General features: G+C 40.6%; 5 protein-coding genes across 5 annotated transcripts; 3 read left to right on the forward strand and 2 right to left on the reverse strand.

Moving 5' to 3' along the window:
• The first annotated feature begins 16968 nt into the window (after window positions 1–16968).
• Window positions 16969–18036, forward strand: LOC146653218 (general transcription factor II-I repeat domain-containing protein 2A-like). Its single transcript, XM_085381251.1, has one exon. It carries the CDS (start codon window positions 16969–16971, stop codon window positions 18034–18036), a length of 1068 nt encoding a protein of 355 aa, XP_085237377.1.
• Window positions 18037–39874: 21838 nt separating this feature from the next.
• On the reverse strand, window positions 39875–68305 carry xxylt1 (xyloside xylosyltransferase 1). The gene is made up of 5 exons (XM_085383015.1): window positions 67868–68305; window positions 65813–66440; window positions 59293–59440; window positions 52513–52645; window positions 39875–43726 (listed from the first exon to the last, which is right to left on the reverse strand). The coding sequence occupies exons 2-5, from the start codon at window positions 66347–66349 to the stop codon at window positions 43330–43332; spliced, it is 1215 nt and encodes a 404-aa protein (XP_085239141.1). The 5' UTR covers window positions 66350–66440; window positions 67868–68305; the 3' UTR covers window positions 39875–43329.
• A 433-nt stretch (window positions 68306–68738) lies between these two features.
• Window positions 68739–76208, forward strand: LOC146653220 (uncharacterized). Its single transcript, XM_085383011.1, has 12 exons — window positions 68739–69118; window positions 70171–70304; window positions 72927–73036; window positions 73606–73695; window positions 73793–73839; window positions 73931–74061; window positions 74229–74310; window positions 74418–74531; window positions 74746–74835; window positions 75013–75084; window positions 75168–75345; window positions 75428–76208. The coding sequence occupies exons 1-12, from the start codon at window positions 68997–68999 to the stop codon at window positions 75629–75631; spliced, it is 1374 nt and encodes a 457-aa protein (XP_085239137.1). The 5' UTR covers window positions 68739–68996; the 3' UTR covers window positions 75632–76208.
• Window positions 76209–77865: 1657 nt separating this feature from the next.
• LOC146653221 (ankyrin repeat domain-containing protein 13C) lies at window positions 77866–103038 on the reverse strand. The gene is made up of 13 exons (XM_085383010.1): window positions 102355–103038; window positions 100689–100730; window positions 94145–94249; window positions 89419–89504; window positions 87334–87379; window positions 86384–86450; window positions 84998–85142; window positions 84435–84566; window positions 83396–83557; window positions 80398–80477; window positions 80113–80211; window positions 79828–79928; window positions 77866–79711 (listed from the first exon to the last, which is right to left on the reverse strand). The coding sequence occupies exons 1-13, from the start codon at window positions 102740–102742 to the stop codon at window positions 79581–79583; spliced, it is 1584 nt and encodes a 527-aa protein (XP_085239136.1). The 5' UTR covers window positions 102743–103038; the 3' UTR covers window positions 77866–79580.
• Window positions 103039–107444: 4406 nt separating this feature from the next.
• On the forward strand, window positions 107445–118587 carry cth (cystathionase (cystathionine gamma-lyase)). The gene is made up of 12 exons (XM_085383014.1): window positions 107445–107703; window positions 109083–109164; window positions 109339–109434; window positions 109574–109683; window positions 109979–110113; window positions 110252–110309; window positions 110746–110823; window positions 111052–111204; window positions 113391–113512; window positions 114570–114622; window positions 116235–116373; window positions 117639–118587. The coding sequence occupies exons 1-12, from the start codon at window positions 107518–107520 to the stop codon at window positions 117651–117653; spliced, it is 1227 nt and encodes a 408-aa protein (XP_085239140.1). The 5' UTR covers window positions 107445–107517; the 3' UTR covers window positions 117654–118587.
• The last annotated feature ends 25592 nt before the right edge of the window (window positions 118588–144179 follow it).

The following is a 144179-nucleotide window of genomic DNA, read 5'->3' on the forward strand; positions in this document are numbered from 1 at the left end:
CTATTGGTAAGCTGTCAGTCAGCCATGGGTAAATGCAACATCGATTTGATTAATCAAAAAGCAAACTGAGGACAAATGTGGGCAAAGGGGTCATCCCTGCAACCTAGATGTGTCTATCAGTGCCAGTGCACCTACTTGAGTCTCTGCACAAGAAAGTCAGAAAGGAAAAAACAAGAGGAAGTAGAAATTACTTTTATACAAAGTGCTCACTTTGGAAAGAAACCCAACAGATGATACAACCATTTACTTCCTTTTTAATTCAGGTAACTACAAAACCCACAGTAGCAATTAAAACACAGTGACTTCTGAACTAAACACAGAAGAAGAAGAAAACTTAAAATAGGAACTGAGGCTAAATAAAAACCAGGAATTTAGTTCTAAATATTGAACAGTGAGACAATCTAAACTCCACATAAACCAAACAGGAACCATAACTCAAATAATCCAACAAAGACTAATGCTCAAAATCAGTAGAACAATAGAAGAAGCAGGAGTCAAAAACTAACAATTAAAAATGAAAATACTGAAATAAGAGTAGGACTATTCAAAGACAGAGACTGTGAACACCAAATCTACGACCATGATGGGACTATCTCAGTGTCTTCTGTTTCTTCATGTATGTTTGAGGTGTATAACAAATGGAAATTACACGTGATTAAACTCTACTATGACTAAGTATCACAACAACATGTGCTTCAAAAGCTCTGAACATTAGGTTTTGTGTTTCTTGTTCTGGCAAAGAACAAAAACAGCAGACATGATTAGTACTGTGCTCCTGGCTCTGCTCTCAGTCAAGGTTCGTGCATTGATCACTCAAAACGTTGCAATTCCTGAGCATAAAAGGAAACATTGAGCACAAGGGATTTTCAACACAACAGCTTTAAACATATTAAAACTTCAGCAAAGGTTTGAGCTGTCACTTCAGAAAGCATTGTGCCAAAAACAAAAGAAGTCAGTCTAAATTTGAGAAAAATTATTATTGATTTTGACAAAGCAGGAGATGGATATACAAAGCTTTCATGGCATTTTCAACTGTTAAGAACTGGAGTAAGAAGTGTCATCAAGAAATACAAAGAGCGCCATACAGATAGAACAAGTACTGTCACAGTGATGAATAGTGATGTGTCGGTCGCAAACAAAACGCTCTTAGAGCCATATCTTTGACGTGAATGACGCGAGCCGGCTCCTTATGGGTTTTATTTTCTTTCTCTCACCCTCTCTCTCGCACTTTTTTCCGCTTCACTCCGCACGCGAGCCTTGTGCTTTGCGCTGGGCAGTGGGCCGGTGGTTACACTCAGCCAGGGTGCCAGGGACAACAATGTCACATTAGAAAGGTATGGTAATCATCCACAACTATTTTCAGTTGCAGATGATAAAGGATTCAGAAAGTTTATTCATGCAGCCCCATATGACAGAGAATATGCATCTTCTTTTTGTTTTCATATTATAATTTATATTTAATTGTGTTGTGGTTTGCAGTGTTTTGTGTTGTTTCACTTTAAATTTGTTTAAAAGGAAAAAGCTGAAAATTTAAATAGTTAAAAGCTGAAATGTGAATAATTGGTTTTTTGTATTATTTGATTATTTATTACATTTTATGTGGAGTGAATAAATAAATGTCTGTTTATGGTGGCCCCTAGAAACAAAGCACGTAAAAACTTTAAAACACGTACAAAACACAACAGAAGTGCTCCAGGATGCTAGGCGCAGTGTTGAGCTTTTGTTATAGTGGCTACACAAGCCAGGAAGTACCAAAGACCGGATTTGGTGTGTGGTAGTAACAGGTAAATGAACATTTTTTTTAAATTATTTGAATATATATGAGTGCTTGTGTATAAATACACAAACAATACACATATGCTTTCAATTGTGTAATTTCAGTGATCTAGGTATTGTCATGGTCCGGGTGAATACGGGGTGTTTCCACTCTGCTGGGCTCCACCTTCAGACGGAGACTCCAATCAGCTTCCACACCTGGTTCCAATCAAGTCACCTGCATATAAGACCAGCGTTCACGACAGACCCCTGCCAGATCTTCTGCTAACACATGTTAGTGCTAGGCCGCCAAGCCCTTGCGAGAACTCTGGATTACTGTTTTTTCTCCTCACCGTGTTTTCTTTCCTTTTTCGCCATAGGACCCATCTGCCTGCCTCCCTGCTCAGCTCCCCACTCCAAGCCTATTCTGGATCTGCTTTGGACCAACTGCCTCCCTCTGTGTCTGCATTTGAGTCCACACCCACTGCCTGGCCCTCTCGGCCGCAACAGGTATCTCTGTTTTGGAAGTTCAGTTAACGCTAGAAATGTGTTTTAGAGTTTGTACGTGCTTTGTCTCAAGAGGCCACTGCATATATTTATATATAAACATATATAAATAAACTTTTTTTTACATTAGTAATTCCTTTTGTGCATAATTTTATATTATTGTTAATAATAAATTAATTAAAGCAACAAAACAACCTGATGAGCCGGTTGGGAGCCGAAAGAGCCGGCTCTTTTTAGTGAGTCTAGCCGAAAGTGCCGGTTCTCTAAAAGGAGTTGGAAATCCCATCACTAGTGGTGAATGACCTGTGCAAGCCGGTAAATGAAGTCTCAAAGAAAACAATCACTAGAACCCTGCACAGGAATGGACCGCAAGGTTGCTGATCAAGAAAAAGTCCACTTCTGCAGAAGAGACACCTTAAGGCCAGTCTGAAGTATACTAAGGACAGCCTGGAGAAGATTATGTTTACTGGTCAGATGAGATGAGAAACCCAAAGAACACCTGGGACTAAAACATGGTGGTGGGAGTAGCTTCAGTTTATTTGGAACTGGGCAATTTTATCAAGGTGGAAGGACTGTGAAGAAGGATATATGTGAAGACTTTGAAAGAAAAACTCAAGCAGTGAGCAGCAAAGCTGGTTTTGGGTCATCACTTTCTCTTCCAATGCAACAATGACCCAAAACCTGTGCTGCTACTGGTTAAGAACGACCTCAAAGTAAGAATGTAAGGCCTAACTTTAATCCCACTGAAAATCTGTGGGGTGAACTGAAGACCCATGTTCATGCCAGAAGACAACCAAATCTGGAGAAGCCTGAGAAATTCTCAAAGTAGAATAGGCTGGTATTGCACAGGACACGTGTGTGAGACTTTTTGTGAGACATTTTTAAACTACAACAAACAAACTACAGGCTGTACAGAAAGAATACAGAAAAAACTATTACTGTACCATTGAGAGATTAATAGTTTTAATCCTGGTAGTTTTTGTTTTTTGTGAAATGATATTGTTCCTGTGTGCATGCAAGTAAAATAATGTAAACATCTAAAAATGAAACCAGGATGTTTGGAAAGGCTGTGTTAAGAAATTAATTCCTTTGGAAATACTTAATAAAAAAATCATAGGGTGAATAATTCTGTCCTCAGCTGTAAGAGTAATTTCAAATAGGAAAGCATTAAAATCCTGCAGGTTTATATTGGACTGACTTTGGACAGATGTCTGCCAAGTCTAGTTGTACTGAGGAAGTTAACCGTACATCACGTCCTCTGAAGATAACGCATTTATTATCAGTTTGGGACCTCATGATGCAGTATGTTGACTTATGTTCCAAGGCAACTAATAATTTTTTGAGTATTCAATACGACATGGTTATCAAAGTATTTGTTTCTTTTCCACTATCTTTTATGTATGAATTCAGATGCATTTGAAATGGTATTTTAAGTATCTTGTATTTTAAAGCAGCGGTCTCCAACCTTTTTTGTGCCACGGATCGGTTTATGTCCAACAGTATTTAGACCGGCCTTTAAGGTGTCGAAGGTAAATACAACAAAATAAAAACAGTATTAAAAAAGATTTATTGATAGCATATGGGAAAAGACCCAGGGAAACCGAGTTAATGAAAAAAAAAACAATTAAAAAAATAACGATAAAAACTGATAAAAACCCTGAAAACCATGCACTTCACACCCGAGCCACAATTCTCACGTCCCGGTACCAAACGACTCATGGACCAGCACTGGTCTGTGGCCCGGGGGTTGGGGACTGCTGTTGTATAGTTCTGAGATTGAATTCAGCCAAATTCAATATGTCCTCTGCTCTCAACCCAAAGTGTACATATGCTTGTAACTAAAGCCTGCTAAAACATAATTGGCCCGTAGTTACTACTGGAAGCACAAACAAGTCAAAGCATAAAATTTTGGGTAGCAAAAACCTTTTGTACAAATTTTGCTGTTCTTACGTATGCAGATTAACTATGTTGCCAAAAATACCTTTAACTTTTACCTTCCGGTGCTCCAGTTACTTCCATGGCCTCAGGTGTATAAAGTCAAGCAGCTACACAACCAGACTGTTTATGCAAACATTTGTGAACTTGTTGGTCGGTCTCAAGAGCTCAGTGAATTCTAGTGTGCTACCGTGATAAGATGCCATGTGCAAAAAGCCCAGTCATGAGATTTCCTCACTTCTAAATATTCCACTGTCAGCTGTTAGTGGTGCTATAAGTGGAAGCAAGTGGGAATGACAGCCATGAAGTGGGAGGCCATGTAAAATCAATGAACATGCTGAGGCACAGTGTGCAGAGGTTACCAACTTTCCTGTAGCGTCAGTCACTACAGCCCTCCAAGATGGCATCGCATCCAAGCCTTACATCACCAAGCACAATGCATAGTGTCGGATGTAGTTGTTGTTGAGAACCGGTTCCCACTGTTTCAATTCCTTGGAATCGTTTGCCATTTTTGCAAACGATTCCTTTATTGATTCCAGTCGCCCCGAATGACGTCACCACGTTGCGGAGCGTCATTTACTTGGCAGGAAACATGGCGGCTCAAACGCTCAAAAGTTTGGTTATACTTTACGAGAACGGATGACAAAAGGGCAACTTGCAATACTTGAAAAGTAGATATTTCATTTAAGGGAGGAAACACTACGAATATGCAAAAGCATTTGCTCACAAAACACGCTATGACCTTAAATGAATGTCATGTTTTTAATTCCGCTCGACTCGTGAATCTCAACCCAGCAGCAGCGGTAACGTTTGCACGTCCTCTCCCGTTAATGCGGCAGGTAAATAATCAGCTAACAGTGCATATTATGTTAGTGCGATCTGCCTTATTACAAAACCTGCCATTACTGTGCATTTAGGTGACCATGATGAGAGAGACAGAGTCTGGCTCAGACTGGCAGTTCTCGCTCCAGTCTGCCGGTAGCGTCTCCTTTCAGGCCAGGATAGACGAACGTCACCGAGCAGTGACTAAGTTTGTGGTCAAAGGCTGCCACAGCAGATGCCCCGATTTTCGGTAAGTGAATGTGTTTAATTGTAGGCAGGGACATTACTGGATATTCTTGTGTAATTGCTACAGAATAATTTATGTTATAATTTGTTATTGCTACAGAAGAATATTTATTTTATTATTTTACATTTACAATTTTTTTTCCTGGGGACCCTGTGACACCCCATTGAAGAGCCGTAGGCTGGATCTCTTAAGATGTCACTGTTGGGTTTGTAAGGCCATGTTACTCCTAAATTTCTATCTTGTTCAAAGAGAAGATATAAAACAAAGTTCTAAGCTAATCAACCTTAGTGTTCTCTTTTTTAAAAAGAATCAATAAAGAATCGAATCATTAAACAGAATCGAAAATGGAATCGGAATCATGAAAATCTTATCAATACCCATCCCTACTAACAATACTTTTTAAAGTGTTCAAAATGAATAAAAATGTAATATCTTTACTTTTTCTCCAAACAGATTCAAGTCATTTCTTATTCAGATTGAAATAAATCAGTGCTTAATAGAAAAAAATGATTGAAGCTGAAGAGACATTCAGAACTGTAACATCACTGCCAACTTATTATCACATTTTAAAATGCAGCCTCACCATTCTTCTCTGTCCTGCTCTCCGACACAGTCTGTCCTTCTCCGTCTTCATCACTTTAATGCCAAATTGTCTATTTGAAGTAACGACTGAGTGCAAGTTAATTATGAGAAAGACTGACAGAGGAAGAGAGGGACAAACGTGTCTTGTCTGGCCAAAATTCCACTTTCCCCAATTGGACAGCAGGCGGAGAGCTGCCCCCGGCTGACTGGAGCACCAATTAACATCCACAAAGAGAGGCATGAGGAAACCTTTCTAACTCAGTGCTGTGACCTGACATTCACCCATGCAAACTGTGTATATTAACAGCCTGCCAATGAGGCCATAATGAGATCACACCCAAGCAGGACAGAACTTTGGCACAGTATACTGACTGGAACTCTTACATGATCTTCAGTAGTCATGTTTTATAATATAGAGGTCACAAAAATATACGATTAAAAGTACAATTCCATGTATATTTCTTTAATGCTACAACAGGACACAGAGGCTTCTACTTGTATATATATACTGGAGTTAAAAGCAAAAGCAAACTCACTGATGTGCTATTTTTAAAAACCTTTATTGGCTTTTCTTAATAATAAATATGACATTTTTTATTTGACTGAATTTTCATGTCATAGTCAGGTGAAAAACATTTACATAGGAATCTAGCACCCAGTTGCTGCTAATGAAAAGCACTTGATTAACTGATTCTCAGTGTTATGGTGTGACCACCTTTATTAAAGTAAAAGTTTTTGCATTTCGCAGGTCTGAAGCCTTCAGTTGTGTGCGAACACAAAGGATGGACATCACCACAAATTCACCCCAAGACCGGATTGTGCAATGCTCAAAGAAACAGCAAAAATCCCAAGAGCTACATCTCAGACTCTGCAGGCCTTGCATTGTTCGCATTGTTAAATATTAAAGCTCATGGAACAAGCTTTTGTTCCATCCAAACATGTATGGTTTGTTTGGATGAATTGCCAGGAGAAAGCTGCTTGACTATAAAAAAAAAAACACAAAAACATGGCAGCATGGTTTAGGTTTGCAAACTGCATCTGAGCAAACCACAAGACTTTAGGAAAAATGCCATCAAAGTGGAGATTTTTGCCCATAATGCACAGTTTCATGTTTGTCAAGAACCAAACACAGCATATCAGCATTACCACATGTTTAGGATGGTGGTGAAGGGGTGATGATTTGGGTTTGTTTTGCAGCCACACGACCTTGGCATCTTGCAGTTAGTGAGCTGACCATGAACTTCTCTGTATACCAAAGTATTCTAAAGTCAGAAATAACGCCATCTGTCTGACAGTTAAAGCTTGGCTGAAACTGGATCATACAACAGGAAATGATCCTAAGCACAGCAGCAAATTCAGTGGCAGGACTTTGAGAGAGCTGTGCATAAACAAGTACACACAAACCTTAACACACTGAAGAGACCCATACCAGTTATTAGAAGACTGTCATTTACTTTAATATTCTTTCCAAGAAACAAAGAAACGTGTTCTGTAAAAATAAACGTAACTTTTTTAAAAGTCATTTGGATTTTCATCTTAATACTTTTGACATTTAGCCAGCACAAAACTCTTGTGATACACTAGTTGTTGTTAGTCAAATTCGAGCTATTAAAGATGACGTAACCAGAAAACATCTTTTAACCCGTGCCGTAACCTGCACCTCCCAAGACATGTCACTACACGTTGAGTTGACTCACCTAACACTGACGTGGATGGTGTGGAAGATTGCGGTGTGGAGTTATGAGTCATTTCCAGTTTTGTTGTAAGTTAGGACGTAGACTTCCAGTAGAATCAAATACACAACCATAAATAACTACACAAAATACAACATAGATAACTATGCAAACTCCTTCTTTTGCTGTTTTTATGGTTCCACTTTAGCGGTTCTTACTCAGACACTTAATCAGAAACTGAAAATATAAGGAAAAAAAAGTATTTTTCACACTATAAGGCGAACTTAAAGTCCTTTAATTTTCTCAAAAATTGACAGTCCGCCTTATGTATGAATTCTGGTTGTGTTTACTGACCTTGAACCAATCTATGTGGTACACGGCACAAAATATGTCAAAAAATGTTTTAGTACGACTTTGGTAAGCTACGAAGCCGCACCACCTGATGGGTTGTCGGACCATTACTACTACCATAGTCAGGAGCCTCGTGGAGTCATCTGGGTCCAAATTCCGCTTCAGGTCATAAAGTCAAAGGGATATTGTGCCATCACTGAGAGTTAAAAGTGGTCTAAATTCTTTAGCTGCCTCCCATTTAACATCCAGGGACCCATGAAAACTGAATTTATTAAATTTAACGGAGTTAGAAGCTAGCGGAAGTTAGCTCGCTAGTTTCCACCTAAACATGATATAGCATGTTCTGACTGAGAGATTTCTGAACAAATGCAAATGTGCAGCTCTGCTATCACTTTCAACATAAATGAAGACAGAAAACTAAACAGCAGTGACGTTTGTAGGGTTACTTAAGTTGGGCTAGCTGGTATATAATGATGTGCTATGTAATCGCTAGCTAACAGCTATGTTAGCATAACATAAACACAGTGAAGCTGGAGGATGAACACTAACTTTTTTCCACTCGATAAAAGTTAACCTGAGGGTTCCTGATGGTTAGGGACAAATGCAATCTGCATGGCAGGATGCTGTAAACGGACCAAACTTCAGTCAGGAGAACAACTGAGATAATCCTCCCACAATACGAGGTTAGTCATTAATATACTGCAACAACATGGGAATAGAGCAGCTGTGAGAGAATTCAACATTAATGAATCAATGGTGCGGAAGTGGAGGAAGCAAGAAGAATGATTTGAGTAAAGTTTGACTTATCTGACTGTTTGGTTTCGCTTATAATCCGGTGCGCCTTATGGTCCGGAAAATACGGTTTATATATGTTCAAGTGATTGAACGAACCACCTGGCAAACTGTAAAGAAAAATGAACATTAAGGGCTTGCAAATCGCTACCATTTATTAATATTCATTTTGGAGTTCATGTTTCTATGACTTTGATACTTCCCATTATAACCCCTGGGAGCCCAGTTGAACTGAAGTGTGCAAAACATGCCGGAGCAGTTATGAAAAACAGTTATGCAACTGTTGAGTCCACATAAAATGCAGGAAATACTACTGCAGGAATGTGGAGCACTGTTGGTGTTGCAGGTGGAGCTTTCCATTCAGCCTTTTTGAAATGAGAGAGAGAGAGGGGGGGAGGGGGGTTGCTAATTCATATGGTGCTCAGTGCTGACTGACCTGAAAAATAAGTACAAAGTGTTCCCTCCTGTCTTGCTGCGGAGATCCGTGTCAGCTCAACAGTCTGTGGAGATGTGCAAAGATATGGTGCCTTTTTCTTTTGCTTTCCTTCCTTGTGTCTCTCTCCTTTGCTTACACCCCCTCCTATCTTTTATCTCCTCCATTAAAGAGCTGAAATTAAATCTTTGGCAAAGCTCCTGCAGTAATCCTGGATTCCAGGACTCTGCACTTAAACTGAGGTCGGCCTGAGATCAACCTATTCTCTTTTAGTCTCACTGTGACTATTTTGTTTTGTCCTCTTGTTGTACTGTACAAGAAAGACAGTAACTGAGAGACATGAACTGTTTTTTGTTTTGCTTTTTGTCATGCCAATCCTATTCATCCATGTGTTACAGGAAACTCACGAATCATAGTTTGATACATTGTTTATGTGGTTCTCAAGTTTCACTGATACATAATAGCAAAGAAAGAAAGAAAATCTCCTAGAGTGAGCAAAGTTTTAACAAAAAGGCAGAAATAAGGAATTCACGTTCGTCCCCTTATTTAAGCTCATAAATCAAGACTACATTCTAAATAGATTATAACTGTTTAATATAAAATGGGCATTAAAAAGATGCTTCACAATAACTGATGGGGCGCACAGTTTTGATACAAGGAATGCATGCATCAGGTCTGCCTCGTTATCTTCTCAGATTTTGCTTCATTGATATAAACAATTCTGCAGATTCTGCAGATATAGCAGAGGTTCACCAGCTAAAAAGTACCTTGCATGGCGTACGAGCATTGTGTGCATGTTTGAAATTTTTGACTGGATGAACTGAAGTGACACACGATAATCCCGACATAGCCTTAGAGTTCTGTTTACATTGTGCCATAAAGGGCGATATGAATCGTTTGGGGAGCATTTGGAGACTTTCAAAATAGCAGGAAAAACACGTTAAATTCACAAGTGAAAGATGCTGTGTTAAACATGTTCATCAAGGAGGAACTGACATATATTTCCTTGGACCAATTATGTCAGTGGGCCCAAGTTTACATCAGAAGATTATGTCATCTGGTTTAGAAATACTCAGCTTGTTTGCACAAGCGTATTTTTAGCCTCTTGCTCAGACAGGAGAAACACTCCTCTCACTCACTGCTATGAGAACAGATCACCCCAGTAGAGAAGTGAAAGTGATAAAGTGGTGCAAAATTCATCGCCACACCAGCAAAGCTAACTATGACAGCAAAGTCATGATACAATTTCTTGACACCTTCCATTCTCCCATTCACTTCCAAACTGAGCAAAGAAGGAAAATTGTAGCAAAAAGTCTTCACGTGTTTCCAAGTACTGAAGTTCATTACACTTTTACTCATGTGACAAGAGAATTGTTGCACCTCAGCTGGAAACAGTGCAGTGAAATATGCAGAGATTTTTTTATTCTGCTAGAGCAAGTCTAAATACAAAAATAACTTGGCTAGGACCTGCTTACAGAAATGGGGCAGCACAGTGGTCTCGGGTTAGTTCTTTTTCCTCAGAGCAAGAAAGTTGTGGGTTTGAATCCACTGACCAGCCAGTGTCTGGGTGGATTTTCTCTGTTTTTTTTTATAGATTTTGTTTTTCAGGTTGTGTGTAGCTTTCCTTCAGCTAATCTGGAGCTTTCAGTGCAATGCATTTAAGAAGTCTACACTATACTAAAGACTGGCCCATACTCTTATCTATGAAGACATCTTCAATCCTTTTTTAATCAACAGCAACATTTACAGAACTATTTGGACTTGGAGTCAAATTCAACAGTAAAATCATAATCAGATATAATTGTCTGATGTCTATGAAGCTGTCTATTAAGGGGTTTGACAAAATATCCTGTTTATGCTCTTCTTTCATAGGACTAGCTCTGAAGTAACACTAAAGCAGTGTTACTGACATCTGCCTGCATGAATATGACAGGGATGAGAAAGAAAGAGAATGTGTGAACGCGGTACCATGTGGTGAGTTGCGTCTTTGTGGAATCAGCTGGAAGAGCAGCCAGCCTGTGGCACATGACATGAAAAATAATCTCACCTGACAATAATTTGTATTAAGCTACCATTCAGATTTAATTACTTCTTAACCCTTTAAGACCTACCATAGAACCAAGTCCGCAAGAGCTTATATTATATTTTTTACATGCTGCAGTGCCATCTTTGGGAGCATTTCAAGTTGCTATACATCAATACAACCATTACAGCCTAAATTCTAATAATATGTATACATTAAGTGCATAGTAATTACATAAATTGCAAAAAAAGTGCAATAAACTACAAAAAAATTGAAAATCATTTTTGTTTTTCTAACATATATTTCTAGTTAGAGAAATTTAAGAGGCTTATCCCTCAAAACTGTAAATACAAAAAAGTTGCACAAAATAGTTTCCCACCAAAGGAAATTTATTTTGAGTGTCTTCATAGTTTTATTTTTGAAATACACCAATTTTTATACACTGCAGGAAAAACAAAAATAAATATTATAGTGCAAATTTGCAAAAAAGCAGCATATGCATCAAAATAAACTATTTCCAGCAGTGCAATATGAGTCCTAAGCATCCCAGAAACGACACAGAAAGTCATAAAGTCAAACATAACTTTTAAAAACACCAGTGTAGGCTCATGAGGCCCTCATGGTAAAAAAATACATTTCTGCGAAAATGACGTCACTTCCGGTTTCGGGCAGGTGATGGCAGACAGGCGATCGTTCACGCTGACGTCTATTCCAACATAGGAAGTGTTACGAACAGCTGATTGGATCGGCAAAGTGTGTTTCTGGAATATTGTGTTTTTGTTGCTTTAAGTGCTTTTTATGCAGTTTTTGCAAAGCTATATGTGGAAGGAAACTGTGACCTAAGACAAGCTGATGGCATAAGATGTAAGTCCAACTCCTCCGGTTTCATATGCAAAAAAAATTATTGCGCTAGCTCACGTGGTTGCAGAGCTACCGGGATTTAAATGTAGTTGCACAAAACGGAGCGTGCCCGCTCTGACCGGTTTTAAAGGGTTAAATGAAGGAGCTGGAATGCCCTTCGAGGTCATTTGTGCCAGACTTTAAGGATTACTTTCCCTCGCTTTCTCAGTCACGTCCACTCCGGACTCGTCGCATCTCATTTCAAAACAGCAAGGATGTGATGCAACCTTGCTAACCACTGTGTGTCTCTATGTCCATCTTTTATTTACAGTATGTTGTGAACGGGTTACGTTTGACCTGATGCTTCCTGAAACTCCTCCAACAATTTTTCTTTCATTAATCTATCTAATATTTTTGATAACATTGTCTTTAGAATTACCATGATAGCATGCTGTTGTTGGCTGATACCAAATAGTGTATTGCTAAAAGAAAATGTGCTTTAGTATTTTTGTACATACACATAAAAAGACTTCTGACAGCATCTATTTGGCTCACATTTCGGCTCACTGAAGCATGGAAATGTCATGCCGAACAGTTTGGGTCGCACAAGGGTGTAACATTTTATTTGGTGGTATTTGATGGTTTGGGCCCCAGGAAGACTAGCAACCACTGTTGTGGAAGCTAATGGGGTTCCTTATAAATAAACAAATAAACAAACAAGCATATTGTAACACACTAGAGCTGGTTTCATCCAGGGAGTTACATTCTTATAGTTTTGCATTCTCACAAACACTGCAGTACATCACGTCAAGTGTAAGGCCATAACACAGACCCTCCTGAACTCCTCAGCTGGTCAAATTCACATGTAGCTCTACATATACAGCTGAGAATGACTACGAAGCTGGACTTCAGAGAGAGTGCTGTGGGGAAAACAAGAACAAAAACTCCCAACAGCATTAACAGACAAAGGGCAACATGAACTGAACTGCTTCAGGAAAGTTCCACTCTGCTGTTTTGTAATAGTGTGTGGGCACGATTGTAGAGGATGAAGCCTGTGTGAAAAAAAACTAATTATGCTGTACTCAAACAGCCACGTGTGAGATTGTGCCTGGTCAAGCTGGCTGCACAGAAACGGTTGCTAAGGATTCATAAACACTACTATATTTTCAAGCCGAAACTTCAAAGAAATTGTTCACATGAACTTCACATTTGCATTCAGAGGAGCTTGTTTCTGTGACATTATCACAGAACTATGCAAACTGCACCTACACTGTAATTTAAAATGTGAATGAAAGCATATTTGAATCATTGTTTCCCTCTCAGCAGCTCAGTGCTATTTTGACTAAGTATGTTTTTTCACGCAGTGTCATATCATAATGAGAACATATACAGTCTGCTGACTGAGTTGAAAACAAGGAAAATATTGCACTACTTTTTCAAAACGGCATGCTCGGAAAGGAACTGGTTACAATTAAAATGAAAATGTGCTGCATGAACAAGATAAATACTTTGTGAACACCCACAAACAAGCAACAAACAGACTGTCAAGGGCACACAGACAGCTAAGCCAGAGAGACAGGGTTTGTGCATCTGTGAGTGCAAGCATCAGGGCTGTGGGGGGAGCAGGCACGACACCGGCACGTGTTATGGCCGCTTGCTGTGGCACCCTGGTGCCTTGAGGGAAGGGTGAAAGGGGCTGATTGATCACCTGCTGCACAGAGAGGCTTCAGTCAGCATTATACAGAAAAAGACAGTGATAGAGGGAAACAAAAAAAAGGCAAGAGAACAGATGTGTAGAGATTAAGAAGAGAAAATAAATGCTAATCATAAGAAAAGGAATAAAAGAGATAACTAGGAGAGAAAGTGATTAAGAGAATGCTTATAAAGAGCAGGGAGGAGAGGCGATGAGACACAAAGACTCTCCACGTGATCATGTGGTCACAGAAAACAGGACGGAAAGAGGCATACAGCAGAATCTGCTTTTCAGCATCACGTGAAAAGATAATTTTCCCCCTTTGTTTCCCATCACATCACTGCATGTGTTCAGCACGTGTGCTGAAGGAAGTATTTTTACCGGGTTGTCAGAGTGACATGCTCCTTCTTCATTTAATTTAACCATTCAAAGATTTGACAGCTGAGTAATTGATGGCTCCACAGGAAAATACTTCGAGGTAAATGTTAAAGAAAAAAAAGTTCCTTTGGGAAGTCTCCTTGGAGCAAAATACAAAGAAATAAGGAGTGAATTAAGACTTTTGCAAAGTACTGTACTTCTGACACCAGTTGCTAAACAGACTGAAACAGGCATCCAACCTATAGGCTGCCCTCCTGCTGTTTATGGGGCTGAATGCTATTTCTGAAACGGCATTTCCACCACAAAGCTGTAGGTTCTGATACAGATATCGCAAAGCACCATAAAAGGACAACTCAACAACAACAGAGCCTTTCATCTCAGCCTAACAGAAATTTAAATCTGGGTGCTTGTGATTACACGCTCTGTAATTAAAGTGTGCAGGTAGGTTGCCATGAAGGCACAATGACATAACTGTTAATCAGGCATACACCACAACCTTCAAATCCTTTAAAACTAAAAAAACAAGTTACAATAAGGGAAACTGAGATTGGAGCTTTCTATGGAAACTTAGCTATTATTTATTTTATATTTTAGGTTAGCAGGAGGCAGTGGTTAAAACATATATTTATTTTAAAGAGGCAAAAGTTGCAATTTTCTTTTAAGCTATAAAATGCTACACAGTACTGCAGGTCCTTTTTTTTTTAAAGTAGCTTTTGCAAAGGATATAAAAACAGAGTAATTAGAGGAAAATAAATGTGCTTTCATCAATATTTTTAGTAACAAAATTAATTTAAATTACAGTTTATACTAGGAAAGCGTCGTGGCATAATGCTAAAATCACAGTTGCTCATAAAAAACAGGCAGAAAAATGTTTTCAGTTTTAAAAAAATGGATAGAAAGCTTCAGTTGGGAATTCATTAGCCTGGTGTTCAGAAGCACGACCGGTGATGAAAGCTCCTGCGTTACTCCTGCGTCCCCTGCGTCTGCTGTTTAACTGGGCAGTTACGTAGCAAAAGGACGATCCTGATTGCATCAAAATGGAAAAAATAGGGCTGCCAGGACCTCTAACGCTCACTGATGCACGCTTGCTCTTTTTATTCGTGGTTTAAGGGGAGTTGTGCCTTACTGTAGTCGACAGGTTGGCTCACTCATTTTTAACAGCTTTCTTGAATTTGGTGGACATGTTTATGGAGACAGTAGCTGAAGATGCTGCACTTAATCACTAGTTGAAATACAATAGCAGACTGTTATATGTAACAATAAATATATATCCAGCATTTAAGCCTAAGAAAACCATATGGAAATTATTCCACTCAACATTAGCATAACAATGTGGGAGCCAATGATGAAAATAATAGTACGGCTGAATATCAGCAAAGCATGTGTTAGGGACGAAAGGATCAGAGCGGGAAATGAAGAGCGCTGAAGAAGAGAGGGAGGCTGCTCATCGTGAATGATGGAAGCCTGGAGTCGTAAATGTAGGTCACAGACTCACAAATGTATGTCAGTGTGTTAAAAACAAGGGATGCAACCTCAAATAGTAGAGCACAAGACACAGAAACAAAACAGGACAACAAAAAAGAACGAGACAAACAAAAACATTTGAGAGCCAAAAGACAGGACAGAAGTAGGCAAAGGAAAAAGAGATAAAGTCAATTGAAAGAATGCGATTGTGCATTATATGGCAAATCAATGCTCTGTTTAATTATGTATGGCGCCGGATGGGCCAGAGATCACACTGTGTAACCATGCAATTAGCAGACCTGCATTGGGTCAGCCGTTCTCGGCAGGGAAATAATCAATAATGGAAAGTTGTGAAGATATAAACTTCACCTGTAAACGGACAAAAGAAGTTCAAATTCTTTTAATTTTACTGCTTCTTTACTCCATGTTTTTAACCTGTGCTATTTCCAGTTAATAGGCTAGAGCAGGGGTGGCCAACCCGCGGCTCTCGAGCCGCATGCGGCTCTTTGCCTGGTTTCATGCGGCTCTTACGTTCATATCAAAGTTTGTGTTTTGATTTTTTTTATGTTGTTGTTTTAAAATGTGCGCGTTCGCTTCGCTTGAGTTCAATACGGTATTTTCATCAAATGCGCATGTGTGTGAGATGAAAATACCGCAAAGTTTCCCAGTAGGAGCAAGTTCGCCCTTAAAATGGCAGGAAAAAAATGCACAGCAAAAAGAAAATATGAAGATGAACACAGGACGTTTTTAACAGAGTGGGAGAGTTTATATTTTTTTGTTGAACGCAATGGTAAGCCATTCTGCCTTATATGTCAGACGTCATTAGCACATTTCAAAGCTTCAAATCTTCAGCGCCACTTCAGCTCACTCCATGCTAACATCGACCAGGAATTTCCAAAAGGGACTGAACTTCGCAAGCACGAGTTGGCCACTTTGAAAAGTCAGGCAGAAAAGCAGATACAGTTTTTCCAAAAATTTACGAAGCGGTCAGAGACCATAACGCTCGCATCCTATCAGCTGGCTTGGAACATTGCACGGGCTAAAAAGCCATACAATGAAGGGGAGTTCGTTAAAAAATGCCTCAGTGATGTTGTTGAGATCTTGTCTCCTGAAAACGGCAAATTAAAACGCATGGTATCAGACGTCCAACTGTCCCGCCACACTGTTGAACACAGAATATCGGACATTAACACGGCTATTGAATCACAGTTGCACTCTGACCTTCAAGCATGTGAGTATTTTAGTGTCGCATTGGATGAGAGTTGTGATATACAAGACAAGCCTCAGTTGGCAATATTTGCACGGTCTGTTTCAAACGATTGTGTGATCAAAGAAGAACTCCTGGATATTGTGCCATTAAAAGACAGAACCCGTGGCATAGATGTGAAAGAAACCATGATGGCTGCATTTGAAAAAGCAAATCTGCCCATAACAAAATTAACTGCAATAGCCACGGATGGAGCACCAGCCATGATGGGATCTGTGAATGGGCTTGTGGGGCTGTGCAAAGCTGACCAAACTATTCCTGACTTTTGGAATTTCCACTGCATCATCCACATGGAGCAACTCGTGTCTAAATCATTGAATTTAGATAACGTCATGAAGCCTGTGATGGAAATCGTCAACTATATCCGCACACATGCGCTTAACCACAGGCAATTCAAGAATCTCATCGCTGAGCTGGACCAAGGGCTTCCAGGTGACCTGCCGCTGCACTGCACTGTGAGGTGGCTGTCAAAAGGCCAGGTACTCTCTCGCTTCTTTGAGCTTTTGGATGCCGTGAAACTGTTTATGGAAAAGAAGGACAAGGACTATCCCGAGCTCTCGGACCTCAAGTGGATTATGGATCTGGCCTTTTTGGTCAACATGCTGTGTCACTTGGACAGACTGAACCTGACCCTGCAGGGTAAGTTAAAAATGCTCCCTGACCTAGTGCAAAGTGTGTTTGCGTTTGTCAACAAACTGAAGCTGTTCAAGACACATATTCAAAAGGGAGATTTAACGCATTTTCCCACTCTGCTAAAAGCCAGCGGGCAAGTCGCCAGTGCTGCCCTGAGTAAGCAAAGAGCCAGATATGCAACGCTGATTGAAAACTTGCACGAAAGCTTCGTGACCCGGTTCCATGATCTACAATTGAAAAGGCCACAGATTACGTTCCTTGCCGACCCATTTAATGCAGAGACCGGCTGTTTGAAAGTCCCGCTAGTCACAGATGAAGCTGCGGCTGAGTTGGAGATGATCGATCTTTGTGAAGAGGACCAATTGAAACCTGCTTTAAGGGAAGGGACCACTGAGTTCTGGAAAAGTGTGCCAATGGAAAAATACCCCAATGTCAAACGGGCTGCGCTTAAGATACTGTCAATGTTTGGGTCAACATACGTCTGCGAGTCTGTGTTTTCTACCCTAAAACATGTGAAATCAAAGCATCGATCTGTTCTGACTGACACTCATGTGAAAGAATTGCTTCGAGTGACAACAACGGAATACAAGCCAGATTTAAAGAGGATTGTTCAAGGCAAGGAATGCCATAAGTCCCACTAAACAACATGCATTATAAAAGTAAATGCTATTGTAGATTATTATATTCTTGTTTGTGGACTTGGTTGAACTGAGAGTTTGTGTGTGTGAGACAGTGCACACAATGTTCATTGTTGAAAATGACTGGCCTGTGGTTTTAGTACTGTAGGAGTCCATTTCTGTCATTAACATGGGTGTGTGTGACATTTACAATAAATCTGGCTGAGCAGAGATGTGTGTATTTTGTGTGTGTGTGTGTGTGTGTGTGTGTGTGAGAGAGAGAGAGAGAGAGAGAGAGAGAGAGAGAGAGAGAGAGAGAGAGAGGAAAGGATGGGTGATGTTCATGTGTGCCCATGCGTATGATGTGGCTCTTTGCGGTAACACAGTAAAAAAAAGTGGCTCTTGGTCTCTGACTGGTTGGCCACCCCTGGGCTAGAGCATTAAACATAATATTTACACTGTGACCTTTGCTCAAAAGAGAATGCCTGGAACATACGATAAGATTAATTGCATGATAATAGTATCCTAACCTATTTATTATGAGGTTACAGTCACTTTAAAGTCAGTATATTAAATGTCTAATTCAACGGTCATCAACATTTTTTGCGCCATGGACCGGTTTATGTCCGACAATATTTTCACTGATCGGCCTTTAAGGTGTTGCAGATAAATACAACAAATAAATGTAGTACTGGCACCAAAAAAGAAGATTTATTCATAACACAATAACACTAAAAACTGATAAAAACCCTGAAAACCATAAATTTCACATCTGAGCCTCAACTCTCGCGGCCTGGTACCAAACCGGTCCATGGCCCGGGGGTTTGAGGACCGCTGGTCTAATTGACAGATTTTAATGTGTTATTGTTAACAGGTATTGATACTAACACATTATTAAACTATTACTGATTGTTATATATTTGTTTCCACATTTCCCAGACCCCTTATTATCCGATAACATAGATTTCAGTGTAATATTACTCAGCTAAAACCATTGTTCATACAAAATATTACTTGGATTTTATTTAAGTAGTAATACTTAATGCTTATTTCTATGTTATTGCTTTCTAGTTTCTACATCATTTCCCCAGTATTACCACATCATTACTGAGCTGTAATGAAAAGTGCTACTAAAAGAAACTATAAAGGGAAGACAGGGCAGGAGATTAAAAACCAGCAAAGTGACCATTAGCTTCCAGAAAAAAAGAAGGAAAGCCCTTTGTTCCACCATCATTATGCAGGTGGAAGGATGAAAAGATTATTTTCCCCCTTTGTTCCTCATCACCTTCATGTGTTCAGCACATGTGACGATGGAGGCGTTTTTACTTTGTTGACTGCGTCACGCTCACAGGATGTCACAGCATGGCTCCCTGTCCTGAGTGACAAGTGACTGATGCTGATGTGTTTCCCTTTGGTTTCTATATAAAAGTAAGCAAAGAAAAGAGACACACTTCTTTACTAGACTAGAATTCAGTAGAAGTAGAAATCAAAAACTAGCATGAAAAAAGCAAAGTGCATACACTTAAATGAAGTAGGGACCATTTTTGAAATTGTCAGATGTTTTACTGTGGGCAAATGCTGTGCATCTCCTAGTGAAATAATACAATAATACATGCTTGCTGGCCAATTTCAAATCATCAGTGTTATCTGCTCAATCCAAAGCCCTACATCACTTTAACAAACAGCAAGTAAACAGACTGAAACAACAGTTAATGTTAATAAATTAGTGACGGGCAGGACAGTATAAACTAAAAGTACCTTAGAACCACCAGTCTGGGTGTGTGGTCCAGGTAATCTGCTCTTTAACTGCACACTAACGGTCAAACGCTGATTACATGGTGCAGTCAAAGTGTGCGTCTACAAAGAGATTGTCCCGTGTCGTGAACAGCAACAGTGCTCCCATCAGGGTACAGCAGCGCCTCCGATAGGTGGCCCGAAGGGTGTCTGTGGCCTATTTTACGCACCGTGTGAACAGAACACAGTGTACAGCAGAATACACTGTGCTGCACAACTAACAAGCTCAGATCGGTGACAGTGCCTTCATATATATCAATTTATCAGTGATACAGGAGTATATGAGTGAATTATTACAGACATAGATGGGTAGACAGACAGACAGATCCATAAATAGATGAAGATAATATTCTGTCATGTAGTGCTACTGAGGCGTGTGTGTGTGTGTGTGTGTGTGTGTGTGTGTGTGTGTGTGTGTGTGTGTGTGTGTGTGTGTGTGTGTGTGTGTTGCATACATTTGTGGGTTTTTGAAGCAGTTGTGTTACAGGTTTGTGGGGTGTGTCTGACAAAGATGTTTAAGATTTCTCACATATCATCTTTCTAGATTTCAACCAGTACTGTCACACTGCATACAAATGCATTTAAATCACAGTATGTAGCCAACAAAGAGCAAGAAATCTCATTACTAAAAACAAAACGGTGTGTACACAAATCTTTTGCCTCAGAGGAAATTTGTTTGTGTATGTCTGCATAGTAAATCAGAGTTTTCATGGCTGGTGTCACTCGAGCCAAAGTCACAGCAGAGATGAGTGTTGGGATGGGGCACTGTGCCAGGGCTGAGCTGGCAGCTGCTCTGGGGCAGACGGAGGAAGTGGCACTGCCATGGGGGTGGCACGGGTGGTTGTACTGCTCTCTCTGAAATATAGTTTGAGTGTTTTGAAGCATCACACTGTGAAAAAGAGACAACAAAAAAGTCTGCATGTTTTTTCATCACAAGGTATCCCCTAATAGCACCATACACGCACATAAAAGCAAGACTTTAGAAGACAGATGAACAAAAACAGAGCGGCATGAACCTAGAACTGAACACAGGCTATAAAAATAGACTCAGAAAGGCATGACTGACACCTGGTATTGTCTTTATTACAAAAGCAACAGACAACATCTTACTAATGTATTAACTACTCGTGACATCAACATATTTGCAGCAGGACAGTTAATGTTGGACAGCTTTTCGCCCAGCACACCTCATATCACCAGTGAAAAAACTCTAAATATGGCCTGTCACCATCGGCTGGTGAAGGCATTTAGCACTACTATAGCTGCAAATTTCCAGTGTTGACCAACAGGACATTAAACTGTCAGATCATTCACAGGTTAACCATGCCAAAAGTCTAAAATGAATGAATAAAACCATCAATGTTTATTAGCTCTGTGGCATCATAAACCTTTATTGAACCCACAACACAGATGTGGTTTGCAAACTGTAAACTTCTTGTCTGTTTACAAAAAAAAAAACCCTCCAAGAAGTCTGGAGAACCATTCCTGTAGACTGTTTAAAGAAATTTAAAAAAACGTTTAGCTAAGAGTGTTCAGGCTGTGTTGAAGAATAAAGATGGTGTTTCCCACATTTCAATAAATCACTAAACCTGTTTCCCATTTGCACCTACAAGCAGGCACGTGCAGAGGGGGGGGCTAGAGGGGCTTGAGCACCCGCCCCTTTAAACCTCTCTGCACGGCCCTGCCTACAAGGTAGGATGGAAAGAAAAACAAGGGAATGGGAAAATAAATATCTGGTTTTATGTTAGTCGTGCTAAACATACAACAAGATCACTCAAAGAGGACAACTCCCTTCGAAGGCTACACTTACAATATGCTGATGTCAGCCTGTTTTTAACAAAATGTTATGACACTAGCTTGTTATGGCTTCTTTGTGATGTCGCAGATCATCATACTAAAAATAAAAAGAGTGTTTTACAGCTTTCTCCGTGTTCTTTCATATTACTTGATAAGGTTTCTTGGGCCTGGGGTATTGTTGTGAAAACGATCCATAAGAAATTGTGGGTAATATAAAGTTTTTACTGATTTTCACATTTGGAGTGACCTTGACCTGATTTTCACCAAAATGAAATCAGATGAACCTGTTATTGGTATCTATCATCACACAAATTTTGAAAATGATATCTTGAAAGCTGTGGACGCGAGTCTGCTAACAAGCAGTCAGACAGACAAATAAACTGAATTAAATAAATTATTGTGTTTCAGGGTCTTAAACCAGAAAAAGATGCAAGGATGAATCTGCTTATCACAGTAAGTTTCTGCCCTGTGATGAAGAGCAAAATGGAACTTCTGGGAACTTGTTCTCCTACAGTTTACCTCAGGTATTAATTAAGAGTAGTGAGCTACTGAGCCGTCATGAAGCGCACATTAGGGGTAAATCTGTGGAGGAAAGTAACAGCTGTTGATGGACAGCACAGCTGGAACATGACTTTATGTATAAAACAAGTCTGTGTCTGGAATGTGAAGGAAAATGTGCTGCAGCACGTGCATGTCAGGTTACATTTACGCTGGGGTTTGAGACTAATGCACGCACACGTTTCTTACACACACACAAACACAAGGGAACACCGCTGCCTTAAACTGCAGGCAGCATGTGCGCCGTTTCCATCATACGCAGCAAGGTTATCTGCGTCCAAGCAAGTTGTAATGAAGCTGCTTTGGGCTTACTTAAGCTCAAACAGTTAGCCTTGTTAATTACAATGAATTAAAAAAAATATCTTCCTCCTAATTTCAGAGCTTTTACTTTGATGTGGAACAAAATGTTCTGAACGCATCACTGATGACACATCTGAAGCTGCGTTGGTATTTTCCACGTCACATCGCTGCTTTCTAAAGCACCGTACAAAGCATGGGAAGTGATTTGCATTTGCATCCTCTCTTTAAACATCAGGCTCTTCTGAGAGAAGAAATTAAAACGACAAAGAGCGGAGGTAGTCTGCAACAGAAAGAGCATCCGTGTGTTTTCTGGGTCAAACTGGTGGAAGGCAACACTTCTCACCGTCAACAGGACACCGCCCTGCATGCCAGGAGTGATTATGCTGTAGCTTTTACAGCTTGGTGTGTTCTGTCAGTGTATTCCTCTAACGGACATTCATTTGGCATCTTCTTATCTTCAGCCTGAGAGATTTAATCAGTCAGCTGCTCACCTAGTTATACCCTCACTTGTCTTTTTTATTATTTTTCATACTGTTTCACTCTCCGTCTACATCAGCTTTCATGTCACTCTTCGCCTTTGTCTTTCATCCCATTTTTCTTTCCTCGTAGATTGCAATGGTGTTTAAAATTAAAATACTCTCTTAAGAAAATACAAATCTTAAGTGAGTAACATGACCTACATTATTGTGTAACCACACTCTGACAAAACATAGCATGTAGATGAAAATTGCATTTGACATTTAATGGTCAAATGCAGACCAAATGCAGACCTTATTATCTCCCCAGAGAACTCACTTCGATCATACTCACTGCGGTGTATATCCCCCCCGACGCTAATGCTAGGTTGGCCATGAAAGAACTTTCTGCAGCCATTAACAAACACCAGAATAAACACCCCGAGGCTGCTTTTATTGTTGCTGGCGACTTCAACCACACCAACTTAAAGACAGTCCTCCCACGATTCCACCAACATGTCTCCTGGTGGGACAGACGCAGTGCTCCAGGACAGATTCAAAAACACAGACTGGAATAGGTTCACCCACACAGACCTGGACCAGTACACCTCATCTGTACTGGATTACATCTCCAAAACCACAGACAGTGTCACCACCCAGAAACGGATCACGATGTACCCCAACCAGAAGCCTTGGCTGAACCGGGATGTTCGTCTCCTCCTGAAGGCCCGCAACACCGCCTTTAGGTCAGGAGATGCACACGCCTACAGTACAGCCAGGGCTAATCTAAAGAAGGGTATCAAAAAAGCCAAACACCATTACAAAAAGAAGGTAGAAGAACACTTCTCCAACTCCAACCCCCGACGCATGTGGCAAGGACTCCAGACCATTACAGACTACAGGACCACCAAATCCTCTGATGTCTCCTTCCTCAACGAGCTCAACAACTTTTATGCTCGTTTTGAGCGAGGGAACCCCACAACCACAACAGACATGACGCCAGACCACCAACCTCTGACTCTCTCCCCCACCGATGTAGGAGCGGTGCTGAGCAGGATCAATGTCCACAAGGCTGCAGGTCCTGATGGCATCTCCGGGCGTGTTCTCAGAGCGTGTTCTGGGGAGCTTGCAGGAGTGCTGACAGACATATTCAACCTGTCCTTGGCCCACGCTGTGGTACCGGCCTGCTTCAAATCCACCTCCATTGTCCCGATACGCAAAAACTCCAACCCATCTAGCCTCAATGACTACCGCCCAGTAGCACTCACCCCCATCATCACTAAGTGCTCACCTGGTCCTAGCACACTTCACATCCTGTCTCCTCCCCACCCTGGACCCCCACCAATTCGCATACCGCCAGAACAGGAGCACAGAGGATGCAGTCTCCATCGCACTGCACTCTGTCCTCTCACACCTGGACAACAACAACACCTACGCCAGAATGCTGTTTATAGACTTCAGTTCAGCGTTCAATACAATCCACCCCTCACAACTCATCAGGAAACTGACAGACCTGGGTATCAGTTCCCTCATCTGCAAATGGTTACTGGACTTCCTGACCAACCGCCCCCAACATGTCCGGCTGGATAACCGCTGCTCATCTACAATCACGATGAACACCGGTGTACCACAAGGATGTGTGATGAGCCCTTTCCTCTACTCCCTCTTCACCCACGACTGCAGACCTGCTGATGGTTCCAACACCATCATTAAGTTTGCAGATGACACCACGGTGATTGGCCTCATCAGTGACAACGATGAGGCCGCCTACAGGGAGGAGGTGGATCGTCTGGCTGAGTGGTGCGACACAAACAACCTGCTGCTTAACACCGAGAAGACCAAGGAGCTCATCGTGGACTACAGGAGGAATGCTGATCCACATCCACCCATCCACATTAAGGGGACGGCTGTGGAGCGTGTGAGCAGCTTCAAGTTCCTGGGAGTCCACATCTCCGAGGATCTCACCTGGACGACCAACTGCTCCAAGCTGGTCAAGAAGGCTCACCAGCGCCTCTTCTTCTTGAGGACTCTGAGGAAGAACCACCTGTACTCAGACATCCTGGTGAACTTCTATCGCTGCACCATCGAGAGCATCCTGACCAACTGTATAACAGTCTGGTACGGGAACTGCTCTGCCTCGGACCGGAAGGCGTTGCGGAGGGTCGTGAAAACTGCCCAGCGCATTGCCGGAGCACCACTTCCTGCCATAAAGGACATCTACAGGAAGCGGTGTCTGAAAAGGGCTGGGAAAATCATCAAAGACCCCAGTCACCCATCACATGGACTCTTCACCCTCCTGCCCTCTGGGAGGCGCTACAGGAGCCTCCGGACTAAGACCACCAGGTACTGGAACAGCTTCTTCCCCACAGCTGTCAGACTCCTGAACTCTGCCTCCTGACATCTGACCCACATTAAACTCACGGACTGGACATACACACACACACAACCACCCACAACCACCTACACACACACACACACACACACACACACACCCACAATGGACAACTGTACCCTCAAACACACAATAATAACATGGACTGAACCACCACTCACAACCACCAGCACTTTATATAGCCTCTGTAGGAATTATATCTCACTTATCTTAACTGCACTACTGTATAGTTCTGTGTAAATAATCATTCTGTACATTCGATAATTTTTAATCCTACAACTGTTTATAACTTGCATAGTTCACATTTCTGTATAGCTGTATATCTCAGATTTCTGTAGTTTTTCATATTTATATCCTGTACATAGCTTGTACTCACTACAGCCTGTACATACTTATAGTTATAGAATATTCATAACATACTTCATACCGTGTACATTATAACATACCATAATAGACCCATTTCTGTAATATACTTACATATCTATATTATTGCTAATATATATTGTAATATATTTATATCACGGCTAAAGCACTTCTGGATGGATGCAAACTGCATTTCGTTGCCCTGTACCTGTGACATGTGCAATGACAATAAAGTGAATTCTATTCTATTCTATTCTAAAACTTACATACATAAAGAAAACAAAGAAGCAAAGCACGATTAATGCGGGTAAACCGGCAGATATAACTGATCAAAACATCTCAGCAGGTGTAATGCTGTTGTGCGCAGATGAATGTGGAAACCGATTCCAGGATGCTGAATTCATGCAGAAGGTACAGATTTGATGTAGAAGGTTGCAGAAGCATGCCAGGAGGAGCTTGCCAATATATTTTATTGTGCTGAAACATCTTGATTTGCCAGTGAGTTTTCCTTTGCTGCCCACTATACTACTATACTAATGGCATATTATTAAGTTCACTGGAGATGAAACTAATACTTACTCATCAGTCTGTCGCAGAAATTAAGCAGCAAGGAAAAAACAGAATAGCTGACAAGACGAAAAAGAAAAATACATCCAAAGGTCTCCAGTTCCCAATCCATCCATCCATCCATTTGCTTCCGCTTATCCTTTTCAGGGTTGCGGGGGGCGCTGGAGCCTATCCCAGCTGTCATAGGGCGAAAGGCGGGGTACACCCTGGACAGGTCGCCAGTCTGTCGCAGGGCTAACACACAGGGACAGACAACCATTCACACTCACTAACACATTCACACCTAGTGGCAATTTGGATTATCCAATTAACCTATCCCCACAAGCTGCATGTCTTTGGACGGTGGGAGGAAGCCGGAGTACCCGGAGAGAACCCACGCAAACACGGGGAGAACATGCAAACTCCACACAGAAAGACCCCGGCCTGATGGTGGAATTGAACTCAGGACCTTCTTGCTGTGCGGCAACAGTGCTAACCACGGTGCCACCGTGCTGCCCAATCTATAGAGCATTTTAGGATTTTTCAAGCTTGCTGGTTTTTAAGTCACATCCAACCATCCATTTAGCCAAACAAACGTTTTACATTTTTAATCTTTATCATTTTAACTGTGACATTTAGAAATGTTCATTTGACATTTAGTCACGTTCCCCACGTCTTCAATTCCAACTCCCCACCTTCTCTCTTTTCTTCTCTCTTCCTGTCTTGCCAAATGTGTGGGTTTGAACAGGTTTCTCTGCATTTGAATAGAAATCTCAGGGGTGTGTCTATTCACTGGTACCAGCGAGATCTCTGGCTGCCACGCCTGCACTTCATCACTTAATATCAGGCTTCTAGTTCCTTTTGGGGTTATTTATTCATACCTGTAACACTGTGTGTCCCCTGGACATCCTTCATGTTACAAATCTCTAAAACTCCACCTGTTACAGCTGCCATAGAGCCCCTCTCACTGAGCCTACATGAAACCCCTTTGATAAATCTTTGGCTATGTCAGTAAACAAAGAGCTCTTCGTGCCAGCATAAATATAGATTCGCAGACACAGATTTATTCCTCGTATTCGTTCTGTTGGCTGGAAACAATGTTACAACAATTGTTCTTAAGTGTTAATATATGATTCTAAACAGGATCCTTATTTGTACTTGTGGACATTAGATTAAAGTTTGCACATAACCCAAGCCTCCAGCAACTGCCCTCCTGGCTCTTAGAAGCTCAGAGCTGCTGACTTTCTATGTGATGAATAACAATTGACTATGGGCTTCAAAGGATGCCTGCTGAGAAATTTCTCAGAAATTTCTCACCCCAAAGCTTCCGAGTCCTGCTGTTAGCATTAATGAATGACTTCATATGGTTAATGAATGTGAGTTTTGTGGTTGTGAATATAAAATAGATGATTTGTCGACATGTGAGATCATTCAGCAGCCCATACGTTAACATTTACTATTTCTATGGTAGATGAAGCTGTGACCTACAACATACTCTCACTGCTCGCTTATATAAAACACCAACTAAGATTAATGTATTTTGTACATGCCCCTGTTTTATATGTGAAACTTAAGCCATTGCTTATTGGAGTTATTTTTGGATAGTGTGTCAGAATCAGTAATATAATAAAATGTAATGAAAGCGTTTCTCTAAGAAACGTCTCTTAATCCTTTAGAAAACCCTCAGACTTAGTCGAAATCACACCATGACAAAACTCCATTTTCATATCTTCCATTCCACATATATGAAACCTGTGATTAAGATGCTTCCATGTCAGTGATGTCAGTCCAACAACAGCGTGTTTATCACCTCAGAAGGTTTGACTCCCTAAATGCCAGTGAGTCACCAACACTGCCTTGGCAGAGACAGAGCCAGTGGACGCTAGCCATCTGGGCCAAGGAATCAGGGCAGAGCCTTTGAGCATATGGCCCTGTGGTGGCTTATAATGATGTTCCAAACAATAGAGACCACACTTATAGGGAAGTTACAGCGTAACTGTTTGTCATAGTTACGCAAAGTTGAGTGTTTCTATCAGCCGTCTAGCTCAGTCAATAATTGATTTATTGGTTTGTTAATAATCACGTCTTTACCAGGACACGATCCAGACAGCTCATTAAAGCGAGGCAATGACAGCGATGACAGCGATGACAGCAGTGTCTGGTGATTGTTTCTGCTCAGTCGCAGAAAAACAGGTGGAGCAGAAAGGTTTGGGAAGCTGTGTCAGGGAGGGCTGATTAACACAGCTGCTGCACGTTGACTAATCACTGCTTGCTTCTTACGCAGTAGCATACTGGGACCTTAAGAGTTCTCATGCACAGGCTGCAAGATGTAGTCATGCCAACCCGTGTGGCTTGGGTGTCATGAGTTATACGTGCTCCACTGTGCCAGGCAATTAAAAGGTGTTCACAGCATTTCTGATGTTCATGCTGTTTGTGAGCAGCTCTGTGTGAAGAAAGGAGTGTCTGAGCTAGGTTTGGGTTTGTGCTGGAGAGCCTTACAGGCAGTGAGATAAATGCACAAAAACATCCTTGTTTACCATCTTAAACTAAACTACATGTAAAGGTTAAAAAGGCCTCAAGTGCCAGTATCCTGCAGGTTTTAGATATCACCCTGGGTCAACACCCCTGATTCAAATGATTAGTTCATTCCCAGGCCTCTGGAGAACTTGAGGACATGTTGAGGCAGTAATTTAGCCATTTAAATCAGCTGTGTTGGATCAAGGACACATCTAAAACCTGCAGGACAACGGGACTTGAAGCCTGGAGTTGCCTGCCCCTGGTCTAGATGGTGTAGTTTTAGGATGCATGTGTAAAATCTCTGTAGTCATGATTGCAATAGCACCAAGGGGGAAAAAGTTGTTGGATGGATTGAGTTGAATTTTGTGCATAGACTTGAAGACGGACTTTTACTTAAAGTACAACCCTAAATCTGTAAAAGGAGGGGAGCTGTGTAAAATGTAAACAACAGAGAATATAATGATGTGGAAATCTCACAAACCCATAGTAGAAACTGATTCACAATAGAAAATAGAAAACATACAAAAGGTTTAAACTGAGAAAATATAACATTTTAAGACGGCAGCAATGCATTTTAGAAAGCTTGGGCATAGCTATGTTTGCATGACCTGGATGATGGAGAGCCTTCACAGATCTGTTAGCATAAAGATATTTATTTCACAATCCCTTTTGTCCATGTGATTTCTGTTACACGCAGCACGGAGCGGTGGCGGTTAAAGAATGACAACACTTGCGCTGATTTTCTGACTCACTGCATCCATCTGCTTATTGCGCCAACCTTCAGCCCATTCAAGAATTTTTAAGCTTTGATTTGAATTGATTAAATAAAATTAAAACAGCCCAGCAGATCTGTGATGAACTCCCCACAGATGGTCTTCTAATGATGACCTAATACCAGTTTTCTAATACATGCAGTGATTGGCTGTTAATCACTGCTGGAGCTTCTCCACTGCTAGCCTGTTGCATGTTCTGTAGCACACTGACCTACTTACAGTGTGAGGCATGTTTTTGTCTTTTATATCAAGCCTGACAAATGACATCAACATATAAGAGCTTCATAGTCATGACCTTTCAGCTAGCTTGTGTAATTAAGTGTGCCAGAGCGTACGTGCATGAATTCAGTGATTCCATTATATATGTGACTAAGAATGCTATGCAGTCACAGTATTATTCAGTCATTACATGCACACCAAGGTTGTTCTGCGACTGTCTTTAAGCATTGACCGACTGCCCAATTTTACCCTGCTATCCCAAAATACTCCCGGAAATTCCGTCCTATGATCTCACCAGAAGCCTGTTACCAACGTATGTCGCAGAATGGGGTCAACATTTTCTGTCATGTAACTAATACATAAAGCTTTGAATTACCTGAGGAGCTCAAACTATGGAGGTGGCAGTTCTCAGTACACACACACACAAGGCGGATTAACCTGATATATAACCATAAGAGAATTATCTTGTTCTTTCAAAGAGAGCTGGATGCAGTGTTTGCTCTCTGTGGTCTTGTCTCAGGCTTCGTCACCCCTGTTGGTCAGTTTTCTAAGGTGTTTCAACATGTGGGTCATTCGTGTTCTGATGCCTTGCTGGAGCCAAAAGGTCATAAATGGTCTTTTTAAAAATTTTACAATTAAAGTAATTACGTTTTGAATCGTAAAACTAATGGCAGATTCATTTTCTGTTTAGTCAGAGTAATCATGACGACAGAACAAACAGAAGAAATGGGTCTTCTGAGAAAATGTTTTTTAATCACCACAAATCTCTCACGTTCTCCAGTTGATCGTTTCTTAAAAAATGACAGTATACTAAAGTACAGTGCTTAACAAATTAGATCACCACCCAGTGCAACACTTCTGATATGGCAGTCATAAATTAAGAGAAATGATCATTAATAAACTAAGTTTTATGTATTTTTTAACAGTAAATCCACGAGTGCTGTCTGAGTTAATCTCGTTAAAATGACGTTAACCCTCTCAAGGCAGGCGTTGCAGATTTGCAACAAGTAAAAGCTAACAACCTGATTACCCCACATACATATTTTATGAGATTTTTTTACTCAGAAGTACCACTGCAGGTATTCTTTTGTGCATTAGCAACAAAAACTTAATTTGAGCCTGAGAGGGTTAACGCCATAACTGCATTAACGCGGCAAATCTCTGTTAGCAAGTTAACGCGGATCGCCCCATGCGTGGTATTGGATGGCGTCAACCCGTTAACGTTAACAGAGATTTGCTGCGTTAATGTGCTAATGTTAATGTCATTTTAATCTCTTTATAACGAGATTAACGCTGACAGCACTAAAATCCACCAGTATCTACAAGCACTTTAATCACGATTGTTAATGCTGAAATGCTTCCTGTGTCCTGTCTTCTTCCCCACAACCAGTAGCAGCAGATGACTGCCCCTCCCTGTCAAGTACTGTGTGCAGGCAGGAATGGTGGACCCAAAAATGCAGATTCATGGAGGTGAGACGGTGAACTCAAACACAGTTTCATTGCTGGATGGCAAAACAGAAAACTGGCTAAACTAAAAATACAAACAAACTAAGCAGGCAGACAGTGAGAAATGAGGGAGATCATGACACAGACCAAGAAAAACACAGGGCTTAAATACACAGAGGGAGCAATCAGGGAATGGGAGACAGAAGGGAAACACAGCTGGGACAAATCAGAGGCAAAGAGACAAGAGAAACAAAACCAGACACACTGCACACAGGACTGGGACTATCAAAATAAGACAGGAACCAGGAAACACACAGCCTGAACTCAAGACGCGCAAGCTTAACACTAAGGACGGGAGGAATAAAACAGAGAGAAGATTCACAAAACACAAGACAAGGCTAGACACTGAGGGAGGTAAACATAATTATTAACGGCAAGGATTAAACAACCGAACATAAACCAGTTAGAGAACCTAAACTTATGACATACCTTAAACCCTTTAGACAAAGAAAACTAGAACATAATGAAAAAAACAAAATCAAAGAACCAAAAAACACAAAACATTAACAGAGCCTGGATCTGCTGCAGGTTTCTTCCTGTTAAAAGGGAGTTTTTTTCCTACTGTCGCCAAGTGTTTGCTCACAGGGGCTGCAGGGGTTTTCTCTCTATTACTGTAGGAAATGTGGCACATTGTAAGGTGACGAATGGCACCATATAAATAAAATTGAATTGAACTGAATCAAAATATAATGATATCATATTACGTTTCTGTGAATTTATAAATTTACTGTTTTGCTGAAAAAATAGTAAAATACATTATTCTTATTTTTGATGCCAAGTTACTATTTTTACTTGGATTCTCAAACAGAAAAAAATTGTTTTAGTGGTTTAATATTATTTTATCACCAGAGAAGTTTAGTGTGCCGACTCAAATTTGGGTATAAAAACATGAATTTCGTTTATTTTCCCAACAATACAATTAGAATATAATTTTTAATTTTAAACAAGCTTTTTCTGACAGTACAGTGAATCAGGCAGCCACACCTTGCAACAGCTAGAATCACTGCAGTTCACGGAGGTGAGGGCAGTAGCAAATGTTAAGCCCAGTTTAAGTGATTTAAAAGAAAAAAAAGCTTGTGATGAATCTCAACATGACTGAGAAATCAGTTAACCTGAGAAACAAATGACCACACTTAGGAACATTAAATCTTAGTTAAATCAGGCACGTGAGAGCCCAGCACAGAAGCTGAAGGGTGGGGTGGTAAAGGCACTGAGTGTGTTATTAGCATTAGTGATACTGGCCATGCTGTACTGCATGTAATTAAATGTAACCAGCCACAATGAATGAGCCACTGACGCCGAAGCCTGAATGTGTGTGGACAGGACTTTACTGTATTCTTCATTATCAGTGTCAGGCAGTAACACATTATTTTATTAGTGTAATGAAATTACATTTTATAATGAGACGTATGAGGGTTTAAAATTGGACATTTAGTCACATGAACTAATTGCAAACTGCTGATCTGCCCATCATAGTATCTTGTTTTATGTTTTGTGTGTTAATCGCAAGATGTGTGCTACATATTCACAAGGTGTTACTGCAGCAGCTCACTCCGTGCGATTTCAAAGCACTCCGAGGCAGATTTCACATTTGCTGATGCAACCCCCAAGGGATTTGATCTCCTCTTGAAGTAAAACCAAAGATCTTTCCCTTGTTAGGTGAGTAACTGTGAGTAATTCCTAAAGAAAGAAAACTACTTTTGGCTGTTCCCTTATTCACAAGGGGTTACCACAGCAGGTTGCGCTGCGTGTTTGATTTTGGGAGATTTTTTTATGCTGGATGCCATTCCTGACACAACTCCAAAGGGATTTGTGTCTCCTGCTGGGACCAAACCAGAGATCTTTTGAAAGGTCTTCTTAGGCGACCATGTAAATGAGTAACTACAAAATTAATATATTTACCATTTTCAAGGAACTTGCCCAGTACCATCCTTTATTGGTCAAGTTTACCTTTTGATGCCTTTTCAGTCAAACAGCTCTGACTGTCTGTACAAACAGCTATGCAGCATAGATTAAAATGCACCAGAACAGCGTCTGTCACCTTCAGCAATGAGTAATTAAGTCTGATGGGTAAAATTATAAATATTACCATCAAAAGTTAGTGTGTGTGCTGCGGCCTGTCATTCTTTTCCACTGGCATAGAGTAATAAGAAAATAATGATACACCAAGGTTCCTATAGACCCTCTATTTTCATCTGTGCGATGCATTCACGGTGCTAACATAAATAACTGGTTGTGTCTGTGGAAATTCTGCATTTAGCCAGCACTTCAGAATCATAAATCAAATGTTTTTTTAAGCAGCAGGTGATCTCCGATGCAGTTTTTCTGGGTGAAATCATCTGGAGCTCTAATGCACTCCCATACCAGCAAAGATAGAGGAGGCTTTTGAACTGTGTGATGATAACAAGCTAGATGGTCCCTCTGCTCTTTAGTCCAGATGATGAACTGTCCATGTTTTCCAAAAAGAATTACATTTTTGATTCGACCGAGCACACTTTGAAAGTGTTCCTGGATGATGCCCCCTACTTTTCATTCATGCATTTTAACTTGCATTTGTGGATGACCTGATGACCTGTGTTCATACACAGTGATTTCTGGAGTGTTCCTGAACCCACGTAGTCATTTCCATGAAAGAATCATACCTGGTTTAATGTAGTGCTGCTGCACTTCGTGTCTAATAACTTTTTGTTTGGACAGAAATGCTTAAAAAGGATGACTTTATAAGAAAATATTCCAACAGTCTGTTGAGTTAGTTCAAGAAACTGGACATTAAGTGAATCCAGTGCATTGAAGATAAGTTCAGTTATCTCAACATGATAGAGTCGTGAGTCACCTCAGACTGTAAATCAGATTCTGCAGTTAAATACAAGATTAGAAGTCAGTGTGGACACGTCTCCCTGTGGAGAAGTAGGGCGACACAGAGACCTAATTTCAGCTAGACAGAGTCATATATTATATGGGTCAGCCTCCCGGCCAGTGTTCACAGTTTGTATCCTTCCAGAAGGCATTGTAATTCCATATCTCGTGTATTAATGGCTGTAATGTGTCTAGGTGTAGCTCTTGAGACAGCCGGTTGAAGTATCCCACTGTCTGCCCATTGTGAGATGCCATATTCCCCGTGGTTGGTGACGCACCTCTCCAATGAATCAGTCCCATTCCCACTCAATCATTCACATGAAACTCAACATAAATATCTAAGAAAAGTAAAGAAACTTTATTATTATATAAGTATATATTGCCAAAGTTTGCATGTCTGCCTTCACATGCATATGAACTTGGTTTAATATGATGTTGGCCCAACAGCTTCAACTCTTCTGGGAAGGCTTTCCACAAGGTTTAGGAGTGTTTATGGGAATTTTGGACCATTCTTCAGACACTGGCTTATAACCTCCACTCAAATTCATCCCAAAGGTTTTCTGTCAGGTTGAAATCAGAACTCTGTGCAGGCCTGTCAAGTTCTTCTACACCAGACTTGCTCATCTATGTCTTTATGGACCTTGCTTTGTGTGCTGGTGTGCAGTCATGTTGGAGCAGGAAGAGGCCATCCTAAAACTGTTCCCACAAAGTTGGGAACATGAAATCATCCAAAGTGTCTTGGTATGCTGAAGCATTAAGAGTTCCTTTCACTGGAATTAAGGGGCTGAGCCCAGCACCTGAAACTCAACTCCACACCATAATCCCCCCTTCACCAAACTTTACACTTGGCACAATCCACTTGATATCATGTCACAGTACCACAATGGAATTCACTGAGCTCCCGAGAGCAACCCACTCTACACATGACTGGGTGCTTGATTTTATACACCTGCAGCCTTGGAAGTGATTGGAACACCTGAATTCAGTTAATGCTTTTGCCAATACAGTGTATATAAAAAGACACACACACATATTTGTGTGTGTTTGCTGTTCTCCTCAGTATTCAGTTCAACGGTTACTTCAAAGAACTTAATTTTGTGAGGTAAAGAATGAACAACGTTAGAGAGAAAACTGCAACAAACAGGTAATCCCCTACAAGTGGCCCAATGGTGACAGCAGGAAGAAGGAACTCACTTTTAACAGGAACAGATCTCCAGCAGAAAGTGAACTCTGAAACATACTCATAGTATAAAAATAGTGTCTTCTACCAGGTATTTCTGTACAAATATAACCTGCCATTTAAAGATAATATTGAATTATTGTTAATACAATCGAATACAAACTTTATTTCAAATTTCTAATTCTATCGAATGTCCTCAGCTAGTGAGATTCAGCCCTAAGATCAGTTCTAGTGGCACTATGTGGGGAAAAGAATCACTTAAAAATAAGTTAGTAGATTTTGTGTGCTGCTGCTGCTCTGGATTCACTGTTTGTGGATTTATCCAACTGAATTCAACGTGATGTAAGCTAATGTTACACAAGCTATCGTGCATGTGAGAATTCAGTGAGTGAATCTAAGCAACACCACCACCCAACTCAACCCGGATCATGAACAACACAGTCCCTCTGCACCAGTTAATCACTGTAAACTTATTAAACCAGTGTGGCCTGCACTAAAACTACCTGGTATTTTCATGCAACCTTTGAACACAATAAATGTAGTATACTTGAAGTTGTTTTGCAGGATGTTTCACAATATAAAAAAACAGCAACACATCGTGTAGGCTTTGCATCCAGTATCTGTTTGATCCCAATGAGACTTTTCACCTGGGTAAATAAAGGATGATGAAACAAAAGGGGAAAAATGAACAAGGGCATTATAGGAATGCTTAAAATTTCCAGTCTAACAAGTTTTGAAATAACTCCTGTCTCACATCTTTCTCTGTCTCTGCGTGGCATTATCTCCTTCTTTCCCCCCCCTGGGAAATCTATTCCATCAGTGAGTGTCACATAGAATAATAGCTCATCACCTTACTGCATAAAACTTTATAAAACTGCACAGTTCAAACCTGTTGCTTGGCTAATCTAGTCAGCCTCAGTCAACAGCGCTGACAGTCCGTGGCCCAATTTCAGGTCGTGCCATTTGCACTGATGTTTCATCGCTTGTGATTCATGAAATGATCCTCTGCTGTCATCATAATCTTCCCTCTTGTTTAGAAGTTACAGCTGTTGTGACACTGCGAGGCTGAAAACAAGGCAATCTCCAAAAGCCACAGATGGCGGTGCCGTGTGTGAGTGCATGTTAATTTGTGTACTGCTATGCATATGCAAAAACTTGGGTGCCAAGATAGGAGCATGATGAAAAATAGTAATGGATAGAGAGGGAAAGGAGGACAGGAAAGAAGACCCGAACATTTGCATACAGATCATTGTCCTTTATCACTATTGTTCTTGTCTGAAGCTTTAATCTGTTTCCTGATACTCCACCCAATATTTTTATTTTCCAGCTGGTGGTATTTGACTGTTGGTGTGTTTGTCAGGAATACCTACCTACCCTAAACTTTATAAAACATATCCAGACGAACACATTTAATGTTGGTGCTGATCTAGGTTACTTTGTTTAAAGCTGACAAATTAGGTCACTGGTATTAAAGCCTTTTAGGCTTAGTTCAGTGTAAAATAGTAAGCCTGTGTTTGGTGACAAATTGGATAAAGCCATAGGATTCATGTGCATGACAGCTGCACTTAATGTTTGTCATTGATTACACTCACCTTGGGACTGACTATTGTTAGAAATTGTTGAATTGTTTTTCTCTGTCCTCTGAATGAAACACTTTAATGCATATTGACTGACTATGTCAAGGTTAGACACGTGCTGTTGTGGGCACTCGTACACAGCATCAGTGCATCAAACTGCTGTTGAACCACACGTGAAATGAATTAGAACACAGGTATTCACCATGATTGTGCTTTGAATATGAAGCGATAGATGCTATTGAAAAAAAAACTTTTTTCAACATCACTACATTGTCTTATAATCTGGACTTGTTGGCTTGCAGTGAATTTTAACTTGGTTTTTAGACATAGCAGAACATTTGACAGGTTAAGTGTCATAATTACATCTTTATTGTCATTTCACATGTACAGTGAAATCAGTGCAAACGTCTGATTCATCCAACCCCATTGAAAGTAAATGCATTTTAAAAAAGGGCCATAAAATATACATGTAAGTGTCACATTATATCACACATAAAAGACATTTAAGCTGAAACAATAAAATAATTCATTGTGTTAAAAAGTTGCACAGCTCGAGCAGTGTAAATGAAGTTGTTTCTTTTGGATAAAGTATTTTTTAAATCTCTTTGTCCTTGCCTGAGGGCAGCTGTTCAAACAGGTGTCTGGGGTTGGATGCTCTGGGCTGTTTTGAGGCAGCGGGGACTGCAAAGTTCCTGCAGAGAGGAGAGAGGGCATCTGATGGTCTTCTGGGAAGTGGTGATGACTATCTGCAGCATTTTCCACTCTGCCACTGTGCAGCTGCTAAACCACACACCGTTTCAGTATGTCAATATGCTCTCTATGGTAAAAGGACACAAGTAGTTTTTAGATGTGTTGGTTCTTCCTGGAGATCCTCAGGAAGTGAAGCCTCTGCTGTGCCTGCTTTCTGTCTGTGCTCCAGGTCAGGTCCCCTTTGATGTGCACATCGCAGATCCAGAAGCCTGACACCCTTTCCACACATTCCCCACTGATGAAAATGGACCGAAATCCAATTTCCTTCCTCCTGTTAATCATCAGCTCATTGGTGTCGGTGGTGTTAAGGATCAAGTTGTAATCCTTTTACACCAACCAGACAGTTACTCATCCACCCCAGAGATGAGCCCCAGTACGGTGGTGTAATCCACAAGTTTGATGATGCTGCTGCTGGACTGGGCGAGTATGCAATGGGAAGTAGGGAGGGTGAAGAGTAGGGGGATCCTCACAGAGCCCTGTGGGGGAGTCAGAGCTGAGACTGAGAGGTGAGGAGATGTAGTGGCCGTCTCTCACCCTCTGGGAGTGATCAGGTTTTTATCCAGAGGCAGATGGAGTGAGGCAGTCCCAGGTCTGTCAGTTTGCTCATCAGTTTGCAGCAAGGATGGTTTTAAATGTTGTGCTAAAGTCCCCAATAGTTAAATATTGCACACATACACAGCATGTACATAATGCAACTTTGTATCTATTTCAATACAATGCTCTTCCAGGCTGGCTGGTGTGTTTTCCCTTTAGTTTCAGGCAAAAGAATAAAAACTAAAAATAATTTTTTTTTTATCGTGCATATTGAGTTCTAAAGACATTTATGGAGTCTGAGTAAAGCAACAATGAGTGCAGAACAAACTGTACAGATGGATGAAGGCCGCTTATTCAACTTTTTAGTGGGCAGCCTGCCCGGTCTATGGGTGGGAGAGATACTAGAGAGAAAATAGCTGAGGGAGAGACAAGGTGGAGGAGCTCTCAGGAAGGTACTGGCCTACATTTGTTTTTCCAATTGGTGTGTTGTGCTGTCTACACTCTCATACACACAAACAATCACACACAGGTTAAAGTGAAAACACTCCACGTACACATATTTGCACACGGGTTACGTGGAGCTTCTGTCAGCTGAATGTGTTTCAGAAGGAGCAAAGGCAATATATCTTTGATTCGATATGGTCTGAATGTTCAAATTGGACAGACTGTCAGCAAAGTCTGCTGAATTTCAATTACTTTTCTCTTTCTACCACAGCAGCTGTCACCATAAGCCAGCAGTTTAAGTGTTCAATTTTAATTACACACGTGCGTTTGCCTGAATTTTTAATTATGCCTATCAAGTGCTGGTGGAACATTGACTGAAGAAGGCGAAATGAGTGCTCAAGGGGGACGGCTGTCTGCTCCCCATCTGACGAGAGGTGAGCGGCAGGCTTAGGGAAAAAAATCAAGCGCAGATAAAAACAACAGATAAGAAACACTGAAGGTCCACAAACACCGCGTCCTTCTTTGTGCTCGAGCTGGATACAGGTGTCAAGGAAAACTGGTCCTGTGGTTTTAATCAAAATGAGAAAATCTATCTTGTTACCATCCCAGAAAAGGTGAAACAGAGGTGTATTAGCGCATGTAGCATGGACAGCTACAACTGAAAACATCTGGCTGCTTGAAAAGCAAAAAACTAAAATGGTGTACCTGAACCTGTTGCCTACAGCAAACTGAAAGAGAGCAGATATTGTTTCAGAGTAAGCTATGCTGATTTTTTTTTCTACTTTTCTCAATTAAATGTAGGTTTTGAATTTGCCCGTCAGTGTGTTTTTGTTTGTCGCTGCGATCTCTGCTGTCATGATTAAACTCTATGAAAAGCAGAAAAGAAACGAGCCTGTCATCTCCTCGCTGATTGTCACATTAACACAACAGGAACAGGCCACAATACGCTGCACCCTGCTGTACAAGAAAACACCATTCAAACGATTGCAGATGTTTACAAGGACAAGTGAATGAAGGCTGTCACTGATGATAAAGATAACATCATTACATTCTTGCAAATATTCTGCTTATGGAGCTTTAACTGGGTGTGATGGCAAATTTGAGTGAGAAAAATGGGTCAGGCCTGGCTTGCAGCAGATAAACAAGAGCACAGACATGGACTGGTGTTATAACATAAGCGAGGTTGATCTGTATGCATTTTTATACTTTACGTAAGTAAACGCATCCTCTTTTACTGAAGTGTTGGCAGCTTTACCTCCCACGCGCACACAAACAATAAGGACAAAGAATTTTAATAACAGCAAGACATTTTATTTAGGAAAGAGAAACACACACAATGTAACAACATTTTAAAGATTTGATAACTCTGCTGCTGTCACAGGAAGACTTTATTAAATGAAAAGGGCATGTAAAGCTTTCTCATTTGGTTCCGTCAAGACAAATTTGATCTTTAGACATTAGCATCATCTGCTGAGGGGTTATTAAAGTGAAAAATACAGACAGCTGTTACTTTGGTAAGTATAGTGTTAGTACATCAATGCCATACACACCAGATTATTCACACTCTCCATGATCTCAGTCAGATTAACCAGGGTGTAGTTGCTTGTCTAAGTTTTGTTGTCACTGCTTGACTGCATCTGCACAAACTAATGACTAATTAAAAGCCAACGAGATGTCAAAGAGGCTCACAAACAGGGACAGACAGATGATGGATGCCTCACAATTGCATAAGTGCATTGGTCATTTAGCCAAACGAGCTAAAACGCTTTATACAAAGTCTGAGTGTTTGAAGGACAACAGAAACAACTGACATGGCAATGGATGCACGTAACACAGGAATAAGCACTCGACAATACCGATCAACTGACCAGTGACCCCGTCTGTTTCATGCATATTCAGCACATGGACAGCAGTGCAGACAAACAGTCGCTTGCACACTCGCAGACACGTGTTAATATGTCGTTACTGTGGAGGCTCTCCACTGTGAGTAAAGACACTAAAGCAAATAGGTAGGGGGAGAACCATGAAAGCGTTCACATCACCATTTATTGTTTATTGTTCACATCATTGTTGGGGCAGGGATAGCTCAGTAGGTAAAGTGGTCGCCCCATGATCGGAAGGTCGGCGGTTCGAATCCACTTAACGGCTACCCTGAGGTACCCCTGAGCAAGGTACCGTCCCTACACACTGCTCCCCGGGCACCTGCTTAGTGGGCTGCCCACTGCTTCACTGAGTGAATGGGTCCAATGCAGAGAAAAACAAGTAATTTCCCCATGGGGATCAATAAAGTATCCATTATTATTATTATTATTAAAAGAAGGGAACGTGGCTAAAGCTAAAGCTAGCCAGAGCTCAGAGCTAGCCACAAGCTTGGTGTGAGCCTCGGTATGAGCAAAGGACCAAAGCAGTGACAGGAAAGTTGTGGAGTTGAGTGAAAAATAAAAAAGGATCACTGTTCTGTTATTTGGTAAATTTATATGCAAAATGATCTAAGAAACTGACATTAGTTCTGTTTATATCAATAAAGCATTTTATTTTCAATTGTTTCAGTAACATGTCCTGTAACTCCAAACTGTAATTGGTGCATTAAAGAAAACTTAATTTTTCTATAATCTGTCAGGTGTAGTTCTTAGAAAGAAAATCAGAATTGGCAACAAACAAACAAAAATAACCTGGAATCAGAAATTGTGTGAGTGAATCTCTAGACGATACACATATAACATTTTTTTAGATGATGACACAAATAGGTTTGTATGTGTTAGCAGAGTACCAACAAGAAACTGATATACAGGCTTTTAGATCACACACAAACCATCACATGGATGTATTGTATGACACTTACAGTACAGCTGTTGGCAGAGGTCCATAAGACCAAGCTGGGACGTATGGTTTCATCCTTCCCTTTAATAATCCATCCTTTCTGGTACATGACTGTACTTTAAAAAATTGTACATGCTTTCTGATAGATTATCAATATCAACCATTTTATGTCATTTTAAACACTGTAATGCACTGAAACATAGTGATGTACACTGATAGTGGCAATCCCAGTAAAACTAATGTAATCATCATGTAACCAGTAAAGCCACTGGCTCTGTTAGTAGTAAAACAGAAAAAGCTATAAGGTGTTGAGAACTGAAGACATTCTTTTTATAGTCTTATCCCACGGTTCGTTTTCTCCTCGGCAGCGTGCTTCAGTGCTACATTAAGTTTCTGATTAATATCGAGTGTTGACATTTCTTTGAATCTGAGCAGGACTTCATTGAGCACAGCAAGAAAACTGAAAAGTGGGTCAGCATCCGCAGTCACGCTTTTGGCCGCAACGCTCCTTCAGAAACGTGTCTGAATGAAGTGGGTCTGTTTGGCCTCGGCTACACTGCAAACACGGGGCACAAACAACAGCCTTCAGTGTCGTCATTGTTAATCGTTATCTCTCCAATCCCTGTGGCCAGCTCTCTGCTGTCTCCCCCCACCCACTCACTTCTGCTTTTCTACCTGTAAAGACGTGTTTGAAAAGAGCTGTGGCTGACCCACAAAGTCCACGAAGAGCGATCCCTCTGGTTGCAAGAAAGAAAAAATACAAGTAATTGACAGAGATTAGCCCTCACCTGCTACGGTGTGATGTAGGCTGAACTTGGGACACTGAAAACTCGACGTGTCGGAGAATGAAGCGAGCCGAGTTCGGTCTACGCATTTGCTTCACTGCATTAATATTTCAACATCAGTTAGTGATTTGGGAGTTACTGCGTTAAATACTGTACACTACTTGGTGTACTTGATGCTCTTGTTTTTAAGTTTGTTAAACACATAAACTGAAACTGTAAATATATAAACAATAAACCTAAATCAAACGTCAACACTGCAATTTTTTCTCTCCACAGAAATAAAAGATGCTTCTCATGTGACATCATTATTGCACTGCTCAAGAGCTGTCTGCCACATTGGATGCAGTTGCTAGGGAAACATATATTCCCCAACGAGTTGGCAGCTGACTCCTGGAAGTGGCTGGCTCTTGCTGTGTGAGCTCTGTTTCATAGAAGGAAACGCACCAAAAACCTCACAGTGATTGCTTTGGTTGCTCGCAGATTTCCACAGTTGCCCGTACTTACATGATGCTGTCTGCAAACACTCGCTAACTACTAGCAGAGCTGCAGTAAAATCTGGAAAAGTGTGGCGCACCTTTCATGTTGTCACTGCAGCTCAGGCCAATATGCTACCAGCCAAAGCAATTCCAAGGTTTTTGCCAACCAGGAGAGGAATACAGTTTTCCCAAAGGTTCCCAGCCTGTGTGACTCGTGCTTTAGCAATTATTTTTCAAGCAACCACTCACAACTCCTTCACAGCTCCCTCACGACCGCTGGTTGCCACACACCAGTCTGTACGCCTGTGTGGCTGGGGTCTAAGTCACATCCAAACTAGCAAACAAATTTATGCGTTTGCGGAACATGAAAGAGCAGTAAAATCCTTCTGCAGTGACGGGCTCAAATCCCACATGGACCTGTATACATTACATCATAATGTCATGTGTGTAGTACCGGAAAAAACAACCTCCTGTTAATACACTACTCTGTACGACTGTAATGCAGAGCTGTTTTCACTCATAATGGCGACCTGTGCTAAAACAACTTCCACAAACACCACATCTTGTTGGGGGGTGGGGTCCCCTTGGCCAGCAGGGGGCAAGATATCTGACTGCGGTCACAAAAGGGAACTGCCATAAAATGAAAACAGTTGTAGTATCAAGCCAGTGTAAACCTCAGTCGTCTGGTATAGGGGTGTTACAGTTCCCATGATAGATATAGACAGGTCCATCGCAGCGATAATACAACTGAAATATGTCTCCGTATCCGTGATCCCTCCACCAGGTGCACAGCTGCCGGTTCCAGCCACACGCCAAGGAGTAAAACAGTTCAGGATGCTCCATTCCGATCATGGTAAAGAAGTCTTGATCACCCAGGTGGCCTCTAAAGCGATACTGGTCTGCTAGTTTGGCCACATTGCTGGGCTCCAACAGCTTATTGTAAAGAGCCGAGGACCTCATAGCACCTAGGTCCAACAACATCACACCGCTGTTGAAGCCCGGGAGGCCGTCAGGAGGAGGTTCCCCGACTCTGGTCTGAGGGTTCTCCTTCCGGTACTGCCAGAAAGTGTGCCTGAGGAAAAAAGAAGAGGTGCCAGAATAAGGATGGGTCTGCATGTCGAAGTGCATTTGGGCAAAATGTGTGTAACAGTCAAAACACTAGGTTGAATATGAAGGGTTGGAGGTAAGGGAAAGTTGCCTTTTTTCAGACTGATGAATAAACTGATGACTTCATTTGAAGAAGAAACATAAGTAGTCATGACCTTTTGTTTCTTTCCCTCATGCATTTGTCAGGAAAACTATTGCTGTGGTTTAGGCGTCCCTATCAAATTTAGGGAGATCAGGATTTTTATGCTGCTGCTTGTACCATTTTTATTTTTAGGGAGTGGGGGTGGGGATGAAGTGTTTGCTTCAAGAAAGTACAAAATGCTCCTTCTGTGTACTGACAGCTGGTGCGAAGATGTTTCGTGCCAACTGAAGACGAGGATGAATGGAAATGTGCTCTTACTTGCTTGCTTGTGCACACGTACACACAGATACAGCTTATTCTTAGTTTGGGCCACAGAGGAGGAAAGCTACAGTAGATGAAATAGTAACGCAGAAACAGAAAACAAAATTAACCACTCATTTAATTTCTGCTCTGCTGACTTTTTGGATAAATAAATGCATGTGAGCGGCAAAAAAATGAAAAAGAATAAATAAAAATCACACACAGTATGCATTTGTCTTTCTCTGTGTGTGTGCAGTTTGATCAAATCTTGTGGGAGCAGGAGATTCTGAGTCACACTTTCGTATTATTGCTGACCTATATTTGGCAGCTGTAGCTTATCCTCACAGTTTTATAGAGTGTGGTGGTTAGTGACTGGGGACTTGGGGCCCCTGTGGAGTATTTATCATTTTAAAGACATTCACTGTGTCTACGTGCACTGCACGATGTACGTGCACTGAGATGCATCCAGAGTAAACATGGTGAAGTCAGGGAACATTTACTTTTCTGTTTTGCTGCTCTGAGGGAGTAAGTAAGTAAGTAAGTAAGTAAGTAAGTAAGTAAGTAAGTAAGTAAGTAAGTAAGTAAGTGTGCACTGAGTAAAATACATTAAGAACAATAAATTGCATTTTCTTCAGCATCATGATGGCCAGTAATGTATGACTTCTATCTTACTAGTTACAGACATGACAAATAAGGCAACAGGACACCGTCCTTTTTTTGGACAAAAATGCATTCCAGAGTTTATGTGAAGCTAATATTAGTCAAAATTTCCCTGTTCTTAGCTGTCAGCGAAGAACAAGAAACTGAGGGTAGACAGCAGGGTCAGAAGCTGGCAAACACCATGAAAGCATAGATCCATTCTGCGTAGTGTTAACGATTCGGTGGTGGCGGCGTACGCATCTTTTGATGGCTGCTTCCAGCAGAATAACGTGCCACATGTCACAAAACATCTCAAACTGGTTTCTTGAACGTGACAGTGAGTTCACTGCACTCAAATGACCTCTACAGTCACCAGATCTCAGTCCAGCAGGGTACCTTTGGGATGTGGGGGAACAGGAAATTCGCATCATGGACGTGTAGCCAACCAATCTGCAGCAACTGTGCGATGCAATCATGTCAACGTGGGAGAAAAAAAAATCTCTGAGGAATATTTTTAAGCATCCAAGCACCTTTTAGAATCTATGATACGCAATGTTAATGGAGTCTAACCGGGCACTGGCAAGGCATATTCCCAAGAAAAGCCCTTTAAACTTTAATGAAACGTTCCGCTCTACGTTTGGAGAAGGTTAGAAAACTGAGCAAATAATAGAGAATGGCTCTCCATGCTGTGACACAAAGACTTTCTCTGGCTTTGTACCAGCACACTCACACCACATTCACTCAAAGTGAGCAAATAAGCTCACTAGCTCAGATTAGGGCTCATACTCTTCACACCTCCGTCCTCTCCTGCCTTGAATTTTCACTGCCAACCTTTCAAATCAAGTGTCTCTCTCACTTGTGAAAGAATGAAAAGCAGTAGCTGGTGACAAGGGCAGTCTGTGCTGCCATCCCCTCCAAATGCATGCTTCTGCTTCTTCAGAATATGAAACAGCCTGGTTTCTGATAACTGCAAAAAATGTGCTAACCGACAGAAGGGAGTCTGGGCTGTGCAAATGAAAAGTCCGGCCCTTTTCGTCTGTAGTTGGGATACACAAAAACACATTAAAATTCCAGGATGGATGCAAAAGAGACGCTTTAATAGAAGAGATGATAAAGAGCTTAATTTTAGAATAGAGTCATTAAAAAGCATGATTAAAGTCATTTAACACCGTCATGTTAAACAACGTTTGGCAATTCTGTTGACTGAATGAAGGCATCATGGTAGACTCGCTGTTCTTGATGATGATGCTGACCGCCAGATGCAAAATCTAATTTTATTAAGATCAATGACAAAGTGTCTCAGTGTCCGTGCTACATTAGTCATTATTTCATATTAAGCATTCGGTATCATCTTACAGCAAAAAGGGGAAACATGTGGGATGCATCACACAATGGAGCCTCAAAACACAAAGCTTAAAGAGAGCAATTCCCTCGCTGCTCATTGTGTGCGCCCGTGGCTGTGACACTTATGTAAGCATGTCTCCGGGGTTTTAAAACATTACGACGACAGCTGCAAGGGAAGAGGCACGGGGCATTTCTTCCAATAATGAACTTTTCAGGGGCAGGATGTGCTCTCAGTGTGGCTGGTGGGAGGATGTATTCTCCTGCATAATGCTCGGTCCATTAGCACCAAAACGCAGTGTGAGCTGAGAGCCCTCTCTCTGCTCGGCACAGGAAAAGAGGACGTGCACTCTGCCTCGCTAATAGCAAGTCTCAAAAATTTAAATATTATCAAGTCCATTAGCTAGAGGCCAATTAACAGGACAGCATGCAGAGATGACAAACAGATAACGGATAGGCTTCTCCAATGTTCACTCAGTCTGGGTTAAATGTAATTAAATAAAAGGCTTCTTTCTTTTGGGGTGCAGAGTCAGTGCTACTTATTTAATTTGGATCATGCATCCTGACATTACACTGGTCCTGACCTGTCGCTGCAATTGGAACAAAAACAAATCCTCGAAACAAAAAAAAGAGAAAGAAAAACAATAAAAACTTGAATCTCTGTATTTTCTATTGATCTCAGCCAGTGGCTTCAGCAATATCCTCCAGAATTTCAGTGACGCAAAAGCTAACCGCTGTCAACACTTTCAAATTTCCTTTAAAAAGGAAAGAGGAGAAAAATCAATTGCAGCTCGGGGAATGTGCTTTTAACCCCCACAAACTGCAAGAGTGAGTGAGTCACATGTCAGTGCAGAGACAGACACTGAGCTTAATGTGGAAAAACTTAAGTTGATATACGATTTCTTGGTATTCTGCTGCTGAATAAGCCTGTCCAGGCCCACAGGAGGACATTAGTGGGGATTCCCAGTGTTGGTAAACCACTGGGAAGAACAGAGACACCAGATTTACTGATTAGCATGCACACACAAACACTGCTTTTCCACTGATGGCACTTCTCCAACACACATGACAAGCAAGCATCAATCAAATCCTGAGAGCAAACAAAGCATTACAAACAACATATAAATGTGGCCGTAGAAACGCATTCGCTACAGAGGAATTTAACTTTGGTTGGCGTGAGTTATTAGGGGTTAGTGATAAGATTAATGCACAGGCATTGCAGAGAAGACGATATTAATATCACACTTGTCGCCTTCAATATCACGTGCACTTGAAATCTTAATCTGTAACTTCACGTTGACAAGATTTCCTGTACTTTATCATACACAAGCACTCTGTGTACGATGTGTAAGCCATGTCTAAAGAAAAGCCTGAGAAATTGCTGGAAAAAATTGGTAAATGGACTGATTCTTATATAGCGCTTTTCTACTCTCACGGAGCACTCAAAGCGCTCTATACAACATGCTTCATTCACCAAATCACACCCATTCTCACAAGCACTTTATCTACACTTAGTGCTTTCTAACGACATTCATACTCCGATGGATGCATCGGAGAGCAAGTTGGGGTTAGTATCTTGCCCAAGGATACTTGACATGCAGACTGGAGGAGCCAGGAACCGAACCACCAACCTTCCGATCAGTAGGTGACCTGCTCTACCTCCTGTCTACAGCCACCTTAGTGAAGGGTTTAAAAATAGTGCAAAGAAAGCAAACCTGTGACTTGTTATCCTTATTTGGCTTCTTTCTAAAATTAAACACTTTTTGATTAATTGTTTTATTAGCACACAATCTTCAAGAGCCCACAGGAAACCACCTGCCCGTGTTTGTACCAGTATAGCAGCTGCTCCTGCATGAAACTTCCCACCTGGACTTGGCTCATTGAGTCTCACTATCTCACACACACAGACATCGACACAAGCACACACACAGTGACGTCCTGTTTTGATGCTGCACTGGAGTGGAAAACAGTGAAGTAGTCTAAACGGACCTGGTGTGTTTGTTTTATTATCTTGGAGAAAACTGGGAAAAAAAAATCAGCTGAGGAACAAAGAGCCTGAAAATCGGGGGCCCTTGTTTACCTGTGTGTATACACACACACACACTGACTAAATCAGTGTACAGAGCTTGATGTGAATCTTCACAGAAATATAATTACCCTTTGCAGAAACACAGACCTCAACAACTGTGATTGGTCAGTTTGATAGTAATATGCAGTAGTGCAGCAGCAGCAGCAGTGATTAGCACAAAGCTTGTACCTTTCTGAAACAAAGTAATTATAGGCTTGCTTGCTCATTAGGCTATGCAACAGCTGGTATTTCGTCAATGTATCCATGCATTTGTCAGGTTTTCCTATCACTGTGTATACACTGAAGTCTTCTCTCCTTCATATGTTCCACTAAAAGTAACCATTTTTAAGATTTATTAGCGTGCAGCTCAGTTTCACTTCTGTGGGTGCAGACACCAGTGAGTACGTTAAATACTGGCAACCCCTCATAAGTATGGCAATGCAGCTACCCATCACCCTCCCAGCAGACACACTTACTATGTTGGTTTGTTCTCAAGTTATTGCATTCACAACAGTTTCAGAAAACTTACTCTGACCTTGAGGTCGAGGTCACTGAGATTCAAACTCATCCAAGGTTTCGAATAGATGCACCTATGAGCCTTTCATTCATAAAGTTCAGAAATGCAACGGTAAGAAAGCCAATAAAGGAATGCTGAAAAGACAGAGAACCTGACCAGACATCTGTTACCACATCTGCTTATTTTAACGCCTTTGTATGTTAATAAAATATAATGAGCATTTAAGGCAGTGTTTTAAAAACATGTTTGCAGAGCCGAGGATGACGGGAGGAAAGAGATTCAATCTGGAGCGCCACATCGGAGCGCTGGATCCTCATGTCCAAGAGGATTTAATAAATTTCCACTGCCTAACGAGGGCACTCAGAGTTTTGTACTGTATGAATCAAACTGGCGTGTTGCTGGATTCTGAGTGTGAGTGATGAACAGTTTGTTTACTCCTGGCAGTTCTGAGAGAGAGACAGGAGATAAATATGAATTGCAGGACGAGAGCACTTCTTAACAGGTGACTCATCGTAGTTCCTGCCAAATCCTCAATTATTATTCTGGCATGAGAGACTCAAAACAACATTTTCACCATAGTTGTCATAACTTGGCCTTCTAAGTCTGACCTCATAGTTATGCCACTTGCAGAATCTCATTTTAAGCCAGTTATAAATCTGACTTATAAATCGGAGCAAGTGTAAAGTCACAATCTAGGACATTCCTCTATCAGCAGGTTTGACAACACAGCTTGTAACACTGACATCATCTCATAAACTTTACAACAAACCAGATTTTAGATCGGACAGAGTATTTAGGGACAGTCCGCCAGACCTCTAAACCATTTGACTAACGTAGTAAAGGCCTGTTACCACATGTGGAGCCCTTTTCACTGTAAAAACTCTCCAAAAATTTCCATTTGAATTTCTGTATACGGGTGCTTTCAAAAGGACCCCTGCTGGTTTGACTGATCGTTTTATTCCCAGTGAAAAACGCTTCTTTTTCCTTCTCCACAAAGATTTTTTTCTTGTATTTGTTTTTTAAATCATTTTCTGAATCTTCGCTGTGAAGTGACAACAATTATTTATGAACTGTGTTATTTATCTTCAGTTCACCTGCTGTTTCTTGTGTATCTCATTGGACTGTCAATCAGTGGGTTTAGTTTTCAGATTTCAGTGTTGGGGAATTTGTCTTTTCTTCATAGTTGGAGAAAAGATAAATGACATATTAGTACCAAGCCTTGCTGAATGGCGAAACATGCTTCTAGAAACAAATCTATTAACGTGAACCTTTAAATCGAGGTATAGTTAAGACCTGGGTAGCCGGTCTGATTGGTTCAGCTGAGGTAAAGTCCAATACACCCTTAATAAATACCAGATATGCAACAAGTGCTCGAGGTTCAAGTTTCAAGTCCAGATGACAATATGAAAATAATAAACTAGCAACACTACTTGGAAACGATGCAAATAAGTTAAGCGCATTAGGATGATGCTGGCACGACAGAGGTGAAATATGAGTCTCTGCAGATATGAGAGCCTCATTTCCCCTCAAAGCATTTCCCCTTAAACTGTGTTTGTCTCCAGTAAATGAAGTTAATTTCTTCCATAGCTGCCAAACACATAACAGAGATGTCTTTTTCCAAAACCCTGAAAAGGATGCAGTTTCATAAATCAAATTCAAATTAATTTCAGATTCTGCAGGAATTTCGCCTCATGTCGATATTTCACAATCCCAGCGTTTCATTTCACATGAAAATCCTGAAACTACAATCAGAAAGGCTGCTTAATTTCCTGTTACAGGCTGCATTGCAACTTTTTCATTTGTGCTTGTATCTGAGAAAGACACACAGCGTTTAGGTTCCTGTGAATCAGTCTGGACACCAGACCTCTGATGTTCCTTCTCACTTAGCAACTGTGAGAGACACCAACTGTGAGCATGCATGTGAGGCGCAAAAAGGCTGAAATCCATCTGGGGTCAACAAGAGCGACTGAGATTTGTACAGCGTTTCAACTGGTTATTAATATTTCATTAAAAATGTGGTATGTACACTTACACCACTTACAAACGTATGTATGCACGATCCCGATCAATTCAAGGGTTGCTTGTCACCTTCAGGGACTTTATACTTCATTTGACAGAAGAATTAGCAGATGAAGATGAACTTCCTGCTTCCTGTCTTCTCTCTCTACTTTCTATTTCTCTCCCTTTCCCTTACTTTTTGTCAGGCCAGTGGATTAAATCATGTTAATGTCACACTATCGGTCGAAAGTGGTACTGGTGACCAAAACACATATAAAACAGACATTGATATGTATCCATATGTGTCCACATCTCCTCAGATCTGACATGGTCTGCCCACATTCAGGTCCAGTCCGAAAAGGCTAGGCAGCGCCTGTACCACCTCCGACAACTGAGGAAGTTTGGGGTCTCGTTGCTTTCTGTATGACTTTATCAGTGTCTCACATTATTGTTGAAGAGTTTTGGTCCACTCCTCTTGACGGTGCCCTTTCAGTTCATTGAGGTTTACCTGCATTTGTTTATGCGCTGCTCTCTTTTGGTCCCAACACACTATTTCAGCCAGGTTCAACTTAACATGAAATAAAAAAATAATAAAATAGTTTGGAACATTCCTATGCACCTCTGGGTTTTTGTCACAGCCGTGCGGCCCGGGATTCGAACCCGGGACCTCTCACACTCTCATCTATCCAAACGACATTATTCCAGATGTCTTGTGGTCCATTTAGATGCAGCTTTGCAAACCTACGCCGTGCTGCCGTGTTGTTTTTATAATAATAATAATAATAATAATAATGGATTGGATTTATATAGCGCTTTTCAAGGCACCCAAAACGCTTTGCAATGCCACTATCGAACCGGCGACCTTCCGGTTACAGATGTGCTTCCCAAGCCCCTGAGCCACGGTCGCCCCATTTTAGCAAGAAGAAGCTTTCCTTTTGCAACCCATCCAAACAAGCCACACTAATCTAACATGTTGAATGAGGCCTGTAGAGTCTGAGATGCAGCTCTGGGATTTTTGCAGTTTCATGAGCATCGTGGTCTCACCTCGGGGTGAATTTGCTGGCACGTCCACTCCTGGGAAGGAGTGTTAAATGCTTTGCACTTGAGAATAGTCATTCTCGCTGTAGAATAATGGACGAATTGTTTGGAACTGGCCTTATGACCCTTCCCAGATTGATGAGCAGCAACAATTGCTTCTCTAACATCACTGCTGACGTCTTTCCTCACTGGCACTGTGTTAAAGACACACCTGAACGCTCCAGACCAGAAAACTGACAAAACTTCTCAATTAATCAAGTGCACTTAGCCGTTTATGACCTTCTTATATGCTCTTTGTTAAATACATACTGACACAATATAGTATATGCTGTGTGCCACTGTTAATCTGAGGCTGTAGTTATCACATTTTTAGACCTGCTAGGAACAGATGAATTTCTTTATTACATCCAGACATACAAAACCTTTGAATTGAAAGAGGGTGTAATTTGTTTTTGTCAGACTGACACCTGAATTTTACTTTGGCACAATTTAAAAACAAAGTGAGGATGCTTTCTCGCCAAAAGTCAAAGCCCAGCAGTCGAGTCTCTCCTCATGACAGATGGTAGCCTTTGATCTAGCCTGAGCCGGAAATTATACTGACGTATTGAGCGAACACTTGAAAGCAAGAGCGCCGAAGTTAAAAGCAGAGAGCCTCACTTTTATTCATGTGCATGTCAAGATGCAGCAGACTGGTGTCAGTCTGAAGCTTCCAACGACTGGCAGGTTCAGATTTCCCTAGTAGGTGCTCTGTAGGTCTGCACTGCTTACCTGTATACTGGCTGCATCTCTCTGGTGATCCCTATAACTGCTCCTGGAGGAAACCGGTGAAACTCCTGAAAAAGGTCCCTGATGTTGGTCCTGTACTTCAGGTCCAAGTCAAGCTGCACTATGCGCGTCAGACCTGAAATGGAAACACAGAGGATAAATGCAGAGACTAAGTTGAACAGATAATGGAAATAGATTGTCTATTTTAAAAATGATCCCAAGAAAATGTACTTCTGAGTAAAATCTCCCTGAAGGATCCATTTCCGTGACCACTAGCACATCATTCAGCTTGGATAACAACATTTAGTGAGAGAACTGGCCCTTCCAGGAATACCGAGTTAGAGGAAATAAGAGCAGACACTGACAGAGGTTTTGCTCCGAGGTGGCTCGTTTGGCCTCTCTCTGTGCAATGTTAGCACTGACCTAGAAATGAGAAACATGCACGAGAAGAAAATGTGGAGAGGAATATGACGAAACGTGAACACAGTGGCGTAGCATGCAGAGTAAATGCTTAACACTGCATCTTGTGGTCTGGGAAAGAACCTGTAATAACAGTAACCAGGATATTCGAGCCCTCATCAGTTCATTGTTTCAGCTTCCTATATTATTCTGGTTGGCATAGTGATGAAAGGATGGGAAATGCTCAGGAATGAGGCACTGTGCTCACAACGTTATTATGAACTGATGAAAACTTGTGTCAACTTCGGATGTAAAGTCAACGATGAACACCTACAGGCTGTCGAGTTAACAACATCTAAAGCCGATGGACTGAAAAGATGTGGCGACTTTCTGAGATCCAGGACACTTCAGAACATCATTCTCGTTTTTAAATGTCTGGTGATTAAATGTCTCCTCAGTCTTACTAATGCGGTCGTACAATGAAAGACAGTGACCTTATTTATTTAATGTTGCTTAAGTCACTAGAAAAACTCAGCTAGGTCACACATAAACATATTTAAGTGCTTCTGTCTGTTAAAACAAGTGACGTGAAAAGACGATGGCTCAGCAGTGCGGCAGCAACCTGTTTTCTGTGCTCTCCAAACAAGGAAGCTGCACATCACAATGCCCGAATGTGCTGTGGCAACACAGAGGGGCTAGGAAGCGTAATCTCTGCGTGGTCAGCGCTGTTTGTTTGTACTAACATGGCTTAACGAGCGTGAGTGTAACAGGAAGAGGGCCTTCAGTTCTTACAACATCGTAATGTGGTGGGTTTGATGTTGGACCAATAACTCAACACAAAGTCCTCTAAAGGTGAAAGCGGAGCTGCATGTTTTCAAATCAACATTTATCTTTTTGCATTTTTGAGTAATGATAACACAAAGAACCCTGTTGCAGCTCCTACATTGCTGTACGTCTTTATATTATTATCGTATATTATTATCTAGAGCAGGGCGATATGACCAAAAATATTTATCACGATATACATTTGAAAATTTGCGATAACGATATGACTGACGACATAATTGACACTAGACAAAATACTTTACAACTTCACAACTTTATTAGTGCAAACCCCCGCCCCCCCCAAAAAAACATCAATGTATTTTCACTTAAACAAGCAGCTGTTCTTTATGTGCATTAAAGTTATATAAACATTTTACAGTGCAAATGCAAATTCCTCGCTGACAGTTTAACCAAAAGGCATTTCCAGTGGAAACTGGCCGACATATCCTCAGCATAACCATGTATAATATCCACAAAACTTAAAAAGAGGTTATACACACACAATACGGTAATATTATGTTGAAGCACAGTACGTATCACTCCGCGAGGCTCCGCCTACGATAGCCATAATGCTCCGACAATCCATCAAGCGGTGCGACTTCGTAGCTTAGCAAAGTCGCACTAAAACATTTGACAGATTCTCGAGCGCCGTGTACATAAAATCGTTTCGAGGTCAGTAAACACAACCAGAATTCATACATAAGGCACACGGAATTATAAGGGGCTTTGTCGATTTCCAGAAAAATCAAAGGATTGATTTTAAATGCCCCGTATTTTCCAAACAACACGGTAATAACGACGGCCCGCTAGCATGCGCTACCAAAAATAGTGCTTTGTTGTGTATCTGACGGATGAAAGTTAAACCAGTTCCACACCAGTGAAGCTGCAGCATTTTTACAAACCAGTTCTGGTTCATCTGTTTCATTCAACGAGCCGCTTTCGCCCTCCACATTCTCCGTTGCCGCCGTGCTTTTTCCGCCATGTGCGTATGAAAACAAAGGCACTGCGCATGTGCGTTTTACCCATATTCTATCGCGATATTTCATTTTCTTATCGTTGCCCAACATTATACCGGTATTACCGTGAACGGTATGATATGGCCCAGCCCTATTATTATCTTTAATTATTTATAATTATGCTTTCATCCTTCTTTTAATTAAATAAACTATGTTCTTGTGCTGATTTGTAATTCCTTTTTTCCTCCCCTAATTGTCATAGTGATTGTTGTTCTCACTTAGGTCAACATCTGTTGTGTTTAAATGTGCTACACAAATAAACTTGACATCGTCTTTTTTCCCCCTCTACATCTAAACCTAAATGTATGGTTTATCCAACCAACATGGATTAAGTCCATGTTGGTCCCAAAGGCAGCTCTTGGGAAATAAAGAAACAGATCAAACTTTACTCATCTCATTCTTCTTGCTTCCTCCACTTCTGTACCATTGATTCATTAATGCTCAGATATTTGAAGTTTACACAGCTACATTCTCGCCTGAAAATATGTTAAAAGTTTTTTTGCGACCCAGAAAGAGAAATAAGAGTAATATTAAAACTAAGTAGCTGCCGCCATTGTTGGAGACTGGACTTGGCTAGGCCGCGCTATGAATACTGGGATATGGTTTTTCATTTTTGTTGTCCGGGTGGAAAATCAGGAGAAATTTTGGGAGAATGGTGGCTCCGGGAGATTTTCGTGAGGGGCACTGAAATTCGGGATTCTCCCGGAAAAATCAGGAGAGTTGGCATGTACGAGGAGCACATCATTATATACCAGCTAGCCCAACTTCAGTAACCCTACAAACGCTGTTTAGTTTCCTGTCTTCATTTAAGTTGGAAATGATAGCAGAGCTGTACGTTTGAACTGTTTCAGAAATCTCTCAGTCAGAACATGCTATATCATGTTTAGGTGGAAACTAGTGAGCTAACTTCCTGCTAACTTCTAACGCAGTTACATTTAATAAATTCTGTTTTCATGGATGCCTGGATGTTAAACTTAATTGTTACACCTGGTAAAGCAGCAACGCTGATCATTTTATTAAAGATGAAAGAATTTAGACAGTTTTTAATTCTCAGTGATGCTGCAGTGTTGATTTGACTTTGGGACCTGAAGAGACGGAGTTTAGGACCCAGATGGCTCTGCCAGGCTCCTGACTACTGTAGCCGTAATCCTCTAAGCCATGCGGCTTCATAGCTCACCAAAGTCGTACCAAAACATTTTTGACAGATTTTTTAACGCTGTGTACCACATAAAATCGATTCGACGTCAGTAAGCACAACCAGAATTCATACATAAGGCACACTGTCGATTTTGGAGAAAATTACAGGATTTTAAGTTCGCCTTATAGCCCCAAAAATAGGGTACTTCACGTTTGAAAGCGGTCAGTGTACACATAAGTCAAAACTTCAATGAAACTTTTATGTGCATTTGCTTAGTTTGATTTAGAGATGAGGACGAGATTTGTTGTATTTTTGTTGAAAACCTCTCTTAATTATTAAATTAATTAATTTCTTAAACTTGTATGTACTAATCTCCAAACAGACTGAAGGCATCTTTAACGGTATCTTTATGTCTAAGATATGAAACATAAATTAAACGCACTCATATAAAAATAGTAGGAAACTTCTACATTGTTTGTTTATTTCAATTTAATTTTCTCTACATAAATAATCTTTTGAAAAGAATCCATCCCCGTGTGATCAAAATACAAAACTCTTTTCCCCCCCCAAACAGTTAAACAAAAAAATATTGTTATGTGGAAAATATGTGAGTTGAGGTCAATCTGGGCCAGGTGTGTGGGTGCTGCTTTCACTTATTTACTGCAGGAATAATGTCATTAGTGTGGCTTAGAGCCTGCCTGAGGCTCTGGTCAGATCTGGTCAAACTCAGGCACAGCAACAAAACAACAGAGACATTGTTACCTAACATGATATATATTTATTTATTTTTAAAGTAAGAAAGTGGGTCAACCTCATTAAGCTGTAATAATAGCCTTGATGTTAGTCTATTCGTATGAGACGCTGTTTTCTGCTTTTACCAAGATTCACTAGAAAATGCCACCAAAAGTACGTTTCCTGATTCAATATAAACGGTTTACTCCAAACAACGAGGTCCTACAGTCACAAACAATAAAAATAAAATGGAAAAACAGGACAACAGAAAGCAGCTGTACTGCGTTCACAAACTTCATTAAGTCTAAGTGACAGTATTTTAGGCTTGCAAACGGCAAAACTGTAGACTTGAAACAAATTCCTGAAAGTTACTCTCTGCCAGTATGACGCTAATAAGGTTAACATGTTAGCTAGATTGATGAACTCAAACCTTAACCCGTGCTGAGGATACTCAAGTCAGTTACTTGAACACAGAGTTTCTGGTGTTGTTCAGTGTGATAATACAACCAGCTAGGCTCCACCTGGGTTCAATTAAGACGCCTTCAAGACACCAAACAATTCACTGAAACTGAGCAGCATTATTACAAATCAGAAAACCTGCACACATTAAAATGTGTGATTTCACTGGCAGGTAGGTATACAGACACAACCTTAACCCTACTAAAACTGTCATCGATATGTGTGACCCTGTGTCAGGTCTTTGCTAGATTTTTACATGTTTCTTAATGACATGACTTTCAGATACTGTTCATCTGGTGTAGGTCGTTTTTCGGGCTTGCCGCTTCTTTTATTCTCCCCTTGTCCAGTTTCCTCAAATTTTTTAAGGACACATTGTACAACACGCTGAGATGTGCCAGGTTTTTGGCTGAGAGCTCGTTGGGAGTTACCTTGTTGGTGCAAAAATACCAGTTTAAGCCTGTCAAACTGTGTTATCGTTTTCAATTGTTATAGATTCAACTAAAGAAATGGGGAGGAAAAGATGTGTTCTTGCAATAGGCTGCTGCCTAAAACAAAGAAAAACTGGAAAACCATCTCTCAAGACCACTTGAAAAAAATGACATCTGGCATCTTGGAAGCAAAATATAAGCAAATGAGAGGTGACTCAAAATCACAGTTTTCAACAAAACCGCTGCTTCTTCCTGGGATTCAGTTATCATCTTTGTCACTTTTTCAAAGCGGTTCGCACATTAACAGTGTCACTTTAACCCTGTGTGGAAAACAAAAGACGAGGTCGCAGCAGAGACTCAAGTAGCAGCACGTTTACCTCTCGAGGGGACACAAAAGCACGTAACACCTTTCCCCTAAACAGAACAAGTGTTTAGGAACCTTGTCATTAATTAACAGCTTTCCATTGTGCAATTTTATTTCTCGCCTATTCTCAAAGGACAGAGAATACATAGATCTGTTTTCAAGACATTTAATGACCTGCATGCTACACTTACATGGTTTTGATGTCCTCATGAATTCTTTATGTTATGCTACTCTACTGTAGCATCAGTGTGGCGTAACCTGTACCTAAATTAATAAAAATTAACATAAGGACCTCAAAAACATTTTGCATTTCTCATATGCGCTGATGAAACATTTTCATATTCAGACTGTGTACAGGAAAGCGTAACAGTGCTGACAATTTCCTCCATGAATTCTCTTTTGAAAACAAATCTGACAAAACATCCATCCTTCACACTTGTGCCACTAATCAGAAGCTTCTTTGTCTGCTGCTTATCTCACGCAGTGATGAGAGAAACAGTTACATCAAAGACTGGTGCCTAGAAAACAACCCTGCTGTAGCTTTGTGCATCACATACTCTCACCCCCACCTGTCCCAAAACTACCACATTATGCCCTTTCTAGATAAAAGCATTCTTTAAATAGAAATGTGTGACCACGTGGGCACACAGAGCAGACGTGCAACACATGGTTGATCAATAAGCGCTTTAAGGACACGATCTCCAGCGAGATTTTATTTGTTATTTGAATTATTCGCTTTAAAGTTTGAGCAGTCTAACAATTAGACAGTTGGATGAACAACGTCTCTTAAAATTACTTAAAGGCTCATCTCTTCAAGCTTTCACCTGAACAACTGCCATCACCAACCATCAAGCTGAACACGCTTCAGCTTCATCCCTCTTGTTCATGTTAGGATAAATTTAAACTGGAATACGGAGTAACGTTGAAAACATTTGAAAAATGTAAGCTGTTCTCTATTGTTGATCTCTACTGCATGCCCCATGCTGCACATCCATTGAAGTGATCCACAACAGTGCACAACAGAAGAGATCTCTGCCCACAGTCAGCACCCACACAGGAGGCACCGGTATGGACAGTAATGACAGAGCACATCCTTCCTTCCTCACTCCCCAGGGCCTCTGCAGCATGCCACGTGCATGTGAGATACCTGCCCAACCTGCTTTTTTCCAGCTGCGCACCAGCAAATTAAAGAAGTGAGTGACTGAGTTTATTTAAAGCTCGGTACGCCAGAGAACTAACGCAGACTTTTCTGACATATCGTCACCCGTCAACAACAGCTTGCGGCTCTATATGTGAAACATGATCTGTTATGTACATTTCTCTCCTCAAGCAAAGGAACAAAGTAATAACTGAGGCGACGGTTGCTGTCAGATAGGATAAGAACTAAAGGGACTAAATGGGATAAAATGTTCCACGTCTTACTTTCAGGCATGATGTGATGCATAGCTACGGACAGAAAGAAGATGGCGTCGCTGTAATAGGCTCCGGAGCCAGCGCTGAAATGCTTCTGCATGGCTTCCACAATAGGGAAGAGCTTCTGAGTCAGAGCCACGACGTCATGAAACACCACCTGCAGGAAAATATGAACAAAATTGAGTCGTGAAAGAAAGCTGGGAAAATAATATCGTTTTCAACAACTGGTGCAGCTTGAGGCCACTGTCTGCATTGGACAGGTTTAGTGAGCTCATCACCTTTAACTTCCCCCGCTTACCGTGTCGGTAACTGTCTACTCAAATGTTTATGTCATACTGAAATCCATTTACAGCACACTAAGCTATTTGGACTAAATTATGACAAATACTTGAAGCAGTGAGCAATGCTGAGCTACGCACTGTGATAAGGATCAGGGGTGCATGGGATATTTTCTAAGCAGAAGATCTGGACTTGAGCTAATGTGAAGTAAAGTAATGAAGAACCTGCCTATTAGAATGACCCAATGAAGTAACGCTGACTCCACTATGGAAGTTCTGCTGAAATCTTTCAGTTTTGGTGATTTCAGTTCAGACGATGGCTGCAAACAGCTGCACCAGTCCACGACCCAAATTCCATTAGGTGCTGCCTTCTTATGCCCAAGTTTCCCTTCATGCTGCCTCTGCAAGCTTCAAATCCCACAACATCTTGTGCAGTAGATATCTCTACAGATTAGGGCAAGAGGATTTTAAAAAAATACACTAAGTAGTGATTATCATTAAAGTGTTCTTGCAGGAGGAAAAATAAGTAAGTCGATTTGGGCTGGGCTACTTTCTGTTAAGGCCAGACACGTGTCAGTGTGGCGAAAAGAAGTCTTAACCCGTTGCAATTACCGGGACTTGTGCACTGCAGGGTTAGACGACGTGCATAGAGGTTTTTAAAGTAGAATAGTAAGCAGAGACTTCAGATATCAGGTCCTTTTTTTCTCTCTTTAAAAAAAATGAAACAGGCTCCCAGTTTGGATTTAGGAAACAACACTCTCTTACAAGATTAGACTTAAAATGATCCTCTTTGATAGCAGATATAGTTAAGACTGCATCAGGTGACCCTGAACCATCCCTTAGTTATACTGCAACAGGCTTAGGAAGCTAGGGGACTTCCAACGAGCTACTGAGTGCTTCTTTACTCACCTCTTTTCTCTCTCTTTGTGTTTATACTTTTGCATTTTATCATGATTAATGATTAAATGATTCAATTAGCAATTTCAGCTCTCTCCCATGATGTCCCGTTAGAGGTTTCTTCCTGTTAAAAGGGAGTTTTTCCTTCCTATTGTTGCCAATTGCTTGCTCAGAGTCTCCCCTGATTGTTGGCGTTTTCTATTCTCTCTAATATTGTAGTCTCTTCACCCTACAATATAAAAAGCCTTGAGGCGACTGTTGTTGTGAGCTGACGATATAAATAAAACTGAAATCTTAAAGCTTCAGGCAGAACATTTCATCTGTCGATAACTTGCCGTTTTAAAGCTGAACAGAGCAAAACAAGGATAGGACTGAGCAAATAAATAATACATCCTAAGGTAGCCCTGCCCTAAAGCCTCCCCCATCATAATTTACAGTTACAATTACATTGAATACAACATGAAAGCATTGACTGAGACCTTAAATCTATCAGCATTCACTGAGGTCACAGATTAAAGGAGCTGTATGGTGTTTTTCCCACTAAAGGAATTAAAGGTTTAACTGTTTTCAACATACAGACGATATTTGATGACCTCCCCTGTACCCTTAAAGACGAGCTCTGACACCACAGCATACATCAAAGTTGTAGTTTTAGTCCATTAGTATAGTTTCTGGGTTTTCTCTCCGTTTTGGCCTCCCGTCCACACTGAGACGGCGTTTTGGCTGATGGAAAATGCAGCGTTTTGAAAACGCTCTTGAAAACGCATACATTTGGAAACGGTGCTTTCACGTTGCAGTGTGGACAGCAAAAACGCAGACTTTCTAAAACATGATGCAGTCATGTGACCAATTAAACTAAGATAGCAGAGGGCGTTATACAGCAGTTGTTTAGCCCTATTAAAGATTAATATCAGTCTGTACGTGCTCCAGATAGCTTTTCTTCAAATTCTTTAATTCTCACTCGCTTTTGCAACTTTGTACTTTTGTGTTACTCGCAGCAACAACTCCACCTCATTGTTAGTCCATTTTAAAAACTCGCTGCTTTTCCTCGACATTCTGCCGCGACGCTTCAAAGAGCCGGAAAGTAAATAAGCGGCAGACAGAAATGAGGCAGGTCGAATCTTCTTGCGTTTCACACATTAGTGATGTGCGATACCACTGATTTCCTTTTCGATCCGATACCAAGTAAAATCCAGGGTGGTATCGATGATACTGATCCGATACCGATACTCTGTACAAACACTTAATGTTTCATTGTATTTAATAATACAATATATAAACTGCATTATGTAATTGTAATAATAATATAATAATATGGCATCATAATGATTACATTACTTGCTCTTATAGCTTAATGATGCAGAATAATCCTATAGAGATAAAAAACCTGAAGTTGTGCACTATTTGAGCATGTTGCCTGCCTGCAGCACTAAAGGACTCTGTGAGAGACGTCTGTCTCGCCCTATCAGCACCTGTCCCTGTCCACTCCTCCTCTTCGGTTCGCCTCCACATAAGCTCATCATATTCTGTGATATGATTTACTCTGAGGTGTTTGACGAGGTTAGTGGTGTTGCCACAATACCTCACTGTCAATGTGAACGCACAACTCTGAAAACGACTGAAAACAGTGTGGACGCGGAGCGTTTTCAAATCTATCCGGGCTAGTGTGGACGTAGCCTTAGAAGGCCGAGAGGCTTTCAGGAGGTAAAGAGTTAAGGGGTTAAATGTATTGTTCAGGTGGATTTGTGAAGAAAAGGAAAGAAAAAAGGTCATAAAACGTCCCAGGTAATCTATATTGGTACAGGGAAACCTTATCAATTCCCAGTGCAGGCTTATGTGAAAGTACTAAAATACTGTGTCCTGGTTTAATGAACAGTAGTTATTTTTGCAACACACCCAGTTCCAACTTTCAAAGCCCCAAAACTTCACACTGTTGTGTATGTTTATTCTGACACTCGGACTCATAAAATCTTACCTGTGGCACATAAATGGAAAGCCAGAGAGTTTTCACTTTTGTTTGACCGACAAAAACCAAGCAGAGAAACTCGAGCACATCATTCGAGCTCTGATGTTTTAAAATATCAGTTGATCGAGTAATATTAGCAGTGAACTTGAAAGGCTGGACATGTTTGGCAGCCGCCGTGTTGCTTTTGAAGGCGTGCCAGGACTGAGCAAAAGTTCCTTTTTTGACTTCTGTGGCCTGACTTGAGCAGCGCTCCCTTCAGAGAGCACAGAGCTTGAAAAGATTCGGACTTTGCGCTTACTTAATGAGCAATAACATGTTTTTGAATGAAAAGCTAGAGAAATGATGAACATATGTAACATAAACATGGAGGATGGATGCTTACAAAGTGGATTTAATAATGTGGACACAAAAGTCTCTGTCAGTATGACATTAACTTCAGGAATATGAGACATTAACCTCGTCCTTGAACCTGAACTTTACAGGATAAATAGAAATCAGTGACCTCAAAAAGCCTTCTTGAGTTTTATTAAATCCATGTTATGAGTTGATCTTGTGTTTCCTAGATCCTCCTGAGCGACTTGTTATTGCCTTTTATGTCCTCTTAACAGCTGCAGAATACTAACACATTGTACAATGGCTCTGACACAAAAACACTGCCATTAGGACGCAGATATTAACCCAGGAATTATATCACAACACTGCTTAATTCCCGTGAGCTGTTAGCACTGCATGAGACACTGCTCAAGTGAGTTCCATGAAATATGGTTAGGGAGTAAAGTGCGTAACCTCTAGGCAGCGTGACTCTGCAGTCTCTCTGCTGCAAATGTCAAGTGGGCCATTTAATGTGCTGCTGCTGGGAAGCAATGTAGCCTAAAATACATACTCATCTAATCCTCGTGCTCCTTAAAGTTAAATCATTAACAGGAATGAGCCTCAAGATGAGCAGACAAGGATGTCAACACTGCCCTTGTCAGACCCCGAGGAGTCTCTGTCCCATCTAAACTGCTGGTATACGTTTCTGCTGCTGTCTCTAAGCAGGAGAGACAGCGGCTGTACTCGTGGCGGTGACGGCAGAAGGCAGTTTTATGATTCATGATCTAGAAACGTTTTTTTTTTGTTTTGTTTTTTTTTAAATCGCTGGTCTGGAATGATATTATGAGACTGATGAGAAAAAAAAAACGACTTTGAATGTATGGAGCGTGTAGCTTGGATTAAAAAAAACAACAACAACAACATAAAGCACTGTCAAGATGTGTTTACATCAGACTAAAGGTGAGAGGGCACTGCAGTACAGAAAGTACAGAAACGTCTTCACGTGAGAGCATACTGAGAGGAAACCAGGGGAGAGAGGAGCATGAAGCATACGTGGCAAGCCAGAGATGTTTGAGATAATTGCAGATTTGGGGAAGAGGTGGCTGGCCTGAAAATCTGTGCACAGCAGATGAACAGTATCTGAAAGTCATGTCTAAAAGGGAAAAAAACAAAGCAGAAAAGACCTGAAACAGGACCTGAGAGATGGATCTGGTGCTTAGTCGATCCATCTACTGTTTACTAAAGCCTGATCACAAACAGTCTCAGTGGAAGGGTGGCTGTAATGAAAGGAACAGGAGGAAAAGGCTGAAATACGTCAAATTACACAAGAACTGGACTGAAAACCAGGAGGTCAGGAGAGAGGTACAACAGTGGAGCTGCATTTCAAGCGAAGGTTTTGGGGATCTTGTCAAAAAGTGATGGAATCGTGAATGCAGAAAAGTGCAGTCAGACTTTGCTCCACCATTCAAAATCATCTGTGAAGTCTCAGATTGGCAACTTTAGTTTTCAGCGTGACAACGATCCCCAACACACTGCTAATGTAATAAGAGCAAACATGGAGAGAAAAACACATCAGTCATCGATTGGCCTCCGCAGAGCACAGACCTTAACATTACTGAAGCAGTGCGGGGTCATTTTGACAGGGAGCAGAACAAAGAAGAACTCTGAATGTCCTTTAGAAGCCTGAAGTCTACTTACAGAAATGGGCAGACAACTCACCCAAGTGATTTCAGGCTGCTTTGAAGATCGAACAAATACTGACTTTGAAGCTCATTAGAATTGTTTTTCCCCTTCTATGCTGTACTTCCATGTGTGTTTGCACATGTTTCAATGAATCCGTGCACCCATTTTCCTACCCAAATATAAAGATATGAGTGGTGGCTCAAGACTTTTGCACAAAACTGGATCTGTACAGTAAGAAGGACATAGAACTGTGACAGAAATAGTAAATGCAAAAGGAAAAGAAAATACCCACAAGTCAGGTTTAGCATTTCCGCACCAACACAGAGGAACTCTTGTCTGACCAAGTCCCTGCTAATGCTTTAAGCAAATATAACCAAAAATGGGTTTTTGACACAACATTTTTCTAATATCCATGCAGCAGTCCTCTGAGGACTTAGCTCTGCATAGTAAAACTTGTCCACTAGAAAAGTCTGAGTACGGTCTGATTGCAAAAGAATCATTTGAACGGGATCCGATCCAGCCTGCAGCCACTAAACTGCCAAGATCCCAAGCCGAGCAGATCCCTGACCAATCCCAGCAGGAATGCGATCAGCCTAAGATAAAAGAGCAGTGGAACATCCACAGCAGAGGTTTTATAAGATGAGACATTCCTGAGAAAGGAGGCCCTGCCTGTTGAGGAAGATCTGAAAAGGGAGATTGTAGTTTGTAAGCCAGTTTATGATGGTGTGCTCTGTGAGAAATACAAAACAGGAGAAAGTGGGTAAAATATGCATGTAACAGAAAGAGCACAAGAGGGGGGAAATAATCCTGTTTTTTGGCAGGAAGAACACAATAAGGGAGGGATATTCCCATGTGTGAGGCATCAGCTTGGCAGGAAAACACTGCCCCCCTGTGTTTCAACTGTAAATAGCAAGTACAGCCAATGTGTTTCTTAAACGGAAGGATTTTTGATTAAAAGGTCAAGTAGCTTCACAGGAAGCGCACCAGTTCTATTTAGTGATTAGTCAAGGTGTTACAAAAGTTAGACATTTCTATCAGAAGCTCCCTTTAAAAAAAAACAAAAAAAAAAAACCCTTCTCACTCATTCAGTGCAAAAATATAAATACCATCCCAGAAAGTGTGTGTGGATCATGAGCATTTTGGGCTCTAAAAATAGGATCTGCTACCCACAAGAAGAATTTACATAAACATATTTTTCCCTCCCCATTAGAAATAGAGATATCTTAGAAATATAAATCAAGCTGAACACAGTCTGTCAAGTGTTTAACTGCATAAATCACTTACTCCTTTGTTTTGTTATTAACAAACTAATATGTCAAAATAAATAGATACTTGGTCAGAAACACTAATAAATAAGTTAACGGCATTTACTGGAGTGAGTGTCGAGAAATACCTCGTATTTAAACATTGTGTCAAGGAAAAGCTCCAGCAGCATCCTCTTGCCCAGTTCTTGGCTGGCCTGGTCACTCACAAAGTGGAGAACCAACACCTCTCCTTCCAAGAAGTGTCCGTGTTTTACCATGGACAGCATGGCCACTCGGAATTTATCCTGCAAGCTCCGGCTCTTGTCCACTTTGGTGAACATCATTAGCACGTGGTAATGTTGGTAACCAGCCTCACTGTCCGCTTTCCTGGACGTCAAAGCGTCGCCGTCTTCTTCTACACCTCGCTCTTCCCATCCTTGCTCCTTTGGCTCATCCGGGTGCGAGAGCCTGGTGTCCACGGTGAGGTCTGCATCGTTTCTGTTGGTGTTGTGACTGGCCTGGGTCTGCTTGATCCTCTTTGTGGTGCTGGAGAAATTCTGTCTCTCTGAGCCAAAGTAGTAAAAAGCTACAACAGCGAGTGCAGCAGCCAGGAGAAGCACCAGCTGATAGGACCTGAATGTACTGATCCTACCCATGATTCTGGCTACTACCCTTAAGAAGCCCATAACTCCCTGCTGGCGTCATGAGAACGGGAGCGTGAGTGGGAAGATTTTCAGCATTTCATGATCTTTGATTTCATAGATTTTCCACATTCTCCTGCAAGAGTAACAAAAACAAACATCTGCTTTAGTTTTAAGCTTTGGCGTGGACCATGAAACTAAATATCACCTATCAGCCAAATCTAAGTGAAGCATTAAGATTGATGATCTATTCTGGCTAAGCCATTAAAAGATTTTATTTCCATGGTCTTATAAATTCATCTTTGAATGTTTTTCATTTTAATTTAATTTTTAATTATATAGCACCAAATCACAACAACAGTCGCCTCAAGACGCTTGAGCACTGCTATTCCAATCCTGGGATATGCAGCAAGATCCAGAGTAGAGTCGGTGTTGGGCGGCATTATTATATTTCAATAATATTAGCCCCCTGAAAAACTGACCATACCACAAACCACTGCTGTGCTTTAACTTTGTAATGCTCAAACTGAGGCTTGTCTTTAAATGTGACACAACAGTGCTGTCAGTTGAGAAAGCATCACGCCAAAAACAAACAAAATCAGTTTATAATTTAGAAAAAGAATTGTTTATGCCCACAAAGCAGGAGATGGATACACAAAGTTATCACAGTGTTTTCAACTGCGAAGAAACAGAAAAGTGAGAAGTTGCATCAAAAAATTCAAAGAGAGTCACAGAGTACAGAACAAGCCTGGCAGCCTGTGAAAGGTTTCAAAGACTCTGGAAAGAGAACAAGTGAGAGATGTGTCTAAAGACCCCAGAACAACTGCCAAGGCACGAGTGAATGACTTAGCCAAGTTGGGAATTGTATTCTCAAAGAAGAAAATCAGCAGAACCCCGCAAAGGAATTGGACTGCATGGTTGAAGATTAAGAAAAACTTGACTTCGGATGAACAGATATCCTTAAGACAGACTGAAGTGTACTAAGAATAACCCGAAGAAAGATTATGCATAGTAGAAGCGTGTCAGGTGAGAAGAAACTAGAGCACCGAAGTAAACATTACAGGCTGGTCTGCACAAAGCCTGTGGGTTGAACTGAAGACCAAAGTCCATGCCAAAAGACCATCAAAATCTAGAAACTCACCAAAGAGAAGAATAGGCTGGGATTGTTGAAAACTACAACACACTATTACCACCAAAAAAAAGACTATTATCATCAAAGGAGCTATTAATTTTGACCCCGGTAGTTGTTTGTTAAAGTAAGATCATGTAGACATCCCAAATAAAACTAGGGTGCTTGGAAAATCTGCTAAACATTCCTTGTCCTGTTTAACAGCACTTAGGAAATACTTAAAAAGGCAAAATCTTTCATATAGGGGCTAGTAATTCTGTGCTCATCTATGCGAGTGTCTTGATTTTAACATGTTATTCTTTGGATCAGTGCATTACATAAAGAAAATAAATCAAATTAAATATTGTTGTTGGGCAAACAGTGATTATATTCAATGTAAACACCAACTCTAACTCCAATGATACAAAATAAAACACAGAAGTGCATCCACTTGCCTGTCTCATGTTCTTGATCTCTGTGGTTCAACCATATCAGCTTATCCAGGGAGTAAGCTGTCCTGAGATCTCCTCGGTTTAAGTGGCAGCTTCTGTCTCATTTACTAAATTGCCTCCTCACGTTTTGAAAGATAAAACTAAGACTAACACTACGGAAACCTGTTGACATCCCGCCTAAAACGGGTGCTAAGCTAGCCAGCAACGTGCCTAGATGTGGGTCGTTGAGTAGCCACTACAGCGATGATTTTTCAGCACACACATCAAGAGAATTAATCAGGGTTTGCTTGTTAAAATTTTCGCTGTATATGCGCAAATCGCTGTCGCCTGAAAACGATTTGTGTATAATAGCATAGTTTAGGGTAAGGAGGTAATAGACTGCACTAACATCAGATGGAGAAGCCACCAGCTAACAGCCTAGCAACAGAATCATGTGACACAACCTTAAACACACCCACCTGGTTTCAGCCGTATTCCGACTCGTGTTGCCTTTATGTGGTGTAGGAAAAAATAGAGCTATTTACTCTCCAGTGCATTTCTCGTTTCAGCTTTATGAAACACTATTTCGTTTATTTTACAGAACATTAGTCAAGTTTATTTATATATCACATTAAAGCACAACAGACTTTGAGAATTACCTCAAAATGTTTAATTTCGAGATAGGCATCAATACATTTGTGTGCACTACCTTAGATTCCACCTTCAAAACCAAAGTGCCAGGATTTTATTAGTAACACAGTGCAGTCCACTATGATCAATATAATTTTACTCCATCTCTTGAAAAGATCAAACGTACGGCATATATTTTTGACCCTGTGACGACTGTATATGGAGGAAAAATTCTTAAGTACGATTCTACAAACAGTACCTGAGGTATCCAAAGCAACCTCACGACAGTTTGGGCAGTGGCATTGTTGTTCTGTGCTCACTATTGTAGGGCTGTCCGGAGGAAAAAAAAAACCCCAAAAACAAAACAAAAAAAAACAGCCACCATCTATCTTTGGGGAAGATGCTAGCTTTTGTGGTCGCCTGATGTTTTTGTAGTTGTGAACGTTTACAGTTTTTGTCTTTTCTGTTTAAGATTCGGGGACGCTGCTAGCATATAGCTAGCTCGACTATAGCACTCGCGAAAATGAATTCCAACACGCACGTAATCCAGGTGACAAACGTTTCACCGAGTACGACGTCCGAACAAATGAGGACTCTGTTTGGATTCCTCGGAACCATAGAGGAGCTCAAACTGTTCCCGCCCGAGTGAGTATTGTGAATTATGAACTGGTAAATTATCCTCTCCTCCACTATCTATGGCGGCTCACGCGGGGCTCTTGCTGAGGCCTACAGCATCGAGCAGGCCTCGCTGCACGGTAGTGCTAATGCTCCCGCGTCTTTATTGAACGTGGCAACGCTTGCTTCTTTCAAATTAGATATGCATGTATTTAACAATACTTCAATTCTTCATCCATACGCATCTGCCGATTATCACATTTGTCGATTAAGCAATCAAAAAATTGGTAATCGTTTGTGTAAGTCGGTTATCTAACACATACACGGTAGGCAGCTATACATCCTGTTTATCGAGTTATCTGTAATCTCTCCGTCAGAAAACAAAGTCATAAAAATATACACGGGAGAAATAAGCATGAATGGCTTAATTTTAATAATCACCAGAGTTGCTCCTAATTATTTTGATTTCAAGTGGGACTTATGTGGCAGCTTTTCGTATAAAATGAGCTGTTGATTAGCATCCTAAACCAGCGACAGTGCAAAAGAACAACTAATTATGACTCTTAATGAGCAGTGGGACATTTGGTTACACGCCTGGTTGAGCTAAATTGGAATATTTCCTTAGGTGCATGCTTTGTTTAGATCCACAGTGGACAATAATGAGCTACAGTACACACTGCACAGTGTTTTCTTACCTTAATTCTCTCTGTGTTGTGTTTTCTCTGTTGAATTACACGTGGCTACTGGACAGGTATGAAATAATCAAGGTGGTGATTTTCCGGGTAGATGTAGTTGTAACAATTTAGTAACTGTTTGAAAGTTTGATCGCCGCCAGTTTTATACCAGTATTGAGTTTTATCCTCATACTGTGGTGCTAAGGAGTGCAACAGGATCAGAAATGGCTGAAGAAAAAGGTTGTGTGTCACCTCTGGATGATACTGTGTTGTACTATGCAGAGGATGCAGGGAACAAGAGTCACTCCTGTGCTTTCTTGTCCCTGTGGACACAGACTGAGTATGAAGAAGGCATGTTGTCTCCCCTTGTTTGTATTCTTTGCACAACCTATCTGTATTTTCTTCCAGTGACTCTCCCTTGCCTGTGACTTCACGTGTCTGTTTTGTAAAATTCCTTGAGGCTGAGTCCGTGGGAGTTTCCCAACACCTGACGAACACAGTCTTCGTGGACAGAGCCTTGATCGTGGTCCCTTTCGCTGAAGGTGGGTATCTGTTTTATTCCTTTGGCTGTGGTCATCTCTGAACGTACGTCATAATGCGTAGGTGTATTTGTTAGACTTGCAAACACTAGAGACATTGAGGTTTCTGTTTTTCCTACTGCCATGAGAAAGCAGCTAAGCTTTTCAGTGCTTGGCATTTCTAGGTATGTAAAAGGGAAATGTACATTTGTGTCTGTGTCTTACAATCTAGCTGTAAACTTCTCTCTCTGTTATTTGTGTTGTGGTTTTCATAGTGGACAAGTCATTTGCAGAGAGCCCCTTCCTTGCTGGCTGAAAGTGGTCCTCTGATGCCATCAGGAGATTAGAAAAAATAATGGCACCAATCGCAAGCCCCTTCTCTCTCTTGTTCTGCAGTAAAATATTAACTTTTTTTTCTCTCTGTTCAAGGCATCTTTTTTGAAAAAAGAAAAAAATAGCCTCACAACTGCTTAATCAAATTAGGGGATTTGGGAGGGTGCAGGGAACTCTAATGTCCTCACATGTTGAAAGGATTTTTTATATTCTCAGATACAATGTGTGTCATGTAGTAGGCATTCACCAAACAAGGGATACCCCGAGCAAGTAGAATAGTGTCAAGGCAATCCAAACATATCGGAACCATTTCTGATCCTCTGTTTATATTTTAACCTTCTGCGAATTGAAATTCGGCAGCAATGTGTTTTAATGTTGTCTTAGATACTGTGAAAGCCATCAGATCCACAGTGACATAGCAGTAAATGCTCTGCACATACACATAGGTGTTTCGGTTATTGGTTGATTTGATCATGTTTTTAGGATCGGCTTGGGTTGGGCTGTGATGGTTGGATCGCAAACTCTAGTCCAGTAGGTGCAAGAAAACCAGGAAAAGAGTCAGGGTGAAGCTCCTGAAAACTGGTCTGATCAGCCTAATAAGAGAAAACACCTGTGTGGATGTTGAATCCATCCCCTTCAAACACGCACACAAGTCTCCAAACTGAACTGACTTTTTTTTTCTTTTTTTTAATGTAAATTTCTTTAGCTGGAAACGTATCACACAGCTACATTAGAGGGAAAATATGAATACTGGATCAAGATTTGGGTCTGTTTCCTTTTGTTAACACTAATCAGACTTTAAACCAATAAAAGAAGAGAAAATGTTCGGGACATCCCTACACCAGCACAAAGCATGCCAAATAGAAGAACTAATCAGCTGTGCATGCTAGACTAGATTTTTGAAGGTGTTTGCCATCATCTGAGTTTTGGCCAGCGGGTGTTGTGGCAGTTAATTCTGATTTGGCTTTTGGTCATAATAAGCACAGAAACTGCCCTCGGCATTTACTTGCTTTATTTTCCAAAGCCTTGTATTACTGTTATTACTATAAATTACTGTATTACTGTAAATTTGCATTCCAAAACTTTCACTAACACAAGAGATAATTATGGTTTTAAGCCTCTTGATGTTGCCGTAAAAATGCATTTTTATTAACTTAATTTTTTTAATTGACCCTCTCCAAACATGACTCTGAACGAGTTGAGTGAATCTCAAGTTTAACAGTGGTGTTTCTTTTGTTGTTGTGTTTTACAGTTCTTTTTCCTGGTTCAGCCAGCCCTATTTACCAGGCCCCGCTGAAAATGCCACCAACAGTTTTGTCTTCTGCAGCCTTATCCTGTTTCTCAAGTGTCCTTTCTGTTGTGTGCGTGGGTGTGCGTGGGTGCATGTCTCCCCCCTCTCTCTCTCTCTCTCTCTCTCTCCCTCTCTCCCTCCCTCCTCCCTTCATAATGTAAAGAAACATGTCAGATTAAAAAATAGCCTGTTTTCAGATTGCACAGCCATGGATGATCATCTCATGAGATTTTTTTTTCTGTCATTTTTACCGTTTGGTTCTCTTCAGCTTTGGGAATATTTTTCTTATCACTACCTTTGCTGCCAATAGCCTGTAATTGTTCAGTGTAGATTATTGTTTATTTACTATATTTTTTGTGACATACTGTTGGCTAAAACCTGTCAGTACTGTATTTGATTAGCAGTACTTTACCTGGTTGTTAAGTGTTTTTTGTGGTGGGGTTGTATAAAAAAAACAAAAAGAGAGAGAACCCACCAGAAAAAGGCTAGAAAAGGTCAAATGAGTAAGCCTTTTCTGTTTTTTGTATTGGTAATGGTAAGTGATGTTGAAATGTACCCTTGTGTCTACACCCAAATCATGAACTTTGTTTTCTGTATCTCAATGTTTTTGTGTGCTTTATAGCGAAGCAGCCGGCGCGAGTCGCTTGTTCATAAAACATCTAATGAAAGTTGAGAGCACATCCCACGGGACAACTGGCTGTGCTTGCTTACGTTTGGTTCATGACTTAAAAAACAAGTACAGGTGATAAAATCTTGGCAGTGTTGACCACAGTGTGTATTGTGACTTTGAAACTTATAGCTGCTAATCCTACAATCATATTCACAACAAAGCAAAACAGCAACAACAACAACAACAAAAGTCAGGGATCAAGATTTACAGACAAGACAAAAAAGTGGATTTTTGTTTTTCATTCTTTTACTACAGTGTAGTTAGACTGAGGTGGCTTGTCTGCAAGTCTTGTCTGAGTGTTGTCGACGTCGTCTTTGAAGATGTACTGAGATGTTCTTGGTTTTTCCTCCAGGAGTCATTCCCGATGAATCTAAAGCTATGTCGCTGTTGGCTCCAGCCAATGCTGTGGCAGGAATGATGCCCGGTGGAGGCCTTCTTCCGACACCGAATCCTCTGGCATCTGTGAGTTTTTACATTTTCACATAACATATCATACAATAATATTTAACTGTTATTTGATCAGGGGAAAAAGATATTTTAGATGTTGATGATTTTCTAAAACTGCTCCTACCTTCTCTGCAGCCATCAATCAAAATCTAACTTGGAAAAGGGCATGAATCTCCCTTATTGCAATAAACAAACACACAGCAGTCTTTTTTTCGTCTTGGTGGGGATATTTGGTAACATTTATGTCTAAAAGCACAGTAATTCATTCAAACTAAGCAAGCTGCTGGTGGTTCAGAGTTAGCAATGCTACTATTTGATCAGATTTAGCTACTGGACCACAGATTTTGACTAGCAGGTGCTTGGAGCCTGCTGAACACACTTTTCTCTGATCCATCACAAAGCCTTAGGCCCATTTGCAAGCACCCCTCTTCTTTCTAAAGCACAATTATCTGAAAATAACAAAAACAGTACATCTGAAAGTATCCTATTAAAAAAAAATCCCCCCTCCAAAACGTTACATAAATAAAGCGTGCTATGCTTTTTACCTCTACAATATATTCTAGTGTCTATGCTCCACATTTCAGATGGGAGCGACACCATTTGGCGGTCTTGGAGCTCCTAGCATTGAGCAGATGGCTGCTATGGGAATGCCCGGACCGAACATGAACCCCCAGGTGAGGATCAGTTACCTTCATAGCGCCGTTTAAGTTCAAGAAAAAAGTTCTTAGTTCTTAAAATCATAGTAATATCCTTGTCTTCCTTTCTTTCCAGGCTCTTTCCGCAGATTTCCTGAAGCTCATGCAATCCATGGATCCCAAGTAAGAAAAGTGCAGACACAGACGGGTTGTGCAGTCCAGTCAGCATACATATTTATTTGAGCAGTGTCTAAATAATTGATGCCATTTGCAGATTGAACCTTGCAGCTGGATTGAACTTGAGTCCAGGGCTGAAGGCTGATGCATCGAATAAGGAGATTGAAGAGGCCATGAAGAGAGTCCGAGAGGCCCAGTCTCTTATTTCTGCAGCTATTGAACCAGGAAGTGAGCGCGGTTTCAAAGCACGCTTCAAATATAACTGTACCAGAAATACTTGCTTCATATAGATTACGTGTTATCGGAAATTACTTCTCAGTTTACCTGTTTATTGATGTTTAGAGAGCAGTAAGTAAATGTATAATACATGTATAACTTTGTCTTTACTGTTGCAGGTAAGAAAGATGACAAGCGCAAACATTCCCGCTCCCGTTCGCGTTCACGGCGTAGACGAACCAGATCTCGTTCAAGACACAGGTAAAGATGCGTTTACAGCAATGTCGGGTGAAGCCTTTTTAGTTTCATAATTAGTATATTTTTGAATATTAATTGTTTGTAAATGTGCTGCTGCTTATTTTGAGCAGACGTTCGAAGAGCAGATCTCGGCGTAGGTCTCATTCAAGGAGCAGGAGGAGGTCCAAGAGCCCACGGAAGAGGAGGTCCTACTCCCGGGATCGAAGCCGTCGCAGTAGATCTAGGTCAGCTGTTATCCTGAGGAGCAAAATGGCTCCTGTGTTTCATTTCATTCAAAGTGTGTTTGGAGACCAGAGGTTGATCATTTCAAAATTGAAATTTGTCAAAAATATTTTTGAGCTTTAGTTTTTAACGTTGGCAGTGGGCAGCTCCAGGTTTTGAGACTTTTCAGGCATGAAAATGTTTGGTAATGTTTTTGTTTGCTTTCATCTCGTACAGAGACAGGAGGAAGGAGGAGAAGTCCAAGAAAAGATCCAAGACTCCCCCCAAAAGCTACAGCAGCGCCAGGAGGTCTCGGAGCATTAATCGGTGAGTAGTCTTGAATACGGTGTGATAATATGATGAAATGCAGGTGAGCCAATTTACAGTGTGAAAGACCAGAAGCTCTAACTCTTCTATAGACAGCAGAAAATCAAGTAAGTCCTGAATAAATGATGAGGATGTTTTTATGAATGTTACTTATTTTTACTCCTTTGTGTGTCTCAGGAGACACAGGCGAAGTCGCAGTGCTTCTCGCTCCCCTAAGAGAAGGGTCTCCAGGTCTCCGTCCCCCAGACGGTGAGCTTTCTCCATCTGATGTACAATGAAGTTTATTTAATTTTGAGTGCCACAGTTTAAAAATATTTTTGTTCTCTTTACAGCCACAAGAAAGAAAAAAAGAAGGACAAGGACCGTGAGAAGGAAAGGGACCGAGACAGAAGGGAGGACAGGGACCGCAGCAGAGACGAACGCGAACGCTCCAACAGTAAGAAAAAAAAGAGCAAAGACAAAGAACGAGATCGGGACCGCAAGTCCGACAGCGAGAAAGGAGATGTTAAGGTATGTAGAGCAGGCACTGTTTAGAGACAGGTGGCTGGATGCATTACTCTGCTCGTCATTAACGTGATTAAATGCGGCACAGGTGACTCGGGACTACGATGAGGAGGAGCAGGGTTATGACAGCGAAAAAGGAGAGGAGGAGGAGGATGAGAGGAAGAGCGACTCTGACTCAATCTCGTCCCCGAAAAGCCAGGAGGAGATGGAGAGATCTGAGGGTCAAATCCCCAAAAAGTCCAAACTGAATGGAGATGATCACCACCAGGAAGACATGGAGATGAGCGACTAAAAACGTCCAAACCAGATAGCATCGTCTTTTCACTGTCCTTTTTATATTTTTAATATAGGCCACGATATGTCTGTGCCTGATCGCTCCAAGTTAAACAGATTTTGTCTTAACTGTAGAAACACTGCAAAGGAGGGTGGGCAGTGGGGTGTACGGAGGGGAGGGGGAGGCAGAACTTTTGTAAAGATATAAGAAACAATTACTAAAATATGAAGAACATGAAACCTGGTTTTAAATTGTCATTGCTGTACTTTTTAAAGATTTTGTCATTGGAGTTTGTCTTTCTGACAGTAGAATACGCAGCGTTTTCCTCTAAAAACGCAGCATCTGTAAATATTTTACTGGTCAGGACTTTGTCCTCATTCACACTGCTCGTTGTTTGCCACTCACCGTTTTATTTTTTCCAAACGAACCGTTTTGCTTTAACTGTGTAACACACCCAGCTGTGTTTCATCTCTACTGACCTATTTACAACCCTTTATTATTGTACATTGTAGATTGAAATGTGTTGTGACAATGAAATATGTTGTCTGCAATAGAATTTCCAAAGGACACAAATAAAATTGGGGTAAACTGTCAAGTTGCGCCACAAGGGTCCTTATTTTGAAAAATAATTGCTACGATGGGATTTATTCTGTGGTTATGTTCTGGGTGCCTGGCAACTGTTAACCTTCACTCAGGTGTTGTCACGTTATGGTTCAGTCCTAATCTCTACATTCATGGAGTTTCTTTCCACTGAAACCTGAGGGATAAACTATACATGCTTACTGTTGCCATGTACAGAGACTTTGCCTGAGAATTAAACAGCTCAGTGCATTGTGTGTGTGTGTGTGTGAAAGAAAAGTACTAAATTAGAGGCATGCATGCAGTGGTGTGGAGAAGTCATGAGCCAGCCAGTAATAAATAAATATATTTTATTTCTCTCAACCACTTACTTTGCAGTAGTTAGAACTGTACAGAGGGTGGGGGTGCCACAATTTATATTTGTAGATAAAGCCTTCCTCCTGCACATATTCTTTATAAGCCCCTCCCACCTCAGGTGCAAGTGCTTGTTTGTCAAAAGTAATTTAATTCTTAAACTCTTGAAACAGAGTAACCCTTGAAGCTTTTTTTCCCTGAACTGGTGGGTGTCTGACTGTTTTAGGCTGCGTATAGAACAAAATAACTGAATGTGCATCAGAAATGAGTGAGGATGGTCTCTGCCTATGCAGCTACCCTTGGAAAAACCTGGTAACTGTTCCAATGGTCATCAAACCACATCTTTATCGATATGTACTGAGGTGTCAACACTCACCATTAAGGGTACAGGACAGGTCGTCATGTTTTACTTTATATATCAACTTTTTCTCTTTTTTTTTCTGCTTTGTTTCAGAAACCACGTGAACAAAAATATTCTGAAAGGCTGCTGCGGATTCTCTTTTCTGCCCAGTCAAGCTATAAACCAAACTTTCTATCGCAGCTCCGTTTTAGTTGAACAAAAACTGAAATATTGACTATTTGACAACCATGTCTTGTCCCATTGTCCAGTAAAACGCAAAATAAAGACTTATAAACCCACAAAGGTTAAAAAAGAAAAAGAGAAGAGGAAGTGTAGGATGCCCCAGAACGAGCTCAGAATAAAAGGATACCCAGATGAGGTGTCGTATCCGTGCCACGCATGTTTTAATATGACCAAGTTAGAAAAAACACAAGAGTGCAAACATTAGATATGTGGCTTTTTATTTCGGTACATTTTATATGAAAATAGTGTCGCAGACTTATACAACAGTTTTTGCTGTACAACTGACATTTAGACATGGATGAATCATTTCCTACAGAAAACATGTCAAATCCAATCAGCTGAATTCGGGAAGGAGCATCAAATAAATGTAAAGCATTATGTCAGTGAAGAGGCACACTTCCACTAGCTGCGCCTGCCTGTACTATGGAATGTGAAAAGTCAAACTGCATTTGGTTATCATACTAAATATGCATATGTAAGCACGGTGTTTCAATGATTAGGATGCTGAACAACTCTGAGCCACCAGTACAATAGCAACATCCCACAGAAAGCTGTCTGTATCAACATTAAGAGCTCATGAACCATAGCAGCACCTACGAAGACTCCTTAGAGTTAAACCTTTCCTTCCTTCCTTCCTACAGACTGATATTGAGCTTCTTCACACAGCTGACAGGTTATTGGTTCCACACATCTCCAGGGAGTAGAAAGAAAAAAATCCAACAAAACAATTAAGAGATTCTTTTTTTTTTCTTGTTAAAGCAACATATGTACAAAAAAAGCAACTCCCACCATTTACAAACCAACAGTCTCAAATTATGTCACATGATGCATAAAAATAAAAAACATTACACAACTCTTCTTTTTGCAGAGGATGTCTGAAACCCATAAACACGTAGGAATAAAAAAAGAAAGTAAAAGACAAATCAATAACTGAACATGTATTTCTATAGTGTGCGGTGGAAATGCCTGATTTTTGTTAAGTGTAAGAAAAAAAAGGGGCATGAATGCTGTACTTACTGATTCCCAGACACCTGCTCACTGTACAATCCCCAGAGTTCCTCTTTTAGCACAACTGTGCGGTTGGTTACACAGTTAAAAAAGAACAACAAAACAATCTGATGAAGTAAAAAACAAAAGGCTGGGTTAGCCTAACTTACACTGCCCTGTCGCTCAGACTTCGCAGTACCATTAAAATCTGCAGCATCGCTACCACTGCCGCCATTAAAAGTTAATATTTCAAATGCAGGTTTAAAGATTCAGCTTCACAACATGAGTCTAAGAAGTCAGCTGGAAGGCGAGTGGGTGTAGTGGATCCAAATAGTGCCTCAAATATTCACTGACTCTGTGCCAGTAAAAATCATCGCTCACACACACACACACGCACGCGCACGCACGCACACACACACACACGCACGCACACACGCACACACGCACACGTTAAAAATGTGCACAGTTAAAGTGGAATTCTACGGAAAACTGATTTTTTTAAGGACTTTTATCTACAAAAAGTACTCAGCTTTATACAAAACAAACTTCTCAAAGGATTATAAAGGCCACCTTAAGAAAAAACTAATTAAATTAACCTCACATCCCAAGAATATCGTTGAGTCAAATGTCAAGCTTATTCTTGGCATTTCAAACTTACATCCAAATTAAAATAACAGACCTTTCACTTTCTTGTTTACTTAACATGGCCGTTATAATCCTTTTTTTTTTTTTTTAAGTAACACTTTTTTAGTAATAATTCGACCCCTTTGGACATTAAATAGGAATAGTCTAGTGTGTTCTTTAATAGAGTTCTTACACAGGCCTGTAACATAGATTAGGACATAAATTATGATATGTAATTTAATAAATGTAAGATCATAAAATATTTTTTAAAAAAAGGCTGATGATTTTTCACGAGTGTTTTGAAAAGTGAAAAATTGATCTCAAAATCAATTTCAAGTGGAATTCCTCTCCAGCGTCTCTCACAGTCACTCAGTGCTTTAACTACACATCAGTTTAAAACAGTCCCTTTATGAACATTACTTACATACTTAAATACAAAGCATCAGCTGAGCTGCTGTTTTTCGTACTCGTACTGAATATACAGAAAATTCACCTGCTGTGTTGTTTCTCATATTAACTCCAATGCCCCTTCACTGATGAGATTCTCACAGTCACCTGCGCTTCCTGCCTCGGACGCTGCATCGAATCAAATCTAAAAGGTAAAGTTCAAACCTGCGACACGAGGAGATGTCGAACAACCCGCTACCTCCGATTTAAATTTAGGTGTGTTAGGCTGTCTGGTCGCCGTCTGTACTCAGAGTCGGGGCGGGCGAGGGGTAGTCGCAAAACACAGTTTTTATTCCTCATGTTTTTTGTTTTGTTTCTTAAATTCAAAAAGTACCCTCTGTAGCATAATGTTGCCTCGTTGCTTGTTTGCGGTTCAGTGTCCAGTGTGTGAGGTTAAAGGTCGGGGAAGCGGCTAGGGTCTTCTTTATAATCATTGGGAATGCTAAAAATGGATTCATCAAACTCATCGTAGCGAAACTCCTGAAACGTCACCGTGGCCGTGATCGTAGGAAACACGGGGATGTCTGCGGGGAGCCGAGAGCACAATTATATGGATGACATGAAGAACACATCACACGAAAAAGTCATGAACATCAATCAGCAGACTACTGTTTGCAACACCATATAAAACTCTGCTTACCGAGCTTGACGGGAAAGCCAGGGGGGAGCTTCATCTGAACAAACTCCCTGAGTTTATTAAAGTGCTTGAAGGGTGCAATCACTTCCAGAACATTCAGTAACCTGAGGGACACGAGAACCCAAATCAACAAACAAAAACAAAGTCTATTTTACTAAAGCATTTAGGTCTCAATGAATGAATAATTTCCCCCTTTATCCCCACTAAACAAGCCTGAAAATACCAATAGAAAATGATGCTGCCTGCTTTTTAATAACCATCTGGAGGGCAGCTTAAATGAAGACTTACGATTCGATGCTCAGAGGGAAGTCTTGACTCATGGCTATTGTGGCTTTGAAGTTTTTCTTGCTCTCCTTGCACACCAGCTCTCTTCCTAGATGAGGAGCTCTGAGACAGAAAATTGTATCCCACGATGAAGGCAGTTCAGTCAGGAAGAGCTCACAGCTCATTAATGCAGACATGGAAAACTACCAGTGTTCTTCCAGTAACTAAAACATCAACCTATGTGAATATTGCATTTGGCACACGTAGAGATTCCTGCTTTATTTATTCCCAAACACTTCAGACACCTACTTTCCATTGTCAGCCGTGATGTATTCTTCCCAGGATATAGTGTTGGGTGACGGGGGGGTTAGAGATTGCCTTCTTGCTGGCTAAAAGTCAGAAAAGAGATTAAAAAAAGGTCATGGTTAGGCTAAAGTGTAAAATACTGAAAGGTCACACTTAAAAACAGTGAGTGAAACTAACAAACAAAATGTTAAAACTGATCTAAGTTGTGACATACAGATGTTTTTTGTCATTACTTTTATATCAACATTAGTGTTTACCTACACACCTTTAATTTTTCCCCGCAGAGCAATGACATACACGGCACATGCCACTAGAGGGCCCCAGCGCATCACTAAGCAGTATACTTTTATGCTGACATAATTAACAGCCATCCAACAACAGCAAAGTAACTTTATATAATAAGCTAAATGTTAGCATAGTATTAAAGCTAAATCAGTAATTACTAAAAGCGGGAATCAACCAAACTTAATCTAGAAAGTCCTGATTCAGTGATGTTAAATCTTTAGTTAATTCAGCGGGTGAGCGTCACAAACGGTCACAGAGAAGAAGAAGGAGGAGAAGGAGAGCTGTTGATGCTGTTGTGCCGGCCTTGAAATTAGATTCTATGTTATTGTTCATGGTTGATAACAACTGTGTGAACCAGTGATCTTAACTGAATAAACAGGAGCTGCACAGTAAACAGCCTTCAAATGTTAAGCTTTGTTGAAATTCAGCTGTAACGCTGCCGTATCAGATTCATTCACCAGATCATTTTTATCAGCTGAAGTGAGTGACTCTCCCCACGAGCAACGAAGGATCAAAGACAACTTTCTTCAAAAGAAATAATTTTTTTTTAAAAAACAAAAAATTGGAAAACGTTTGGCGCTTGGCCTTCTTGATTTAATGTTCTTCTTCGGTGTCAGTTCATATTAAGATTGGACGATCTGTTCTGGATGACTCTGAACTACGAGGTGCTTTGACAGTCTGCTATTCCTAAATATTAGCTCCCTGCTCTGCCAGAGTTCAGATTTTTTTTTAAATCACTATTAAACCAGCCGATCTCTGTTTTGTAAGCTGTGGTTGAGTACGACAACCTCTCTCACACTGTGTACCAGGCCTGGCACATTGTTGTGATGAGGACAGAGTACACACAGGCTGTGGAGACCTTGATCTGCTGGCATGCCGGACCTGCTCCCCCATCATTCCATGGCACCGGGAGGGGGGGGTTAGCTTTCATCCGTGCGATCAATAGTGTCCAGCTCTATTCCAAAGCCTCCCACGCTCTGCCTGTGTCCACAGACTGACTTGTTCTCTCCTGCTGTAGTAAACACCGTTGCGTCACAGCAGCTGCTTATCTCATCCACTTCCCATGTATCATTTTCCACAGGTGTGGAGGCGAGACTATTTTCACATCAAAACTAAAACAAAAAATGATATCCCTTCAAACTGTTTTCCCCCCCACTTTAAACAAGAGCAGGCACCAATTCACATCAGCACAAAGTTCTGACAGACAACAGAGAACACTTTGATGAAACAAAGCCCAACACAGAACACAGGACGGTCAAAAACAGAACAAAAAGCTGTGAGCGTCCATTGTGTGTCGAGAGGCTTTATGTTCACAGAGTGGTTGTGTTTACGGCTTCCTCTCGAACATACTATAGTGAGGGGATGGTGGGTGAGCGATGAACAGCTTAGTAGCTTTCACCACTGGGGGGCAGTGGTAGAATTTGAATCCATGCAGAGTGGCTCAGGGGCATTTGTTCATTCTGTCTTCAAACAAATAAAAACATCAAAAGGAACATTAGTGGGGATCCAGTCAGGAATTTTTCAATAAACCATACAAAGTGGCTCGACAGGGTCCGTTTCTGTAGGATTTATCTTTGTATGGACACGGGGGTGAGGAGTACTGTGAGGTTTATTTTGTCTGAGAGGCTCGTGTCCTACCCCAATGTTCCAGCGGGACAGGACAGTTTCAGGATTGGACTGGTGGTTACGCTGCAGGTATAAGTAAAGACAATGTTTATCGACAAAGTGCTGGAGGTGTACAGGTGCACTTGATACACAGGTGCACTCGAGGATTCATGTTAGAACAAACTGACCCAAGTTAAAGAAAAAAAACTGTAACACAAATTTAACGACTTTAACTTCACTGCTGAATGAGAACCTGTGGGAAAATGAACTAGAGAAATGTAAATTAAGTACATTTCAGTGCCCATCAAACCTGCAGCACTGTATCTCCCTGTAGAAATAAAAAAGGTTAAAAGAAGTATGGTGACAAACGTTTAGTGATAAAAACTGCATTTCCTGGCCCAAACAGAGTCACCCTTCACAGATTCAGATGTTAAGCACCTAACTTCAGTTTACTACCACAAACCTTTGGTCTCCACTTCCCTTTTCATAAGCGAGAGGTCTTTGTTAAAATGTACTTAACTCACCTATTTAAATCTTATCAGGACCTAAAGTTTGAATTATTGGGAGCACGACCACTTTGAAGGACGCCTGGATGCCGTTACAGGCAGCTGCAGCTGGTAGCTGTCTGCCAGACTTCATGTCTCCAAATTCAAGTCACTGAACTGGACCTCCCGACTATGATTGTAGTGCTTGTGTGTTTTGGCTTGATGTGCGGTTAACTTTACAGTCTGTCCAAGAAGTCTGCTGGATTCTAGCAGGACACTAGTTCATTTGATGACTGTTATTGTGTGCTGCTGCAATATAAATAAACTTGAACTGGAATGTTGCATAGCACTCCATAACTCTGTGCCTAATAATATGGATGCAGATAGCTAAGCAGCTTTTTAGCCATAGCTCATAACTTATCAATCCAACCTCTCGTCTAAATATGCTGAAGGTTGGCTCTAAAGAATTGACATGTGATGCTATAATGCTAAAGTTAAAGCTTCAAAACAGGACTTCAACTGCACATAAAATAGGCATAGCCACAGGAAGACTGTTTTTGTTTTTTTGGTTTGTGAAGTTATCAAACAAAGACACATAAATCTTTATTCATGTCAGTGATGCTCACCTCAAAGTTCTGCTCTATGAGGTTCCCTCCTTTGCTCAGACTCTCCATGATGGCTTTGTTCCTCAAGATGTCCTCCTCGCTCAGATGCTCTCTCCTCTTCCTGGACTCGAGCACCAGGCCGTTCACAGAGTAGAAATCGGCCAGAAAGTTTCCCACGCGCTCCTGGAGATTAATAAACAGTTAGATAAGTTCCCCCCTGCCACAGACTGACCAATTTCCCTTTTGAACAGAAGTCAAAAGGACAAAGGATTGAGAGGGCAAAAAGCAATACTGTCATATTTCAGTCACTAACTCCACACTGCCAGATTTGTCTGTGTTGTTTTGAACCCCAATCCTGTCACCTGAGCTCCCTTCCTGGGGTCATCACTGCCTCTCTGATGTATTTACTGCCTTTCCTTCCTGGTGTGGGGGTTACAACAGGAAATATGATATGTTGGCACTGGAATTTGAAATTGCCAATAAATAAAAACGATGAAGCTAAAGAAGAAAAACACCTTTGTTATGAATTAACACTGAATAGTTTACCACCGAACGCTCAAATTTCCCCGTCGGCAAAACAAGGCCATCGTCTTATTATTATAGTAAGGACTCATAAATACACACACTTAACAACATTAGCAAAATCTGTTTATGTTTCATGTGTCTGGAAGAAAAAAAAAGGTTTTGGTATCCGTCCATATATCTGATGATCATCAAATACATGGTATTAAAATCTCATATCGATCAGGCTTCAGATCCGGTCTAAAGGCTGCTGATGTTCTTTTCAGGTCCGGTTTTTTTAAAGAAAACAGTCAAAAACAAAACAAAAAAACACAACAACCTAAAAATGAGATATTGCAATCAATGTCACGTTACACACTGATATATCTGTGAAACCATAAGTAAAGTTTAATTTCACCAGCTATCCCAGTCAACTGAGTTATAAAGTACAAGAACTGGGTTCAAAAGTTGACTACAGTCGTTATGTCTTAAACTTTTAAAAGTCCCTGAAGGTCCACAGTCAGAGCAGAGTTTCTAAAAGCTGACAAATGACACCCACCGTCTTGTCTTCCCTGAACAGCCAACCAGTCTGCGCCCTAGAGAACGTGATGGATTTGGTGGACAGTGTGGCGGAGTACACGTCGCTGCTCATCAGAATATCCACTTCTTCTTCTGTTTCCATCTCCGACTCCTTAAAGTGTACAATAAATAAATAAATATAGCACATCATTATGCATCATGCATAGTGAACACTGAACAGCCACATCCTAGTGTTGGAAACAATGATGTCAGTCGGTTCCTCCAACTCTTTCTGAAGTGTTTGCACAAGATGTTGAACTGTTGTAGTTTCCCAGAGGGTTACATCTGTTAACATTTAGATGCCCTGACCTTTGGTCTAGTGCTGTCATCAGGTGAAATATTCCTGCTAGACATAAGAAATACCAAAATATGTAGGGACACTGTTATATAATTTACTTAAACACAACTAAACAACTTTAGATTTAGTTGTCTTCACTGTAGAATCACAAACCTGCATTTTTCAAGTCAATGACAAAACTTTAAATATGCTGCTTTGTTCTTAACAGACATCACAAATTAAAGGGCCCCAAGGGTTTCACACACCTCATGGTGTATCCGCTGGTAGACTTTCTGTTCATTATCCAGCACAACAAAAGACTCTGAGGGAATAGCATTGCCGTTAAAGATGAAACTGAGGTCACCCCGCTGGCATTTCATGTCAGTGAAGTCTATCAGGGTTGTATCCAGTCTGCATAAACACATCGTGAACATACACAGAGGAGACAAAAGTCAGAATTATTGTGAGCTCAAGTTAACTTTTCAGGCCAGCAGCACAACCGTGTCAAAACTGTGAGCGAAGACAAAACTGTGCTCGATGTTACACTTTTGAAAGGTCGGAGACAATGTGTATGGTAATCACTGCCACGGGAGTCCAACAGCACTTTTCAAAATTTTCTTTGTGTTGTCAGAGTGGGTAGTCCTGAAATAAAGCGTGACGGCAAAGAGAATAAGTGATCTGCTTGAGAAGAATGCACACAAAGCGGTAGGTGCTACGGGTAGGTATGATAGGCCTGACACACCGTGGAGCTGGTATGTAAATGAACTTGCTGTGACAGTTTTTTTCCTTTCACCCGCTCCGTCTCTCGCTCTCCCTTTTTCTCCCTACAACTCTGGCATAATAAGAGGGCATTTTGAATACCAAATTAGACAGCCAGGAGCGGTTTCACAGAATAATGACAAGCTCCACATCAAGGTTACCTCATAAGGAAGAGTGAAGATGCACACACACGCGCGCGCGCACACACACTTTTACAAACTCAATTCAATCCTCAAATAGACTGTGCTGATATAAACCCAAACGTAGAGGCATAGGTTTACGTGCGTGATAAAGGGGTGGCAGGATTTGTCATATATGTATGAAAATCTATGTGCATATGCTGTAAATGTGGAAGCCAGCCCTCAAGCCTGCATAGCGTTGGATTTTTGCCTGAAAGGCGCTGGAGCACAGCGGCATATATTCCTACTGTAGATTCACTGTTGAGACTGTGTCAGCATGTGTCAGGGTGTGATGAATTTCTGCTGATGCTCTTTGTAAGTGAGCTACTCAGTACAGTAGACTGTACAGTAGCTTCATCTATGAGACTGTGATTTAAAGCGAAACAGAAGGAAGAGTTGTGCGCACAGAGGGATCGCTGTTCGGCTTCCTCGTACTGCTCATACTGCAGGCGCTGATTTCACACTCTAGTTAACAAAACTGAGAAACTGGAAGTAGAGAAAAGAAAGACGAGAGGATGCTGTGTACAGCAGCAGTTACAAATAAACCAGCAAGCCTTAAAAACAAAGTGCACGAAGAGCAGGCTTTCTCTGGGAAATGTTTAATATGGCAGGGCTTACATCTTCTGGTTTACTTTAACAGGCAGCTTGAGAAGTGACTCTGAGTTTTGAAATGTCAGAATGCTATTTAAATGAACATTTGTTGACAGGACTTGCCTGATGTTGATGCCTTGTTTGTAGATCTTGCAGGCATCTGAAGGCAGGATTCTGGAGAGCAAAGGCACTGCAACATGAAAAGATACAGTAAGGGTGTGTAAAACGTCTAAATTTAGAAAGCACATTTGAGGAAAAAAAACTGCAGATTTCAAAGCTTTGGTGGCATATAAACCTGGAAACTAGAGTGCCACATACCAGAAGTAGTTCAACAGCTAAATATTTAATAACTCACAGTCCCTATCGTATTAAGTAACTGAAGGCATGATACTCTACTTGCTGCTCCAAAGTACAGAAGAATAGTTGCGCATTAACAAAAACAACAACAGAAAATAAAGACCAGTCAATAAGCAAGATGTGCATCTGATACAAGTCTGTGTTGTTCTCCGAGCACACAAACCTTAAAAATATAACTTTCACTATTACACCATCTCAACTGGCAAAAATATATCCTTATGTAACCATTTTACATTTTGTTACCATCACGTGTGTATTACATAACCCTATTCACCTTGTCAATAATTCACAAAGACACACTGAGTACACAGAAATCAGCCCAGGCCTACAGTCCTGGGTTTGGTCTGCAAGCTAAGCAAATGCTGATGCTTGAGCTCTAGTGAAGGCATTTCGTCTATCGCCACACACCGTGCTCCATCTGTGAGGTCCGCTGTTATGTTTTACCTGATGTATTAGATCATTAAAGGTGAGACATCCATTTTAAAGGAAGGCGTATTGGCTCATTTCAAACAGGCACTGTCATTTTCAGCTTGACGTCACTCAACGTCCCTCATGATACACGGTAATCCATCCGTAACCACCTGAACACTAAGTCTGTTCTTCTCCCTGAGATTCCTTAGTGTTCGTTTTTCAGAACAATGACATGTGATTCATTTCCACAGTGGATCAAATCTGAGAAACTGTCAAAGGAGAGCAGACAGAGAAACTTGACTCACCCCAACTTTGGAAGTCCCAGTGAAGCTCCAAGTAAAAGTCTCCGAGCTGTGAACACAGATAAAGAAAAATCAATAAGGAGTGAGGCTACGTGTTTCTACTGCTGATTATTATTCCACAGATCTGATGAAAAGGCCAGAAACCCACAATGTCAGAGTCTGTCTCTCAACACTCTCCAACTTCCCTACCCTCTCTGTGCCTCACAGCCACCAGATTGAAAATAAATAAATAATTAAAAATACTCAAAAATAAATAGTACTCCTACTGAGTTACACCACGAGGACGATGGTTTTGATAATGACAGAACAATTCACCCACTGTAACAATAGTGACATAGCGAGCTCTATGCAACAGAAAAATAAATTAAACCACAGACTTGGACACCATATTTGGTTTTATTTAATGAGATTATAAAAGTAGCACACCAGCGTTTCACTTTACATGAAAGTATAACTGAGCCTCTGCTTCTTTACATAGCAAACCCCACCTCAGTACAGTCTAATTATCTTGTAAGGCTTGGATCACCGCTACGATCGGTGGTCTCAATCCACACGTCAGCAATGATGTCAGGCTGGCCGAGGATCATCACTTCCCAGAGCTTTATAATCTCAGAGAGATGATGACACAAGAAAATCGCCGGTCTCATCATTTCAGGGAAAATACAGCCTTCGAGGTCTGTCAAGTACTTGAGACTTTAAAACTTTTACAGTGAGGGAGGAAGGTCAGGTGAAGTGGTATAACCTCTTTAAACACGATAAAACGCAGAGTTTTATTTGCTCGTGTCCTGTTCTTGATTTCCTCAGCATTACTGCACAGCTGACCTCTTGTTTGATGGCAGATACTCCCTTCACCCTGGCCAAAAAGGCTAAAATGACCAAAGAAAAAGTGGAAAACAGTTAAACATGAGAGGTTTTGGACAAAGTTTGTGTTTTTTCCATTGTTTAAGCACTGCTTCCAGCCAAGAGTGATACCATATACGCCCCATAGCTGCAGAAAAGGCTAACATTGTTATCTTTTTACAAAAAACAGCTGACCATGAGAGGTTTTTGGACCAATTTTGTGTTCTCCATTCTTTAAGCACCGGTTTGAGCATCGTTTGAGCACTGGCACCGTTTCAAAAGTACAGATTTGGCACCGGTATCGGATAAAACCTAAACGATACCCATCCCTAGTGATGTCAGATAAGCATGATATACTTCTGCATTGTTATTTTCAGTGTATGTGTGCAAGGTCAGATAAGCTGAGATAATGCCTGACCTCTCCCCTTTCTGTTAAAAGAGGAAGTACTATGTAACTTACTTTCACTATAAATAAAGCAACCGAGCCTGCACTCGGTGTGTGTGTCTTCTCAGAGGCATTCACCCATGCGCACGTTTTCTAATACTCTCTGAGTCGGTCTGCAGTGTCTTGTTTCTCTTACTTGTGTTTGAACAAATGTCTACCCCTGACATGTGCTAAGGCTGTGCTTGCAGAATAGATCCCAGTGAAAGGAAAAGAAACAGGACAGAATTGAATGAGAGCACTCTGACAGGTAAAAAGATCTGATGACCATAAAACAAGATATCCCATCAAAGGGTCAGGAGCAGCAAGGACTATCAGAGACATTATAAAAGAGAGAAATGGTACTCGAAAAATCCTGTGGTTTAACCGACACAAATGCAAAGCAGAGACTCACTGCAATTTCATCTGTGTAGTGGCAGGCATATCTATTTGTTACAATAAAAAAAAAAAAAAAAAAAAAAAAAAAAAGGGCTGGTTTTATTGGTTTACTGAATTAATTAGCATGACATTAGTGCTCCGGTGAGAGTCATCGATGGTGTCAGCACTCTGGAATTAGCCATTATGAAGCTGTAGAAGTATAACTTGAAGGTAAAAAGACTTTTTAAAACTTAATTTGAGCAAATGTATTTTTTTAATAGTCCATTGAGTATTTAAAATAAAGTTACGGCTCCAACTCAGTTCGTTCAGGGCAGAGGCTTCAAAATAGCGGCCAAAAAACATAAAACAAAACAAAACAAAAAGAGGCTGCCAAAGTTGGGTGCAGAGTGGCAAAACTGGCTTCTAGCAGGACTTTAGGACTACGTTACCTCTTTGAGGGCTTTCAGCAGTTTGGGCCTCTTGTCCTCCACGCTCTCCCTGGACTGCTGCTTCAGCTTCCTCAGCAGCGCTGTGACTGAGAGCGCACGGAAAGATGAGCAGAAAAACAGAAGAGAAAAAAAGTGACACACCAGCTTTTTCTATACAAAAACATATCAAAGTTTAATTTAAGGTTATTGGATGGCACATTACTTTTTGCCATGAATATTTTTTATAACCCTGTTTTACTGGATCCGATCCCACTGCTAAACTTAATAAATATTCTACTGTGAGTTGATCAACCATGTTTAAAAAAAAAAAAAAAAAAAAAAAAAAAGTTTAACAACCATGTTTTGGCAAATCTGACCATTTTCTCCACACTCCCTGAAAGACAGGCTGTCCTTAACCCGAACTCTTCCACAGCAGCATTTTTAATTTCTCTTTGAAATTTGGTCACATTGGGGCCCGATGAATGTAAAAACGAAAAATTGCCAGATTTTTTTTTTTTTATTTATTTTTGTTTTTAAGAAAAATAAGAGCCACATATGAGCATATTCGTTTAAAATTTTGAGTAACAGTAGCAGTATAATGTCCTCATAAGTGGATATCAGGCCCTTGTAGAGCAAAATTGAGTATTTTGGTCTAAATAACCCAAAATGTGATGTCCACATATGTGGACGCCAGGTCCTAGGAGGTTAATCATGATTACTTGAACATTTCTAAAATTAAGGGTGCTGGGCTTCACTTCCATATGGGCATCTTTCAAGATTTCCCACAATCTGAGTGCCTTGCAGAACATCGTCAGTTTTATTTAAAATTACAGGTGGTGATCAGAATGACAGATACTGTGCTTCTTTCATGCCCAAAAATATCATACCATCTGTTTTTATGCTGCACAGCAAAGGGCAGACCTGCAATATTGGTAAGGTTAACGTTTAGGGCAAGACGTTTTTAAACGTACAGGAAATACTGTGTACTTAACGGTTTCTCTAAGCGAATCATGTCAACAATGAAAAAAAAAGTGCTACAGGCTACAGCAATTTTTACTGAGATTTACCAGCTTCCTGGAGCCAAATGGGGCACTCCCAGCATCATCCAACCAACCCTGATGCATAGCCTGCAGGGATCAAACCGTTCCAGGAAGTTCAAAGGGAGCAGCAATGGCAGATACAGAGCTGCCTGTTAATGAGCAACTCCTTTAACCTCCTTAACGAACTAGGGGAGAGGAACGCTCACAGGGGGCTTTTAGCCATGATGGGTCACATTAACAAGCGTTCTGCAGCACTGGCTGCAGGAGACTTGTGCAAAAGAAAACGGTTCCACGCAAATTTACAACAACTATTTAGATGTTATGTGATGCTTATTAGGGAGTGGGAGCATCAGTTGCTCACTAACATAACTGTGGTGCTTTTGACGAAGCCATGAAGGGAATAAATGACAACAACTATTCCAGTGATTAAGTCATGGAAGCAGTTATGAAAAAAAAAAAGGGGGGGATATGTTTGGCCACTGAGAACCCGCCCGTCCTACATTTTAATAGGACTAAAAGCAGCAGTGCCCATATGGCATAGTCATCAGCCTGACCATCTCCTGTGCCCTCCTGCATGTCCACGTGGCGAGTCAACATACACAAACATGTTGTTCATATTGTCTAACTGGTGCTCCCCGTGCAGCAGCACAGAGGGGCAGAGGACTCAACGGTAAAACTAGGCCAAATGAGAGCACAGGAACGCACATGCGCCAGCCGGCACAGACACAACTACAGGATGAGGGTGTCTTTGTGGCCTGGCTGCCTAATGAGTGTAGACAAGCTCTGGATGGGGCTCCTCCTGATCCTCACCGCCTCGCAGCAGGACAAGGAAGGGAGTAAAATCTCACCATCTGGTCACAGACCACCCAGCCAACACAGACTGAGAAACCAATGCGGGCCGTTTCAACACTAAACCCAACTGACTCTCCACGCTGGCACTAATTCACCGAGATACTGATCGGGGCACTTTGCTGGCACTAATTAGTCGAGTGATCTCAGCAGTTTCACCTCCACACTAATAAAAAGAGACAGAGTCAAGACAAAAAACTTGCTTTTACATTACCACAAAGGGCAACTATTTAACAAGATACGCAGGTGGAGGGCTGCTGCTGCCAGGTCTCCAAGAATGTGGGAAAAGTTCAAAATGACACAGGCCAGAATATTAAATGGATGCGAAAACTCACCGAGGTCGACAAATTTTGCAAGCTAACTCAAACGGCCGAGTTAACTGAAGATGACATATCACATGCAGGGAGCTTGATTCAATTTAGTTTCATTTAAACGCTCTGAATCATATCAGGAAAATGTAATTTTTAGACATAACAAATAATTACAAGCTGAAACAGAATTCCGTTGTTCTTTATCCCTGCAGCCTGTGCTGTCATATTTTTATATGCACAATAATTTTGCTCTACATTAATTTGTCAGTGAGGTTACAGTGAGGCTATAAACAAACCTTTGTTTGCAAATAAATGTAGAAAAATTCACTAGTTACAAGCTAAAATAAAACTATGGCAGCTTATAATTAATAAATAAGAAAATAACATTTAAGAATTCGTTTGCTTTGCTATGGCCTTAATAAAAAAACAAAAAACAACTTTTCTTCCTTCTAATGCCACACATATCACCCGAAAAAGCAAAATGTAAAATATCATTCAGTCAGTCAATCAAGATAATAATATTCAGAAATAAAAATTATCCAACTAAAAATGTTCAAATATGCTGGTGATAGTGTTGTTGGTGCCTTTACTTTTACAGGAATTCTAACCCTGACTCTTCTGCACAGGTTGGAGGAGTAATATAAATCTCCTCATTTGTTACTGAATGCTGCCTTGTTTTGATTCACACATGCACTATAACATATAACACCATAACATTAATAGCATATACTGCAACATATACTGATAAGAAGATGAATTTTATGGATAACGATGATTCTATCTACAAGAAAGCCAGTTAGTGATTATTTGATGTTGAACTTGTGCCCTCAGGGTGATTTAATAGTCAGGGATTATTTCAGCCAAAAGCAATTAGTATACAGAAAAATAAGACGCTGTGATGCATTTCTATTCTGTATGTATGAATGCTGCTGATTGTTGGCACTAATTCTATTATGAAGTGATCTTGTGTATGTATGACTTGATGAATCATGAGTTATTCTAATTCTAATCTATTCTAATGCCTTAATCGTGGATATTTATAAGTGACTCCTAATAGCTCTATAAATTTTGAATACAGGAAGAAAACATGTGAGAAAAATCTAAACTCAAGCTTATTACAAAGACACAGAAAGAGAAAAGGATCTTCTTAAGCCAAACTTCTTCAACTTAAACTTTTCTTGCCAAGTCTGGTTGTTTATTCAGGCTAGTGAGACCATTACTGCCTGACACCCACATGAAAAAGCAGCTCCCTGCCTCACATACAGTAATATGACTGAAACTCTCTTTGAACAAGTCCCTGAAGCTGACAACACAGCTGTGTGGCAGAGGCGAGCGAGGACTGAAATAGCTCTTTCTGAACCAAACACATGACAAAAACTATTTCTGAGCCACATTTTGTCTCCTCGTTCAAACGGAAAGCCACACACCCGGGTAACAAACGCACTGTGTCGCAACAACATACGGGGGAAATGAATGTTGAGCAGAGAATAGAGAGCTACACCTTTCTTTAAAACCTTACTGCAACATGTACCTGCATGGTCACCTGCACAAGAAACCTGCCAGCTGTAAGATGAAATGTCATTAGAGTTCATTAGAGGTTTCAGTCAACAGACATACTTTGAGTCAGTTCATTAGAGGAAGCAGTCGATGGAGGAACTTAAAGCTGCTTCCGTTTATGACGTAACATTGGTGCGAAGTGGCTGTGTGGATACATGAATGAAAGAGCTTGCTCTTTCATTCATGTATCAACATGTACTAGGTTAGCAAAGTCATTTTTTAACTGGAACTTATTAACTTATATGTAAAATCCGAATGCTGTACTTGAGATGTTCCAATAGCTGAGAATGAAGTGGGCCAATCAACACCTAACCTGGTAGTTCTGTAGCAGTAGTGAAGGGTTGTAAAATACTTTTAATGCATTCACCACAGCTACAGACCCCACCACAGTGAACAAACCTCAAGCCTTCCTGTTTCTGGCATCAAAAGCTCTAAATAGATTGCAGGTGAAATTCTCACTAGCAGAGCACTACGGTACTAGCAAAACTGTAACAGCTGTCATTCAATCCATTCTCCCTCAGTCATTACAAAAAATCTAACGTGACTTTTTGTACAGTGCCACAGGTACTCGTGACAGTGAAATAATACAAAACATTCTCACTGTTTCAAAACAAACTTTTGGGCCATTATGAAACGTGGGACAAAAACACGTGTGATATGGGCTTGAGCATAATCAGCCTATCAGGACTGAGGGAAATATCTAATGAATTGCTTTTCACTGGAATACAAAAGCCAGAGGGCCTTGAGGAATGCCCCCCTCTGAGGGACAAAAGAGCCAGGCCGGTGTGGTGGCCTCACTGCGAGGCGGCCGCGTGGAAGAATGTGCAGAGCCGTTTGTTGATTTGTATCTGTTGATGAAAACTTCTCCCACTGGTGCAAGCCTGATGCCTCGCTTTAGTAAACGAGTTCACTGACCAACATCAGTTTCAAACCTCTGCGTGAGTGTTTTATTGAGCAAAGCCAGCTACTCAGCGAGTCAGAGATACTTACTCATCTGTCGGTCTCCGTAGCTAATGGCCTCGGCGAGGGGGCTCCATCCCTGAGCGTTCTTCACCTTCACTGGTGCATTGTGGGCCAGCAGCAGATGGGCACACTCTGCAAGGAGGACAGTTAATCACTAAACACCAAAAGACAAACAGAAGGACAAACTGAAAACCCAAAAAGCCACCAGGAATGTGCCTAACACACGACTCACTAGCAGTACCACAGACCTAATAGATTTCAGTTTGGCATCTTGACTTGACAACGGGCTGAAGGATGATTTCCTGACCAGAAATAGTCTGAAAATGTGACAGCACCCAAACTTCATAGTCATAGATATTAGGAAATTAATGTTCCAGTAACTAATAATAAAAATCCACAGAAGTAAAAGGTGCTTTGGGGTATGTTTTTTTATGTATCTTCATTTTACATCCTATTAATATGAAGCAAACACATAATACAATATATGCTGAAAACAAAACAATAAAAACTTTAAAAAAAAAAAAACTACATTGATATTTTTTATGGTGACTGCTTAATACACAGAAGAAAAACCCTGCGTCCAGCTCTAGTCATGTGTTCGATTTTCAAACCACAGAGGAACCGAACAAAAATGAGATGCAAAGTTAAACAGCTTTACTTCTCCTGCTCTGCAAGTTTTATCTGATGTGTTTACTTCAAACTGACTACTCTGCAGTACAGGTGTCATCGGTTACATAGAGCACATTTCTCACAATGTATCCAGGGTGTCCAGAGGGCTAGTTTGTGTATAGAACTTTAACCAAAAAGCCATATGGGACCTACAATTATGCAAGACTTGGAATCTTTCCTTTTTCTTTTTTTTTTGTCCTGCATTGCTTTAAATTAACGAACTAAATTTTGAGCTAAAGGAAAAGACATCCCTTGGTACTATGTAGTCACCCTCCGAGCGGTGCTTGAATTCTAACACCTGGAAAACAGCCAAAGAGCTTCGTCTCTTTTCTATGGTGAGATCAGCAGTAAGAGCAGCATAAAATCCCTCTGCTCTCCGGGCAGCGTGTCAACAAACTACAGCCAGCCACAACTGAAGCCTGTTGTTCCGGCTCAGCTGTCAGTTTTGTTGTGACATCACTCATTATAATGTTGGCATCTGTACAGCTCTGTCCCAGCACTGGCCCGAAAAGTCGCAGTCCTACAAATGCTAAGCAGGGGCTAAGTGCTAATGGTCCGCTGCTGAGTGCATATGTGGGGCCTTTGCTTGTTGGAGCCAGAAGTTACATTTGCTCGACCGGTCTTTTTAGTCATGGGTGTATCACGTGAACTCATTCAAATCCTCCTGACTTGTTTTTTTGCATAGATAATAACAGCTATCAAATACATCACAAAACCACATGCACCATATACATTGTATGACTGTGTACGTGACAAATAAAATTTGAATTTGATTTACATACTCCCCATGTTTCATTAATGAGAAAGAGGGTAACACAAAGTCTTAATGACGGAGGGCAATACAATCTGAAACTCTTCCTTATTAGACGCATTAACCACACAACAAAGAGAAGCACGTCTCTCCCAGGAGTGTAGTTACAGAAATAAAAAGGGCAAGATGTGACATCAACCAGTTCAAACAGTTAGGCTACATTCTCCTCATAAGCAATTAACAGTAACACCAGTTGTGTATAGTACAGCAGACATCAAGATGGGAGCATGGCAAAGAAAATCGAGATGAACAGAGACGCGGCACTGGGAAGTCATTATGGTCACACCAGTGATGCAGAGTTTCAAAGACTTGGCTCATTACTGGCTTTAATGGATTTTCTTGGTAAATTTCTGCTTGATGCCGAACGCTGTCCAAAAGCTGACCACTTCAAAAAGATTGACTAATACTGTTCATATCGCATGCTTGAATGAATTAAAATAGCTGCATTGGTAACAGGAAGATAGCTGAAAAGTGAATGAATAATGCAACATTACAACAAAGCCCAGTCTTTACATGTTAGTTCAAACTGTCACCCAGCTCCGGGACTCAGTCGCTGATAACAGAAGTTGATATGGAGGCAACACAGGCAAACAAACGGACAAGAGCATGCTTTCTGATGTAAGCTTTGCATTTCCTCAAGGCTCTGACCTATATATCCCTCTGCTAAATCAAACGATTGTGTAATGATAACGACAACATTTAGCAGACATGCATTATATAACCACGAGGAGAACAGCCAGGCCGTGTGTCCTGAGCCCCACACCTTCAAGCTTCTGGTCTGAGTTTTGTGTTTCAGATGCAAGCGTATAGTGTGGCATCATGGATACACTTTTGTTTTAAAGGCACACAACACTTGAGTTCTATGTCAGTTGTTTATGATGTGAATTAAATGCAGAAACTAAGTTAATCGCCTCGCACTTTAAGATAAAAATTACAAACAGTTGCTATTCGAAGATCGACTCTGATACATTTCCATTACCTGTGAGGTAAGCGGGACATCACAGCACAATTGTAGCTACATCATGTTGAGATAATGAAGGCTTTTTGTATCAAATGTGACTAACAGCAAAGACACGTGGCTATTCCACTGACTAAAGTGTTTGTTTAAACTTGAACATCCAGGCAAACATTTGTAATTCCCGTTTCAAGCACTTGTCTCCTGTTTGCTCTTATTGATGAAATAATAGCATTTGTGACGCATTCAAGTTGTTACCAACAGTTAAGTAAAGACTGAGCTATGATATTGAGCCATGGCTGTAGATGAAATGGCTTCAAACAGCAGCAAATGAGGATCGGTTTAAAAGCAGGTCAGGATGAAGGTGGCATGTGCCTGTGTGTGGCACGCCACCATTTAGTTTCAAGGACAGTTTCATAATCAACCATCAAACATTTTCTCAGAAAGACACACACAGCAACATGGCAGCTACATCCACAGAGGCGCTTTCAGAGATATCAAAGACTTGCATTTCTCTCAGGAATGAGTAACAAGTCAAACTTTTGGAACAGCCGAGAGTTCTGTTTTCTTATCGTAACAAAGTAACATGCAGGACCTTTTTAGTCGATTTACACATTATCATGGACATGGTGCTCAGGTGGAGACAAACAGATACTGTTTTATCTTTCACTGGTCACTACAGAGTCAAGGACACAGACAGACACACCCACCCCTTTTTTATTTCCTTTGGCTCTCTCCAAAAGTATCTTACCTGATAATTCTGTGACCTGAACATCAGATTTTTCCACAAGATTCCTAACAAATTAAATTTTAATACAATAATGTTTTGATTAGTATTTAGTTATCAGAAGTAGTTTAACTAAATTACTCAAATAAATCAGTTATGCTTTGTTTTCTGTCCATCATTCAAGAATTTTCACTTCCGAATTCATTTTTATCAGTGTCCAGAAACTCTCCGAAAAGCCTGCAATTGATCCAAAATGCTGCAGCAGACTAGAAAGAGAGAGAATATTTGACCCATACTTCTCTTCATAGGCTCCCTCTTAAATCCAGAATCAAATTTAAAATCCTTCTCACAAGATACAAGGTCTTGAATAATCAGGCCCCATCCTATCTTAAAAACCTCACAGCACCATACCCACCCAATCATCCACTTTGCTCAGAGACTGCCAGTTTATTTGGTTGGTGGTTCCTAGGATATTTAAAAGCAGGCCCCTCTCAAATGGTAAACACTGAGCACACAAAGCGCTTTATGCAACTTACCTCATTCATCCACTCATACAAGCACTTTTTTTCTATGCTTTTTCTATGCAAGTGCTTTCTAACATTCACAAATATTCACACTCCGATTAATGCATCGGAGTTAGTATCTTGTCCAAGAATATTTGGTATGATATTTGATATTTGGTATGAGATTAGGCTTAAAACTTTCCTTTTTTGATAAAGCATAGAGTTAGGACTGGATCAGTTGACCCTGAATCCTCCCTTAGTTATGCTGCAATAGGCCTAGGGTGCTGTGGGCTTTCCATGATGGCTGTTTCTTCTTCACTCACTATGAGCTTACACACACCATTTTGCATTTCATCCTTAGTTATTGTGAATCTCTTCCACTGGATCTATTCCACAGTGTGTTTTTGTCCTGCCTTCCTCCCATCACTCCCAACCTACTGGTTCTGCTGGAGGGTTCTTCCCGTTTCTTCTTCCCACTGTTGCCAAGTACTTGCTCAAAAGAGGTTGTTTTCTGTGTATTACAGTCTCTACCTTGGAATATAAGAGCATCTTGAGGTTACTGCTGCGGTAATTTGGCGCTATATAAATAAAATGAAATTGAATTTTATATAATCATGATCAAATCATGACAAATTTGGGATCACTTGTCCCAATTTGGGCAGCATAGCTTCTATACAAAATGGCTATAATGTATTGCTGTGTGTGTATTTAGTGTTTTAAATATAAACAAAGTTAGCTAACTGGATAAAATGACATTTAGGCTGCTTGTTATTAGCCACCGTTTGCTGTCTTGTTCGATCTAATATGCACTTGTGCGAGCACTGATAAAGGAAAACTCCTTGTGGGCTGCTGGGCTGATTGCACGTGCATCTGCTGCACAGACGTCCTGCTTGAGTCGCATTCAACTCATGAGTGAGGGAGCAGGATGGTGATGTAAAGCACTTATCTAATGCTACTTGCTGTGCACTGGCTGCAGATGGGGCTTCTGTCGACAGGATCCGATTGCTGTTAAAGCTCCCTACCTTCACCCTACAGTTTTGACTAAGTCTGAGTACATTTTAAATGTTGATCTGGCTTTTTTTTTTTAACCATTATTTACATACTCAGCAACATTTGCAATTGTGGATTTGAGTCAAACAGGAAATTTTCTTTTCCTGTTTGACTCAAATGCACTATTTTAATCAAAATCTTAAAATGAGCATGTGTGTGCCACTTTAGAGTATTTTTTTCCAGCCAGGGTGGCCCACTAATGTCAAACACTCACTGGAACTGTATCTTTCAAAGCCATTTTTAGAATCTCACCATTTTATCTTTCATTCACACCCATTAGACAAATGAAACAAAAAAAGAAAGAAACAAAAAAGAAAGAGTTTACTTTCCAGGCACATGACAGGAAGCAGAATCCAGACAAACTGTCTTACTCCTCTGACAATGACGTCAGCTTTCAGGACTGCATTATGCTCTGCTTTGGATTTTCTTCGTCTTTTACGTTAGATATTTCACCTGTGCAACTATTCCAGTCATGCAAACGATCAGACAGTAGACTGCTGATATGCACAACTGTCATTACCACAATGGCGGACATATATGCAGAAAAGCCAGAAACAAAGAGAGCCTTGTCCTCTGCATCCCAACAGGCCAGCCACACCCAGGCTGTGATCTCATGCTGTAGCCTTCAGCCCGTCTGGCCTGAGCATCCCTAGAGGACCAGGCAGCAGCTCAGGCAAGAGACAGGCAACCTCATTAGCAAAATCAATTCCATGGCATCCCGTCCACGACAACACTTCGGTACTCTGCTATCTGAATTACCAGTAGGTAGTGGCAGAGCCATCACACTGACAGAAATTGAGCTGTGCGAATGTGAAATCAATCGAAACCCGTGCTTCAGTGACAAACACCACAAATGACAATGTGCAGCACGGGTAACCCTATGCCTGAATGGTTGATCAGGAGCTGACTGCAAAAAAGGCTAAATTAATTTTTCAGAAGCATGTTCTGATGTTTCCTTGTCATATTAAAATGCAGGCATTGAGTCTTGAAGGGACAGCGTTTTAATGTTTTATGTGGATGCTTTCAGTCCAGCCAGAGCAATTCATTCTAAAAACAAACTCATGTAAGATTCCTACATTGCCTTGATACATCATGACATATTCATTATATACTCTTAACTCACAGTTATTCTAAGACGCCCAGATCTCATTAATGTGCAATTTGTTATATGTTCAACATTCTGAGAAAATACACATTGTTGTAGCCTCTGAAACACGTTCACCTCTTTTTCACAAGCCAATTCGAACCGATCACAAAACCAAAGTAACCTCTTTGGTGAGAGACACTGGCAGGTAACTAAAAATAACAGACTAAGCAAATATTATAGGCACTGAAAATTACATCGCTTATCTCAACTAATTACCTCCTGTGCCAGCTTCAAAGTTAAAGTCTTTCGAGCCAGCAGTGTTACATCAATCAGAATGAGACTTTAACTACTGAGAGGGGCCTAATTCTTGCACTATCATCATTATCCAGTACTCACTGATTAAATATGATCTGATAATCCTTTGTGAATCTATAAAGTTGGGGAGAAAAGAAAACCCGCTCTTAACAGATAAAGAAGGAAAGGTCTCTTGTTCCATCGTGATTTTGACCAGGAGAAAATCCATTAACACAACCTCTTTATTCATGCATGAGCATCTTGCCTTCTGGGATCTATGTGGTGATCTGTGACAAATGTCTGGTGGTGCTTAGCCTGGCAAATGCACACACAAAGGGAGGGAAATAAACTGAAACACACACAAACAAAAGATGCACGGGCCTACAGAGAGGCGTGTTTAAAAAGCCACGGAGACGGAGACAAGGAGAGAAACCAAAATAAAGCACGTGGAGGTGAATGTTTCAACACTACTCACCTTTATGTCCCATCATGACAGCAAGATGCAGCGGTGTGTTTCCTGAAGAAAGGGGAAAAAAACAGAATTTGTGTACTGCATTTAAGAATAACAAAAACAAGCGAGAGACTTCGAAGAGCATTTTGCCTTTAGGGCTGTCACAGCTGGAGTGAATTAGATGTTTAATCTGGGAGGCAGCCTTTGCTAAACTCCAAATGATATGGTAAGTCTGTGCTCACTGTGCCTTCTCCTACCATGATGGCAATACCACTGATTACTACCCAACTGCACCACAAAGCAAGCTACATTTCAGAGGCAGGCACATGGCCTGCTAACAGACACAATGTATGTGTTACATGGTAATCATTCAAGAGAGAAATGATATTTGTGGCAGGTGTGCAAAAGCCTCTACCTACTATCTGGCCAAACTGTAGGACCAGCTCCTTCAGGCTCTCCCTTACAGAGGAAGACGGAGGTAGGCACGCATCCAAAAACAACGTGGGGTAAATATGGGGAAATGTGCCAAAGCTGGGGTTCAGCTAAAAATCACAAGGGACGCTGTGATGAACAACAGAAAGATTTTTTTCTGTGTATATGAGGTCTGAGTTCACTTACAGCCACCACTGTTGACAGTTTCAAATAAACCACTGATATTTTTTAAAGCACCAATCCAAAGTCAGCTGACATAAATGAAGTTTAATCTGTAAACAAGCTGCATTTTAACTCGTCAACAACGCAGTGTTACGAAAGTATTGTCTGGATTCACTGGGACTATTTCCTCCCTCCCACAAGCAAGTGGAAAACAATTGTTTAAAAAGGTATTTCTTTAAGCAACAAGTTTTCTGGAAAAAAAATCATAACAAAACAGCAAAGTGAATGGATGAAATATAATAGTGTTAATAAACATATCAAACAAAGCCTGCCTTACTTCAGTGATTTGATGGTCCAGCTTCAACTTATATCCACTAGAAGCTAAAAATTTATGGGAATAAAGCCACGAATTCAAGATACTGAGCCCAGGTAACCATCAACCGAGAAGGCAAAAAGGCTTAACAAGTTCAGATTCTTCAGCATCACCAGAGTAAATGCCCTCCCCTTCTGCTACGTTGTTTCATTACAGCATGTCAGTGTTTTGAGGACAGAACACATTCCAGAGCTGACAGTAAGCACAGCCCATCCTTTTTTCTTTACATGCGAACCGGAACAACCCTTCGCTGTAGATCTGTCAGTTAAGAATGCGTTGATTTGGAAAATGTGGCGTTATCTGAACAGACTTTGCCTTGCAGATGAATTGCAGTCAAGTCTGGGAATCCCAAAGTTTCGCACAACACGCCTTGATGCGTTAGCCATAGGGCCCTGAACCAACTTATCATCCAGTGTTTAAAGATGACTCATGTCACAAGGAATATGTGATAAATTTGAAATGTGGACTGAAAGGCCGCTGGGACCTTTCCTTATGCAGGCTTGAAAGAAGTGAATTTGAAGAAATTACAGGGTATTGACATTAAACTGCTCCTCAATTTGGACATCAGTTATCTGGGCCTTGGCAACAAGAAACCTCGCCTACATCTAATGCTGCCGGAGAATGATGGCCTATTAGCTAAAACTAAGCTTCACTGGACCTTGAAATTGGCAGTTCATTGTGGGCTTTTTAAAGGCAGCTGAGATGAGCAGTTGTTAAACTCACCATGGACGTCTTTCTGGGCGATATTCTGCGTCCGTATGAGCGAAGACAGTCGTCGGACATCTCCCTTAAATACACATTCGTGCACCGGAAAGTCCTGCCCAGTTCGGATAATGGGGTTTTTGTTGTTGTCATCGATAACATCGGATGTTGACAGTGTGTTGGTGTTAGCATTAATCTGCGACTGTTGGTTCTGCTGCTGCTGCTGTTGTTGTGTGGATGAAGACTTGATTAACTTGTGGTTGCTGAAGATTTTACTCGCTCTGCTCTTGTTGTTCGTCCTGGAGGCTGTAAACGTCCCGGTCGCAGCCTCTTCGTCGGGCTCCAGTAAGTCCTCGTCTTTGCTCGGCCTGTGGTCCTTGCGCAGGGAGCGGACCTTCTCTCCGGTCATTTTCTAAACGGTCGACGCTGACGGAGCAGAGGGTGTCGTCGCTGACGATGACCCTCCGGGCGAACTGATGCGATTCGCCAGTTGGAAGTCTTCGCGCAAACACTGGAAACTGCACAACATGAAAACACTCACTTCTCCCACGGACACACAAAAACCACAGTTTGCTCGAGGACGAAAAAGTAGCACCCCCCTCCTGCCGGTCTCTTATGAAAACAAACAGTCCACTCTCCTCCTACCGCCCCAAACTGTCGACGGCTGCAGTACAACATAAGCGGCTCCAGTTGACTAGTACGAACGCTTCGACTGATATCTTCCGGCTCGTATTATCGCGAGAGTTTGGGAAAGGTTATTACCGGCCACTCACTGAAGCCGCTCCTATTTTATCAAAACACAGCCTACAGTAGTGTAAAATAAACACGTTTTCTATTATTTTACTCATGTATTTGAGTTGAGTCCAAATTTAAGAGCCATATAAGAGCCAACCTCTGTATATTTTATATATTTTTTTTATTTTTACTCTATTTAATTTGTAAAATATGTATACACACACACACACACATATATACACACGTAGACATACATATTTAGTATACACATTCAGTAATATGCATACACTCTTATATTGTACATATATTTATTCATATAATTCTCAGATTTAGCCATTCTTATATTTGCTTGTTCTTATGTTATTGTACTTTGCACACCTCTGTTGCTTGTGAAGCTCGCACACAAGAATTTCACTCACATGTACTGTACCAGTGTACCTGCACATGTGATGTGACAATAAAAGTGATTTGATATTTTACATTTTTAATCTAAAATGACCTCTAATATAGCTACACGAACACCGAAATCCAACTCCCACACACATCAACTACCCATTAGCTTTGGCCTTGTAACTGAAAGCGTTCAGATTGCTCGCGAGTAACCAAATTCCTCAAAAAAAGAAAAAAAAAAATCCCCCAAAAACTACAATTAATTCTCTCGTGAAAAGTCTTTCCTCGCTCCTCTTTAATTTTTTTTTAATGATTTTTAATTTAATTTTACTTTTTCCAGGCTGTTAATTCTGACGAACTGGAGGTCGCAACTTATTTAAAATCTAAACATATTTTATTTTTATTATGTACTGTGCATGAAAGCACTGCATTCAAAAATATATCAACAAGGGAGTTACACTTCCTATGATTTTTTAAAACTTACATGACACATGGGAAACAGCCAGCAACCCCCCCGCAGCTAACGCAGTCTATTCTCGTTTATCCCAACAATAATTATATATATTTTTTATGTATGTAACAAAAACTGTCTGCTCATAGGGGCTTGTCTTTTATTTTCATAAAAGCTGTGTGTACAGTACAGTGTACTTACCACCTCTTTATGCTAAATCTTTCTAAAATATTGTTCTCTTTTGTTTTTGCCGAAAACAAAAACTTGGATGAAGGACATTTTGTAAAGTAATAATTTAACACTGTGGAACTGTTATTTTTATTTAACACTGCACTGTTTATTTGTAGAGTTACAAGAGTTACAAGCATGCTTGTTATTCATAAAAAAGAAGCCTATTGCACTCATTATTGGATTTTAAATTTTTATACTGTATTACTGTGTCTTCTGCATTTTATTAAGGTCTTTTACCAGTGTGTAATCTGCCCACGTGACCTGCAATATATACTGAATAATAAATTCAACATAAAATAAATATTAATATAATAAATAAATATTTTATTCAGTAAAATGCTAAGGTACTTTAATTTTTTTTAAGGTCATACTACAAAATACATCAATGTACATCGATGACAATAAAAGTTCTACATTTTAATGACCACATAGTACATCAGCTGAATGTTTTTATATGGAAGTGTTAATTTCAGCCACAGACCTTAGCTTTAAAACTTTAAAAGTTTAGAGCTGGAGATGGAAATCTTATGTGTATCATACTCTCTGTGGATCATCCGCATTGAATAGCTCGAATAAATAAAAAGGAATATTAACTCTCAAATGAATCTATAGTGGAAGATCTATACTAAGAAGAACAGAAATAAACATGTATTTAAAATTGCACCCAGATACCTCAGTGAATGCATTTCTTTATCACCACTAATTAGTAATTAGTTTATAATCTATTTCATGTTATCATTTAAAATGAAGTGTATGACCAAAAGCCTGAGTGAAGAATGAACATTAATTCTTTCTGACAATGATGGACTCAGTGCTTCAGGAAAAAAGAAAGGTATTTAAAATACAAGAAATATGACAGATTCCGTTTCATAAATAGTCATAAACATACTTAGACAAAAGCAAAAAAAAAAAAAAAAAAAATGACGGTCTCTAAGCCCTTATTCACAGAATTTCTGTTCAAACTGTAGTGAGTACTTTGCCAAGAAAAGGCCATAGCAGCAGCAGCTTGATTTGTTTGGATACCTGCAAAACCATGAAATGTCCACAGTTTCCTAAAACAAAGGTGAGATCTTGTTTACAGTAGTCACAGTCATGTGAGGTTTCATGTGACTGTGCATTCAAACTAAATACACCCTTTCTGCTTCCACAGGAATTATGCGAGTAAGTAGCAGCCAGATACTAATCAAATGGACTTGATTTACTGATTATCTGGAAGTGTAAAAGCAGAAGTTTTCACAGTTTGTGTTAAAACAATGCAACAGTCTTTCCAAGAGTGGATTTCCAGTTCAGACTGTGCAATGCTCAGAGAAACTGCCAAAAGCCCAAAACCTACTCTTCAGATTCTGCAGACTTCGGTTAACAAATTCAATGTTTAAGTTCATGACAGTACAATTAGAAGAAGGCTGAACAAATATAACTTGTTTGGAAGTATTAACTCATGAATAAGAACTACAGCACTCACAATTTCATGTGTAAAATCTTTAATATTACTAGATAATAAGAAAAATACAAATGCATTTTAGCACAAGGCTTTCCTCAGCAGTTCTAATGCACACGTGGGCGCAGCCATCCACAAAACACTACCGGGACCTAATCCCTAATAGGCACAGGTGGTAACAGTTGATAGTTTGTCAGCATGCAACACTGGCTGTGCACTTCAACCACAGACCTAAATCCTTGAAACATGTACAAAACAACACGCTCCATTAACACTGTCTGAAACACACAGCTCCCATTATTTATTTATTTATTTATTTAATTGGGGGGGGGGGGGGGGGGGGGTTGTTGCAGTTGAGCCTGTTGGTTTTCGTATTTGCAAGGGCTGCCAGGAGAAAACCTCTTCTCTGTAAAAAGGTCATGGCAGCACAGCTTAGACATTTAAAGAATCCACAAAACTTTTTGAACAATGAACACGACACCAAAGTGGGGATGTTATAATTTAATAATGCACACACAAGCATATCAGGACAAACACCTCATATCAACAGTCGCAGAGGGCTGATGAATTGGACTTATTTTCACCTTCATGGGTAATTTGCATTCATTGCATCGACCATGAACTTCTTTGTAAACCAAAGTATTCTAGAGTCAAATATGAGTCCCTCACAATCCCAAGCACAGCAGAAAATCTACAGCCGAATAGCAGGAAAAAAAAAAGAATCAAGGTGGTTCAAGGGCCCAAAGTCAGACCTCAAGCTGACTAAATACTGTATCAGGAACTGTGCACAAACAAGTGCACACAGAACTCAATGAAGTGAAGCAACACTGTAAAGAGGAGTGGAACAAAATTCCTCCACAACAATGTGAGAGACTGATAAAGTCACACGGAAAACGATTACTTCAAGTTACTGCTGCAAAAGGTTCTTCTTTATGCTACTAAATCACAGGACTGCACGGAGTCCTCTGATTTTCCACAGATCGTTCCATACCAGAGCACACCCACTGTCTACGTGCTAAATCATTACTATACATAAACGTATTCATGAAAAACAACAACAAATACTTAAATCTGCATCAAAACCACCTCTATCGTGTTACCACTGTCTCACTGACACCAAAATGTTGTGACTACACCAACAAAGATAATGTAGTTCTGATAGAAAGATTCAATTTGTTGTTTCCATGACAGAAAAAACAAATAGCCAGAAATGTTCCTATATTTATCTGATGTTGTTTTCACTTTGAGATCACACTAACTCCACGCGCTTGTGTGAATTTGCTCAACAAACTGAAGAAAACTGCACACAATAAAGCAAAGCGGACTGTTCTCGTTCAAAGTCATTACAGAGCACTTCCTCCCCCTGTGGTTCACTCCTGGAAACACAGCTTCAGACACAAAAATGTTTTTAAAGAAGAAAACAAAATAGCGATAATAATAATATGATTGGATAAAAAAATGCACCAGATTCTGTGAATTGTGCCACCAACACAAGAACTTTTATTGCGGCTGCTGAAAAATCGAGTATCCCCCCCCAAGTCAGTGTTATTGTAAACTGACTCTGTTGCGTTACAAAACAACATAAATCACTGTCTTTGGGTAAATACCTGAATTATAAACCCAGAAGGAAACAACGTGCAGTAGCACATTCGTGTTAAAAAAGTAGGCACCGTGTTGGAAAAAGAGACGCGGACCCTGACTTAAAAAGCAGGAAACGTTGCATCACGACGAACAGCGTAAACAACGTGCATGGCCACGTGGGCTGGACGCCCACTAACCCCCAGCAAATCAGCGCCACGTCGCGGTTTGTGTCGAGCGCTGATTGGCTCCGAGAGACAAGCGCAGCGCACGGCTCCATTAAATGTCTTTTACCATTACTGGGCACGGGTAATGCGTACTCATCTTCAGCCCGCAGCAGTCATTTTTGGAGCGCACTGCCATGAGTAACACGGACAAAAAAGAAGAACAAAGCGATTTATTCGCCGGTTTCCGCACGGCTTATAAATCCTTTGCAACAGATGCCATACACGTCGGTCAGGAGCCGGAGCAATGGAAATCTATGGCTGTAGTGCCGCCGATTTCCCTTTCTACCACGTTCAAGCAGTACTCTCCAGGAAAGCACGCTGTAAGTATCCCGTTACTTTAGGCCAGGTTAGGATCAGACTCGTTCCAGTGTTATGGACGATACGAAGCCCGATGGTTTCTAAGTGTTTGTATATTTTTAGGTTATTCTTATACTATTATTATGTTTTAGCTCTGTATGGAGGCGTGTCTTGTATTATTTTTAGCATGTATAAGAATGTCTCTTTAGGTAAGTAAAGTTAACGTAAAATCTGTGAATTCAAGTGTTTTTAACCCACTGCATGCGACTGACTGCGCACTCTGTTAAATAAGAAACTACCCTCAGTCGAAAGATGAAGCTTGACTTGTATTGTAATTCCTTCCTGCGTGTGATAACCAGTTCATGGCCATCCATTACTGGGAGTCTGTGTTAGATAAATATTGTTTTGTTTCCGCTTTAACATCATTATCTCTCCATGTTTCAGATTGTTAAAGTCGTTTTTTCCCTTCTCATTGCTTCTGGCATTGATTGGCTTACAGATGACAGATTTCTAGCACTACACTGACAAAAAGAGGCAGGACATTACACAGGAAAGAAATTCTTGAGGGCAGAGTTCACTAGTGTCAGTTTTCATTGCTTAATGTTTCACAGTTATAAGACTCCTCATATGTAATGCATTACCAGTTAAACTTTTTTTTTTCTTATTTGCAAGGGCTGCCAGGAGAAAACCTCTTCTCTGTAAAAAGGTCATGGCAGCACAGCTTAGGCATTTAAAGAATCCACAAAACTTTTTGAACAATGAACACGACACCAAAGTGGGGATGTTATAATTTAATAATGCACACACAAGCATATCAATACAAACACCTCATATCAACAGTCGCAGAGGGCTGATGAATTGGACTTATTTTCACCTGGACATCACCTTCATGGGTACTTTGCATACTCCTCATTTGTAATGCATTACCAGTTAAACTTTTTTTTTTTTTTTGAGTTTTTGCACTCAGGTCAGCTTTCTTCACACAAACCACTTAACCTCCATTAGAAGTGGTAATTTTTTTTCTCCAAAAATTAAAAACGTATTTTTTTATTTCATTTACATCTTTCTGATCTTTTCAAAGCAAGCCGTATTTTTCAAAATCAAGGAAAAAGAAGGAAAAACCCGACTATGTTTTAGACAAAAAGGGTGTAGGCAGAAGCAACAGCTTGTATGTACCTGCAACATATATATAATCCAACACAAAGTATTTTATAATAACATTAATAATAATAAATATCTACTTCTGTGGGGTTTTTTAATACTTAAACTTAACAAAAGTGCCACATACCAAGTCATCACTGATCACTAAATAACTGCATCCCCTTACTGTCTGAACAGGTGCAAGCAAGTATTATAAATGCTGACCGTGGTGATGAAATGTAAAAATCTTGTGTTGATGTAGGGGTTCGAGTATAGCCGGAGTGGAAACCCTACCAGGAACTGCCTTGAAAAAGCCGTAGCTGCACTGGACGGAGCAAAGTACTGTACGTCAGCCAACCGTATTTCACAGCAGTGAATTTAAACAACATGTTTTAACATCGTTTTACTAAATGTTTAACGCTTCAAAAATGACAGAGCCTTCCAATTTTAGGCTTCTCTGACACGATGATGAAAATAATTCCTGCTCTGGACAACTTCTCACACCTTTTCCTCTGCAGGCCTTGCTCTCGCTTCAGGACTGGCGGCCACAGTGACGGTCACTCACATGCTCAAGGCAGGCGATGGAATCGTCAGCATGGATGACGTGTACGGAGGTGAGAAACCACTTTGCAACTTGGCCAAATGTGTAAAACAAACTCTGTGAGCTATGAGACGTTATCTTGTTTCCTAGATTATGTATGCGTTATGTGGTTTAGTGATACTAACAGAGATTCTTTTTTTTTTAATCACAAGGCACAAACCGCTACTTTCAAAGAATCGCAGCTGAAGTCGGCCTGGATGTGTCTTTTGCTGACTGCACAAAACCACAATTGCTCAAGGCTGCCTTGAAGCCAAATACTAAGGTATGTCAAAGCAAAAATTACACTTCAGAAGATTTCAGAACATGTGTTGTTTGTTTGTTTGTGTTTGGGTGCACCTTTTAGGAGATGTTTCCATTTTATCTGCAAAATAAACACATGCTGTTGTACCAGTGTCTGGTTTGACTAGTATGTTGCTTAATAGGGCGTGTCTTTAAGCTAACTGAAACGGTCATTGTGAATCAGCAGTTCGAGTGATTTCTCTTCTGGAAGTTACACCCACCCCTCCCTCCGCCCCCATGTTTGGTTTGACTTATACGTCATCTCTTTGCTCACGTAGCTGGTGTGGATTGAAACACCCACCAACCCCATGATGAAGGTGGTGGACATCAAGGCCTGCTCCGACTTGGTCCACGAGCACAACAAAGACATAGTGGTGGTCGTGGACAACACCTTCATGTCGGCCTATTTCCAGGTGAAACTTGACCCACGGTGCATTTTGTGCGCTGTTGATTGTGTAACAACAGTTCGATAACCTCCTGCAATCAAATTCCAGTTCATCCTGGAATAATTCAGGAAATGATTTACTCTTGTTTCTCTTGTGCACCTTTAGCGCCCCTTGGCTTTGGGAGCTGATATCTGCATGTACTCAGCCACCAAATACATGAATGGTAGGTTCGATTTTACTAACCTAACATTTGCATTAGAAGTCGATGCAAACATTTTGTGAGCTTAGTCACATGATCTGTTGCACGCTAGAAGGGATTAATTACTTTAGTCCTAAAATGTCTCCAAAATGTACCAAAGTACGTCTGAAATGGGTGAAATAAGATCTTAAGCTTAAATGAATAATAATTGTAAAGCATTGCTAAAATGCTCACGTTGCCTGTCTCTACGATTAAAACAGAGAAACACATGCAGGGATCACCAGTGAAGTTAGAACTTTTGTCAAGGTGTTTGAATTTGATGCTCACCCAGTTAGTTTTGCCCCACCATCATCACATAGCAAAGACGCACAAGCTCAAACACAGAAGAGCAACAAAGTCAACTCCAGTATAAACTCTGTGTTTTGGACTTCTCTTTATTGTTGTATAATCTGTTTGGCAGGCCACAGCGATGTGGTGATGGGACTAGTCTCCATGAACAGGGAGGATCTGTACGAGCGACTGAAGTTCCTGCAAAATGGTGATTAAATACAAAGAGTGCATCAAGTGTTTTTTTAATTTTTTTATGGAAATGTACAATAAACCTCTTTATATGCCTCCATGCCACACATTGTATTTGGAGGCTCAAGTTCTGACCAGTTTAAATTCTCTTCAGTAGGAAAGTATTTGTTGATCTGGATTTTGGGAGGCTTTGTTTGTAACCTCTTTGGATTTTCCTTTTCTTCATGTGATCCCGCCTCTGCGTCAGCACTGGGTAGTGTGCCGTCTCCTTTTGACTGTTTCCTGTGTAACCGTGGATTGAAGACCCTTCACCTGAGGATGGAGCGGCACTTTAAGAACACCCTGGCTGTTGCCAAGTTTCTGGAGGCTGATCCGAGGGTGGAGCGCGTCCTCTACCCAGGTGATTTGCTGTAAACATTTTAAAATCACACATACCACAGACTTGTCAAAACATGCCTGTCATTATCTCCAATCTCAATCTTTACAAGGAAACTCTTGCTGATTTAGCTTTAAGCTTATTTGGAGGAGCCTGCAAAACCCAAGTTGCACAGTTTGTTGTACATTGTCTTTTTAGGTCATTTGAGGTCACACTGACCAATGGTGACCTTCCCCATTGAAACACTGTCTTTTTTTTTCACAACTCTGGTGGTCTTACAGTTAAACTATAAAAGTCTGACCTTTCCTGGTTTCATCTCTTTATGCTTTGTTTGCCAGTTATTTAGTCGACAACATTGATCCAAAGAACCATTGTTCTTTAAACCATTGTCACTGTCGGTCACTTGAGTTCACGTTGCTGAGCGGTGACCCGTGGCACGCTTCTTTTTTTTTTTTTTTTTGGTTTTCTAGCAAAACGCACTCCCTGCCTTGTGTTGCCCTCTATTTCTACATAATAAGTAAATAAATAAATACTAGAGATGGACCGATCTGATATTACGTATCGGTATCGGTCTGATACTGACGTAAATTACTGGATCGGATATCGGAGAGAAATAAAAAATGTCATCGATCCATTAAATATCAAAAAAAGCACCTCAAAACTTGCGACATGGCGTAACTCGGCTCATAACCGTAGCACATCGCAGCAGTGTGGTCACGTGATAGAGCGGCTGTGTGTATTTGTAGCCTCGCTAGCAATCCAGCATTTCATCTCCGAGGAAGTGATCCCAGAGAGAAGTAAAGCAAGTGTGTAAGTTCATCTCTGAATGTTTGTAAAGCATTCCCGCGTTAAGCTTAACAACCGATTTATGGAGCGATGGCCTCTTCTCTCTCTCTTCCTCCCTCTCCTGCTGCTACTTCAATCATGAAACTGATCAATGATCAGCTGATCGGCTTTTCTGTCGCGAGTCCGTCTCTCTTGTTTGTTTTTGGCCCACTTTGCACCAGAAAGAGGAAACCAGCGGCTGAACAACAGCAGCACATTTAAGCTTATAATCTGTTGTTAGAATTTATTTAATATTACTTTCTACACCAGGATCTTTTTCTACATAGCTGACGGCTATGCAGGGGCGGATCTAGCAAAGTTTAGCCAGGGGGGCCGATAGGGCAAGAACAGGGAAAAGGGGGGCACAAAGACATACTTTTCTTTCTTATTCTCATTTTAAATGTCTAGCTTTTAATAAATAATTATCCGAATCTTACACCCAAAGTTTTAATCTGATGTAAAATGTATAGAAGTCTAATAGTATAACTATTAAGTCTAATATACCCTAGTAAGCTGTAGTACTTTTTCATTTGGGAAGGTACCATCTGTGCAGTCTGCAGTTCTGTTGAAGAAAGATGTTGAATCTATTTAATTATTCTTGAAATTTTTTTTATTTCTGTGCATTTTTTTTTCACACTGCATCAAATTAAAGTTGATTACGTCAATTAAGCATCATGAGGTGGGGGGTGGGTCCCTATTTTTTTTTTTTTAATTTTTTAATTTTTTTTTTTTTTTTGCTGGGAGTTTTAGAGCCCTATTAGTTAGGTTGCTTACTCTTTAAAATACCAGAATAGGGAGGATGGAGCAGGTTTAAGTTTATTAGATTGATCAGTATTGCTGAAATATGAAATATTTTGGGTGCAGTGTATTTTTTGCATACAGGTATAACAGAATAGCTTTAGTTTTTTTTTTTTTTTTTTTTACTTGAGTATGAACTTATACAAAAAGCAGCAAGATATTAAAAAAACAGTTTTATTGAAAAACACACTATATCGGATTCATATCGGTATCGGCAGATATCCAAATTTATGATATCGTATCGGACATAAAAAAGTGGCATCGTGCCGTCTCTAATAAATACATAATTTTCTATTGAAAGTAGCCAACTGAATGTGTCTCATCCATAAAATTTTTTGCCCCTCCTCTGTGCTAATTTTTAACTAAGCAAACTGATTAATCAGCATTTTCCCTCCAACTTACTTTGGTGTTCATGGGTAGATAACTAACTTTCATCTTATTGTGCTGTTTTTGCCAATTATTTACAGCTTTTGCCTATAAAATATAATTTAGTCAGTTTTCTTATTTAAATTAAGTTGTACGTTACCAACTTTTTCTTTAAAATTAAATTTGAAATTTTGAGATATGTCTTCCCTCTTTTGACACAGGCCTGCCATCTCACCCCCAGTACGAAGTGATGAAGAGACAGTGTACTGGGTGTCCAGGGATGATTGCCTTCAACATTAAAGGGAAACTTGAGCATGCTACTACCTTCCTCAATAACCTCAAAGTAATTTGGCTCAAAGTTTTTATTTATTCTGGCCTGTTTGATTTTGCATTTAATAAGCAGGTTGCTGGGCTTTAGGAAAACTATGAGATGTAGTGCTGTGAAAAACTAAATGCACCCTTACTGTGTTTGTAGGGATTACAAAGAAATGGTTTAGTCGAGCTACTATCCCTTCTGGCTTCCTGTTTGGACCTCAGACACTATATTTTCACTTTCTTCTTATTTCTTGCCTTTCACAGCTTTCTCAGCTGCACCTAGAGGTAAACCTACTTCCTTATATAGAGAAATGTGGACGGGGTAGTGTGCAGATAGGTTGCAAATTGTATGAAGATTAAACAAGACTGTTGGTCATGAACGATGAACATACGCACTGTGGTAAGAACAAAATAGGCCAGTGCGACTGTTTCATAAATCCAACTGCAATTTTGTGTGCAAACGATTATTTTGCACAAGATGATTACTTCAAGTTGTTGCTTCTAAAGGTTCTATAACTAATGAGTCATGGGGTGTACTTAGTTTTTCATAGGACTGCATAGAGTCTGTATCAGGATCAGATGCCTTCACTGACCGGACACACACGCACACAGACACAGTGACATTTTCAAACGCTGTTTTTCTACAAGACACATTACAAACTTTCCAAGTTGATAATATTTCGCTACATTATAATAGCCATAATTAACATGTGACATCAGTTTATACTTGCTGCCAAATTCATCACATTTTTTTTCACACTGGAAAAACATTGTTTTCATGTTAATTTGACCAGTTTTATTATAGTATTTGTTACAAGTGGACCATTGTGAAGCAGCATGATCCAAGGAGAACAGATTGTGGACTTCACTGTGTGTATGAAAGGCCTATGTAAGCTCGCTGTTAATGTCTGAAAATGATCCAGACCACAAATAACAGTGAAGAGTGCTGCTTTGGCTTGTTTCCGTTGTGGGTTACTAATTGTCTTTTTCATTTTTTGTAATTCCCTTGAAACTTTTGTGCTCGCCTGTACACATTACGCGCCGTGCTTCACTTCATCTTCATGTCCTTTGTGGTCTTATTTCAGATGTTTGCGATTGCAGAAAGCCTCGGTGGGTACGAAAGTTTGGCAGAACACCCGTAAGTGTCACTGTAGTGTTTTTATTCTTGGCAGTGTTAAAAGTACACTCTTCTGTAAATGGTTTACTGTAAGCTTGCTGCAGTTTAACACAGACCACCACAAGGGGGCAGCAGAGACCAATAGATGAGCCCTATCAGACTCCCTCAAACTACACTCAACAAAAATATAAACGCAACACCTTTGTTACTGCTCCCATTCCCCATGGGATGGACGTAGAGACCTAAAATTCATTCCAGATACACAATATAACCATCCCTCCCAAACAGTGGTCGCAAATCAGTCCAAATGTGTGGTAGTGGGCACATCTGCTATATTGAGATAATCCATCCCACCTCACAGGTGTGCCACATCAGGATGCTGATCTGACATCATGAGTAGTGCACAGGTGTACCTCAGACTGCCCACAACAAAAGGCCACCCTGGAATGTGCAGTTTTTTGCGCTATTGGGGGTCTGGGGACCCAGAACCGGTCAGTATCTGGTGTGACCACCATTTGCCTCATGCAGTGCAACACATCGTCGCATGGAGTCTATCAGATTGTCAATTGTGGCCTGTGGAATGTTGGTCCACTCCACTTCAATGGCTGTGCGAGGTTGTTGGATATTCGTGGGAACTGGTACGCGCTGTCGTATACGCCGGTCAAGCACATCCCGAACATGCTCAATGGGTGACATGTCCGGTGAGTATGCTGGCCATGCAAGAACTGGGACATTCTCAGCTGCCATCTGCCCTGAACAATGTGAACCATGATTCATCCGTGAAGCGCACACCTCTCCAACGTGCCAGACGCCATCGAATGTGAGCATTTGCCCACACAAGTCTGTTACGGCGACGAGCTGGAGTCAGGTCAAGACCCCGATGAGGACGACGGGCATGCAGTTGAGCGTCCCTGAGACGGTTTCTGACAGTTTGTGCAGAAATTGTTTGGTTGTGCAAACCAATTGTTCCAGCAGCTGTCTGGGTGGCTGGTCTCAGACGATCTTGGAGGTGAACCTGCTGGATGTGGAGGTCCTGGGCTGGTGTGGTTACACGAGGTCTGCGGTTGTGAGGCCGGTTGGATGTGCTGCCATATTCTCTGAAACGCCTGTGGAGACGGCTTATGGTTGAGAAATGAACATTCAATGCACGGGCGACAGATCTGGTTGACATTCCTGCTGTCAGCATGCCAGTTGCACGCTCCCTCATTGCTTGTGGCATCTGTGGCATTTTGCTGTGAGACAAAACTGCACATTCCAGGGTGGCCTTTTGTTGTGGGCAGTCTGAGGTACACCTGTGCACTACTCATGATGTCAGATCAGCATCCTGATGTGGCACACCTGTGAGGTGGGATGGATTATCTCAATATAGCAGATGTGCCCACTACCACACATTTGGACTGATTTGTGACCACTGTTTGGGAGGGATGGTTATATTGTGTATCTGGAATGAATTTTAGGTCTCTACGTCCATCCCATGGGGAATGGGAGCAGTAACAAAGGTGTTGCGTTTATATTTTTGTTGAGTGTAATTGCAACACTTTATGTCCATTATAAAGTCACTGTCTATGCTCTCCATTAGAATCTCAGCATGTTTTTCTGCTCATGTGTAATCCTTCTCTATCATACCGTTCAGGGCGATTATGACCCATGCATCAGTGCCAGAAAATGAGAGGAATGTGCTGGGCATCAGCGACACCCTGATCCGGCTCTCCGTTGGCCTGGAAGACGAAGCCAACATCATCGAAGACCTGGATCAGGCACTGGCTGCTGCTGTAAGTATCAGACATTAAGTTTTTGTTTTCTTTCTGTGTTGTGGTGGCATCAAGTTTACGGGAGACTTGAGTTGACTTCCTGAGAAGGTTAACTTTACCTGTTGGTCAAGCTAGTGCTTTAGTGAATAAAATGTTCACTTTTTTCTACCAAAAACCTCTTTTGGATACCCTCTCCTCAAATGGATATTTGCTGTTTCTCAGTATATACAGTGCAAATGTTATTTTTAACTTCTTTGTTGGTTCAGCAGAAACATTGTCGTGTTCCCAGAATTCATTTTCAAGTTCATTACTCAGTTTTAAGCTGTCTCACTGCAGTGCAGCACTGTAGTGCTTCGCTTTCAGACTTGGCAGACTGTGTCCAGACATCTGCATCTGCATCTTTATCGCATCTCGTCCTCTGGCAGCCGGTGTCGACGTCTGACGTTTTCGTCCACCTCTCTGACTGTCTCTGGCCTGGCACGGTGGCAAAGAGTTTATTAAATGTGCTTTTCTCTGATTCATCGTTGTTCTGGTTGGCGTGGATAGTTTAGGGATGTGAGTTCTGGTGTATTTTATGAATGGATGCAAAACTAAACACGAACAACTCGTTCTGATTTACGGTCACCCAAATTGGCCATGATTCTGCTGCATTAAAACTCCGAGCTCTAGCGCACTGGTTTGGGATGATTCACCGCTAATTCCCATCCTCTAACTACGCTGTCATCAGCAGTGCATTTGAATTTCCTAAAATCTTGTTACGACCTCGTTTAGCTGTACCCTACATGGCACTCTGTACCTCCTGTCCTCAGCATTCAGATAATGCTGCTGCGTCCTTCTGCTGCCCATCTGAAGAAAATGGATATTAAATGGAGACAAATCTCTCTAATGACTGTCTGTGGTCCCAGGAAAAGGCACCTCTGATTTGTGAAACATTTAATTGGATAGGATGGCAGGTCAGATGGGGGTAGACGGGTTCATTTCCAGTTGAGTTTTATCAGGAAAAGTTGGCTGTGGACATCAGTTGGTCAGTTAGTGATGTAGTTTATGGTGATATTTCTGTAAGATCCTGGGTTTGGATTAGTGACTGGTTTTGTCTTTGGCCTATATTAATCTAATCTGGTCTTGTCTTTATCGCAGTCATTTTGGTATCCCGTCTAAGCTCATCAGAGAGTGACCTTTTTATTCTTAGGGGAAAAAAAGAGAAGCTGGATGTGGATTGTACATTTTATTTATGTATTTATTAAATTATTTTAATTCCCCCCTCTATCTTCTGTTCTCTTTAATAGCATCCAAAGAAGTGAAATGTCTTCAGATGGCATCCTTGAGGGTGGAGGAGTCAAATTTGGGATGAAAGACCCGAGTTTCCAACATGTGGGACCTCAGCTCAGTGACATTCGCCTGTCAGGGAAGCTTGTTCTTGGGGAGGCTGACTTTTAGGCTGGTTTTACTTTGTTTTCATGTTTGTTCTGTGCTTTGTTATAATTAGGATTTTTCGAAGGCTTTAATCAGGCAAAGTCCTGCTCAGTTAAAATTGATGAAGCACGAGTTACTGCTGGAACAATGTCAAACAGACACTTTTCTGAATAACCTGGCTATGAAACTGTGTCTTCAGGTTGATTCATGGTATCAATGTGCAGATTTTTAGATTACTTTATATGCACTTCCAATTCACAACGTAAGTCATCTACCTCAGGGCACTTTAGGTGGCAAGGTAAAGACTCCACACGATCATCTGCAATCTGAGGCTCAGCTGCCACCTACTGACCAAATGTTAGAAGTGATAGTGGCTCTCACAGTTTTGGACAGAGATTTCTTTTTCCCATGCAGAACAATTGTTTTACTCAAACTAGAAGGTGAACAAAAAATGCTGCATGTCCTTTTTGTTTGGCCAAAACTTTGATATAAATGAACTGTTACTAAGAGAGGAGGAGCTCCAGATATTTGCTAGTAAACGTGGGAGGGTCTGGTATACACAAGTGAAGACGTTCCCAGCAGTGACTCCAGTTGAGGTCTGTGTAGAAACGGCTGAATGTTTTTCCAGGAACATCTCTGAGAATTATGCTTGATAAAGAGCTTTTTATGTTTTTAAACAAGAGGTTGAGACATGTCAGAACTCCTTTGGGTTTTATCTGTGTGACAACACACACGCCATTTGTGCAACCCACTGTACTCCCACATCACAGCTCATCATTTACTGTAATCGAAAAAATCCATTAAAATCAGTCCAAGTGCAAATCTGTGCCCGTCTCACTTCCTCTCAACCATCGTGCTGTACAAGCACAAGTCTTGTTGTGAGTTCAGCATCAGCAGTGGGGTGGGGGTGCACGGTGGGGCAATTCCCAACTTAAGGTGTCAGATCTTCTGCAAAAGACTGATCAGTACCCACACCTGCAGTCAGTAATTTTATGTAATTATTAAATGGAGAAAAATGTATCATGTTCATCAGGATACAAAGATTTAGTGTGTGTGTTTATATCTTCCAACAAATTGTTGCTTTCTGATGAACCTATAATGTATCCATTAAAAATACAGAGGAATAGGGAAGTGGTTTGTGGAAACCACCATATTTGAAAGCAGTGGGTGGAAGCACCTCTCCTTTCCAACTGTGTTTTACGTATGTGGCTAGAGACTGGCCACATACGTAGGCGGCCGCCTGCGGTGGAGGGACATTTCACTTCATGCCTGCACCTTCAGACTTGAGATATGAAGCATCGTACCTGTGCTTTATCGTCAGAGATTAAGTCCCCCTCACCACAGAAACAAAAATGTGAAGAAAGTAATGCTGCCTCTTAATAAAATGTCACGCTCTTCCTCCTCACCTCAAGAGTCATCTCCTGAACTGAAGTCAGGGCTCTAATGTGTGAAAAAAGTTTGCATAAAATAAACATGCTTATTTCTTGTCAATATAGTCACAGCTAATTATTATCAGCAGGTAAGACACACGTCTCTTCCGTCTTTGGGTAGCTCACAAGAGCTGTCTAAACCTGCGGTCCCCAACCTTTTTTGCGCCACGGACCGTGTTTATGTGCGACAATATTTTTACAGGCCTGCCTTTAAGGTGTCGTGGATAAATGCAACATAATAAATCAGTACCGGTACCAAAAAAAGAAGAAGAATTATTCATAACACACGGGAGAAGACCCAGGGAAACAGAGTTAACGATAAAAACGATAAAAAAACAACAACAAAACACTAAAAATCGATAAAAATCCTGAAAACCATGAATTTCACACGTGAGCCTCAACTCTCGCGGCCCGGTACCAAACGGTCCATGGCCGCTGGTCTAAACGAACATTATTCTAGCTAATGTTGCCAGCTAACACTTTCCCTCTGATTAACAGTTGATTATTCTCACATCATATGAGAGTTGATTCACTGTCAGAGTAGCAGTGTTTCACAAACAGCAACACAAACAGCAGCCTTACTGACAGGCAAAGTTCAGCATATCCTCAACAACTCACTGCAGTATTGCTGTCATTGTTCAGAGGAGAAGTCGTTTACCATAGTTTTATACCAGACTAAATAAATGTGGATGCTTCTCACTGTCACTGACAGCTGAGGTAAGCGGTGGACTAACAGCCCACAGACAGGGATAAACTGTGGGGTCTGTCTAGCTTCTGTCTAAAGTAGCAGAAACATGCTGAGCAGCCTCGGCCATTATGGGGAACAATGTGTATATTTACTGTTTTTGATCTCTTTCGGCTAACAAAAACACGTTAGTGCCGTAGCAGCTTTAACTATGATTATGAACTTGAATTGAGAGGGACAAGAAAACGGAACTCAGTCTTCTTTAGCTCTCAGCGAAGGCGGTCGCACTTTTCTCCTCTCCTCCTCACCCTTATCTTCCCTGCTTAGCCTTGTCTTGTCTTGTGTGCATTACTTCCCTGGAATAGCCTCCCACTGTCGTTCCCTGATAATGACTGTGTTACGGCTATTCTTCCCCCTTTCCAACGCATTCGATGCTTGTGCCCTACCGGGGAAGATAGCAGTCAACTGGACCAGCACTGCAGGACCGGATGCGCTGTCTACACCGGCTCTCTCTTACCCTTTACCCGCCCCTGTTGCTTGTCTTGTGTTTCTATGGTGTATTGATAGTCATGTGCTTTTGTGCTGAGGTGTTTTTTCTGTTATCAAACTGTTCTCCCACTAGGAGCTCAGTCTGAGTGGAGTTTTTTTTCTCCTCCTCTTACCTCATGTAGTGTATTTTCGTTGTTTTTTCCTATCAGCCTACCTTTCTGACATGTCTGCCCAATGTGATGTTTGTGTAAAGTTGGTCAGAAGGTTCCTTTGTAAGTGCGCATGCGCCATTAGCGTGCTGCCTGCTGTAACCCTAATTTCCCTCGGGATGAATAAAGTATTCTGATTCTGATTCTGATTCTAATCTACAGACATCTAGTGGTGAAGCTTTACACACTGTAAAGGTTTGTTTTGAGTAAGAGAATATTCTGCAGCAATCATCTGCCAAAGTATTTCAAATTTGCTGAAATCTTTAACTTAACAATCATCTTCACACAGAAGCCTCACAGAACTTGTTTAACCTGGCATGTCCCATTAGCTGTACCCGTGTGAACTCAGGGCTAAAATGGAAACGGGACAGGAAAACAGGCTTTGGATCAAAATTGAAGGGCTACTGAAGTGTTTTAAATTCAGCTCTGAGCCCTTTTATCCGTGACTTGGCTTGAATCTGTCACTCAGTGAGCGGTTAAAATGGAAAATGTAAGTACACATCTGAGGTTTTCAGCTTCATTTCCCCTCATTTAGACAGAGCCTTTTTTTGGGGCACTGCTTATCACATCCACCTTAACCTTCAATAACAACCCTGGACTACTGTGGAAAGACACATTTCTGTGTGTGGCTCTTGGTGTTTATTTAACAAATATGACTAATGGATTAGATTTCCTGTTAAATATAGCATGTGCTGTCATCATTTTAAACAAATCGGGACTGAAAATGTGGACAAAGTCTTCACTGTAAACACTGTAAAAACGACTGCTCTGACCCTTCCATTGTGTGCTTTCAATCTGTTGCACCACTTACTTGCCTTCACTGGAGGGTCTCTGCTCTTCATCATGTCTGACCAACAGTACTTTTGTGTACACAAATCTGAGAGTAAAATACTTGGAGTTCAGATGTCAGCTTGCTCTGTTTTGAAATATCAACTCCAGTTCCCAGAAATTGACTACACACTGCTCATACGTGTGTTTCAGTGTGGGCAGCGGCGTATTACGGAAAGGTATCAAAAAATGATAGAAGCAGAAAGACACAAGAACTGTGTGTTTATTTTTCTTTAGAAAGATTCTGTATTTTCTGATCTTTGATGGATTCTTTTCACCTCCAGTAACCAGTAGCCTTTGAGCCATTTAAACTTGGACCATTAAATGAACAGCAGCATGGAGAGTAGTGATCTTCAGTGTCTTGTCAGTCAAAAGTGATGTCAGGAACATGCTACTGTTAGCCAGGAAACAAACCAACACAAACCCTTCATATAAATGGAAACGGTTAATCTTACACTTTGGAATTGTTATAAACAAGATGTGCTGTCATGAGTTTTAGAGGCGCTGGAACATCAAACTTATGATAGAAGAAGAAGCACTCCAAGAGCACAAACCTTCGCCAGGGCAGCTCACTCTCTGAGCAGTAAGGGAATATTGTCATATTTTGTATATATTCAATTTGTTTTCTTTGTTGAAAGCCAAATTTTAATGGACTGTTAAAATGATCCCGTTTTACACTCATACAAGATTTTATCAGAATTTGTTCAAAACCTTCAAGCTATCGTGTTTACAGACAGAAAGAATGACATGCATTCACGCAAACATTACAAAAAACATAGCATCTTTTGTAGAAATCTTGGCTATGTCTCATTTAGAGTCCAACTGTTGTTAGATTCTTCTTACTGTAGCTTGTCTAACTCTGCACAAAACATAAATATAACCTGCCACCTCTCCAGAATTACAGAAAGACCCTTTGTTCAAATTTAACATTAACAAATTTTATGTCTAGCATGCCCAAAATAAGTCTGATGTGTTTAGTCAAAAAGCATCTGGTTTCAAATTAGACTTTATTTGACTGAAAAGCAGAATTTAATTACACGTTAGCACGGTCATTAAAATGCTGTTAGAGAAGGGTTTAAAGCAACCAAGTCACTGTTCTGCTCAGGCTGCTGCTGAGACAAAACACAGTAGTAGCTTTAAGCCAGACGTCCAGATGCCTTTTGACCTGCCTATCGCCCTATTAATGTGTGCATAATGATGATGAGGCTCACTTGGCATGCACTTTAAAAACTTTCTAGACCACATGGCCAACCAGAATCCAGTCTGTTTGGTCTCTGTCTGGTCTAACATTAAGACATACTGTAAATCTGAACTGAACCAGTTTGTTTGTATGATGCATGTGCCGTGCTGCCGTGCTGCCCATTTGAATTACTCTGCGTAAATGAGCTTGCTGGTAAAAACTGCTTTGTGGTTGATTGAAGCTCCATCTGTTTCCAATGTCAGCCAAGAGCTCTAGTGGAGAACAACTGCAGTCAGCTCTGGCATTTTTCACACTAGAAACTGTAAACAGTCTCACACAAGACAAATTCTAGGCAAGTAAAGCTGGGTAGGACATTGGAATCATTTCCACACAGTCTTCAGCACTGAAAACAAGAATGATTGTTTGCAGTGAGTTTGCATAGATTCTGGGAAAGCTTAAATATCCCCATTTTAAAATAGCACAAACAATGACTTTAGTTACATTTATTTTTAGGTCTAACACAACTAAAAGAATAAACTGAAGCGATATTGACAGTGTCTTTGAAAAGGAATAATTACGTGTCTGAAGGGTTTGTTGTCGCCATTTATTTCTCAGCCTCTATGTTTGGCAGACAAAGAATATAATTACTCCTGTATTGATTTTAAATAATGTCAATGACGTTGCTGTTGTGGCAAAACCAGAAGCTGCAGCAACTGTTGTTGTTGTTGTTGTGCGTTATGCCAACAACGGCAGTTGCAGCCAAGATCTAAGGAAAAATAAATAAAAAGACAATAAAAAAAACAATGCGGATCAATCAACCAGCAGTACAGTCTGGTCAATCTGAGTAAAAACAGGCAGAAATGATTCTGAAAGGAAGTCAACAGAATAGTGCTGATGCATGCATCATTTGGCTGAAACTTCTGTCTGTTGTTCACAGACTTCATAAAGTTATGCTCAGACAATTTCAGAAGCCGGCAGCAGACAGATTAAAGTATATTGCCTTCTTTCTTTAAAAGAAACTGATTTTCTTCATTTCTCACTCATGCGGATTGTAAAAGCTAAATAGGAACAACCAACTTCAATATTATTGATCGTTTTATTAAAAAGTAAATACATTTTGTTTCTTTTTATTTAAATACACACAAACTAACAAACATGTAAGCATAGCTGTTACACAAAAGCCCAAACCTTTATCTAAATACAGATAGCTGTTCAACACGAACATGTAGGGATGCAGTGTAGAAAAACACAAGAACTGTTCTTTCATCAGAAGCAGTTTTGTTTGCATGTGCTGAGATTGCATGCATAGTCTAATTCATTTTATCAATGAAAGGATTTTGCAGTTGTGCTCAGAAGTTTGCACTCAATCGTAGGCATGGATGTCATAGTGAGTTTGGGATTTTTTGATTTCTTTGAACTCCACGTGGAATAATTGGGAAACATGCATCTTTAAAAAAGAAGAACTGAGAGCATAAGTTTGTATTTATTTGGCATTTTAGTTAAAAGTATAAATATATCCCTAATATAATGTCCCTCAGCAAACTGCCACTCAGCGAGACCTTTTTGGTAGCCAAGCTTCTGTCTGTCTGGATATTTGACCACTCCCGTCAGAATAGGTAGAGTTATATCTAAATTGGTTAATTTCCTGGCGTAAACCTGGATTTAAGCACAGTGCAGAAATTTTCAATAGGTTGAGGTTGGGGTGAAGGTCATTCTTGATGCTTAATATTAGCCTGCTTCATTTGAAAAACCAAGCTTAAATTGTTTATGGGATCATCGCCCTGCTGGATCACAAGTCTATGAACATATTTATTTTCTCTGTGAAGTTGTATAAAATACATTTTATAAATTTTTTATACAACATTTTGTTTGTAGGAAATGTTTCACTTTGAGAGGCAATCTCAAGTAGCCATTTCATTAACTGAAATAACCACTGGAATAAAACATGAAAGCAATTTCATTTGTTCGTCTGAACAAGACTCTTCCATTTATGTCACAGCTGAAAGGCCAGACATAAAACCGGAGTGCAAATTGAGCCATCATTGAGCAGCGAGATGTGATGACCTTTATCTTATCAGTAAATACAGTCATTACTGGAAGGTATTAATAGCACTGCATTCAGTTGCTCAAATTACAGAAATAGAAATATATCATAGTTAAGCTACAAGTTCACACTGTGGTTTCTTTCTCCCCTTTGCAACAACTGCCCACTTTCTGTGTAAATAGAATGCAAATGTCAGCTTATCAGTTTGCAAAAGGTAGGAGGATGACCTCTTCAGCTAAAGGTTAGAAGGATGTAGGGGAAGAAATTATTCTACTGCCCAACAGTCGGGGGACTGTGAATTTTAGAAAACCAACCTACGGCAAAAATTATAGCCTGCAAATATCAGTCCATGTCCAGATGGATTTAATAAGTTTTCTTCGTCCCACTCCTTTTTCAGGCAATTTTTGTTTTTTGTTTTGTGCATTTTATGTTCAATATAGGTATTTGTTGTGCCTGAAAATGAACAAATAAATGAATGAAATGAATGAATGTCATAAACAGCTTTGCAATGTTCTTTGAACAGACAGGACCAAAGTGGAGACATTTGGCTACAATGCACGACTACATGTTTGGTGAAAACCTGACAGAGCAGACCGGTGTAAACACCTCATACCAACTGTAAGCATGGTGGTGGAGGGCTGATGATTTGGGCTTGTTTTACAACCACAGGACCCGGGCTTCTTGCAGCTGACTGTGAAGGCCTCTGCTGAAGTCAAACTGGGTCATGCAGCAGGATAACAAGCAGGAGCAAATCTGCAAGAGAATGGCTGAAAAAGAGAAGACTCAAAATGTTACAAACCTCAGTCTGACTCAAATGCTCTGGTAGATAAGATAAGATAACTTCTATTAGTCCCACACATGGCAAATTTGTTTTGTTACAGCAGAAAGTGGACAGTGCAAAGTTACATAGCAAAAATTAGAAAAACACTGGAATAGGATAAGAATAAGATGCTGTGCACAACTGTACACAATAGAATAGAATAGAATAAAATACTATATACAACTGAGTAAAATACAACGTTGTCAGAAAAAGAGTATTGCACTTAGTGTTATTGCTATTGCACATGTGTGGATGTGTGTGTTTGGTCAGTTGTGAAGTCTTTGTTGTGCAGTCTGACTGCTCAGTGCTGTCAGAGTCTCCCACATGGGGTGGAGATGTTGTCCAACAGGGATGACAGCTTAGCTACCATTCTCCTGTCACTCACCACATCCGCTGCATCCAGAGGGCATCCTAGAGCAGAGCTGGCCCTCTTAAGGCCCTCTGGACCTTGAGAGTGAGACTGATGCATAAACAAATATCCATAAATTCAATGAACTGAAGCAAAGCTATAAAGGAGTGTGGGCCAAAATTTCTCCACATTAACTTGAGAGATGACAAGTTATGCTGAAAATAACTACTTAAAGTTATTGCTACTAAAGGTGTTTGTATAAACTACCACATTGTGGTTTGGTACTGAGGCGTTACCCTTGCAAGGTCAGTGAGTGGGGTTACATCACTTGAGGCTAAAATCTATACCAGCATAGCATGACTACTTGTCATCTACACGGCAATAGATCAAGCAGGAAATTGCCTGGTTTTTTATAATTACCCTCCATCTGCTGGTTATTGAGACTTTATATGTTTTCATAAGGAGCCGTCATTATATTGATGTTTGTGTTTTCTCTCCAAAGAGAACCTGGTTCAGCAGGAGCACATCACGTCACAGAATAGTTACTCCCATAGAGTCATTCCCGAGCAAGGAAATAAGTTGTCAGTGTTAACATGGAGGAGACGGTTGCATTGGTGGGCTGAGATGGAGGGAGTTGTTCTCCCCTCTCCTGACCTTGTCATGAGGAGGTATCCTATCAATTATTCACTCTCAGCGGTGTGTTGTGTTCTGTTTTTGAGTGAACAGAACAGCTTATTTCTCTGGATCTGGTTCAATGTGATGTTTTATTGGTTTCCCAGAAGTCCTTGCCTGTGCTGCTAGAAATTCATCATCTTGTAAAAAAGAAAAAGTAGTTTGAATAAAGTGCATCCGTCTGTCTACTCAAGGATGAGTCTTACCTCACTTATTTCTCCTGCCTGTCAGATTTATTCTCACTTCACTACAGCTTTAAACGAGCCACGAAAAAGTATTCGTCCCCTTCCTAATTTCTTATTTTGTTGTTTTGCTGTCACGCTTACATTTTTTAGATCATTAAACAAATTTTAATATTAGATATTGGACAGCTTTATATTGTGAGATGCTGAAAAATTTCTTTTAATATTTTTTTATTTAATTCGTTCTTTCTACCTTGAACTTTAGCCAAAAGTTTATTCGTTGAAAGAAAATCTTTCGACAGAATCACTCCCAACAACTATTTTTGGTTCCAGCCAGCACCTTTGTGTTTACCACAGTTCATGGGGACAGCAAAGCGTTGCACATCTCGATACCTTCCATAAAAACACATGTTATTCAAGGTTTGCTTGGCTCAGACATACAGAAATGGGCACCGACAGCAAAACTTACATAACAAATAACACCGACTGTATATTTCCTTAAAATCAGATTTAGCCAGGACATTTCTGTCTCTAACACATCTGATTTGTAGATGGATATCTTAAAAACATGACAGTAAATGCAAAGTCCCTTAAAACAACAAAGGTCAGATAGGATTAGTTGACACAGACATTTGCTCTCATTATGCTGTAGGCCTCAGAGACATTTACCTTCATGTCCACCAGTTCAGGTGTTTTGGGTGACAGTCACACTGAAATGCAGAATCACTCACTCATCATCGCTCTCTGCTTGGCTGCCCACATGGATTCATCTACAAGATCAATACAAAGGGAGTTTGCTGCTTTCTCCAATGCTTGCCAAGAAAACAGTCCTTCTTCCTCTTATCAGTCTCCCATCTCTCTTTAATGTTTTTCCGTATATTGTTGGACAGTCATGACTTTATTTCCAATGTACTTTGTCCAGTACCTCATAAATTAGATAGTCTTAGGATTGGCTTAAGAATTTTTACTCCCTCTAGCAGATCGTTACATGGAGAAACCTTTTGAATACAAGCGAGCTCATCCACACAGGTGCACACAGACACAAACTACACCTTTCTTGGCTGTTACCTCAAAGCACATTGTGTGCTGTCATTCTTGCGTGCTACACAATATCATTCAATATTTAGTATTTACTGTTAGTTACAGATTATTGCAATGGTGCTGTGTTTATTATGTTGCTCTCTCTTTTGCTCGTTGTCTCTTTTTTTATTTTTTCTCCTCTCAACAGGTGATCCAGGAGATTTTTTTTCCTGTCTGTAACAGCTGAAAATAAAATATAATAAATAAATAATAATAACAAAGGTCGATCAAATGGACGAATACGGCAAGGACGTGATGATCCACCTTCAGACAGTTCTGATGGCTAAAGAACCAAACGGGACAGGCAAAAAAATAAGACATCTTTTTTACTACTTTTCTAAGTTGTACCAAGTGTTTTAGTTTCTGGGGCTGTGGTGATTTTTCCTCTTCATGTGGTCACTGGATTGCAGGCAGTTGTGGCATGAACCTTCGCTTTCTTTGCCTTCTTCCAGTTTAAAAGGAGTTCTTTCTTTCTACTCTCACTGCGTCCCAGTTGGGGATCTTCTGATTGTTGGCGTTTTCTTTACCTTACAAAAGAAATGAAATCACAGTAACTGTGAACTGCTACTACATAAATAAAACTGGATTGAATTGAATGGAACAGAACAAAATAAACCATTGTGTTGTTTAATTATTCACTGTACACAAGACTTCCTGATTTACTTTTTACTACTAATGTTACCAAAGAGCAGCTGTCAGATGCCTGTCAGAGCCGTCAGAGCCACGTGTGGCTTCATTTCCATTTGTCTTGGGATGAGGCTTGTACACATGATGTTCCCGATCATGAAAGGATTTTTCTCTTGTACACTCAGGCACTCAAGGGGAACATTCAGTCCTTGGGTGATGGTGTTGTGAAGAGGAAAAGGTTCCTGATGCTGAGCTTTAATGTACAAATAATAAAATCCCTAAAGACGTGATTTGTACCACTTTTTGCCACAAGCAAAGTGGTGGATATCTTCCTGAGGGAGCCCATTATAGCATCTGGAGCTGCAGATGAAAGGCTTGCAGGGGATGCGATCTCTGCGTGTGTGTTGTTACCTGCTGGTTACCTAAGATTTTGTCATTTATCTCAGTCTGTTTGTCACAAAAGGTCGATGATAACAGTGTTTTAATAATGGAGCACCTGAAGATGTAACCTCAGGCAGTTTAAGTCACAGAGTGCGCACAAAATAAATTCTCCCAGTGACCCAACTCAACACTGATGATGCCAAACAGTGGCAGACTCTCTTTTCAGTCTGAACTGAACAGGAACTGTTGCACTCTTTTGGTGAAGCGTCGATAAGTTAAGGACACAAAACAGATTCAGAGGTTTGTTTGTCACTAGCTCATACAGCATACGCATCGAAATCTCAAGCATGACTTATGAGGGAGTCTGGGAGTCGATGGCAAGACCAGGGTTTAGAAATACTGATTTATCGTGGCTGTGTCAATATTGATTGATAAGACCGTCAGAATGATTTGTGAGTCCAAGTCTAACCAAATCCTGAAAATGCTCTTGAGACTTTTCTAAAAATGACAAATTAGGTATAATTAGGTATGTGACCTAATGTGACCTAATTATGAAGCACATTATAAAATAAAAGTGATGCATATGAGCTGTGACTCATACTGAAGTATACTGAACTTCAGTATGAGTCACAGAGACTGTGGGATAGTCCACTGTGTTTAGTTGACTCTGTGGATTCTTTAAAAAGCAGTTAAAACATTTTGGTCCCAACTGGGTTTCTGATGAGAATTTTTATTGAATTGTTTATTTATTTTTTAAACTAAACATATTTTAGTTTTTATATGTCTTACTGTGTCTTTTTAATAGGCTGTTGTGGCCCTTAATGTTCTTATTTATTTCACTCTTTCAGTGTGTGTGTGTGTGTGTGTGCAGCACTTTGTGACTGTTTGTCTGTGAGAATCACTTAAAAAATAAATTTGACTTATTTGCTTTGCTTTGCTTTACTTACGCTTGCACCAGGTGCATTGATCAGGTCCTGTGTCAGCTCTTCACTGTTTTTTTCTTCCTGTTTCTCAGATATTGTTCACTTGCTGTAGGTAGTTTTGTTTTCTTAGGCCTGCAACCTCTTTTTCTGCTATCCACTTATCCAGTTTCCTCCAATTTTATAAGCAATTTGTCAGCTTTCTATATCAATGTTCTTGGCTGATGGCACTTGGAGTAAAAATATTGTTTTATGCCTGTCAAAATGTGTCATATTTGGCATTTTTCATAGATTTAGTTTTTTAAAAAAAAAACAACCACATTATATGTTTTTGTGACAGGCTGCTAACAACACAGTACTTATGTGTAGAAGGAACATTAGTTTACTGCTTGAGTTCCTGGTCTTTTTTATGCTTGAATGATTCATAGGTCAGGGTTAAGTGGCTTAACAAACAAACAAAGGAACAAACAACTCCAGAAAGCCTGAAGAGCTATTGCTCAAAAGCACTTTAGAAATGATTCCTGGCATTGGGCTCCGTGGAAACAAATTATAAAAGATATAAGAGAGGGTTCAAGACTTTTGCACATTACTTTTTTGTAAACTTTATTGTAGATTTTCTGTTTTTGCGTCATGACATAATGTTCTGGTCAGCCAGCAAGGAAGTGTAGGTCAGTGCATTAGATCCAGGTTTTCACTTACACAGCATTGTCAGATTATCCCAACCTCAGCACCATTTCCAGCACTACCTGTAGGTTCTCTGGTCTTCTTTTCCACCAACCGTATTAACAGCAGTTTGGTGGTCAGTATCTTGATGCTGAAGACTTTCATTATTATATGAAAAATGTCATAATGAATTTAAAAACCTGTCAAACCTCCAGATGTTAACAGTTGGATAATAATACACTCATTATCATAGGAACGCATATGCTAATCCAGTTGTTTCTGTATGATATTATTATTTATAAACAGCAGCCTCACATTTGCCATGACCTTTGGAAAATCTATCAATAACCATGTTAATACTGCAGTTCAGTGTTCCTGGAAAAATCTTGGATAAATATGGTAAATGCAGTAAAGTGGGTCTGTAAAGAGTTCTAAAGGCCAGGGGATGGCTTTTTGAGTAGGAAAAATATGTTAATCATAGACTATGTCCTTCAGTCACTCTACAAGTGAACAAGTGGGAAATTCAAAGCACTTAATGGAGGAATATTGTTTGAAATAATAGTTTTCTTCTCTGCAGTGGAGTGCACCAAAGAGCAATATACATATTTATGCAGATTTTTATTGTATCTTGGTACCCATTCTTAACCCCTGTGTACCATACCACATTAAATCTGCAAATACAAACTTGCACTCGTGTCAGTGTGCTTTTCTATCTACTGAGGCAGACTGTCAGCTCACAGGAAAGTTGAAGATTGATTTTTTTCTGCTTCATGATTTTAAAAATATATGTGTATTAAAATTTTAGGCTAGGCCAAAGCCCACATTGACATTCAAGCCTTCAGGATGAAAAGGGCAGGTCTAATAGCATCGTTCTTTCGTGACATTTCGCTGATGTGGACTTTTCTGCAAACACAGAACAGACTTTTTTTTTTAAATTTAGCAGGAGCCACAGACCTTTCTCACAGCAGACATGTTGTCTTGTCACAGTAGATGAAGCACTATGACAAAAATGACTTTAATTGCTGTAGTTGTTCATGTTTAAAGGAACAACTGTGATTCTTCTGCTGTGACAAGTCGAGATGACTGCTTTTAAACATCTGATGCAGTAGACTGAATATTGAAAATGAGAGTAAATGTTACACATTTACAAACAGATACAAAACTGTTTCCAAAACAGCTGGGACCCCACATGAAATTTAATGATTTGAAAACCTAGAGACAAAACAATGAATATTTAAATAAAAAACAACAACACTGTGTTTATCTCCAAGAGGGCAATTAAGAGAGAATGAGACACAGAACACCAAACAAACACAAACATCAAATAAATCATTCTGTAAATAAACACAAAAAGTCAATATAAATGCAATCTAAAATAACCAGTCATATTTCAGGAACAGTGTGCTGATCATTTATAAAAGAACTGACTTGAGAGGGATGTTGTCACAGATCACCCCTGAGACTCGACCCTGTCTGCACACTCTTCTTGTGCTTTGTCTGTTGCTTTGGTTGACCCCAGGTATTTAAACTTATCTAGCTTCAACACACCTTCTCCTTACAGCTTCACTGTTACACCTGTAACTCTCTCATTCACACATGTATTCCCTGTTGCTTTTTACTGACTTCATTCTTCTCCCCCTGCAGCACTTCTTTCACTTTTCCAGTTTTTTTCCCCACCTGCTTCCTGTTTTCACTACAGATCACAATTTCATTGACAAGCAGCATAGTCCAAAAGATAAACCCTGTTTATTTTTGCATATATGTGTCATTTTGGATGCTACAGACTGGTAACCTGTCCAGGGTGTACCCTCCCTCATGCCGTGTGGTAACTGGGATTGATGGATGGGTCATTTTGGACATTGACACTTTTTTTTTTTTGAAAGAACAGCTTTAATTTGAGTATTTATGCATCAGCTGTTTAGAAATTACTGCTACTATTATACACTCAACAAAAATATAAACGCAACACCTTTGTTACTGCTCCCATTCCCCATGGGATGGACGTAGAGACCTAAAATTCATTCCAGATACACAATATAACCATCCCTCCCAGACAGTGGTCACAAATCAGTCCAAATGTGTGGTAGTGGGCACATCTGCTATATTGAGATAATCCATCCCACCTCACAGGTGTGCCACATCAGGATGCTGATCTGACATCATGAGTAGTGCACAGGTGTACCTCAGACTGCCCACAACAAAAGGCCACCCTGGAATGTGCAGTTTTGTCTCACAGCAAAATGCCACAAATGCCACAAGCAATGAGGGAGCGTGCAACTGGCATGCTGACAGCAGGAATGTCAACCAGATCTGTCGCCCGTGCATTGAATGTTCATTTCTCAACCATAAGCCGTCTCCACAGGCGTTTCAGAGAATATGGCAGCACATCCAACCGGCCTCACAACCGCAGACCTCGTGTAACCACACCAGCCCAGGACCTCCACATCCAGCAGGTTCACCTCCAAGATCGTCTGAGACCAGCCACCCAGACAGCTGCTGGAACAATTGGTTTGCACAACCAAACAATTTCTGCACAAACTGTCAGAAACCGTCTCAGGGACGCTCAACTGCATGCCCGTCGTCCTCATCGGGGTCTTGACCTGACTCCAGCTCGTCGCCGTAACAGACTTGTGTGGGCAAATGCTCACATTCAACTCACTCGACTAAACGTCGGGTTTCAGACTAAAACTTCTCTCTTGACTTTTTGGGACCCCTAACCTCCGATTGCACTTCTTCCATTAAGAGTCTTGGTGTTATTTTTGACAATGCTTTTAAACTTGATAAACAAATCAGCTCTGTAGTTAAGGGATCTTTTTATCATTTGCGGATTTTAGCCAAAGTCAAGTCTTACCTTTGCAGGAACGATCTAGAAAGAGTGGTCCATGCTTTTATTACTTCACGGCTAGACTACTGCAATTCCCTCTATGCTGGCCTAGATCGTTCCTGTCTACATCGCCTTCAACTGGTGCAGAACGCTGCCGCTCGCCTGTTGACCGGTTCAAAAAAAAGAGACCACATCACTCCGGTTCTCTGCTCTCTCCACTGGCTCCCAGTTGCCTTTAGGATTGATTTTAAAATCTTATTGCTGGCTTTTAAGGTTTTAAATGGCACTGCACCTTCTTACCTGTCAGAACTCCTTAGTACTTATCGCCCCAGGAGATCTTTGAGGTCAGCCGACCTGATGCTTTTAGATGTTCCCAGGTATAAATTAAAGACAAAGGGAGAGAGGGCGTTTGCTGTGGCTGCACCCAGACTGTGGAACAGTTTACCTCCTCACGTCAGACTCTCCAAAAGCCTAGAAACTTTTAAAACCGCTCTTAAAACTCACCTCTTTTCATTGGCTTTTAGAAAGGTTTAATTTATTTGTTTTATATATTTTTATTTTATTTTTATCAGCGAGGTGTTATTACGAAATTGTGTTCTATTGTATTTTTTATCTGTATTTACTGTAAAGCACTTTGGTCAGCCTTGGTTGTTTTTAAATGTGCTCTATAAATAAACTTGACTTGACTTGACTGACATTCGATGGCGTCTGGCACGTTGGAGAGGTGTGCGCTTCACGGATGAATCATGGTTCACATTGTTCAGGGCAGATGGCAGCTGAGAATGTCCCAGTTCTTGCATGGCCAGCATACTCACCGGACATGTCACCCATTGAGCATGTTCGGGATGTGCTTGACCGGCGTATACGACAGCGTGTACCAGTTCCCACGAATATCCAACAACCTCGCACAGCCATTGAAGTGGAGTGGACCAACATTCCACAGGCCACAATTGACAATCTGATAGACTCCATGCGACGATGTGTTGCACTGCATGAGGCAAATGGTGGTCACACCAGCTACTGACCGGTTCTGGGTCCCCAGACCCCCAATAGCGCAAAAAACTGCACATTCCAGGGTGGCCTTTTGTTGTGGGCAGTCTGAGGTACACCTGTGCACTACTCATGATGTCAGATCAGCATCCTGATGTGGCACACCTGTGAGGTGGGATGGATTATCTCAATATAGCAGATGTGCCCACTACCACACATTTGGACTGATTTGTGACCACTGTTTGGGAGGGATGGTTATATTGTGTATCTGGAATGAATTTTAGGTCTCTACGTCCATCCCATGGGGAATGGGAGCAGTAACAAAGGTGTTGCGTTTATATTTTTGTTCAGTGTATATATAATCCCCCTTTTTGAGAAGCGCTTATTCTGAGCATCCAAAATCCTAAATCATGGAAGGAATGATTGGCTTTCAAAACAAGAGTCTCCTCCTGTTTTTAGTCTGAAACCCGACGTTTAGTCGAGTGAGTTGATTTTCTTCACTGGTGATTTTCAAAATTAGTCGCACTTTAACACAAAATGGATCTGAGTAACATTTGCATTAAAAGATGCAATCTGCTTTGGTACTGAAATTAAACATGTGTTTGCAGATGAGTGCAGTACAAGATAAGACCAGACACAAACCAGCCGTCGCACACTCAGGCCTGTCACACTTCCACTGGCCGATGCAGATTTATTGTGGCCTCATGTCCTCCAAACTCTCCTTTGATGGGTTATTGGTCCATAAAAATGTGCGTGCATAAACGAAAGACATCAACACGATTTATGTTCAAGAGAGCTGAAACGCTTGATGTTGGAGTGGACAAGGGTCAAAAACCAAAAACATCAAAGAGAATAAAACTGAATCAAATGCTAGAAAAAATAAAAACAAGAAAAAAAAGGCTTTGACAAAATGTGGAGCATCTTCCAGCCTCAAACATTTGATTAAACTGTACAGTTGCAAAAAAAAAAGAAAAAAGGAGTTAATAGCCTGAATGAAAAACCAATAACGGAGGAGAAATTATTAATCCACCAACTGCGTTTTGCAGTGGAACAGGTGGAGGTGGGTATGGTGTCACTGTGGGTGTTGATGCTAAAGCAAATACTGCCAAACTCATAGAGTTTTAGCAAAATAAGAACAAATTAAACTGCAGCCTCTGGCGATGTCATAATTTATGGTCATTTTGATGTTTAATGAACACAAATGAGAGTTCCTGACTTTCCAATAATCTACACAATGATTTGCATAAAATGTGAACATAAAATATAGCAATAAAGTTTTTGCCATTAGTTGTCACTAATAAATAGTGCAAAAAAGTAATGAAAGGTGTGCTGATGTTGTGCTGTACCAGGTTGTTCTACTATGAAACCTTCCTTTTCACAGCTTGCAACCCAAATCTTAAATCCCAACTTCAAGCAGAGAGTTGGAGAAAGGAAGCAGGTGTGAAGAGTCAGGAACATAAAGTCGAGCACTTGGACTTACAGGGAAAATTTCAGTTATGGGGTGCTTTACCAAACAGACAGAGCTGAAGTGCTGTTCAGTTTGATGCCTGAGAACTTGTACGCGTACTAGAAGTGACCCTTGATGCTCTTTTCTGAACTGAGTGGTTTCTGTCACATTTCAGCCCTGCTTATGGAACAAAGTGACTGGGTTTGAATCAGATGTTAGTGAGAGTGGTCTCTGCCTATACGTCTACCCTTGAAAAGCCTGGAAAGTATTCCAATGGTCATCAAACCACATCTTTGTTGATATATACTAAGGTGTCAAAACTCATTATTAAAGGTAGAGGTCGTCATTATGAGGGAAAGAGGTAAAAAGAGAAACCATGACATGTTTTAGTCACAAAGGTCACAGAAGCCATCAACTGGCATCATCTGGAGTCTGGTGTTTTTCCACTGTCATCCTGTATGTCCACCTTGTGGGCGGAGCCTTAGTTCCTCACCTTTTCTGCTCACCTACCATCCATTGACAGCAATGAGTGAGGCAATACTCAAGGCCGACGCAGTAAATCACTCTCCGTCAGTTCGTCAGCTACCTCTGGTGCTAACCAGACTTATGTCTATGCTCTGTACTTGCCTTGATTTCCTTGTGCTTCCAGTTTTAGTCACGACGCCGTTTACTCACCTGCAGCTCAAGACTCTGAACACTGGTCACTTTAGCAAAATTCACTGCGTTGCTCCACAACCTGCCTCTCGGAAACTAAGCTTCTCACTGCTCTCACCTGCCTGTCACTCTTGGATTCCTGGAAACATAAGGTTGAAACCTCAGTCGATCACACTCCTCTCGGATGCTCACCCTCCTACCCTCTCGACAGCCCCCCACTCTCCTCAGTATTCACCTTTTCCACAGTAATTGCTCTGCCCACTCAGCATCTAATCTCACTCTGTTTCAGTGCCTTCATGTCAGAGCTCCTGCTATGTTCACAGGTCTTGTTATCTTGCATATCTGTTTGTTAAAAACTTATCACTGTCCGACTTGTGTCTGCATTTGGGTCAACTCCCACGTACTGCCTCCCGGCCCAGCTTGAAATCAGTAGAAACGAAACTCTTCTACAGCCTGCATATTGATCTTCATTTCGACTGTTATTACACAACTGTACAGTTTTGTGGCTATGTTGGTCGACTGGTCCTGATACAGACATTAGAGGTGATTTCCATGACACACATATGCACACACAGACACACTGCTGTTGTGGCTGATAATGACTTTAATGGCTGGACTGATGTAGTTTCAGCTTGTTATTTAGTAAAAGCTCCACATCATGGTTTGATGAACTTGCTCGAAATAGGATCAAAAATTGCTAAGTGAGTATGAAAGCCGATATGTTGTCACATCGTCGGTGTCTGCATACAAAACAACGCAGTTTAGAGGATGAAGACTTGCGTGACAAATGTTTTATGTGATGTCTTTTCCACATTAACCTTGTGACGCTTAAGATCTTGATTAATTTCTGTACTGCAAGGAGCTCTTTGCTCTGTGGGCGTAATGTTGAAAAAGGGCTGTTTTACAAAGATGGAAGACACAGACCATTAATGCTGAATTTGCATTCTTCATAGTCTTTGACAGCATCAATTCACTGCCTGTGACAGTGCCGCTTAGACTCCTAGACCATGCAGAAGTGGAGCAGAGAGGAGAGCTTACCACAGCTTTTTCCATTACACTATGTGGGTAAGATAAATTACCAGCATGTTCTGCTTTTCGATTTACTTTGTTAGCGGACAAAATAAACATTTTTGTGCTGTAGATCATAAAACACAGGGTGCATTAAGCCAGACTTCTCATTGCATTAAAGCATTCTAACGCTTCAGAGTCCAAATATGGAACACTAAGATTTATATTTGTCTCTTAAGCCACTTGGTCTCCCTTTTTGTTTTCACTTTTGTAGATAAAATAATTTTAATGTGTCTGGCCACGTTAAAATTGACAAAAAATTACAGGTGCACATTACATAGTGTGTAAAAGACGGACAGAGCAACTCATTTAATAAAACTTTATAATATCCATCAGTGGTGGTCAGCTGCTCACAAACTCATTACTGTCCATCCCATCCTTAAAGTCCATCGGGTCATTCACTTCCTCCGCCCCCTGCTTCGTCCCTCTCCTCCAGAGTTTCTGTGCAGTCTAATCACCAGGGGGCAAAAGACTTTCTCAGTCTATCTGTGCAGCAGCTCTGAGACAGCAGGCTGTTGCTGTATATACTCTCTCTCTGTGAAGTCAGAGTGCCGAGGGTGGAAAGTAACCCCTATGACTGACTTAAACCTGAACCGTGCTCTCTGCTCTCGCTCTGACCTCCACAGGGTCCATCTTCAGCCCAACAACCTGATTATTCTATTCAGCCAGTATATGTTCTTCTTGTTGGTACCACTGCATAGAGAATCCTGCTAGCAACCACCAACCGAACTCTGTAGCAGCTTTGTGCAGAAAACCACTTCCAGTAGCGAAGATTGGTGTTCATTTTGTGGTTGAGTAGGAGCCATAGGTACTTAGAGGACGTGAGTCTCAACCCCCTTGAGAAGACTGGCTGAGAAAGGGGCCTTTTGTGGGAAATCTAGCACCATCTCTTTGGTTTTTAATATATTCAGCTGCAGATGGTTCCTCCCACACCACTGCACAAAGTTATTCACCGCTACCCTGTATTCCCCCAACTCATTTGGCGATGCATACAACTATGGCTGATTCATGTGAATATTTCTGCGAATATCACAGAACTTGAAATTGTATTGGAAGTTATAAGAGGGCTGGGGACACTCATCACCATTTTGGTTTGCAAAACCTGACGTGAGGAGAAGAAAAGACTCATCATACTTTGTTTAATTACCTATTTACATAAACTAGGACCATCATTAACAAAATGAACACTATTTTGTATTAAATGAGACTTGAAATTAGCAAATAAAATCATAAAGTCATTAGGAAAATGAATACTGAGGTCATAGATCAAGTGAGCTCTCTGATCGATCTCTAAGCGTTTAATAATGGGCTATTTTTACAGCCCGAGGAGTCACCTCATGTCGGCCATAGAAACAAGGCATTTTAAGGCACTTCAGATTAACTTTCCAGAGGTTTGCCTATTCTATATAAAATACAATGAAAAAGAATTTGCCTTCTTCCTGATTTATTTTTTTGCCTATTTGTCAAGCTTAGATGTTTTAGACCATTAGACAAAAGCAGAGATCATTGGAAAGAATGAACATGATTTATTGATGAACAGAATTTCGATATAGGTTTTTGACTGTTAGGACCGTCTCAGTGGAACAGAACCCCAGCTGTGAAAGGCATTATAGCAGGACCCCCCCAGAGACGAAGGTGGCTTGAATGGAGCCTTAGTGAAGAGAAGCAGTGATGGCGAGGAGGTGGGTTGCACGCAGGCGTCTGCATAGAGAATGACAGATGCACAGTGAGATTAAAAGTACGTGTCATGAATGCTGATTGGCCTGGAGAAGGCCGGGAGAAGGTGATTGGACCAGACCAGTGATGACATGATAAATGGTGTGATAAAGCTGAGATGTAGACAAAGACAACAAAAGCATCATTTAGAAAGTGAATTTTGTATTTACTCTGTTTTTTGTCTAATAATAAATTTTATTTGATGATCTAAAACATGTAGCTGGGATAAGGACAGATGGATGTTTGATGCAAAAACAAAGCAAATGCCTGCTGCATCTCAGACTGACAGGGGCTTTGCTGTAAGCTGCAGATATTTCACATCCATGAAACACAAATATGCATTATAGTGGAAAATTCAAAGATATTTATATAAATAAATAAAGACACAGTCTGCTGTCAGACAGCATAACATAGACTGAGACTCTAACCCAGTGATGAAAGTAGTAATAAAAATGATGCACTTGTCAATGCAAACCAAGCATTTTCTGCTGCTACAGCTTTACATTAAAAGGGTTTAAGAAGTCACAGACAATATTGTTGTCAGTGAATGTAACACTCAAAGTAAACAGTTATTGTACAATGACACTTGGATACCACCTTAGTGGATTTCAAGTCAAACAATCATGATATGATTTAAGAGCAGACTTTCACTTTTTATTATGGTGGAAGTGGATGATGACGGTATTATTTCCATGGTTAGGAAAAACAACTTCTAACCAAGTCAAGAACACTCTCGAGGATTTATGGATTTCAAGAGACGTCTTCCTGAGTGTAAATGCAGAGGGTTTAAAAGCAAAGTTCAGACCACTGGTTACTCTCAAGAACAAGAAGGCCAGATTAGATTTTGACGTAAAAACATCTGAAAGAGTCGTCTGAAAAAGAAAAGAGTGTATCAAATAATATTTTCAGCCAGATTAAAACAAGATTAACTTGAAAGAACGATGAGAGTCATACAAAAATGAAAGGCACACTTCATGAACTCAAGCGTATGACAACATATTTTAAACATGAAGCAGGCTACCTTAGGACATGGGCATGTATGGCTCAGTGGAACTGGGCTGCTACTGTTTATTGATGATGTGACTGCTGATAGAAATAGCAGGATCAATTATGAAGCAATATGCTCTCTGCTCAGCCTGTCACAGCGGGAATCGCTAATGGCCCAAAGCTTACTGCAAAACGAATACTTCTTAAGAGAAAGAAATGCAATATTCTTCAATGGCCACCTCAATCACCTGATCACAGTCAAATACAGCAAGCTTTTTAGTTATCAAATAGAGAGACCCACAAACATGCAGCAGCTGAAGCTGACTGCAGTGAAGCCCTGACAGAGCATCCAAGCGAACAAACATGATGTCCACGACTTTTACTTGATACTTTATACATACTTTTAATGAACTTCAGTCAAATCTTGAACAATTGAGTTAAAATCCAGCATGGTAAACTACAAAAGTGTGTCACTGTCCGAAAACGTATGGGCCTTAATGAACATTGCAGGGAATGAACATTAATTCTGTGACCAGTCGTGTTAAACGTTACCAGCAGTAACTACTACAACAGTTCAACCAGGACAAAAAGCTTAAACTTAAACAAACAGTAAAACCTCTCACAAAAAACAGGATATCAGAAAATATTCTTGTTCAGAGTAATATTTCTGCCTCTGATCTTGTAACTTCATGGTTACTGTTTTTCCAATTTTCATCCCTGGCCTGCGGTCATTCTGAACATGTGAGAAATTCCCGGTCTTCAATTACTGCTGCAAACATCTGAGAAGAACAAAATGACCTGCCACGTCCCATTCAACGGCTCTTTTTACATTGCGTTACACAGATGAGCATTACTCATGTCAGGCTCCTTCATCATTTGAAGAGTGGCAACGTAATGACACTTAAAAGATGCCACGAGTCTGGTTTAAGAGCTGCAGTGTTTGGTTTGGACTTCCAGTCACATTTATACCTTACGAATCCTGAATAAAATCACTATGATGTGCAGCTTCTAGAGTATTGTAAACACACCAGACCCCTTTGAGTTTACAGCTTCTGTTTAAAGGATTTCCTGTGTGGGTATTTGAATAAAGTCTGACTTTACCCTGGGGCCTAACATGTTGTTAAGCTTTTATGCATATTAATGTTTTTTGTGCTGCTAAATAATTCTCATATTTACAGATAAGCAAATGAATCTTTAAACTGTCTGTTAAATGTGATGTTAGATGTTTGCAAAGCCACAGGGTTATAAATGACCTGTTGAGTTTTCCCACAATACCACAGCTATACACTCATGGTCACTTTATTTGGTACGCTGTGTTAGTACTGACTTGGTACTGCGTCACGTAGTTGCTGCAGATTTGTCGGTTGCAGATACAAAATGTGAAGATACAAAATGATACAAAATAGATACAAGATGTGAAGCACATCACAAAGTTGCGGCTTTAATATCTGGTGACTCTGGAGTCCATTTCAGAACAGGGAACTCACTGTCATGTTCTAGAAATCAGTTAGAGATGACTTTTTCACATAGTGTGTTATTATGCTGGAAGCAGCCATCAGAAGATGGGTACATCAGAGTCATAAAGGGATGGACAGCAGCAATGCTCAGGGAGGATGCAGTGTTTATATGCTCAGTTGCCACTAAAGGGCCCAACGTGCGCCAACAAAATATCCCACAGTGTGAACGAGGCAGGGTGGATCCATTCTTTCATGTTGTTCATGCCAATATGTTTTTATGAACACTAGATCTCATGACTAATTTAAAAAATTAGTTTGTGAGTAATTAATTCACAGAAAACGACCAGCTGTTTCAATGCCAGCTTCACAATTACTGTCACGTGAATTGACATATTTGGTTTTTCCTGGATCTTTCCCTTAGCGTGAACTGTAATAAATTTTGTAAAGTACTTTGTCACAACATAAATAAAAATTTGCATTATGGAAAGTTCAAAGATGTTCATTTAAATACATTAAGTCACTATCTATTGTCAGTTGGCACAAACACAAAAGTATGCAAAAATGAAATCAGATAGAGGGCAAATAGTTTTTCACAGCACTGTAACTGCTGATGATAAAACATCTGAGAAAATTCCCTCAAATACGTTCGCACATAGATATTAACATTCAACTTAAGATCTTTAAGGTGTGAAACAGCTGTGTACTGCCTTTTGTTCCTGGAGATATTTAACTGAGAGCCATGCTGGGCTCAGACTCTGCTGACCGTCTGTCCCGCGGTCATGCAGGGACTTCATCAAGCTTGGTTGTCTGTTCTTTGTGTGTTTGATCAAAGAATGTTAGCTACCGCTCACCGCTCGTCTGCAGGCTTTATTTAAATGGAAAACTTCCACAATAGGCAAAAAAAAAAAGCTTTTTGCTAAAAACAAGATTTAGAGCAGAAGTTTTTTGCACTGCATTTTAAAATGAAAACATATTGCATTTATTTACAATTAAAGACAGAGCAGAAAGTGTGTTACTGTTTTACATCCACAGACACACAAGAAAAGAAGCAGGCAACATGAGGTCAAGTTATGGCAATTTTATTTGTGCATTTCAGTTTTTAAAAAACAAACAAACGTCCCAAGAAGAAGGATGGGCTGAAAGAAAGGTGGAGAGAGGGGGAAGAAACTATTGATGCTGCTGGGTCAGTTCTTTCTCAGCAGTCTGCTCCAGAATCCCCTCCTGTCCTCAGCTTGCTTTTCTTTTTCTTTTGCCTTCAGTTCGTTTAAGGTCTTGTTGAGCTGCTCCTCGGCATCTTTAAATTTTTCTTTCAGCTGCTGTTTGGCCAGTTTCCCTTTGTGTTTGAGGAGCTCTTTAGCTTCCTTTTTGTGCTTTCGCATTTCTTTCAGTGCGTCTTTGCAGTCTTTCTTGGTCACCGTCATTTCTTTCTTGAATACCTTCACCTCAATTTTCTCTTCTGCAAGTTCTTCTTGCACTTTCATCAGTTCCTTCTTCATGTTTTCAGTGTGACTCTTTGTATCTTCCATTTCTTTCTTTGCTTCCTCTATTTTCATTTTCTCTTCCTCCAACACTTTTTGAGCTTCCAACAATTCTTTCTTCAAATTTTCAATCTCATTTTCTGCCTCATCTTTACGTTTTTTCTCCTCTTCAAGTTGTTGCTTTACATGCAGTAATTCCTTCCTTAGTGTTTCAGCTTCAGCTGTTACATTTGCAGCTTCTTGAGTTGCCAACTGCATTTTCCTTTTTCCCTCTCCAAAAGCTTCCTGCACCTCCTGTAATTCCTGCATCACATTTCCTGCCTCCTTCTTTGCAGTTTGATATTTATTTTTGGCTTCTTGTGCTGTGCTTTTCTCTTCCTCCAACGCTTTTTGAACTTCCAACAGTTCTTTCTTCATGTTTTCATTCTCGTTTTCTGCCTGTTGTTTTCCCATTTTCTCTCCTTTAAGTTTGAGACCCACATGCAGTAATTCCTGCAATACTACATCAGTTTCAAACTTTGAATCTTTAGCTTCTCCTCTTGATTTTTCTGCCTCTTCTTTTAATTTGATATTTTCAGCCTGTATCATTTGAAGTTCTTCTTGCAGGTTAATCAGCTGTACTGAATTGTGAGGTGAAGCACTCGCCGATCCTCTTCTCGTTCTCCCCTGATTCATTTTGGCCTTTTAAACAAAGGAGCCAACGTTTTGTAGAGGAGTGAAGTGAAGTTTTCGATGTTTCTTCGTCAACTGTCGTTTGTCCTGCACAGAGATGCTGCTGTAGATGTGTCTCTAGCTGTGTCTGGATACAATGAAACATGCTGGAACTAAGTGCTTGTGTTGCACAGTTCTACTGAACATTCCATTTCATGCATGCTCCGCCCACATGGTCAGGAATGTCAGGTGCTGCATCACCAAATGCTGCTCCCGTTGCCTAGCAATAACAGCTGTTTACTTTTGGGGTCTGGTTCATTATTTAATAAAGAAAACATGTCCAAGTATTGGGTGCTGAGGCTCAGCGCATATTCTAGCCTGCTGTGTGGGTGGGCAGCTAGAAATCACTGGTGGGCAACATGAGTGAGGAGAAAACTGGAGCAGCCAAGCAGGGAGCTGCAGGTTGCTGGTTTGAGTCTCTGTTCAGATGCTGGTGTCTCCTCTCTCTGAGATGTCTGCAAACAGTCCCAGATAAAACAATAAGGATAATAAACAAACACGTGACTAAAATAACAATTATGAC

Source organism: Rhamphochromis longiceps, linkage group LG15, assembly GCF_057381845.1.
Source record: "Rhamphochromis longiceps isolate RC_006_pf linkage group LG15, R_longiceps_female_GT1.1, whole genome shotgun sequence".
In the NCBI taxonomy this organism is placed as follows: domain Eukaryota; kingdom Metazoa; phylum Chordata; class Actinopteri; order Cichliformes; family Cichlidae; genus Rhamphochromis; species Rhamphochromis longiceps.

What these genes read in the sequence shown, in the direction of transcription:
- LOC146653218 (XM_085381251.1), top strand. Translation starts at nt 16,969, where the DNA reads ATGGGATCTGTGAATGGGCTTGTGGGGCTGTGCAAAGCTGACCAAACT.
- xxylt1 (XM_085383015.1), bottom strand. Translation starts at nt 66,349, where the DNA reads ATGGGCTTCTTAAGGGTAGTAGCCAGAATCATGGGTAGGATCAGTACA. An exon ending in GCATCACATCATGCCTGAAA is followed by an intron (nt 52,646 to 59,292) that starts GTAAGACGTGGA and finishes TTTCCATTTCAG; the next exon opens with GTCTGACGCGCATAGTGCAG. An exon ending in GAGATGCAGCCAGTATACAG is followed by an intron (nt 43,727 to 52,512) that starts GTAAGCAGTGCA and finishes TTTTTTCCTCAG; the next exon opens with GCACACTTTCTGGCAGTACC.
- LOC146653220 (XM_085383011.1), top strand. Translation starts at nt 68,997, where the DNA reads ATGAATTCCAACACGCACGTAATCCAGGTGACAAACGTTTCACCGAGT. An exon ending in CGTGGTCCCTTTCGCTGAAG is followed by an intron (nt 70,305 to 72,926) that starts GTGGGTATCTGT and finishes TTTTTCCTCCAG; the next exon opens with GAGTCATTCCCGATGAATCT. An exon ending in AGCCGTCGCAGTAGATCTAG is followed by an intron (nt 74,532 to 74,745) that starts GTCAGCTGTTAT and finishes CATCTCGTACAG; the next exon opens with AGACAGGAGGAAGGAGGAGA.
- LOC146653221 (XM_085383010.1), bottom strand. Translation starts at nt 102,742, where the DNA reads ATGACCGGAGAGAAGGTCCGCTCCCTGCGCAAGGACCACAGGCCGAGC. An exon ending in CGCCCAGAAAGACGTCCATG is followed by an intron (nt 100,731 to 102,354) that starts GTGAGTTTAACA and finishes CCCTTTCTTCAG; the next exon opens with GAAACACACCGCTGCATCTT. An exon ending in CTGGGACTTCCAAAGTTGGG is followed by an intron (nt 86,451 to 87,333) that starts GTGAGTCAAGTT and finishes TTCATGTTGCAG; the next exon opens with TGCCTTTGCTCTCCAGAATC.
- cth (XM_085383014.1), top strand. Translation starts at nt 107,518, where the DNA reads ATGAGTAACACGGACAAAAAAGAAGAACAAAGCGATTTATTCGCCGGT. An exon ending in ACTGGACGGAGCAAAGTACT is followed by an intron (nt 109,165 to 109,338) that starts GTACGTCAGCCA and finishes TTTCCTCTGCAG; the next exon opens with GCCTTGCTCTCGCTTCAGGA. An exon ending in TCATGTCGGCCTATTTCCAG is followed by an intron (nt 110,114 to 110,251) that starts GTGAAACTTGAC and finishes GTGCACCTTTAG; the next exon opens with CGCCCCTTGGCTTTGGGAGC.